Source organism: Ovis aries, chromosome 15 (assembly GCF_016772045.2).
Source record: "Ovis aries strain OAR_USU_Benz2616 breed Rambouillet chromosome 15, ARS-UI_Ramb_v3.0, whole genome shotgun sequence".
In the NCBI taxonomy this organism is placed as follows: domain Eukaryota; kingdom Metazoa; phylum Chordata; class Mammalia; order Artiodactyla; family Bovidae; genus Ovis; species Ovis aries.
Window position 1 is genome coordinate 21,452,385 of NC_056068.1, and position 144,179 is coordinate 21,596,563.

The 144,179-nt window shown below is 41.8% G+C and overlaps 5 protein-coding genes and 1 non-coding gene across 11 annotated transcripts in view; 3 read left to right on the top strand and 3 right to left on the bottom strand.

Moving 5' to 3' along the window:
• The window catches only part of LOC114118245 (uncharacterized), an 18,870-nt gene extending 13,424 nt beyond the window's left edge, over positions 1 to 5,446 (top strand). Inside the window, exon 15 of the mRNA XM_042232816.2 lies at positions 3,646 to 5,446. Coding sequence (XP_042088750.1) covers positions 3,646 to 3,798 — 153 coding nt within the window. The 3' untranslated portion in view covers positions 3,799 to 5,446. The remainder of the gene's footprint in view (positions 1 to 3,645) is intronic.
• Positions 5,447 to 17,850: 12,404 nt separating this feature from the next.
• BTG4 (BTG anti-proliferation factor 4) lies at positions 17,851 to 33,419 on the bottom strand. The gene is made up of 4 exons (XM_027978994.3): positions 32,719 to 33,419; positions 31,961 to 32,098; positions 22,560 to 22,758; positions 17,851 to 19,391 (listed from the first exon to the last, which is right to left on the bottom strand). The coding sequence occupies exons 1-4, from the start codon at positions 32,889 to 32,891 to the stop codon at positions 19,212 to 19,214; spliced, it is 690 nt and encodes a 229-aa protein (XP_027834795.1). The 5' UTR covers positions 32,892 to 33,419; the 3' UTR covers positions 17,851 to 19,211.
• Positions 33,420 to 50,452: 17,033 nt separating this feature from the next.
• HOATZ (HOATZ cilia and flagella associated protein) lies at positions 50,453 to 86,783 on the top strand. Of its 2 annotated transcripts, XM_004016008.5 has the most exons (6): positions 50,453 to 50,685; positions 51,153 to 51,191; positions 52,004 to 52,074; positions 81,553 to 81,612; positions 82,595 to 82,647; positions 86,588 to 86,783. In XM_004016008.5, exons 1-6 carry the CDS (start codon positions 50,460 to 50,462, stop codon positions 86,643 to 86,645), a joined length of 507 nt encoding a protein of 168 aa, XP_004016057.3. In that variant the 5' UTR covers positions 50,453 to 50,459; the 3' UTR covers positions 86,646 to 86,783. The 2 variants fall into 2 exon arrangements, with proteins under 2 accessions (XP_004016057.3, XP_027834985.2); XM_027979184.2 differs by lacking the exon at positions 82,595 to 82,647.
• Positions 69,594 to 69,664, bottom strand: TRNAE-CUC (transfer RNA glutamic acid (anticodon CUC)). Its single transcript has one exon. It is a non-coding gene; the product is annotated as a tRNA-Glu (tRNA).
• A 3,478-nt stretch (positions 86,784 to 90,261) lies between the features above and the next one.
• On the top strand, positions 90,262 to 115,595 carry LAYN (layilin). Of its 5 annotated transcripts, XM_027979185.2 has the most exons (9): positions 90,262 to 90,481; positions 94,509 to 94,806; positions 106,648 to 106,805; positions 108,145 to 108,246; positions 108,345 to 108,398; positions 111,323 to 111,355; positions 111,951 to 112,034; positions 113,020 to 113,119; positions 114,972 to 115,595. In XM_027979185.2, exons 1-9 carry the CDS (start codon positions 90,397 to 90,399, stop codon positions 115,333 to 115,335), a joined length of 1,278 nt encoding a protein of 425 aa, XP_027834986.2. In that variant the 5' UTR covers positions 90,262 to 90,396; the 3' UTR covers positions 115,336 to 115,595. The 5 variants fall into 5 exon arrangements, with proteins under 5 accessions (XP_027834986.2, XP_027834987.2, XP_042088850.1 ...); XM_027979186.2 differs by lacking the exon at positions 108,345 to 108,398; XM_042232916.1 differs by lacking the exon at positions 94,509 to 94,806.
• A 26,183-nt stretch (positions 115,596 to 141,778) lies between these two features.
• LOC101108249 (tripartite motif-containing protein 59) lies at positions 141,779 to 143,982 on the bottom strand. The gene has a single exon (XM_004016009.6). The coding sequence runs from the start codon at positions 143,844 to 143,846 to the stop codon at positions 142,632 to 142,634; it is 1,215 nt and encodes a 404-aa protein (XP_004016058.4). The 5' UTR covers positions 143,847 to 143,982; the 3' UTR covers positions 141,779 to 142,631.
• Between the last annotated feature and the right edge of the window lie 197 nt (positions 143,983 to 144,179).

Here is a 144,179-nt window from a genome sequence, read left to right on the forward strand (position 1 = left end):
AGTGCACACAGAGCGACTTAGCCATGTTTATATATACATGAATCCATTCTCCCCCAAGCTTCCTGCCCATCCAGGCTGCCAAGTAACACTGAGCGAAGTTCCCTGGGTAGCACATGGTTTTAAAATTGACTCCTTCACAGATTAAATGCCTCCGTGAATGACCTATGCATGTGTTTCTTGCCTCCCAAGATGGCACATTGCCTTGACATCCAGGCTGCTTCTCAAACCACATATGACAGTATTTTTTAAACCCTATGTTCTACAGGGCAAACGGGGGGGACCTGGCTCATGGGGATTGCAAATATGGCTCCACAGTTCATTAATATTCCATTAACATATTATCAATAAATAAGCAGAATTCCATCTATAAAACTTACTGTGACTTAGAGACTACATTTAGATGCCCAAGGGGTAGCTTGTTTACCCAAACTTACTGTATGCTCTTTTCTGTGCAAGTTTGACAGTGGCATCCTTAATACTTAATAAGTACTTTTATATCAATATTATCTCAGCTTTTTAACTATGAAAATATAAAATTTAAATCTATGATCTTAAAAAGACTATCTTCTGTTCTTCCATTAAAGGTCAATTCATTGTTGAGTCAGAAATAAGAGGATATCTTTTTTTTTCATTATGTAGATAAAACTCCATACATTTTCAAGGCCTATATATGTGTGTACACACACACACACACACACACACACATATACATAGTCTCATTCAAGCCACCCAGCAATCTTGGTAGCATACATATTTTTAGTCACATTTGTATTTAAAGGTAGATTTAGCAGTTTGCTCCAAACCATACAGCTGTTTGTAGTGGTAGAATTGAGACTAGATTCTTGATCACCTGACTGCTAAGGAAATAGTCCATATACATCTCCCTGTAATTAACTCTCCATTAGTTACTGATTCATCTTGTGGCTGTTGATGGTGATAGTGATGTTGGTCATCCAGATTACAAAATTATTATAGTCTAGCACAAATCTCAGAAAACAGTCAACGCGCTGTCCTCACCTCATAGCAGCATTTGACCCATCTGATCACTTTCTCCAGTTCGATCCACCTTCTTTACTGGAGTCCCAGGACACTGGCCGCCTCTGGTTTTCCTCCTCCCTCCCTGACTGTTCCTTCTCAATCTCCTTTGCTGATCCTTCCTCCTCTCCCTGGCCTCTTAATGTTCGAAGGACAGGATTCGGTCCTGTCCTCTTCTATATTCACTCCCCTTGGGGATCTCGCCCAGTGGTCTAGCTTTAAATCTCATCTAAATGAGATCTATATGTCATCTAAATCTCATCTATATGTCAACAACTCTCAAATTTTTTCTTCACCCTCAACCCAACTCTATCTCAGCTCATATATCCAACTGCTTACTTGCCATCTGGGCTTACCTGGTGGCTCAATCAGTAAAGAATCTGCCTGCAATGCAGGAGACCCAGGTTCAATCCCTGGGTCAGAAAGATCTCCCAAAGAAGGAAATGGTAATTCACTCCAGTAGTCTTGCCTGGAGAATTCCCTGGAGAGAGAAGCCTGGCTGGCTACAGTCCATAGGGTTACAAAGGGTCGGACACAACTGAGTGACTAACACACACGCTAACCATCTCCAGGGGAATGTCTTATAAGTAGCTCAGACTCAACAGGCCCAAAGCCAATCTTCTTTTCAAACCTGCTCCACTTAAAACGTTCCCCATCTCCACTGATGGCAACTGTGTTCTGATTTTTCAAGCCAAAGTCTTCTCTTCAGGCCAAACCTGTTACATATACCCCAAAACCAATCCATCAGGAAATTCTTCAGAAACTCATCCTTCACAAACTGTACCTTCAAGTATGTCTATAATTGATCACTTCTCATCACTTGCGCTGCTACCAACCTGATGCGAGGCAGCTCTTGCTTGGACTACCATCAGACCTACTAACCCATCTCCAAGCCCATGCTCATCTCTCTGCAGTGTATTCTCAGCACAGTAGTCATAGTCACCCTCTGAAAATGAAAGTTGAGATTGCTCAAAGTCCTGCTGTGTTCCTCAGTTCACTTGGGTAAAAATCTAAGAAGTCAAGTCCCCTTCATGTCTCACTCTGTCACCTTCTTCTCTTCCCCTCATTAGCTCACCTCCAACCACATTTTCCTCCCTACTGGTCTTCAGACTCTCCAGGGACAGTGATCTTAATGGTCCTACCTGCAATGCTCATTCCTCTAAGGCAGTAGCTCCCAACAGAAGCAATTTTATTCCTGGCAGGATATTTGGCAACCTCTGAAGACACTTTCAATGGTCTGACTCAGAGGAGGTGGTGCTACTGTTAACTACTGGATAGAGGCCACAGACGGAGAAGGCAATGGCACCCCACTCCGGTACTCTTGCCTGGAAAATTCCATGGATGGAGGAGCCTGGTGGGCTGCAGTCCACACGACTGAGCGACTTCACTTTCACTTTTCACTTTCATGCACTGGAGAAGGAAATGGCAACCCACTCCAGTATTCTTGCCTGGAGAATCCCAGGGACGGGGGAGCTTGGTGGGCTGCTGTCTATGGGGTCGCACAGAGTCGGACACGACTGAATCGACTTCACAGCAGCAGTAGCAGAGACCACGGATGCCCCTAAACAGCCTACAGTGGATAGGACAGCCCCACAGCAAAAAATCATCCATCCCCAAATGTCAGTAGCACTGAGTTTAAGAAACCCTGGGCTATGCCTGCCTCCCTTGTCTTCTTCACGTCTTTGTTCAAGTGTCGCCTCAGCGACTATCCTGACAAGCCTGTCTTACTCCGCCACCCTCTTTGCCTTGTTCATCAGCTTCTCTTTGCTCTGCTTTTCCTTATCCTACATCATGTCCTAACATAGTACAGAATTTACTTTTGCCTGGTGTGTGCTCAGTCGCTCAGTCATGTCCAACTTTTTGCAACCCCATGAACTGCAGTCCGCCAGGCTCCTCTGTCCGTGGGATTCTCCAGGCAGGAATACTAGAGTAGGTTGCCACTTCCTCCTCCAGGGGATCTTCCCGACCCAGGGATTGAACCTGCATCTCCTTTGTCTCCTACACTGGCAGACATATTCTTTACCACTGCACCACCTGGCAAGCCCCTCAGGATTTACTTACATTTGCTTATTCCATTTTTCCCCTGCTAGAATATAAGCTCCATGAGGGCAGAGTTGTTTGCTTTGTTTTTTCTGATATAACCCACAGTCCAGCCTCAGAGCAGGCTTTTCATATGTTTACTGTGCTAGTGAATAGATTTATGTGGACACTGATGCTATGTCACCAAACTTCTCAATCTAGGAGGCAGATACTAGCAAACATTACACATTTGCCATGTGTCAGGCATTCTGTTGAGAGTTTTACATGCATTATCTCATTTAACCTTCCCCATGCTCTTGTACGGTAGATGTTACTTTTATTCTTAACTTACAGATGAGAAATCTGAGGCTTAGAAGTATTAAAAGCCTCTTTTCCAAGACAGAGAAAGTTGTGGAGCTTGTATTAATTAGTACTCTGCCAACCACCATTTATGAAGAGATCTCATTTTATTTTAAGAAAGCAGAACTGTATATAGTACTCTGAGGTACTGGCAAAGATTCAAGAGTACTTAGAATAAATGGGAGCAAAGATCTTAAGTTTATTATAATTTATCTTTCATACTCTCTACAGTATATTAAGAAAAACAAAGATCTTCTCCTTTTTATCAACATGGAACACTTCCTAAAAAGCATCCTTGCTGCAGAGCAAAAACTCCCAAAAGAAACAAGAGATCAGCTTGGAGATGAAGATAAGGTGAGATGTTCAGATGACCTACAGCACTGAGACCATACTTTGCTATATACTTTGCAACATTTTTGTGTGTGTTTGGGACCATGTTTATCATTGAACATGTCAGCAGAACACAAGATTGGGAATCAATGGTGGTCTGAACAGGTAATATCATCAGTCACTTATTTTAAAACTTTATCTACAGATGGTGGATCTTAGATTCCAGAGTTAATCCCTCTGCTTTCAGGCAGGTCAGGTATTAATCTTAAAGAACTGGAGCTGAGACTTGGACTTGCCCCAGTTCACCCAGCTGGAAGAGAATAAACAGTCACCAGATCTACTGCCTTCTCATTTGGGATTTCTCCCAGTGTTCCATAGTGATACCTACTACTGTTTTGTTTTAAATCTGGAGCATTTAAAACATTGTTATATCTTTAAAAACCACCAAATACTCTGGTCCCAAAGGACAAACATTAATATTTTGTCACATATAATTAGCAGAGAAAACCCCAAGCATTATTATGCTCATTATTCTAAGCAGAATAGTGACCTAAACATGTTGAGATCAAGATCAGCAACAACCTAGAGATGTATGTAGCTGAGCACCAACTCTAATCCTGGGCTCCAGTCTGTTTCAAAGTTATCACCAGTATCTGGGGTGAAAACTACATTTTTATTACATTATTTTATTGCATTGTTTCAAGATCACACAACTTTACAAGTGCACATATCATTAATGGACACCTCATGAAACCATCCAAATGAGCATTTCCATGTAAGCATCCAGACCAAGAAATAGAACATTACCAGCTTCCAGCAGCACCCACGTCTCCCCTGCCAGGAAGGGTGACTGGCAGGCCACCATCCTGACTCCAAACGTCGTAAATTGTTTTTGCTTATTCATGAATTTCACACCAATAGAATCATAAAATATGAATTCTTTCTTCTTCAAGTTTGTGAGATTTATCCATATTGTTGCAGGTAGTTGTATTTTGTTGATTCTCTTTGTTGTAAAGTATTCTGTGGTGCAGACATATCTTAATTTATTCACCATATACTGATCTACAGGTGAGTGTTTTCCAGCTTGGGGTTATATAAATAGTTCTGTGCACCTTTTGATGACTATACCTAGTCAGGTATTAACTTAGAACAAGTGCTGGGTCTGAGGATATGGATATGTTCAACGTTAGTACATACTATCAACCCGCGTTCCTAAGTGATCACACGCGGCCACCAGCCATGGATCAAAGTTCTAACTGCTCTCCATCCTTATCAGAACTAGCATTTCCCATCTTTTTTACTTTATCCATTCTCTTGGGTGTGAGTTTTTAATTTGCATTTTCCTAATGGCCAGTGGGCAGAAGGAAATGGCAACCTACTCCAGTGTTCTTGCCTGGAGAAACCCAGGGATGGAGGAGCCTGGTGGGCTGCCATCTGTGGGGTCGCACAGAGTCAGACACGACTGAAGCAACTTAGCAGCAGCAGCAGCAGCAATGGCCAGTGGAATTGAGCATCTTTCATGTATTTATGCAGCATGTGAAAGTCCTCTCTCTAGAGATACTTGTTCAAGTCATTTGCTAATTTGTCATTGGATCCCCTCTTTTTAATTGATTTGCAGGAATTTTTTATTCTGCAACTATCTTTCCTCATTCTGTAGAATGCCTTTTTATGGAAATAACTACATGTTTCTTTTACTGTTTTATTTTTATATCTAGAAAAATAAAAAATAAAAGCCTGCATTTTTAAAAGTTGTTAAGTATGTCAGTATGCCATCCAATGAAGCTGATAAGAGAACATGAATGTAAAAATCACATAAATATATATTATAATTTGGGGTAGATATATAACATAATGGGCTAGTTCTTGACACAGAAGAAAAACATGCTGATATTTTCACTGTGACTAAAAGATTAGATCATGTATATTATTATTATATTCATTTAAAGATATAGGCTAAACCTCTTTAAAAAATGTAAAATTTGTATATATCATCAATTTTCAGGCTGACTAACTTACTTAAAATTGCTTGTTACCAAGTCACACAAAAGGAGATGGATGTATTTGTAAAACATTTGGTGATATGTAATGAGAATACATAAAATATAGCCTTTGTGGCATGTGCAAAATTCACTTTGGAGGCCCTGACTGGAAAATTTCAAAGAGACAAGCAGTTATCTAAAACTGAAGCTTCAGGGTAGATTTGAATACTAATTAGAAGATATACAACCATGACATGAATTCAGTGGAAGCCAAAAAATTTTAATACAGTCTCCAAACCTCAGATTACAAATCCAATGTCAGCAATTCAAGCTGTTTCTCACATGCTCAGAATCAGCTCACTGTATGTAGCTTCTCCATTTCTTCCACCTTACACTATCATTAAGTTCTCATTATTTGTTGCTAGAGACTGGTCACTTAGTCTTCCTAAATGATTAAATCATTAGATTAACCATCAGGCAAAGTAAGTACAAAATCTGTCAGCCTTTAAAACTGTTTCATTAGTTACGATCTCAATTAAAATTCCATGCTGCCTTCATAGATCAGATACCGATAAAGTGATAGTCACCCTTAATAATGGACTATGTGGCAACTTACCTGTCTCTTTCATGAACTGGGAATTCTTATGTAAAGCATACTCCCCAAATTATTGCATAGTAACTTTATAAGATTAAAGACTTCCCCAATACTTTGAGAAGGTAAATCTTATTTTGGTATGATAAATATTCAGTATGTGTCAAGAACTTCATGTACTCACATAAATCATGAAGTGTATTTCCCAGAAAACATAGTAAACATTAAGTAAGTCAGACATATAAGATTATTTAGAATAGTTAGACTAAAAGTCCAAGTCTTCAGAGAGGTGGCAAAGAAAAAGTCATGAAATTAAAGATCTTTTCTCTATATTCCTCATTCTTTGCTGAACAAAGCACCTACTAAAACATGATTCTATTAGGTTCCTGGCTAACATCTTGGGTCCTCCATTTGATTCGATTAGTATACTAACAGCTGTGGGCTTTTACTAAGCACATGCTTTTTAAGGGAAATGAGGGAAATGCCACAGATTATAAGGCAGGGAACATGTTCTCCTTCCTGCTGCATTATGCGTGTTTATTGCTGAATCAAATCAATAGTACATTTTGGAAGTTTTGAGACTCTAATTATCTTTAAGGAATTAGTTTACGTGCATACACACATGCGCACAGCCCACTGATCAGAAAGAGAATAAGAAAACCTCAGTAGATATAGAAGCCATATTTTACCAACTACCAACAAAAAGAATAGTTTCCCAAAAAATACAATGCTTAAAATAATTTTTTAAACAATTTTTATTTCAAAAGTAGTACACAGACTTCTGTTTCCAAAAGGATGAAACAGATAATCTTTTCCCTGCTCCTCCCACCAAGAACTAAAGGCTCTGGACATTATTTATGAAAACAAACAAGAGGATTCTGAAATGTGTAGAGAAGAAAATAGACCAGCTAGGGACTTCATAACTTAAGGTAGGATATGGTGGTGAACTCCACAGATTCCCTTTTCCCTTAATATTCCAGACTTTTAAATAAAGAACTCAGCAACCCATAAATACCAATAAGCGCAGACCAAAAAGCCCCCCCAAAAGCCTGCTCTCTCCAGCCAAAGGACTATGGAAGGGGCAGCTTAGCAAGACGGAAAACTTTGAGACAGTAACTGCTTTACTGCAATTAAATATCAGAAAAAAACTGACTCCACCCATGCCAGCAAAAGTTGAGTGGGGAGTCCAGACTCCCACTCTTGCTAGGCTGTAATGAAGTACCCCAATCTCCTTCTGGGATAGTGCCAGAGAAGACAAAGCAGATAACTAGGAGGTGTTTTCATCCCCTCAAGGCAGTAACAAGCCCCTCTATACCCCATGTTATCAGTGGTGACCACATGGGGAATCTACATCTACCAACATATGGCACCACCTCCCTGCTGGTGGAGGCCAACTGGAGGACTGCAGACTCAGGACTTTTACCATTGCACATTAGTAATGGGATCACCCTCATTAAAGTATTAATGGATACCGCACGAGGAGCTGGAATTTATGAGAAACCCCTTCCCTGTATATCAGTGCAGACAAAATGGGGAACCTGGACCTCTGTCTCTAATCAGGCAGGTACAAGGCATCATTCTCTACCCATCCCCCACAGTGGGTGGAATGGTGTCAAAGGAAATAGGTAAAACCAAGTTTAAATAAGCTCTCAAACCTTATAATATCAAAAACATACAGATTTCAGTCAGAGAACCAGAAAGATATAAAACTGAGTGAAAAAAAAAAAAAACACAACAGATGCCAAGACCAAAAGGGCAAAATATTAGAATTGTATTTCAAAGAGTTTAAAGGAGCCATCTTAAAAATTCTTCAACAAGCAATTATGAACATTCTTGAAACAAATGAAAAAAAAATGGAAGTCTCAGCAAGGAACTATAAAGTTAGCAAAAGAACTAGAAGATGGAGAGGAATCAAATGAAAATTTTAGAACTGAAAAATAAAAGCCAATGAAAACCTCAGTGGATAGGCTCAACAGTAAAATGAAAGGGATAGAGGAAAAAGATGTGAATTTTTAGACAGAATAATAGAAATGACCAAATGTGAACAACAGAGAGAAAAAAACTGAACAAATGAATTTGTCAATGCCTCAGGGATCTATGTTACCATAACAAATAATCTAGCATTCAAGTCATCAAAGTCTCACAAGGAGAAGAGAAAGAAGACAGACTATAAGAGCATTCAAAGAAATAATGGCTAAAACTCCTCAAATCTGGAAAGAGATAGAAATCTACAGATGCAAACAGCTGAGTGAATTCCAAACAAGGTAAAACCAAAGACATCCATACCAAGATGCACCATAATTAGACTTCTGAAAATGAAAAGCAGAGAAAGACTTTTGAAAGCAGCCAGAGAAAAATAATACCTTACCTATAGAGGGAAAAAAAATTTATATGACATTAGACTTCTCATTAAAACCATAAAAGCCAGGAAGAAGTGGCACATTTTTCTAGCACTGAAATAAAAGAACTATTAACCCAGTGTTCTATCCTTGGTGAACATATTCTTTAGGAAAGAAAAGAAAAAAATCAATACATTCACAGATAAAGAAAAGCTAACCCAAACCACCTTAAAAGAAAAGCTAAGGGAAATTCTCTAAAAATAAAAGAAACGAAAGGACCTTGGAACAGCAGGAAGAAAGAACACAGTAAGCAAAAATAAGGATAAAAGCAATCTTTCTTTCCTTCTCCTTTGAGTTTTCTAAAATTATATTTGACAACAGCATAATGAGAAATGAAGGAGGTTCAGATTTCTATGCTTCATTTAAGTTGATAAAATAACAATGATAGATTATGACAAGTTGTATACTTATAAATGCAATACCTAAAGCAACAAATGAAAAAAGAAAGCAAGAAGACAAATGAAAACAGAAAAAACAGAAAACAAAAATTAAACAGCAGACTTAAGAACTATTTATAATTACAATAATTTAAACAGTCACTCAGTCATGTCTGACTCTCTGTGACCCCATGGACTCTAGCCCTCCAGGCTCCTCTGTCCATGGGGATTCTCCAGACAAGAATACTAGAGTGGATTGCCATGTCCTCCTCCATGGGATCTTCCCAGGAGGGATCAAACCCAGGTCTCCAGCACTGCAGGTGGATTCTCTACCTTCTGAGCTACCAGAAAAGCCCCATACTACTGGAGTGTGTTGCCATGCCCTCCTCCAGGGGATATTCCCAAACCAGGGATTGAACCTAGGTTTCCCACATTGCTGCTGCTGCTAAGTCACTTCAGTCGTGTCTGATTCTGTGTGATCCCATAGACGGCAGCCCACCACACTCCGCCGTCCCTGGGATTCTCCAGGCAAGAACACTGGAGTGGGTTGCCATTTCCTTCTCCAATGCATGAAAGTGAAAAGTGCCAACCCTCAGCGATCCCATGGACTGCAGCCTTCCAGGCTCCTCCATCCATGGGATTTTCCAGGCAAGAGCACTGGAGTGGGGTGCCATTGCCTTCTCCGAACTTTGCTCTACCTCCTACTTAATAATAATAATAACAAAGGTCCATATAGTCAAAGCTATGGTGTTTCCAGTAGTTAGAAGGTAAAGAATCTGCTTGCAATACAGGAAACCCGGGATTAATCCCTGGGTTGGGAAGATCCCCTGGAGAAGGAAATGGCAACCCACTCCAGTATTCTTACCTGGACAATTCCATGGACAAAGGAGCCTGGTGGGTTACAGTCCATGGGATAGCAAAAAGTTGGACATGACTGAGCGACTAACGCTAACACTTTTACAATGTGAGAGTTGGACCATAAAGAAGGCTTGAGCGCCAAAGAATTTATGTTTTTCAAACTGTGGAGTTGGAGAAGACTCTTGAGAGTCCCTTAGACAGCAAGATCCAACCAGTCAATCATAAAGGAAATCAACCCACACTGCAGGCAGATTCTTTGCTGCCTGAGTCACCAGGGATGCCCCAGAATATTGCAGTGGGTAGCCTATCCCTTCTCCAGGGGATCCTCCCCACCCAGGAATCAAACCAGGGTCTCATGCATTGCAGGAGGATTCTTTACTAGCTGAACTACCAAGGAAGCCCAAGATATTAAGACATGGCAAGAATACATGGAAGAACCATACAAAAAAGATCTTAATGACCCAGATAACCACAATGGAGTGATCACTTCCTAGAGCCAGACATCTTGGAGTATGAAGTCAAGTGAGACTTAGGAAACATTAATATGAACAAAGCTAGCAGAGGTGATGGAATTCCAGCTGAGCTATTTCAAATCCTAAAAGATGATACTATTAAAGTGGTGCACTCTATATGCCAGCAAATTTGGAAAACTCAGCAGTGGCCACAGGACTGGAAAAGGTCTGTTTTCATTCCAATCCCAAAGAAGGGCAATGACAAAGAATGTTCAAACTATCACACAACTGCACTCATCTCACACATGAGCAAAGTAATGCTCAAAATTCTCCCAGCTAGGCTTCAAGAGTACATGAACCGAGACCTCCCAGATGTTCAAGCTGGATTTAGAAAAGGCAGAGGAACCACAGATCAATTGCTGACATCTGCTAGATCGTAGAAAAAGCAAGAGCATTCCAGAAACACATCTGCTTCATTAACTACGCTAAAGCCTTTGACTGTGTGGATCACAACAAACTGAAAAATTCTTAAAGAGATGGGAATACCAGACCAGCTTACCTACCTCCTGTGAAACCTATATGCAGGTCAAGAAGGAACAGTTAGAACAAGACATGGAAAAATGTCCTGTTGGACTAGTTCCAAACTGGGAAAGGAGTAGATCAAGGCTGTATATCATCACCCTGCTTATTTAACTTATATGCAGAGTCAGTTCAGTTCAGTTCAGTCACTCAGTCATGTCCGACTCTTTGTGACCCCATGGACTGAACCACACCAGGCTTCCCTATCCATCACCAACTCCCAAGACTTGCTCAAACTCACATCCATCGAGTCAGTGGTGCCTTTCAATCATCTTAACCTCTGTCATCCCCTTTTCCTCCTGCCTTCAATCTTTCCCAGCATCAGGGTCTTTTCCAGTGAGTCAGTTCTTCGCATTAGTTGACCAAAATTTTGAAGCTTCAGCTTCATCATCAGTCCTTCCAATGAATATTCAGGGCTGTTTTCCTTTAGGATTGACTGGTTTGATCTCCTTGCTGTCCATGAGACTCTCAAGAGTCTTCTCCAGCACCACAGTTCAAAAGCATCAATTCTTTAGCACTCAGCTTTCTTTATGGTCCAACTCTCACACCCATATGTGATTACTGGAAAAACCAGAGCTTTGACTAGATGGACCTTTGTCACTAAAGTAAAGTCTCTGCTTTTTAATATGCTGTCTAGGTTGGTCATAGCTTTTCTCCCAAGGAGCAAGCATCTTTTAATTTCATGACTGCATTCACCATCTGCAGTGACTTTGAAGCCCAAGAAAATAAAGTCTGTCACTGTTTCCACTGTTTCCCCATCTATTTGCCCTGAAGTGATGGGACTGGATGCCATGAATCTTCATTTTTTGAATATTGAGTTTTAAGCCAACATTTTTACTCTCCTCTTTAACTTTCATCAAGAGGCTCTTACTTCCTCTTCACTTTCTGCCATAAGGGTGGTGTCATCTGCATATCTGAGGTTATTGATATGCCTCCCAGCAATCTTGATTCCAGCTTGTGCTTCATCCAGTCTGGCATTTCACATGATGTACTCTGCATATAAGTTACATACGCAAGGTGACAATAAACAGCCTTTACCTACTCCTTTCCCAATTTAGAAACCAATCCTTTGTTCCATGTCCTGTTCTAACTGTTGCTTCTTGACCTGCATGCAGATTTCTCAGAAGGCAGGTATAGTGGTCTGGTATTCCCATTTAAGAATTTTCCACAGTTTGTTGTGATCCACACAGTCAAAGGCTTTATTGTAGTCAATGAAGCTGAAGTACATATTTTTCTAGAATTTTCTTGCTTTTTCTATGATCCAACAGATGTTGGCAATTTAATCTGTGGTTCCTCTGCCTTTTCTAAATCCAGCTTGAACATCCGGGAGTTCTTGGTGCGCGTTCTCTTGAAGCCTAGCTTGGAGAATTTTGAGCATTACTTTGCTAGTGTGTGAGATGAGTGCAGTTGTATGATAGTTCGAACATTCTTTGTCATTGCCCTTCTTTAGAATTGGAATGAAAACAGACCTTTTCCAGTCCTGTGGCCACTGCTGAGTTTTCCAAATTTGCTGGCATATTGAGTGCAGCACTTTCACAGCATCATCTTTTAGGATTTGAAATAGCTCAGCTGGAGTTCCATCACCTCCACTAGCTTTGTTCATAGTGATGCTTGCTAAGGCCTGCTTGACTTCGCACTTCAGAGTATCTGGCTCTAGGTAAGTGATCACTCCATTGTGGTTATCTGGGTCATTAAGATCTTTTTTGTATAGTTCTTCTGTGCATTTTTGCCCCCTCTTCTTAATATCGTCTGCTTCTGTTAGGTCCATACCGTTTCTGTCCTTCATTGTGCCCATGAAATGTTCCCTTGGTATCTCTAATTTTCTTGAAGAGATCTCTAGTCCTGCCCATTCTATTGTTTTCCTCTTTCTTTGATCTCTTAGAAAGGCTTTCTTATCTCTCCTTCCTTTTCTCTGGAACTCTGGAACTCTGCATTCAGATGGATATAGCTTTCCTTTTCTCTTTTGCCTTTCACTTCTCTTTTCTCACTATTTGTAAGGCCTCTTCAGACGCCCATTTTGCCTTTTTGCATGTCTTCTTCTTGAGGATAGTTTTGTTCACGCCGCTCCTGTACAGTGTTATGAACCTCCATCCATAGTTCTTCAGGCAATCTGTCAGATCTAATCCCTTGAATCTATTTGTCACCTCCACTATATAATCACAAGGGATTTGATTTAGGTCATATCTGAATAGTCTAATGGTTTCCCCTACTTTCTTCAATTTAAGTCTAAATTTTGCAATAAGGAGTTCATGATCTGAGCCACAGTCAGCTCCCAGTCTTGTTTTTGCTGACTGTATAGACCTTCTCCATCTTTGGCTGCAAAGAATATAATCAATTTGATTTTGGTATTGACCATCTGGTGATGTCCTTGTGTAGAGTCTTCTCTTGTGTTGTTGGAAGAGGGTGTTTGCTGTGACCAGTACATTCTCTTGGCAAAACTCTGTTAGCCTTTGCCCTGCTTCATTTTGTACTCCAAGGCCAAACTTGTCTGTTACTCCAGGTATCTCTTGACTTCCTACTTTTGCATTCCAGTGCCCTATGATGAAAAGGAAATCTTTTTTTGGTGTTAGTTCTAGGTCTTGTAGATCTTCATAGCACCATTCAACTTCAGTTTCTTCTGCATTAGTGGTTGGGGCATAGGCTTGGATTACTGTGATATTGAATGGTTTGCCTTCTAAACAAATAGAAATCATTCTGAAAAACCTAGACAACATATTAAAAGGCCAAGACATCACTTTGCCATCAAAGGTCCATACAGTCAAAGCCATGGTATTTCTAGTAGTCATATATGGATGTGAGAGTTGGACCATAAAGAAGGCTGAATGCCAAAGAATTGATGCTTTTGAACTGTGGTGTTGGAGAAGACTCTTGAGAGTCCCTTGGACTGCAAGGAGATCAAACCAGTTAATCCTAAAGGAAATCAATCCTGAATATTCATTGGAAGCACTGATGATGAAGCTGAAGCTCCAATACTTTGGCCACCTGATGCAAACAGCTCATTGGAAAAGATCCTGATGCTGGGAAAGATTGAAGGCAAAAGGAGAAGAGGGCAGGAGAGGAGGAGATGGTTGGATGTCATCACCTACCTGATGGACATAAATTTGAGCCAACTCCAGGAAATAGGAAGGACAGAGAAGCCTAGTGTGCTGAAGTTCATGGGGTTACAAGAGTTGAACATGACTTAGCAACTGAACAACATAGTGTCTATACATGTAATTATATATTTCTGTTACATTTATATATACATATATATATATTACCCTGATACCAAAACCAAAGACAGCACAAAAAAGAAAAACTGCAATATCCTTTATAGTATAGATGTAAAAATTCTAAAGATACTGTTAATATCTAGAATACACAGCATCTAGGAAATACAAATAACACTCAAACTCAATAATTAAAAATAGAAAAGCAACAATACAATTAAAAATAGGAAATATGCACAGACATTTCACCAAAGAGAAGATGCAGATGCAAATAAACACATGAAAAAAATTATTCAACATCGCTAGCCATCAGCTCAGTTCAGTTCAGTCGCTAAGTCGTATCCGACTCTTTGCAACCCCATGAATTGCAGCATGCCAGGCCTCCCTGTCTATCACCAACTCCGGGAGTTCACTCAAATTCATGTCCATTGAGTCAGTGATGCCATCCAGCCATCTCATCCTCTCTCATCCCCTTCTCCTCCTGTCCTCAATCCCTCCCAGCATCAGAGTCTTTTCCAATGAGTCAACTCTTCGCATGAGGTGGCCAAAGTACTGGAGTTTCAGCTTTAGCATCAGTCCTTCCAAAGAACACCCAGGACTGATCTTTAGAATGGAGTGGTTGGATCTCCTTGCAGTCCAAGGGACTCTCAAGAGTCTTCTCCAACACCACAGTTCAAAAGCATCAATTCTTTGGCGCTCAGCTTTCTTCACAGTCCAACTCTCATATCCATGCATGACCACTGGAAAAACCATAGCCTTGACTAGACGGACCTTAAAATTACAACAAGATACATTTTTAAAGCCATTTTGATATGTATAGTGACAGTACCACAGACCGGCACAGATGTATGGAAAAACTGGTCACTCATGCATTGCTGGCATGAATATAAAGTGGTACAGCCACGCTATAAATGATAATTACACTCTGACACACTTATAAAAGAGAAAAAAACTTATGTTACACATTATGTACACAAATGTTAATAGAAACTTTATTCATAATCCTCAAAACTAGAAACAACCCAGTTGTCATCCTTCAGAGGTAAATGGTTATACAAATTATAGTACATCCATACCATGGAGATGACTCAGCAATAATGAGGAATGAAGTACTGCTACACACAACAACCTGGATGAATTTCCAGAGAACTAGGCATAGTGAAAAAAAAGCCAGTTCCAAAATGTTACAGTATGATTCCATTTATAATATTTAAGATGACAAAATTATAGAAAGGAAGAACAAACTAGTGACGGCCAGGGGATAAGGAAGGGATGAATGTGGGAGGAAGGTGGGTGTGATGGTTGTGGTGATGGGAATGTTCTGCATCTTGACCACATCAATGTCAATATCTGCTTGTGATGTTATAGTACAGTTTCACAAAATGGTATCATTGATGGAAATGGGTAAAGGACACACAGGCTCTATTTCTTAACAGCAAGTGAATCTACAGTTCTCAAGAATTTTAATTTTTTAAGAGAAAAATATAGTACATACTCAGTTCGGTTCAGTTGCTCAGTCATGTCCTACTCTTTGTGACCCCATGGACTGCACCACACCAGGCCTCCCTGTCCGTCACCAACTCCTGGAGTTTACTCAAACTCATGTCTACTGAGTCGATGATGCCATCCAACCGTCTCTGTCGTCCCCTTCTCCTCCCACCTTCAATCTTTCCCAGCATCAGGGTCTTTTCCAATGAGTCAGTTCTTCACATCAGGTAGCCAAAGTATTGGAGTTTCAGCTTCAACATGAGTCCTTCCAATGAATATTCAGGACTGATTTCCTTTAGGATGAACTGGTTGGATCTCCTTGCAGTCCAAGGGACTCTGAAGAGTCTTCTCCAACACCACAGTTCAAAAGCATCAATTCTTCAGCGCTCAGCTTTCTTTATAGTCCAACTCTCACATCCATACATGACTACTGGAAAAACCATAGCCTTGACTAGATGGACCTTTTTTGGCAAAGTAATGTCTCTGCTTTTTAATATGCTGTTCAGGTACATATTCAGAGAAATTCAAACTGCAGATTAGAAAGACCCAATCTGGTTATTATATACTGATATACCAATAGGTATATTCACTTATTAGGGGACTTGAACTATACTGACTACTTTTAATCACAGAAAAATATATGTTCCTTTTATTTTCCCCTATACATTTGCTTCAGGGCCATATGAGAAACTCTAGAGAATTTTATAGGGCTGGAAAGCTCACAGATGGCTCATTGTGGGTCAAGCCCTAAAGTAGTGATGGGATTGATTTCTTCTTGAAAACTGACTTGAAACAATGCATTCAGTGGCTGTCTCTGGTACTGTGTTACACAGAACTGTGAGACAATCTCTGCAACCAAACTAGAACACTGTGGTTGATTAGCACATCTATCATGGGCAAGAGGTACAGGAGCAGCAGTACATGTGATGGTAAATCAGAGATTTACCATCTCTGTTGACTACAAGAAGTTCTTTCAAAACAACCTCACAAATTTCAAGAGACACTTTGCTAGTAAAATTCTTTGTGTAAAGTTTCTTAGAAACCCATTCTCTGTCACAGCCACGTATTATATTATGTTTTAGATAGAGTAACTTTTACACCGTTTTCTTTCACTTATCAGTCCAACAAATGTTACATGTGAATAAAACCTACAGAAAAAATCATTATGTGAACTCCAAAATAACATCATTATGAAATATATAAGGTAGAAACAAAAAAGTCTAGATAGGACGAGAATCAGATTAGTAGTAAGAAAGCTTAAAAAATCATGGTTTAAAAAAGAAAGATATGAAATCAAATAATAGTTATGACAAAGTAAGTGATCCAGCATTAAGAGTTGGTATCCCCGAAATGGACAGAGAAAGCTTTCAAATATAGTATTGCAAAAGATTGCTTTAGAAAAATTAAAATCTACAGATCAGAAAGAGGCACAATGCTTCAGGAAAAGAATCATAGAGAATGAATGACTGAGACATAGACTCCCAGAACAGAGAAAGAATTTTTCAGACTTTCAGGCAAAGGGAGTCACCTACAGAAATAAATGCACATGTTTCCGTGAGTGGTGGGGAGTTGCAGAAATCAGGCAGCTCTCAGGTTTCTCCATGGCAGTGTATAATGCCACAATCGTTAGATTAGAGTGATGGCTATGAAGCTACAAGGGAACAAAAACATAACCTAAGATTTTTTTTTTTAATTATGTATTTATATTTTGGTTGCACTGGGCCTTCATTGCTGCATGTGGGCTTTCTTTACCTGTGGCAAGGGAGAGCTATTCGTCCTTGCACTTCATGGGCCTCTCGTTGTGGTGGCTTTTGCTGCAGAGCACAGGCTCTAGACACACAGGCTTCAGTAGCTTAGCACACGGGCTCCAGAGCGCAGGCTCAGTGATGGCGGCGCACAGATTAGTCGGTCTGCAACATGTGGGGTCTTCCTGGACCAGGGATCAAATCCCATGCCCCATGCATCGGCAGGCAGACTCCTAAACACTGTACCATCAAGGACGTCCATGACCCAAGATTTTAATACTCAGACAAGTTGTCCTTCAAGTATAAAAGAATAAAGAACCTCAGGCATAAATAACCCCCCAAACAGAACACCTATGAGTCATCTGTGAAAAAGTTGCTTAAGAATAAAATGCAGCTAATCAAAGACGAATCAAAAGAGATTTCACATATAGAAAAGACTGATGAGCATTTATTGAATCAGTTGGAATGTACAACTAAGCAAAAACTCCTGTGGAGAATAAGTATTCCAGGAGAGAACATAAATGTTAAACTTTGACATTAAAAAGTTTCATATATGAAAGTTGCCGAGAGTAAAAAAAGTTCCCATCACAAGAGAAAAAAAAAAATACTTAGGCTGACAGTTGTGGTAGTCACAATGGTATTGTGGTAGTCATTTCACAATGTATATAAGTAGGAAATCATGTTGTACAACTGAAACTAATAATGTTATATGTCAATTACACCTCAATTTTTAAAGTGACATGGAAAATAAGGGGCAATGGCTAATTTAATGGCTAATTTCTGCCGCTTTCATAGCAACAAATAAGCAATACAGTATTTTTTTTTTCAAAGTTTTTAAGACTCTTCTGGCCTTCTGGTGTTTCTTTCTTTAAAACCATAATAGAAATCTTTCAAAAAATAAAATACTTTGTGGCAGACAATCATACGAATATTTCAACAGCTTCAGTTTCACTTTAGGTTTCTTCGTTTTTCTAAGATCAACTAAAATTAAATCCAAATATCTAACAAATAGTTCATGTAATATAGTTTTCTTGTTAAATCGTCTGTATATCAATTCTTACATTTATATGTATATTAAGAATGACTGGAAAGATGGGCATCATTTAATGTTAACAATGGTAATTTCTGGATGGTGGGAGGGATTTTTATTTCCTTGGTATTTGTATTTCCTGCTTCACTTGAATTCTTCATAATGAGAGCACTCATGAAATGTCATAACTAAGGCTACTAAGAGGCTTAGTAATAAACCAAATATTTTAAAGGGAATTTTTGTATTTTAAAATGGAATTTTCAAAGACGCTCTTGCTGACCTTATGAAACAGAAGAGTTATGGCAGATAAAGAGTAAACCAGAATACTATTCATATATTGTGAGGATCACTCTTCTCTAAATGAAGGTCTACTTTTTTTTTAAATGGCTAATGAAAAACAAGAACTTTTAAAACTTTCTTGCAACAGACTCAACTAGGAAGGTATTAAAAACATAGCACATTTATTTAAACTGTTACTTTTGATAATTCATTGACTTATGACAGGTCAATATCTTCATTCTGTTACCTTATTGGGTACATTCATTAGTGTTACATAAAACTTCATGTAAAATTAAACAATTAAAAGTACAGTTAAGAACATAGTCGATCTGCATGAGAGGATTCACCATCATGTACCCTAGTCCCTAATGCAATTTTTTCTGTTTCCTGGGCCTCTCCAGCTTAGACTTATTTTCATTTCAGAGAATATAAAAGTGGCTCCACTGAGCTCTCGCCCATGAGGGCCCAGCTGCTGCACTATCAGTGTGTGTTGACCCAGTGGTACCTGTCCACCCGGTGCCCAGCAGCAGCCCTGTGACCTTTAGGGGTCTTATGCAACGCATGATAAGCATTTCCTAGGAGGCCCATCCGGCCATCCCTCATATTCTTTTTTCGGGGAATTTGGAACCAAGATTGAAAGGGCTGTTTCAAGTTTTCAACCTGGGGAAAAAATAAAAAGGAACATGAGGATTTTCTAATCATCTAATAAGTCAGCTTTAAGGATTAACTATAAACACATAACTCACAGGTATTAAAACTTTTAAAAGCATAGCAAATACAAACGAACAGAAATCAAGATAATTATCTTTGGAAAATTGACTTGATGGAGGTTATGAAATAAAAAACACATTTACTCAAATTAGTATATATTCTGTATTCTTCCCTATCCAACCCCCACCTCACTCAACCCAAAACCGTTTAATTACAATCTCTGGGGCTGAGGTGTAGAAACACCCATCTTAAACATCCCAGATGGCCAATACAGATGTTTTGCAGACCACACTTTGGAAGGACATTGCTCTGAGATAACATAGCTGACTGCAGATCTGATCCTTAGACGAAGATGACCTTTCTAAGGATCAGAATAGAATTAAGCGCGAATATTTCACTACATAATTTAAAGCTTTTACACATATAGAGGCTTCCCTCCTCTTTCAATTGGTAAAGAATCCGCCTGAAATGCAGGAGACCCTGGTTCAATTCCTGGCTTAGGAAGATCACCTAGAGAAGGGATAGGCTACCCACTCCAGTATTTCTGGACTTCCTTGTAGCTTAGCTGGTAAAGAATCCGCCGGCAATGTGGGAAACCAGGGTTCGATCCCTGGGTTGGGAAGATTCCCCTAGAGAAGGGAAAGGCTACCCACTCCAGTATTCTGGCCTGGAGAATTCCATGGACTATGGAGTTGCAAAGAGTCAGACACTACTGAAAGACTTTCACTTTCACATATAGAACTAAATACAAACAGTATATATAGTTTAGAAAACTAAACAAGCTGGGGGGGGAGTGCTGGGGGGAATTTGCCAATAATATGACAAGGGGTTAGAGGGATTGAACCTGTGTCTCTTACGTCCCCTTCATTAGCAACTTCTTATGTCTCCTTAATTAGCAGTTGGGTTCTTTACCACTAGCGCCACCTAGGAAGCACCAAAAATATTCCTAACCCTTGAAAAGCCTATAACAACACATTAGGACCTCAAAATAAATGGGTGAAGAAAAAATTCATTAGATAGATAGTACCTACAACATTTAGGTACATGGGGTTTTTGTTTTAATGTTTAATTAGTAATATAATCAATATTATAACAGTCAAAGCTATGTTTTTTCACGTAGTCATGTATGAATGTGAGAGCTGGACAATAAAAACCACTGAGTGCCAAAGAATTGATGCCTTCAAACGGTGGTGCTGGAAAAGACTCTTGAGAGTCCCTTGGACTGTAGGGAGATCCAACCATCCGAAAGGAAATCAACCTTGAATATTCACTGGAAGGACAGAAGCTGAAGCTAAAGCTCTAATACTTTGGCTGCCTGATGCAAAGAACTGGCTCACTGGAAAAGACCCTGATGCTAGGAAAGACTGAAGACAGGAGAAGGGGACGACAGAAGATGAGATGGTTGGATGGCATCACCGACTCAATAGACATGAGTTAGACCAAACTCAGGGAGATAGTGAAGGACAGGGAAGCTTGGCATGCTGCAGTCCATGGGGTTGCAAAGACTCAGACACGACTGAGCGACAGAACAACATAATTAATAAAATGCTATTTTTCAAGGAGAATATCCAATCTTAGGGAAAATGATAAAACAAACACTTTCACATAGAGCTGGTGAGACTACAAATAAAGACATCTTTTTAGAAAGTACTTTGCCATGTGTTAACTTGTAAAATGCCTATGCTCAATGACCTAATAATTCCATGTCTGAGAACCAATCAAGAAACAACTTAAGATTCAGACATCTCTGTAAAAATTAGCTTTTTTAATACCACAACAATGTGAAAGCAACCTAGATGTCTGCCAATAATTTGTTAGCTAAATAAACTATAAAGGAAGCAAGTGGTTTAAAGTGTTAAATAGTTAAATTGCTCTAACATGTCCATACATAAGTGGTTAAGAAAACAAATTACCTACAAAGTGTCAGAGATTCTCCCTAAATCAGTGTTTTTTCAACTGTAAGTTGTCACCATTAGGGGGTAGTAACATCAATTTAAGTGGTTGATATTAATATAATTTATCAAAGACCTGAGGCATTGTGCCTAGTAAGGATAAGTTCGTCATGAAACCTATTTCCAATATATAGGTATGCATATCTTCCTATGATCATGGTTGTGACTTAAAAAATAAATAATTTTTGTTGATTTTTCTTTTTTTTTTTTTTGAAAACTGCTCTGGTGGTAGAGTCACAGATCTTTGATCATCACTTAATATTCCAAATGTTGTACAGGTGGTATGTTATTTTCCATGTCAAAAACTACTAATTTTAATATCTAATTCTGAAAGAATTTAGGTGAAAGGAAATTTGTGTTGTGCTCAGTCACTCAGTCATGTCTGACACTTTGCAACCTATGACTAACCTGCCAGGCTCCTCTGTCCATGGGGATTCTCCAGGCAAGAATACTGGAGTGGGTTGCCATGCCCTCCTCCAGGGGATCCTCCCAACCCAGAGACTGAAGCCAGGTCTCCTTCATTGCAGGCAGATCCTTTACCGTCTGAGCCACGAGTGAAGCCCGAAAGAAAATTTACATATGTTCAAATACTATATGGAGAAATTCAGCTAGAAAAAATGGTGTATATCCTGAGCACTCAGCCAAGTTGAGGGAATAAAAAGAGAGAAGGAAGAAAAAAATAGAAAAGTTTTGCCAGAATATCATTATTGTGATTTAAATCTTCATGAATTGTTTTTCCATGTTTCCCAATTATTTGTTTCTTTGCTTTTACAGTGAGCCTATTCTTTTTAGAATTAAAATAGAAAATAGTGGGCTTCCCTGGTGGCTCAGGGGTGAAGAATCTGCCTGCAGTGCAGGAGACACCCGTTTAATTCCTGATCTGAGAAGATCCCATGTGCCTGGGGGCAGCTAAGCCCCTGCACCACAACTGCTGAGCCTGTGCTCTAGAGCCTGGGAGCCGCAACTACTAGCCCATGTACTGCAACTGCTGAAGCCGGAGCACTCGAGACTGTGCTCCAGAACAAGAGGAGTCACCGCAACGAGAAGCCCGCGCACCACTCCCAGCACTAGAGGAAAACCTGCACGGCAACAAAGACCCGGCACAAATAAATAAAATTATATTTTAAAAAGGAAAAACTACAGAGGAGAAGTGGAAACACTTTACCTGATAAATACTCTTTGGATTACTGACTTTAGGAATTATCTGAGGTTCTTTCTTACAACTTTCTTCATCAGAGGAAGTGCCAGACGAGTAGTCTAACGTGGCTCTATTAACAGCATCACTGATTTGTTGGGATAATTCCCATTCCTCCCATCTGCCTTTGAAAGAAGCAATTGTAAATGGATGATTTTTCTCACCATACCTAAGAAAGAAAGGAAAATAAAGCATTCATTAGGGACTCAAATTCGCACAGGTTTTTATTTCCCATCTTTTCTGGAAACAGCTCAGTAACTTACAAGAAGAGTTACTTGAAAACAACAACAACAACAAACTATGAGATTTAGGCCAAGATGGTAGGGTAGCAAGACCTTGAGCTTACCTTCTCTCATGAGCACACCAAGATTACAACTTAGCAGTTATTGATGAGAGGCTGAAATCAGGCAGAAAAGATCTTCTACAATTAAAGTGATAAAGAAGGAACCACAATGAGACAGGTAAGAGGGGTGGAATGTAGTCCAGACACCTACCTGCAGGTGGGCAACACACACACAGGGGGATAATGACAGAGGTTCTCCCAAGGAGCAATCAGTGGGTGAGCCCCACATCACGCTCCCCAGACCAGAGAGCCGACCCCAGGAAGACGAGCCCCCAGGATGTTTGGCTTTGAAAGCCAGGGGGCTTACTTTCTGGAGAGTCAGATGGCTGTCGGAAATAGAGACACCACTCTCCAAAGGCCCACACAAAATTTCACATGCTCTGGGACCCAGAGCAGAGACAGCAGTTTGAAAGGAACCTGCGTCAGACCCACCTGCTGATCTTGGAGAGCCTCCTGCACCCTGGGGCCACAGAAACTGGCAGCAGCCATTCCGAGGAGCTCGTTCCACCATGCGAACACTGGTGCTGGCGAGGGCCGCTTTGAAATCCTCCCTCTAGCTGACTAGAACTAGGACCCAGACCTGCCACTAGCCCATGAGCACCAGTGCTGAGTTGCCTTGGGCCAAACACCTGTCCCATCTACTGTCAGGCACACTGCCCTAAGACCCCCTGAGCCCACAGCGGCCCCAGAATACTACACTGTCCACCAGAGGGTGCAGAACCTGGCCCCCACACGCCAGGGCACCAGCACTAGCCCCAGGACCCCCAGGCCCCTGCAGAGACCTAGGATCCAGCTCTGCCTACCAGCGTTCTGGAACCAACCTCAAGACCTCCTGGCCCCTGGGCCCACCTGACAATGAACCAGCACTAATCTGGGGGCCAACTTCACACACCAGTGGACATCAAGACCTCTGGGCCCTGGCCTCACCCAGCAACGGGCAGACGCCAGCCCTAGGACCACCACAGGCCCACAGCCTACCATGACAGGACCCAGAGCACCCACCATCAGGCTAACACCAGCTCCAGGATCTCCTGGGCCCAGGCCCCACCTACCAGCAGGTCAACCCTGGCTCTGAGACACCTTGGATCCCTCAGTCAGCCAGCCAATCAGATACCTACCCAACCCACCAATGGACCAAAGAAAGCTTTGGAACACCCTGGACCCTGTAGCTGGCTATCTCAGGGTGCTGCCCCATCCACCAGCAGACCTACAGCAGCTAAATCCAGGACCCCCAGGGTCCTGCACCCAGAAATCTCAAGACATAGCTCCACCCACCAAATGAGCTAGCACTAGCCCCAGGCCACCCTGGGATCCCGTCCCCACCTCCTAAACCCCCATCAACTTCCTGCCACCAGTTCTGAGTCCCTTGTAGCAAGAGAACTCAGGACCTGGTTCTGCCCGACAGAAGGTCAGCACCAGCCCTAGGATCTGGCTACACTCTTCAGCAGGTGGACACCAGCCCCAGGATCCCTTGGGCCTTAATCCTGCCCACCAGCAGGTGGACACCACTTCTGGCATACCTTGGGACCCTCATGCAGCAGCCCCAAGACACAATCCCACCCGCAGTGGGCTAACACTAGCTTTGTGACCCCCAGGCCCTGCAGCCAGAGACCCCAAGACACAACTCTGCCCACCAGTGAGCCAACACTAAGCCCCAGCACCCTCTCAACCATCCCCCACCCACCAGCAGGCCAATACCAGCTCTAGAACATCTTGAACCCCCTCAGCCAGCCACTGCGGGATCCAGCCTTACTCACCAATGAGCCAGCACCAGCTGCGGGACACTCCAGAACCCACAGCCAGTTGTATCAGAAAGCAACCCACCCACCAGCAGGCTGACATTAAAATTAGAAACCTCAGCCCTGCACCTCCGCCCCCTCCACCCCTCAGCCCCAGAACCCTGCTCTGCCCATCAGTGAGCCAGCACTAGTCCCGGGAGCCCCTTCCTCAGGGTTCCACAGACAACTGCCTCGACCCAACCCTGCAAACCACCAGCTGGCAGCCTCCATACAAGGCAGGGCCTGGCAATCAACCAGACCAGGGGCCAGCCACACCTACCAGACCACCCACAGTAGTCACCCCACCACAGCATAAGGGCCCACATAGGGGGACCCCTTAGAGCATACAGCGCTGGTGACCAGAGGGGAGAGCACCGCTGGAATGCCCTGGATGTCTCCTACAAAAGGCTACTGCTCCAAAGTCAGGAAATACTCCCAACCAACCAGGTACATAGAAATAAAAACAGGCCACAAATGAGGGAACAAAGGAACATGTTCCAAATGAAAGAACAGGATAAAACCCCAGAAGGTAAGTGGAAGAAGGCAATCTACCCAATAAAAAGTTTAAGGTAAAGATCATAAAGATAAACAAAGAACTTGGGAGAAGAATAGAGGAAAACAGTGAAAAGTTAAGAGTTAGAAGATATACAGAAGAATCAAACAGAGCAGGAGAATACAGTCAATGAAATGAAAATACACTAGAGGGACTCAACAGTAGGTTGGGTGATACAGAGGAACAGATCAGTAAGCTGAAAGACAGATTAATATAAATCACTGAACCTGAACACAAAAAAAGAAAGAAAAAGAAATTAGGATACTTAGAGATCTCTGGAATACCAAGCACACTAACATTTGCATTAGAGAAGAAAAGAAAAGGGTCAGAGAACATATTTGAAGACAAAATAGCTGAAAACTTCCCTACCTGGGAGATGAAACAGACATCCAGGTCCAGGAAGCATAGAGAGTCTCAAATAGAATCAACCCAAGGAGGACCACACCAAGATACATTGTTATTAAAATGGAAAAGACAGAAAATATTAAAAGCAAGGGAAACGCAATAAGTTGCATGTAAGGGAATCCCCATAAGGCTATCAGCAGACTTTTCAGCAGAAACTGCAGGCCAGAAGAGTATCATGTAATATATTTAAAGTGATGAAATGGAGACATTATGGCCAAGAATACACCACATGGCAAAGTTTACTCTCAGATTTGAAAAAGAGATCAAAAGTTTTACAGACAAGCAAAAGCTGAAAGGGTTCAGCACCACCAAACCAGTTTTGCAAGAAATGTTAAAAGGGACTTCTCTAAGTGAAAAAGGAAAACCACAACTAGAAACATGAAAATTACAAAAGGAAAAAGCTTATTGGTTAAAGGAAAATATACACTAAAAGCAGCAAGATGAACCACATGCAAACCTAATAGGAAGGCTAAAAGACAGAAGTAGTAAAATTGCCTAGACCTGCAGTAAGTAAGTAAAGGACACATGAAACAATTAGATGCAAAATATGATGTCAAAAACAGTAAGCACGAGAGAGGAGGGGTAAAAGTGAAGGACTGTTAAAATGCATCTAAAATTAAAGAGATCAGCAACTCAAATAATCACACTTATACACACACGCACTTTTTTTTTAAAGCAATGGAATTCCAGAAAAACATCTACTTCTGTTTCATTGACTATGCTAAAGTCTTTGCGTGGATCACAACAAACTGTGGAATATTCTTAAAGAGATGGGAATACCAGATCAACTTACCTGTATCCTGAGAAACCTGTTGTAGGTCAAGAAGCAACAGTTAGAACCTTACACGGAACAACTGACTGGTTCAAAATTGGGAAAGGAGTACGACAAGGCTGTATATTGTCACCCTGTTTATTTAAATTATATGCAGGGTACATCATGCGAAATGCTGGGCTGGATGAGCTACAAGCTGGACTTAAGATTGCTGGGAGAAACAAACAACCTCAGATATGCAGATGATACCACCCTAATAGCAGAAAGTGAAGAGGATCTAGAGAGGCTCTTGATGAGGGTGAAGAGGAGAGTGAAAAAGCTGGCTTAAAACTCAACATTAAAAAACAAAGATTATGGCATCTGGTCCCATCACTTCATGGCATACAGAAGGGGACAAAGTGGGAGCAGTGAGGGATTTTCTCTTCTTGGGTTCCAAAATCACTGCAGATGGTGACTGTAGCCATGAAAACAGAAGACGCTTGCCTCTTGGAAGGAAGGCTAAGACAAATCTAAACAGCATATTAAAAAGCAAAGACATCACTTTGCCAACAAAGTTCTGTATAATCAAATCTATGGTTTTTCCAGTAGTCATGTAAGGATGTGAGAGTTGGACCACAGGAAGGCTGAGCACCAAAGAATTGATGCTTTGGAATTGTGGTACTGGAGAAGACTCTTGAGAATCCCTTGGACACCAAGGAGATCAAACCAGTCAATTCTAAAGGAAATCAATCCTGACTGTTCGTTGGAAGGACTGATGATGAAGCTGAAGCTCCAATACTTTGGCTACCTGATGCAAACAGTTGACTCATTGGAAAAGACTCTGATGCTGGGAAAAAATTGAAAACAAAAGGAGAAGAGGGTGGCAGAGGATGAGATGGTTGGATAGCAGCACCAATTCACAAACTTGAACTTGGACATGAACTTGGGCAAATTCCAGGAGATGGTGAGGGAAACAAGGAGGCCTAGTATGCAGCAGTCCATAGGGCCACAAAGAAACAGACATGACTTAGAGACTAAACAACAAAAATACACATAAAATACATATTGCTATATATAAACCTCATGGTAACCAGAAATCAAAATCTATCATCGATACACACAAAAAAAGAGAAAGATAGCTAAACATCATCCAAACATAATTTGAAGATAGTTAAATAACAAGGGAAGAGAGCAAAAGAACAAAATGAATTACAAAAACACCAAAACAATTGATAAAATGACTGTAAGTACATACCAATCAATAATTACTTTGTATATAACAGGAATAAGTGTTCTAAAGACAGAGTGAAGATACAAAAATAATACCCATATATATGCTATATATATATGCTATCTATGGAGAAGGCAATGGCACCCCACTCCAGTACTCTTGCCTGGAAAATCTCATGGACAGAGGAGCCTGGTGGGCTGCAGTCCATGGGGTCGCTAAGAGTCGGACATGACTGAGTGACTTCACTTTCACTTTTCACTTTCATGCACTGGAGAAGGAAATGGCAACCCACTCCAGTGTTCCTGCCTGGAGAATCCCAGGGACGGGGGAGCCTGTTGGGCTGCCATTTATGGGGTCGCACAGAGTCAGACAAGACTGAAGCGACTTAGCAGCAGCAGCAGCAGCATGCTATCTATAAGAAACTCACTTTAGATACAAAGACATACAGACTGAAAGTGAGAGGAGATGGCGGTATACTTAAAGAAGTATACCACGTAAACAGAAATGAAAAGAAAGTCACGGCGGCAGTATTTATACCAGAAAAAGTAGCCTCTAAGACAAAGTAGACTTTAAAACAAAGACTATAACAACAGACAAAGGAGGACATTATGTAATGATCAAGGATCGATCCAAGAAACTATAACAATTATAAATATATATGCACCCAACATAGGAGCATCTAAATATGTAAGCTAATATTAACAGAGATAAAGGGAGAAATTGACAGTAACACAATAATAGTAGGAGACTTTAACACCCCACTTATATCAATGAACAGATCATACAGACAGAAAAATCAAGAAAGAAACACTAGCCTTAATTGACATAATAGACCAAATGGACTGAACAGATATCTACAGGCCTTCCATCCAAAAGCCACAGAATACATGTTCAAGTGCATGTGGAACATTCTCTGGGACAGACCACATGCTAGGCCACAAATCAGTTCTCAGTACATTTAAGAAGACTGAAATCCTATTGAGCATCTTTTCTGATCACAATGCTATGAAACTAGAAATTGCTATAAGAAAACTGCAAAAAAACACAAATAAGGCGAAGGCTAAACAATATACTTCTAAAACAACCAATGGATCACTGAAGAAATCAAAGAGAAAATTTAAAAAATACCTCTAGACAAATGAAAACAAAAACACAATGATCCCAAAATCTATGTGATGCACCAAAAGTAGTCCTAAGCAAGAAATTTATAGTGATGCAAGTCTACCTCAGGAAATAAGAAAAATCTCAAGCAACATAACCTTCCACCCAAAGGGACTTTAAGAAAAACAAAGCCCAAAGTTAGCAGAAGGAAAGAAATTATAAATATCAGAGCAGAAATGAAACAGAGACAAAAACAGTTTTTTTTAAAAAAAATGAAACTAAGAGCTGGCTCCTTGAAAAGATAAACAAAATTGATAAACCTTTAGCCAAATTCATCAAGAGAAAAGGAGACAGCCCAAATCTATAAAATAATAAAAAGTTAGTTAAAAAACAATACCAAATTACAAAGATTGTAAAGAGAGATTGCCATGACTGTAGTAATCTGTATGCAAATAAAATGGACAACCTAGAAGAAACAAATTCATAGAAATGTACAGTCTCCCAATATTGAACCAGAAGGAAATAGAAAATATGAACAGATCAATTACAAGTAATGAAATTGAATCAGTAATGGAAAAAATACTCCCAAGAAACAAAATTCCAGAACCAGAGAGCTTCACAAGTGAGTTCTAACAAACATTTAGAGAAGAGTGAACATCTATTCTTCTCAAATTATTTCCAAAAATTTTCAGAGGAAGGAACACTTCCAAACTCATTTTATGAGGCCATATCACCCTGATACCAAAACCAGACAAAGATATCACAGGAAAAAATTACAGGGTCAGTATCATTGAAGGAAAGTTATGACCAAACTAGATAGCATATTCAAAAGCAGAGTTATTACTTTGCCAACAAAGATCCATCTAGTCAAGGCTGTGGTTTTTCCAGTGGTCATGTATGGATGTGAGAGTTGGACTGTGAGGAAAGCTGAGCGCTGAAGAATTGATGCTTTTGAACCGTGGTGTTGGAGAAGACTCTTGGGAGTCCCTTGGACTGCAAGGAAATCCAACCAGTCCATCCTAAAGGAGACCAGTCCTGGGTGTTCATTGGAAGGAATGATGCTAAGGCTGAAACTCCAGTACTTTGGCCACCTCAAGCGAAGAGTCAACTCATTGGAAAAGACCCTGATGCTGGGAGGGATTGGGGCAGGAGGAGAAGGGAACGACAGAGGATAAGATGGTTGGATGGCATCACCGACTCGGTGGACGTGAGGTTTGAGTGAACTCCAGGAGTTGGTGATGGACAGGGAGGCCTGGCGTGCTGCAATTCATGGGGTCACAAAGAGTCAGACACGACTGAGTTACTGAACTGAAATGAACTGATCATTGATGAACAGAGATGCAAATCAGTGGAAGAGAATAGAGAGTCCAGAAATAAACCCATGCATCTATGGTTAATTAATCTATGACAAGGAGGCATGAATATCCAACAGGGAAAAGACAGTCTCTTCAATAAGTGGTGCTGGGAAAATACAGCAGCTACTTGTAAAGAATGAACTTAGGAGTTTCTCATGCCATTACAAAAATAAACTCAAAATGGATCATAAACCTGTATGTAAGATTGTAAACCATAAAAACTCTTAGAAGGTAACATAGCCAGAACTCTGATATAAATTGTAGCAATATTTTCTGGATGTCTCCTAAGGCAAAGAAAACAAAAACAAATTAAACTTACAAGCTTTTGCACAGCAATGGAAACCATCAACAAAAAGATTACCTACTGAATGGAAGAAAATATTTCCAGGTATAACTATCCACAATATATAGACAGCTCATACAACTTAATATCAAAAAATTTTCATTTCAAATTTTAATTCAAAATTTAATATCAAAAAAATTAATTTCCAACCTAAAAATGGACCTGAATAGACATTTTTCCAAACAAGACATACAAATAGCTAACGGGCACATAAAGAGACGCTCGATATTTTGTATTATTTAAAGAAATGCATATCAAAACAATGAGACATTACCTCACACTTGTCAGAATGGCTATCATTAAGACGTCTACAAATATCAAATGTTGGTGAGAACATGGAGAAAAAGGACCCCTTGTACACTATTGGTGGGAATATAAATTGGTGCAGCCACTATGGAATATGGAGATTCCTCACACTAAAAGTAGGATTACCATATGATCCAGCAATTCAACTCCTGGGTATATATCCAGAAAAAATAAAATCATTAATTTGAAAAGATACATGTACCCCAGTATTCTGAGCAGCACTATTTACAATAGCCAAGACATGGAAGTAACACAAGTGCCCGTCAATAGATGAATGGATAAAGAAGATGTGGTATGAGTATGTTCACACTCGAGTACTACTCAGCCATAAAGAATGAAATTCTGCCATCTGCAGCAACATGGATAGACCCAGAGAATATTGTGGTTAGTGAAATAAATCAGAGAAATTCAAATACTGCATGCTATTATTTATAGGTAGAATCTAAAAAAAATAAAATATATGTATATAGCAAAAAAAAACTGACTAAACAGATACAGAAAACTATTGGTTACCAGCAGAAAAGAGGGAAGTGAGAAAGGGCAAGGTAGGGATAGGTACAGACTGCTATGTATAAAATATAAGAATATACTGTACAACACAGGGAATATAGCCAATGTTTTATAATAACTTTAAATGGGGGTATAATTTGTAAAAAAAAAAAAACTTTTGAATTATTAGGATGTATACCTGAAACTAATATAATTTTGTAAATCAACTATAGTTTAAGAAAGAAAATTGAAATGGCTTGTCAGCAAAGCAAATTGAGAGACATTATGACCTTCTGCTACTATACTGTCATAATTGGTGGAGGTCAAGGATTCTGTAAAAGCTTTCTAAGAATTAGCTAAGGTAAAGACAGACTAACTTTTTTTGATTCAACTAATGGACTGACTTGCTGATGATAATTCCTCTTTCCCCTTGATACCGCCTAAAATGCTTGGACTTTATGCAATTGGCAACAGGATGCCATGTTTAAAGTCAAATTTCAAATACTATGGAAAAATCTTTGTGCTTCCCACTCCATCCACCCTAAAATGAAGTCTGTGTTGTCTGATATAGCTTGCATCTAGTCTTAATGGGCTTGTGCCCTCACTGGTAATCCAGGGATTTGCAGCACCACCTTTCACAAAGATGCATAGACTAAATAACCTAAGGTTCCCAAGGGTCACAGACCACACAAACTGGCTCCAATAAGATTACTCACCGGCAGCACACTTCAAAGGGATCTACCCATATGGTCATCTCCTTTGGAAGTCCCAGGTGAGAAAAATCCACGTTACTTTCAGCACAAGCCCTTTCTAGAATAGGATCTTTATTCTGATGATTGTTTATCCTGATACACCTTTAAAAACAAGAAAACGGAAATGGCGTGGTGACAGTTGGAGAATCATGCTGCTGCCAAGGGTCTCCAATACACACAGCTGCCACCTCACTCCCGTCTCCCCTCAGCTCCTTCACCACCCCTCAGAGGTTTTATAGTACGAGTGAAATGTCAAACTTTTACACAATATGGATTCCATTACTAAATCACACAATCAGTTCACCAAATGTGCTCAGTCATGTTCAGCTCTTCGCAGCTCCATGGATTGCAGCCACCGTGCTCCTCTGTCTGTGGGATTTCCCAGGCAAGAATACTGGAGGGGGCTGACATTTCCTACTCCAGGGGATCTTTCTGACCCAGGGATCAAACCCTCGTCTCTTGTTGTCTCCTGCACTGGCAGGTGGATTCTTTACCACTAGAGCAACCTGGGAAGACTAAAGGTTCTCTGTATATCCTTCACAGTAAACACAAGTTAGAAATCCCTTAATCCACTTCACACAGGAGGTTTGCTCTATAGTTTTCACATTGTGCTATCATCTACTACTCTCCTTTTTTCAAGCCCAAGTTCAAACAAATAAGGCAGGCGGTAGCTGCTGGCTTGTTACTGCCCTTTGCTATGCCTACCACATCCTAGCTCTCACCTGAAGGCTTGCCCTTTAGAAGGGTGATCAGAGTGCCAGTGACTCCTGTACGTTTCAAACAAGATTGTCATCAGCTTTTCTGCAAAGTCTTCTATCTGCTCTTTATTCAGTTTATCATGTTTTTTCACTAATCTTGTCACAAAGAAGACCGTTGTTGCTATTTCATCTCTCATGATTCAAGAAGAGCCTACGAGGAGGTCTGAAACCATTGAAAGGAAGCAAGAAGAAATTAAACAGAAACAAGGGTCTAACTTATTATCAACATGTAATTACCATTTGGAAATTTTATATACATACCTTAAATTTAAAACAGAAGTCACTTGCTAGTCCTTAATGAACTTAAAAAAAGCACATCAATACTATCAACAAAATAGCCAAGCAAACCAGTTCCTCAACTAACCTTTAATGATTCTCAAAGAAAAAAAAATTTTTAATACTGTAATATACTTAAACAAATGATTATGCAAATTAAATACTTTTAAAGTCCAGATCCAGGAGAGTAAGTTACACCAAGCATTACTGTTTAAAAACATATTTACAAAGAGCAAAAACATTTCAGGATATAGTCATTCCTAAAATTGTGGCTCTCAGGTGGCACATTCAAAAGTTAAGATTAATCAAATATATATTATACTTGCCAGCAAAAGATCTTTAGCCCAACAGAAAGGGGGCCAGAGTCGGAAGCCACTCTCACCACACCTGGCTTGTCAGTTCCAGGCTGCAGTTTATATAAACCTGGGTCCCAAGGCCGGATAGGTTTTTCACCTTACACAGGTGCTGCCCTTTTGGATAATTGACAGCTCTTTCCAGGTCCCCATCAAATTGCTCCTTGGCATATGTAGAGGATATTTGTTACGCAAAGTGTTTGTTTAAAGATTTTCAAACTGGATTTCTATCTTCTGTTTTGCTATTTAAGTCCTATCTTTTATGACATAAATGAGAATCAATCCTTCTCCTTCCAAATCCTAAGAGCTTACATTCCAGTATTTTTGTCTCTCATTTTCTCTTGCAAAACTGTCAACATATTAAAGTATTTTGTCCTGGATCTTTTCTAAAATTAAACACAACTTTCTTTGAACAGTCATTGTGTTGACTCCACACATTTTTCACTGTAAAATAAATGGAAAAGACCTCAAAGTATATCTAATCTTATTAGTTCTCAAAGGGTAGGTTACTGATCACCTGATTTGGACCCACCGAGCTGCTTGTTAAAAATGCAGATTCCAGGACTTTATCCCAGATTCACTGAATCAATACCTCTAAAGGCATGTCTGGGAATCAATATTTAAAAAGTTCCCCCTGGTGATTCTTATACCCACTAAATTTAAGAACCATTATACCCAGAATATGTCTTTAACACCCATGGTAAGTGGTCATTCAGGTTCTTTGTCAGTGAAAAAGAAGTTTTCTCTTATAAGGAAGCCCATTTCTTTTCTAAAAAGCCCCAAATGCCAGGCAGTCCCTCTCCTTGAGAAGCTACAGCCAACTCTTTATTCTCTATCTGAAAAGCCTAGTTTTTCCCTCTGGAACTGTACAGATTTTATCTAATTCTCCACCACAGGAAGACACTTCAAATACCAGCTATTGAGCCTCCCCTGAGCCTCCTCTTTAGGAAGAGAGCTAACCATTCTTAGCTTTTCAGTAGTTCTTCCCACAGACATGTTACTCAGACATTTCATCACTCACATCTGGATGAGTTTCAGGTGTGTCAGTAATCCTCTTTTAAAGGCTGGAGCCAAGAATTTCTATTGAGCATTTCAAACAAAGCTCCAAGTGCGCTCTGCCATGATGGAATAGAATGGACTGTTACTTGGCTCTGAAAACTGTGTATCTAGAACACAGCCTCAGGCGGCATTTGCCTTAGTGGTAGCGCCATCACATCTCTGCTTCACGCTGAACTATTAACAGCTAAGCAGTTTTTTTCACTAATGCTATTGTTTTGTCACATTTTTCCCTCCTATGCAACATAATGTTCAAGAATATGAGCTTTGAGAAGAACTGAGTAGAAATTTCTTTGAGTAGAAATTTTTTCAGAGAGAGAATACAGATGGCCAACAGGCATATGAAAAGATGTTCAACATAGCTAATCATCAGGGAAATGCAAATCAAAACTACAGTGAGTTATCATTTCATATCTATCAGAACGGCTATCATCAAGAAGAACACAAATAAATGTTGATGAGGATGTGGGAAAAAGGGAACACTTGTACACTGTTGATGGGAATGTAAACTGATACAGCCACTGTGGAAAACCTGGAAGTTTCTCAAAAAACTAAAAATACAACTACCATACTACTACTACTACTACTACTACTACTACTACTACTACTACTAAGTCGCTTCAGTCGTGTCCAACTCTGTGCGACCCCAGAGACGGCAGCCCACCAGGCTCCCCCGTCCCTGGGATTCTCCAGGCAAGAACCCTGGAGTGGATTGCCATTTCCTTCTCCAATGCATGAAAGTGAAAAGTGAAAGTGAAGTCGCTCAGTCGTGTTCGACTCTTAGCGACCCCATGGACTGCAGCCCACCAGGCTCCTCCATCCATGGGATTTTCCAGGCAAGAGTACTGGAGTGGGGTGTCATTGACTTCTCCGACAACTATCATATGACCCAGAAATTCTGCTCCTGGCTATATTCAAAAAAAATCAAAAACATTAATTTGAAGAGATAACATACACTCCAATGTTCAAAGCGGCATTATTTACAATTGCCAAGATATGGAAGCCAATTAAGTGTCCATCAACTGACGAATGGATAAAGAAGATGTTACACACACACACACACACTGGAATATTACTCAGTTATTTAAAAAAAGAAGCAGAACTTTGCTACTTGCAGCAACATGGGTAGACTTGGAGGGCAGATAAAGACAAGCACTGTATGATATAACTTATACGTGGAACCTAAAAAATACAACAAACTAGTAAGCAGCAGACTAGTGAGGTGGGGGGAAGAGGCAATATAAGGGTGGGGAGTTGGGGGGCACAAACCATTGGGTGTAAGACAGGCTCAAGGATGTATTGTACAACACAGGCAATCTAGCCAATATTTTGTAAGAACTGTAAATGGAAAGTAATCTTTTTAAAATGTATTAAAATTTTTTTTAATTTTTTAAAAATAAATTAAGAAAAAAAGAATAATGGGCTTTGGAGTCAAGCAGACCTGCATATAAATTGCAACTTTACAACTCACTATGCATGTAACTTATCAAACTTTCAGTTTCCTGAAAGGAACAATAGCGACCTCATAGGGTTGTTAGTGAGATTACAATTAATAATCTTTTGTATTAAAGCATCTTGTCTAGGGCCTACATAGCAGTTGTTAGAGGAAGGCAGCGCAGCAGAGTAGTTAAGAAATAAGTTATGAAATCAAGCATCATGAGATTGACTCCCAGCCCTCTAGCTGACTAGAAACCTGGAGCGGCTTCTCAACTTCTCTAATTAAAAAAAAATCTTTATCTATTAAAAGGTGGGTAAGACATGTACCTAAGGCTTTGGAATCAGACTGCCAGATGTGAATCTTAGCTGAATTTACTGGATATAGTAAATGCTCAAAGTGCCTTTCTTATCATTAAATATGTTGATTTATTTATTAAATCATGTTAATCAACTTTATTTTTTAAAAAATTATTCCTTGCCCAAAGGGTGGCCTGCAATCATTGACTGGCTGGTGTGAGGCGAAAAAAACCTGGCCCTCCTGCCTCAGTGAGCAACAACTCTGAAGAGCCATCTCATTTCCAGAGCTCCCATAAGATAGGCAGAGGCCTCAGCAACAACCAGATCACTGGCCCTCCTCTCCCTCTGCCCAATTCTCTTACTCACTCCCTTATGGGCGTATCTCTCAACAAAACTCCGCAATAAACCTTCTGCATGAAACTCCCTATCGCAGACTCTATTTCTAAGAAGCTCAGTCTAAGACAGTTTGTATCAGGAATGTTTAAGGAAGCAGACTCTAAAATGGGATCTGGGGAGTAGGTTACAAACCTTCTGGCTGGAATAAAAACCTTATCCTTAGTGGTAGCAGAATATGGATATATTTGGCTCCAGGCATGCTGGAGTGGTATGATTGTTACAAACCTCGCCAGTGATGAACTGAGATGGAATACAGATAATAGGAGGTGCGTTGGCTATTGTAGTATCTTTGATGCTAATGAGGTATACGAAATGATAATACAAGGACTATGGAAATAGATGGTTAAACACCTTGATGTCTAGTAACAACATGATTTAATAAGATTAGTTCAGTTCAATTCAGTGAGTATTTAAGTGGTGCTAGTGGTAAAGAACCCACCTGCCAATGCAGGAGACATAAGAGACGTGGGTTCGATCCCTGGGTAGGGAAGTTCCCCTGGAGAAGAGAATGGCAACCCACTCCAGTATTCTTACCTGGAGAACCCCATGGATAGAGGAGCCTGGTGGGCTACAGTCTATGGGGACGCAAAGCGTCGAACACAACTAAGTGACTAACACTTCATTTCACTATAAACTCAAAACATATAAAGGTGAGACTAGTCCTTCCATTTCTACAGTATATTACTTATTTCAGCTGCCATGATGTGTTACTCATTCCCCTTACTCAGTGGCAGGGGTTCTCAACCTGCTATACTTGGAATCACCTGAATATCTTTTTAAAAATACAGATGCCTAGCTCCTACCCCTAGATATTCTGATTTAATTGATATGGAGTGCAGCCTGGGGCATCCGGATTCATTAAAAATCTCCAAGTGATTCTAATGGGCAGCCAAGTTGGAATGTCATTAAGATAGATCTCTCCTAGCTATCAAGGAGATTTTAGCTTTATTTTACACTTTTGAATGCTTAGCAATGCCTTAAGTTTAACAAAGATTATTATGCCAAATTTGCATCTTTTTTTTTTTCATCTTTTCTAGCCTTTACTGAGATGACAGAATTGACTATCAGGATGGTTACTCGTACATATATTGCTGAAATAAAATTTGCTTCAGAACCAAAGGTAACCTATGTATTAGCACATACTCAAATTTTTCCTTTTCAAATGGTTTGGTTTGCATTTACAATATTAAAATGATATTGAATAATTCTTCCACTATTTCACCTTCCTGGATGACATGCCATTCTAGTGCACACTGAGTTGGTGAAACACATCAGCTGATGAAGTTTTGAACCCTTTCCTTGCATTATTTTCTGCAACAGGTCCAGGCAGGCCTTGGAAGTTATGAATAGAACAGTAGAACAGCAATGTACTTAGATTTCAGGAAAGAACAATCAAATAGAAACCAAACATCGTGCAAGACTTCCTTCAGTTACTTATTTATCATGATCTTAAACACCGTATTTAAATCACCTCCTACACATTAATGACAATTATACTTTCTGTTATAACTAACATTTACTCTGTGTTTTCAGTGACTGTCTCCTGACCATCCACTACATATTAGCACTGCTACACTGCTATGGGCTTAAAAAATTTCAACTCTCAACAGGTTTGTTTTCTAGAGAAAGAAATCACCCAAGACCATTTGGATACAGAGCTTGAGAAATAGAATACTCAAAAATTACTTCAAGTTTCAAGCATTAGTGACCAAGACAATAATGCTATCATTGGAATAACTGAGTTAGGCAGAATAGCCCAGAGAAAAAGAACAATGGTTGGTTCAGAATGAGGTCTCCTGAGTTTCTTTACAGCAATTAAATACACAAATAGTAATGTCCTTTGAAAGGTACTATAATTTAGCAGTAGGTTCAGCCTGGGCAAGCCTAAGTCAACTTCATATTTAAGTGGAATAGAAAATAGCTATTGAGTTTTGAAGACAAAAAACTCAGCTCTCTCATTATTTTTGTGTACTGTATAAAATTTCCACTATCAGACATTCATTCCTTTGATTTAGATACTGTCTTTCCAGGATTTCCAGATGGGTTACCCATAGTAGAGGGGGCTTCCCAGGAAGCTGAAATGGTAAAGAATTTGCCTGCAATGCCAGAGACCTGGGTTCGATCCCTGGGTCAGGAAGATCCCCTGGAAAAGGGCATGGCAACCCACTCCAGTATTCTTGCCTGGAGAATCCCATGGACAGAGGAGCCTGGCGGACTAGTCCATGGGTTCACAAAGAGTCGGACACAACTGAGCTACAAACATACACACATTCATAGCAGAACAGAAGAATTGTGTTCCACCTGGCGAAGTTTGGGAGAGCAGAGAAAGCCTGGAGGAAATGGCAGCTACATGAGGTTTCTGGTCGTGCAGGATAAGGAGGAAGAACAGAAGAAAAGAGAGCATCAGAGACAGATTTTACCTTATTAAATCTGAAACACAGATTCAAAGAGTTTAAAACATGAAAATAACCCAAAAGATCTTCTAGAATAACAGTTCCCAGGATCACATTTCTTCATTTTAACATGAGGGAATTCAACTCGCTTGCTACAGTATCTTCAAGCCCGAAGGTTCACCAACAAAGATTTATCTTGAAATCTGTCTTCCTAATTTTAGCTGAACTTCAGCTATAAAATAAAACTATTTGTGCATATAAGTTTTCAAATAGGCAAAATAATTTTAAAATATCATCTAAATTGGACATAAAATTGATTGGACTTTTGATGTCATAGATAGTAGCCTTTTTTAATTAGACCTCTGATTTCATTAGCTTCCCTTCCTTAAATTGAAAATTACATCCATAGACTTATCCAGCTGTTTCCAAAGGCACATCATTGCTAATAAGGGAAAAAATACAGATGCTTTACCAAAACTCCCACTCAAGCAGAAAGTATATTTTTGATAAAGGCGACTAAATAACACCATTTTTTAAAGCAGTGAACTATCCTACAACCCACACAGCAAGTCACTCCTGTTATATTTGAGTTACAAACAAGGGAATTCACATTAATTGTGGAAATGAAATTGCATATGCTAAAAAGTTATCTAATAAAATCTGCAGTCATGTAATGTTCATTTGAACCAAAAAGAAATTAAGTTTAGAGCTGCCTAATCCACTAATAATCGAAATTCATTTACTGATCAACTAAATGAATCTTAAACTATATGATGCTTCTTTTTGATAAAGTTACCTACAAGCGTTTTATTTACCACAAGCCTTTTTCCTACTTTATTTGTATTTTCCATGTGCGTGATCAAGCACACATAATGCTTGAGTGGCATTGTCCTGGAGGGCACAAAAATATCTGTAGCCCACCAGGCTTCTCTGTCCATGGGAGTCTCTGTATCATGCATCAAGGTGGAAACCAAGTCAGCCCACTAAAAATAATTCAGGGTGTAAAAAATTGTATGGACAAGATTCTGTGCTAATATAATAAATGTGTGTTATACAGAACAACATTCTCTAATATTGCATCAGCCAAAAGGTTCATTTGGGTTTTTCCATAAGATATTACAATAAACTGCTGCATTTCATTGCAATATTAATTGCAACATTATAATTACAGACTGATTTCAAAACTGAATTTGAGTGCTGAATAATAATACTATCTTACTAATGGAAGATATAAATCATAGCGTGAATACATTCAGTGCAAAGGGATAGAAAAGAGAAATACGAAAATTAGCTAAAAGCACCAGGAAAGACTTTGCCCAGGAAGTACAAGCTGAGCTTGAGATTTAAACCAGCAGTAGGTGAGCTAAGAGAAGGACAATATGAACTTTACTAAATGTAAGCAAGATGAAATCCTTACGATATATTCCATGTCTGCAGAGGAAATAAAGATAATAAATGTTACGTAATTCTTAAAAACTAAAGGATATAAATTCTGCCTAGAAACAAGACTTAAGTACCAAATGTGGGGAGTAGAAACAAAAACAAGAATAAGTAGACATAGAGTGATGCTTAAGAGAATCACACTTTAAAATATTTTCCTTCTTGTAAACCAATTAACAAGAAAGCCAATTTCCTCCTTTTGGTTTCATAGAGCTCTTAAAGAGAATTGACTTTCTTCAGCTGCGCAGTCTGTTTACTTGTTGGCTATACTGAATCCCTAGAATTGTCAAGTTATTTCTAAAAATCCTGAAAATCTACCTGAGGTTTTTTGTTTGTTTGTTTTGCTTTTTGAGAGGTGACAGAGATCAATCAGTGGTGAAAAGCAGTCAGTCAGTTCAGTCAGTTCAGTCGCTCAGTCGTGTCCAACTCTGCGACCCCATGACAGCACGCCAGGCCTCCCTGTCCATCACCAACTCCCGGAGTTCACTCAGACTCACGTCCATTGAGTCGGTGATGCCATCCAGCCATCTCATCCTCTGTTGTCCCCTTCTCCTCCTGCCCCAAATCCCTCCCAGCATCAAAGTCTTTTCCAATGAGTCAACTCTTCGCATGAGGTGGCCAAAGTACTAGAGTTTCAGCTTTAGCATCATTCCTTCCAAAGAAATCCCAGGGCTGATCTCCTTCAGAATGGACTGGTTGGGTCTCCTTGCAGTCCAAGGGACTCTCAAGAGTCTTCTCCAACACCATGGTTCAAAAGCATCAATTCTTCGGCGCTCAGCCTGCACAGTCCAACTCTCACATCCATACATGACCACTGGAAAAACCATAGCCTTGACTAGGTGGACCAACTAATGGCAAAGTAATGTCTCTGCTTTTGAATATGCTATCTAGGTTGGTCATAACTTTTCTTCCAAGGAGTAAGCGTCTTTTAATTTCATGGCTGCAATCACCATCTGCAGTGATTTTGGAGCCCCCCAAAAATAAAGTCTGACACTGTTTCCACTGTTTCCCCATCTATTCGCCATGAAGTGATGGGACTGGATGCCATGATCTTCATTTTCTGAATGTTTAGCTTTAAGCCAACTTTTTCACTCTCCACTTTCACTTTCATCAAGAGGCTTTGTAGTTCCTCTTCACTTTCTGCCATAAGGGTTCAGTTCAGTTCAGTCACTCAGTCGTGTCCAACTCTTTGCGACCCCATGAATCGCAGCACGCCAGGCCTCCCTGTCCATCACCATCTCCCGGAGTTCACTCAGACTCACGTCCATCAAGTCCGTGATGCCATCCAGCCATCTCATCCTCAGTCGTCCCCTTTTCCTCCTGCCCCCAATCCCTCTCAGCATCAGAGTCTTTTCCAATGAGTCAACTCTTCGCATGAGGTGGCCAAAGTACTGGAGCTTCAGCTTTAGCATCATTCCTTCCAAGGAAAGTTAATCTGTTTAGTAATAGCCTAGAGAAGTTCATGCCCCTTGAAAGTCCCACTGAATCAAGCCCTGAAGCAACCTTCTGGTGGAGCCAGTGCGGTCACCCTCTGCCCTCTGGCTAATTCCACTGACAAACTTTATGATGTGGTGGTGTCAAGGCAGCAGTTTCCTTTGAATTCATTTGTATCTATGACCCTGTTTGAAACAGTTTGACTTTTGTGAGAGTCCGCTCTTCTGCTTCTCTTATGGACCAACCCTCCTCAAGGTTTATTTCCACCTGCCAACCCCTTAATACGAAATGGATGCTCTCAAAGTTGGTCCTGAGCCTTTCACTTTTCTCATTCTATTCTCTATTCAAGAAAAACACATTACTGGAACTTCCCAGGGGTCCAGTGGCTAAGACTCTGCACTCCCAATACCTGGCACAGCCAAGTTAAAAAAAGAAGAAAACAATTTTAGCAAATTAAAAGAAAAAAAAAAAAGCACATTGTTGAAGTCACCTACTCCTGAGTGAACCACAGCATGTGCTGGAGGTTCAGTGAAAAATAAGACAACATACCTCTCTTGGCAATCTAATTTATCCTCATGACTTCAACTACTACAGCTTCAGTAAAACTACTAAATTTCTCCTTTCAGTTCTGGTCTTTTTCCAGAGTTCCACCTCCAAATACCCAACTCCATCACAATGTCCTTCCATTACTTACAACTATACACACCTAAACCTAAAATACCTCATAATTCTCTTCTAAGTAGATCTGCCTGCCAACATCTCTACTTGTCATTGAAACCTGGAGGTTAATTCTGTCCTCTCCTTCTTCGCTCTAACTAGTTACCAAAGCCCTGTGAAGCTCCCTTCACAAAGCCTCTCTCATTCAGACCGTATATTCTATGTGACTCTATGCCTGGGCTATTAAAATAATCTCCGAAATGGACCTTCAGTCTCCTCTGTCTCTCCCTCTTCTAATCTATGCCACTTTATTAATCTCCATAAAACAACATGTCATGTAAGTCATGGGTCCCTCAGAAGAATAAGATTAAAATCCCCTGGCCTGATACCTAGAGTCCTCCAAGATCTATCTCCTTCTTCACTGCCTCTCTGATCTTATTACTATTTCCCCAATGGGGATACATTCACTGCTCTCCCATCTACCAGGTGTATTACGGTCTCCATGAATTTGCTTGTGTTTTTGTCTTCATAAGTTGCTCCTACTACCAAGAGCATCCTCTCCATCTTCTCCCTTTATCTATATCCTACTTTTCCTTCTCAGACCCATATTTTCCACATAGCCTTCTCTGTGTGCCAATCATTGGTGTTTTTCTTCTTTCCTTTTTCCTAAATGCTTGACGACAACAAAGCTCACATTAGTATTCAGGAGTCTTGAAACACTTATTAATCTAACTATCTTAGTACTTAAGATAATTATATATTATATAAGTATATAAATAATGCACAACTTATTATATTGTATATATTAATAAAATTGATATATCACTACCTTAATTATATATTATAGAAATTGTCTATCTTTCTATTAATAGACCATAGATCCCTAGATTGTGTTCTCTAAAGATGATAAATATGCAACAAGCTTGCTCCTGCTGCTAAGTCATAACCAAGAGTCCAAGCAACTCTAATTATAAAGGTTATATTTTAAATTGTCTCTGATTTACTAAAAGATAAATCAATTTAACATTTTCATATAGAAGGCAACAGTATTGATTAATCAATAAATAGAAACTGAAGATAATCAAGAATCTGGTGCACTCTTACTAACGAGAGTACAATGAAATGGAATCAGAAGTATAAAATTAGAAAAGTTGCTGGCAGTTCATTTTAGCTTGAAAGAAAATCTCCTCTCATAATTAAACAGATTCATTGATTTTTAGTTCTTCAAAGGCACCACGCTGACTCAATCTAGTCTTGCTTCAACAAATAAACTAGTTATTTACAGTATCATGAATATTAATAAAATATTCTAATAGTTATTGATCTATATAAAAATCAAAACATGGCTATATATTTCTTAAAAGAAAAAGTACCCTTTAAAAAAACAAGTTTAAAAAGAAACTGCTAAACTCCCCAGGGTGTTCTTTGGAAGGAATGATGCTAAAGCTGAAACTCCAGTACTTTGGCCACCTCATGCGAAGAGTTGGCTCATTGGAAAAGATTCTGATGCTGGGAGGGATTGGGGGCAGGAAGAAAAGGGGATGAGATGGCTGGATGGTGTCACCGACTCGATGGACGTGAGTCTGAGTGAACTCCGGGAGTTGGTGATGGACAGGGAGGCCTGGAGTGCTGCGATTCATGGGGTCGCAAAGAGTTGGACACGACTGAGCAACTGAACTGAACTGAAACTCCAATCATTTCTCCTCAGCCTGACTGTTCACATCTCCCTCCCTGACAAAACCCATGGAGGCCTTCCTTGGTGGTCCAGCAGTTAAGAATCCACCTGCCAATGCAGGGGACCCTGGTTCAATCCCTGGTCCAGGGAGATTCCACATACCAAGGGGCTACTGGCCGCCGAGCCACAGATACTGAAGCCCACAGGCCGTAAAGCCCATGCTCTGCAACAGGAGGAGCCGCTGCACTGCAACCTGAAAGCAGCCCCCTGCTCACCACAGCTAGAGGAAACCTGAGTGCCGCAATGACAACCCAGCGCAGCCAAACATTTTTAAAAAATTAAATGGAAAAAAATAAGGCTATGGAAGTTAGAAAATGTCCAGACAGCAATTTGTGTATGTTGAAAGCAGTGAATAAGCTTTCACCATCTTCTGTAATTCCCAACTCTCATCACTCTACTTTTTATTTAGGAGTCGTAAGTTTAGCCAATATAATAAATTTGCTAAAGCAGGGCGTATTTGTTTTCTACACTCTTCTTGCTTTCCTCCTAACAACTAATCTCACTTCCTTTCCTTAGTACAACATCCCCATCTCCCTAATCACCAAACGCCCAGAAATCAAATACAACGGTAAACAAGCCACTGAATGGTACCTTCCTGGTGCTGTATAAAACAAATGCAATCTTCTGTTTGGGCATTTAAAAACACCACAAGCATTCTTACTTAGATTAAATCATGGATCTCCCTGGTCTCCAGGCATGTCTAGACATGAACCATAAAGGGAATGAGATCCTTGGAGTTTCTCTAGTAACTGCAGGCCAAACCAACAGCAACCCTAAGAACAAGCATTCTTTATTTTTTTAAGCAAAACTATCCCACACACATTTCGTCTCGTTATTTTAATTTTTTAGTTGCACTACCTACAAAATAAACTACATTTTAAATGTTTGATTTCAGTAGGCAATGCATATTGATGACTTTTATATATGAATTTTATTTTTTTTAATCATCTTTGAAGAAAAGTTTTTTAAATCTAAATTTCAAGGCATCTACCTGCAACCACTGCCTTGGATGACAGCAATTCAGCTCAGGTAAGACATGCAAGATGCAGCTAATAATCATAAAATATCAGGAGGAGGTATTAAATACTGTATTGGGTAAAAATGACTAACAATTTGAAACAATTTGAAAGAATTGCCTTTGTAACCACATCCTAACCAAGACTTATAAGATTGCATATGGTTAATGGAATGGAAGCTATTTTATTTATATATGTATATTTAACTAGAAAGTACAAATTGAACTCTACAGTTATCTCTAGAGAGTTTAGAGGTTAGCTAACTCTGATTACAGCATGTTGCCTGATAATGGCTTGGTATACTGTACATGTTAAAGGTTTACGAAGGATTTATGTAATGTAGTCAACAACGTCATGCTCTCCCAAAGATACGATGAATACAAATCATTGTTCGTTGTAAATAATCTGCCTTTTTGCAATTTAACAAGTTAATTTTTACAATTAACATTTTCTGTATTGTACATTTTATACCTTGGTCTCTTACTCTTCACTTTGGTGTACACAGAGCAAATGACGCATTTAACAAAAAAAAAGTACTGTTTTTCATATTCAAAGATAATGCTATAACTTACCAAATTCATCCTTGAGAAGATTCTTCTGGTATTTTAAGAATATGTGAGTTTGGAATGTGTGTTGAATGATCTAGATCATCTGGGCCTATCCATGTTGAGTGGCATCTGTGAGACCACTTGCTGGGTTTAGGGAATCAGCCTATAGCTGGGGAGTTTTCCTCTGTGGACAATCATTTAGAATTAAGCTATTTGGGTCAATAAAGATCAAAGGGAGGGCTACTTCCAGTTGAGCCCCAGAAAGTGTGTAATCAAGCAATATTCTTTATTCTCTCCTGATTCATGCACTGAAGAAAACAAAGGGAAGGCGTAACTAAGGGAAAGAATTATTAGTAGAGGTCTCCCAGAAATCCTCACTCTCCTCTTTGCTCAATGTACTCCAAATGCACACATAAACACATCTACATCCTCAAATGTGGAACTGAGAGAATAAGAAAATACAACCGGTCACAAAACAGTCTTTGTTCCACAGCCCTCACCCTGAATGTCCAAAAGGATGCTTGCTTCAAGGACCTACTCTAGTACTACCTCCTCCATGACACTTCCCTAACCGATGATGATAATTCTCCTTCATGCCCCACCCCTCTCACTTCTATTTCTACCCGCCTTGGACATTTACTAGGCACTGTCTTGTATAGTAAATTATGCGTGTTCATTTTGTGTTACCATCTAGGTTGTACATAGGATGGTGGAACGACCCTAGGGGCTAAACATATAGTTGCTGCTGCTGCTGCTGCTAAGTCGCTTCAGTTGTGTCCGACTCTGTGTGACCCCATAGATGGCAGCCCACCAGGCTCCCCCGTCCCTGGGATTCTCCAGGCAAGAACACTGGAGTGGGTTGCCATTTCCTTCTCCAATGCATGAAAGTGAAAAGTGAAAGGGAAGTCGCTCAGTCATGTCCGACTCTTAGCGACCCCACCGACTACAGCCTACCAGGCTCCTCCATCCATGGGATTTTCCAGGCAAGAGTACTGGAGTGGGGTGCCATTACCTTCTTCGAAACATACAGCAGGGATTGAAATAAACAATGTACCAGAAGTAGGAATAGTTTTGCCTGAAGTTGACCTGGGCTCGATTCCTGGGTTGGGAAGGTCCCCTGGAGAAGGAAACGGCCACCCACTGCAGCATTCTTGCCTGGAGAATCGCACGGACTGTAGCCTGTCAGGCTCCTCTGTCCATGAGATCGCAAGAGTTGGACGCGATTTAGCGACTAAACCACCAAAACTGACCTAGAGGGTACGAAACTTCGGCCTCAGACCTTAAGCGGCCCAGACTCCCATCTAACTAACGAGCTGGCCGGCTCCCTCTCTTGACTAAAAGAAGATCTGGCTCCCACCCCCACTGAATGGCCCTCCGACAATGTGAGAGCACCCAACGGGAACACAAGAGGGCAGGCGGGACCTCCTGGGCACTCCTCCGGCATGTTACAGGCCACCCAGGCCAACCGCTCTTCGGAAAACTGGAGCCAACCAGCTGATACTCCAGCAAGCTGTTTTCCCTGAAGAGGATGGGTTTTGAAAACTAGGGGGAGGGCCTGGGGTTCATTGGAGGGGGGCGTCGGAGAGAAGGAGCTCTTCCTCCCTCCGGATAGATGAAGAAAATCAACTTCCCAAGATCCTTGCCTCCTCGTCCGGGGCCTGGTCTAGACAGGCTCCCCGCCGCCCCTGCAGGCGGCGTCCTCCCCGCCCCCGCCCCCACCCGGCCCCTCCCCCACCGCCCCTCCCCCACCCGGCCCCTCGCGCCCGCCCCGCCCCCTCCAGCCGCGGGGTTCTGAGGGCGGTTGGTCGGCCACGGCCACGGTCACTTGGCCACTCGGAGCGGCGGGGCGCACCGGGTCGAAAGAGCCGGCTCGAAGGGTTGGGGCCCAGAACTGAAGAGAAGTTTCCTGGGGCTGGCCGGCCCGGCTGAGGGAGGTGGGAGCCGGCCCGGGGAGAGCGGAGGGGAAAGGGAAGGGAAGGAAGGGGACCCGAGAGGCAGAGCCCCGGGAGGCGGGGAGACCGCTGGCCGGGGACGCGGGGTCGGGGGCTCGGTGGCCCAGGTGGGGCCAGCCGGCCGGGCTCCCCCGGGAGTCACCCGGGCCTGGGGTGGGGGCCGAACCAGCAGGCGGCAGGTTGCCGCTGGAGCGCCGCCCGCCGGCCTCGCCAAGCGTGCGCCGCACGTCCGGCGGGGGCCCAGCGCAGCCCCACGGGCCGAGCGAGAGTCGCTGGGGGGCGGCTCGGAGGCGTCCTCTGGGGCCCCGCGTCCTGGGCCTCGTGCCCCGGCACTGTCGGGTGTCGCCCCCGGGGAAATGTGGGGTCGCGGCTGGCCTGATCTCTCCCGCTCGCCTGCTCAGGGACACCGCGTCGGCGCTGCGAACCGTCTGAGAGCTTCGAGCCCGCGGGCGCCCGGTGCTCGGTTTGTAGGCAGTGTAATTAGCTGATTGTACTCTCATGCTTACAATCACTAGTTCCACTGCCATCAAAACAAGGCACAGCATCACCCGCCGCCCTGCGGGGAGGAGGACGCCACCCTCGGCGGCTAACCGCCAACCTCAAGCGTTCGCGAAGAGTGCCCAGGGCTTCGCGATCCGATGCGTCAGCGTTTAGCTCTGCTGGCGGAGCACGTTGTCAGCTTGCTAGTAACCCCCTTGCAAACTCCTGCAAGCTGCTGCTTCTAGATACTGTTAAACTGTTGGCCATCTCTAAGAGTAAAAGCAAAACGGTGCAATCCCATGTAAACAAAGCGAAATCCGTGGTGTTGAATGGCCTTAAGACTTTTTAACTGCTGGGTGGAGCCCCCACGTAGCGTTTAATGCTGCTTGCTGTGATTCGTTGCGCCTGTTTTTCATTATTTAGTAGTTCAGTTCAGTTGCTCAGTCGTGTCGGACTCTTTGTGACCCCATGGACTGCTGCACTCCAGGCTTCCCTGTCCATCACCAACTCCGGGAGCTTTCTCAAACTCATGTCCATCGAGTCGGTGATGCCATCCAACCAGCTCATCCTCTCATTATTTAGTAGGGTATTCACCAAGACACCAAGTGAGCTATTGCTGAACCTTGCCTATTACAACGTCTATGGAGCACCAACCTCAGACGCAGTTTGTGATAAACGTAAACATTTTTCCTGTGAGTCTAGTTACTAGGCAGTGTAGTTAGCTGATTGCTAATAATACCAATCACTAACCACACGGCCAGGTAAAAAGATTTGGGAATTCATCCAAATGAGCTGCATATATATATCAATGTGGGGGGCTTGGCGAGGGGGATTGGAATTTGCTGCTATTGCCCATTGCTTATTTATCAATAGCTTAACCAAGAGAGAAGTCAACATTTTAGGTGCTAAATATACAATGTATGTTTTATATAGATAGATACATAGATACATATATGATTTTTCAATATCCCTTCAGTCTCTGAACCAAAAAATGTTCAGATATATTGGAGAATAGAATTTTTTTCCTTAGCTGTCATTGTATAGATTTGTAATTATCAGCTTTTGAACTATATTTTTGTGACTGTATTAATATCTTGAAAGAATAAAGTGTCAAAAGGAAACAAAATTGTGGTTATTACCAATATGTTCATGTCCTTTCCTAAATTGGTTTTATGATTTCCATCTCAATTCCTCCCACAGTAATTACAACTTTCCTATCGCTGAAAATGTTAAATTGTTCCTAGATTAACCAGATCTCCGGGGAAAGCTACACATATAACATTTGTTAACATTTTTGTAGAAACATATTAACAAAAATGTTTATAGTGTATTTTTCATCCCACTTATCCGATATATTTAAGTAATCATTTACAGCTCTTGCCGTAAAAGCAGCTTTTAGTGGGATTGACGATCTAAATCAAGCTTCTTTCCGTAAGATTGGCCTTACAGATTCAGGGGTGAAGGTGAAATCGCTCAGTCGTGTCCGACTCTTGTGACCCCGTGGACTGTAGCCTACCAGGCTTCTCCATCCATGGGATTCTCCAGGCAAGAATACTGGAGTGGGTTACCATTTCCTTCTCCAGGAGATCTTCCGGACCCAGGGATCGAACCCGGTTCTCCCACATTGGCGGCAGACGCTTTAACCTCTGAGCCACCAGGGAAGCTCAGATTCAGGGGGGAAATGTGTAAAAAACTATACACATGGGTACCTATCAGCCCAGTTTCGACCTCTAGCTACCATAGGCTATGATGTTAGCTGCCCTGTTGAATTAATCAATACAGGCCCAGAACCTCCCCATAGAGGGTGCTGCGCTACAGCAATCTGGTGTGGAAAAGGGTTTGGGGCGGTGGAACTGAGGAACTGAAAGCTTTATTTAGATAGTTTCGGGGAAAGGAAGCTGGTCTGGCGGGGATACGAGGAAGGAGGGTGGGGGAAGGAGGCTGAGGATGAAAAAGCTGAAGTGCTGCCCCACTGACTCCAACAGGACAAGACGCCCCAAAGTGGATGCTTTGACTCTCCTATTCGGACCCCAAGGCTTGGACAGGTCCCGAAGCCTGTGATCACTGCAGAAATGGGATTCAGGTGACCTACAAGCACGCGCCAGACCCCAACATCTACCGAGCAAACCAAGGGCTTCCGGCCGTGGCGGTTGCCAACTTGGCGGGTTTCCGGGGTGATGGCGGGGCGGGGCTGAGAGACCGGCAAAGGAGCTTGGAGAAGCGTCCTCAGTTGCCATGGAAACGAGGCCCAGCAGCAGTCTTAGCAGCCCAGAGGAGTCCTGTGAAGCTTTTCCCCAAGGATTGCTAGTGTTCACCGGCTCTTCGGATCGCGATGCCAACTTGGCCAAGCAGTTCTGGATCGGGGCGTCAATGTACCCCCACAACGAATCTCAGCTGGTGCTCTCCAGAGGTAGCAGCCAGCGTCTGCCGGTGGCGAGGCCTTCCAAGAGCAGTGCACAGGGTGAGTAGCTCCTCTGTAACCCACGGGGAAGATACTAGAGCCCCGCCCAGGAGAAACTGCAGAACCTAGTTCTAAAGAGTCTTTCATTCAAATATCTAAACCTCTATACAAACAATTTTAAAATCATCTCTGCAATTTTTCCACCCCAAAATGATCAGTGGTGTCTTTGTTATATTTTAAAAGCACATCTGAAAATATCCCCTGGGTTATGACATCTATTTGTCTAAACAGTGTAGAATAGTCTGGGCAAATGTTGGGTGAAATGAAAGACAGTCGTTTACATAATTGAGTTCAAACATGAAAACCCTAGAGAAGTTTGAAGGCAGAGTCAATATTAGGAAACAAGTTCCCTGACCTGTAAGGCCTAAAATGGGGAAACTGCAATTTTTATAGGTATAGAAAACTTAAATACCTTTAATGCTATGGTTTTTCCAGTTATCTCTTTACCTCCCTTTTGTATTTTTTAGAGAAAACTTATTTCCAGCCTTTTTCCCTTGAGGAAAGCAGTAAGTACAAAGTTTTATGCCTTTCAAAATCCTGATTTCTAGATTCTTTAAAAACAAATCTAAGAATTTTTTTAAAAATTAAAAAATATATAGATAATAAGTATAAGGATACAACTTCATACTTTGGCATAACTTTCTGAAAGCATACCAGGACCCTGCCTCAGGGACCAATTCGTTTATCCAGAGGAAAATGCCTAAATTCCTGTAACCCTTTGAATAGGAATTGTAATATCTGATACTACAAGTTTGTTCTGTTTAGAGACCTTTTCTTATCTCTAGACTCAGGCTTGGAGGAGGCAATGGCACCCCACTCCAGTACTCTTGCCTGGAAAATCCCATGGACAGAGGAGCCTGATAGGCTGCAGTCCATGGGGTCGCTAAGAGTCGGACACGACTGAGCAACTTCACTTTGACTTTTCACTTTTATGCATTGGAGAAGGAAATGGCAACCCACTCCAGTATTCTTGCCTGGAGAATCCCAGGGATGGGGAGCCTAGTGGGCTGCCATCTATAGGGTCACACAGAGTCGGACACAACTGAAGCAACTTAGCAGCAGCAGCAGCAGGAGCAGCAGCAGCAGCAGCAGCAGCAGATTCAGGCTACTCCTCTTCTAAAGAGATTAAAGGTTCCTTGCAGTCAGAGCTAATTAATTCAGTCTCCAGTTATTTATGAATTTGGTTCATAAAGTTGCAAGACAGTACATATTTATGTTACCTTCCTACTCTATGTATTACCTTTTAACCTTTAATTTTTATCGTTATTATAAAATCATGATAAAATTATTTCAGATTGAATTTGACTGTTTTCTTTAGAGAGTAGAGATGTCACTGCTGAAACCCTAAAGATTCAGGAATCCGAGGAGAAAAAAAAGTATCTCCAAAAGGTAGGCCAATATTTCAGAAAGTTATTTGATTTTCATTAAAATTTCATTATCATTTTCTGTGTGTGTTTTAGTCGCTCAGTCGTATCTGACTCTTTTCAACCCCATGGACTATAGCCCGCCAGGCTCCTCTGTTCATGGAGTTCTCCAGGCAAGAATACTGGAGTGTGTTGCCATGCCCTTCTCCATTATTTTCCAAGTCATCCCAATATTCTTTTTTTTAATGTGCATATATAGAAATTTCCTGCTTCTGGTATATCGGTGTGGGTGTTGAAGAACCTTTATTAGAACTTTAATCGAAGATTAAGAAATTCTATTAAACTTTGGCAGTTCTCAGTCTCTGCAAAAGCCCAAGGATGTATAAGAACAATGAAAACAGAGGGAAGTGGGGGAAAATGGATTCACACACTTTCCATCCAATAAGGCCCTAAATCATATACAAAGTTGTAAGAAGAGAAATAGTGTAAGAACAGGAAAAAGTGAAGAGAATTGACTGTCTTGCTGTGCTGTGCTGTGTCGCTCAGTCGTGTCTGACTCTTTGATGAACCGACTGTCTTAATAGGTCAAAATTAAATGATCAGAGGAATGAGTCTGTCGTCTAGAACCATTTTGATTAAAGGCCACAATTCAACACATTGGTGGTGTCAAATCAACTGAACATGTCTCTTCTTGGCAACCTCCCTTGTCTGCTTTTCTTGTTGCAGGCGCAGACTTTAACTCAATAATTAGTACAGTGATTTATAGAAACATTTTGTTTGGTTAATGGGGAGATTCCATTCCTGTAAGTGTTCCTGTACTATAAAAGCAAAGATAGAGGATTTGTCTGACCTAATGTCTTTAATCACCGGATCTATTGGCAAACTCCAAAAGACTTATTGGGAATTCTACATAAATTACAGAACAATCATTTGAGTTTGCTGATCACGTTAGTTCCCTTTGTGGACTCTTGGTGATTCCTCCAAACAAATTAAGTGATTAGAAATAGTCAGCATTTTCTTCTCTCCTGGGGATACTATATACTGTATATTTATACAAGGACTTAATGAGGGGGAAGAGAACTTAATTTTCAGTGAGGCAAAAATCATTAAAATTCTACTTCTTCAGCACATTTTAATTTCATTTTTGGAAGAGATTAGAAATAAAAGATTAAAGACAAACTATTTCCAATTTTTATCATTTTTTGTCAAACAATTTAAGACAATTTGAGGAGTTACAAGTGAATTTCATGCTAATGGACTATTATATTAGTAGTCTTAGAACTGATTTCCTTGCCTCAGTTTCTTCTATTATTAATTAATTAATACCCAGATATCTACTGAGAACCTGTCACATGCCAAGTACTATCATAGATGCCGGGAATATAAAGATGTATTCCCTGACTTCGAGGAGTTTATAATCTGGTGGGGGAGAATGCCGATTAAATAATGCATTATTATGATAGATATATGCACATAATACATTATTATGGTAGAGATGCACACGTAGAACTATGGACATTGAAGGACATCAAAGTCAAGCTTAAGGATTCAAGAACTCTTCTCAAAAGAACTGCGTTTCAAAGAATGTATAGACTTGACCAATCAAGTAATATCCTCCATGCTAAACTAGTTATCTTCCTAAAACCCAAGTCCTGTTATGCTGCTTTCTTACTGTATTCGTCTGCTAGGGTTGCCATAACAAAATAACACAGAACAGGTGGCTTAAATAACAGAATTTTATTTTCTCGCAGTTGTGGAGGCTGGAAGCCTGAGATCAGGGTGCCTCCAGAGTTGGTTTCTGATGAGGCCTCATTCCCAGGCTTCTGCAATAGATGGTCACTTTCTCGGTGCATCCTCAAATGGTAGCAGGAGCTCTGGTGTCTCTTCATCATCTTATAAGGACATCAGTGCTATTATATTAGGACCCCACCGTTATGGCCTCATTTAACTTGAACCACCTTTCTAAAAGCTCTGTTTCCAAATAGAGTTACACTGAGGGTTAGAGTTTCAACATGGAAATTGCAGGAGTGGGGATGGGAATGATATATTTCAATCTATATATCTGGTTTCATTTTTCTCCCTAGCTTTTCTGCGGGATGGAGACCAAACTCTCCAGCGTGGTATTCAAGTTCTTTCACAGTCTGACCATGACCTAACTGTCTTCTACCACTCTCCTTCCTTCCCCTATTCACCACCCTCTACCCCAAAACCAGCGTCCTCTGTCCAGCTGGTGCTCAGCCACTAGGCTAGGGCACACTGTGTACCCTTTGCCATATGTGCTCTGATGGTAAATGGGTAAATATTAATATATTTTTGCTAAACCTAAACACACACATTATCCTGTGATATCTGCCAAATTGTACATTAAGTCAAATAGGTTCTGCAAGGCAGTGTAAACAAGACTCTATCTTTTGAGAATAAAAGAGCCCTAACCAAGCAGCAAACCAGCAGGACAGAAAGAGAATATTACTGAAACTGCCCTGTGAGGATATAGGAGATCTGAGTCAGCATGGTGTGATACAATTAAGAGAATCATGTAATAATTGAATGCTCTTATAGATATCCTCTTTACCATCTGAGCCACTGGGGAGGCCAATGGATGGGAACTTGGACAAACTGCAGGAGATGATGAGGGACAGGGAGGCCTGGCATGCTGCAGTCCACGGGGTCGTGAGGAGCTGGACACGACTTGGCAACTGAACAACAACAATAGATGTCCTCAGATACCATTGTGATCTAGTACTCATAACACCCAATTTAGTAAGTGCATACCATGTGGTATGTATACTAAGCTAAGCACTGTATATGCATCAACGCATACTCTCCTTAAAATAACCTCATGATTGTTCCCATTTAATCAAACGAGGCTTAAATGATCTTCCAAAGTTCCCACAACTGAAAAGTGGCTGAGTCTAAATTCAAAGCCTGTATCCTAATTCCAAAGCCTGTGAGTCTCATTTTATTGTACTCATTGATGGCCACGGTATTGTTCAAGTGTGCTGCTGAAGACTCTAAAATTCAAAACTGTGGTATGAATACAAGTACGAGAAACAGTGTTTCCAGCCCTCTGGAACTGTACACTGTTTCTTCAACCTGCGGTGCACTTTTGTGTGTCTTCCTAAAATGCTGTCCCGCATTTACCTTCAAGTTTCAACTCAAATACAACCTCAGATACAACTTCTCTCTGAAGCCTTCCCAGAGGTGACTTGGACACTACAGAATGAATAGGTCCCTTCTCTGTGCTCCCAGAGCAAGTCATGATCTGTGTTACAGCTGCATGTGGATGTTTCTGTCTCTCCTGCTAGATTCCAGGCACCATACTGTAGAGGACTTCGGAGACAAGCTGGGTTTGGAAGTCTGACTCTGCCACTTACTCTCAATGACCTTGAGAAGCCTACTTAACCCCTGTAAGGCTCAGCTTTCTCAGACAGAGAAGCAGCAGTGATAAAAATATCCCCCTCATCCAGCTGGTATAAGATATGTAAAACACTTGGCCATCGTTTGCTCTCGACAAATTCCAGTTCTCTTTTCCTCCATGAGGGCAGAGGTCATTTCCTATTTGCTTAACCCTGATGCTCATCTCGGAGAAGGCAATGGCACCCCACTCCAGTACTCTTGCCTAGAAAATCCCATGGACGCAGGAGCCTGGTAGGCTGCAGTCCATGGGGTCGCTAGGAGTCAGACATGACTGAGCGACTTCACTTTCACTTTTCACTTTCATGCATTGGAGAAGGCAATGGCAAACCACTCCAGTGTTCTTGCCTGGAGAATCCCAGGGACGGGGGAGCCTGGTGGGCTGCTGTCTCTGGGGTCACACAGAGTTGGACACGACTGAAGCAACTTAGCAGCAGCAGTAGCAGATGCTCGTCTACCTATTGAAACTCAATAGATATTTGTTGATAGAATAAATAATTGCATAACTGAGTTAATGAATGAATGAACATATGCTCTATACAGTGATAATGTCATTTTGGTTAGCCTTTTGCATGTGTATACACCTGACAAATTTTTCCAGGCTGACAGTTTTTGTAAGAATACTCTCCAAAGCTAGCCTATTTGCCAGTCTACTTTAGGATCAATTTAGCACCTGCCCCCACCTCTCAGTTTTGCTTTTACCTCTGCTGCTGCTGCTGCTGAGTCGCTTCAGTCATGTCCAACTCCATGCGACCCCATAGACGGCAGCCCACCAGGCTGCCCCCTCCCTGGGATTCTCCAGGCAAGAACACTGGAGTGGGTTGCCATTGCCTTTTCCAATGCAGGAAAGTGAAAAGGGAAAGTGAAGTCGCTCAGTCGTATCCGACTCTTAGCGACCCCATGGACCGCAGCCTACAGGCTCCTCCGTCCGTGGGATTTTCCAGGCAAGAATACTGGAGTGGGGTGCCACTGCCTTCTACCTCATGGGTCTATATATGATGGGCAGAAATGTGACTCCTTGTAATTACTAAAACTTGGACTCTATTTTTGGATGACACTGTTTTTTTAAGATTGTAGTACTCTCTCTACATTGCTGCCACCACCATTCTAGAATTTTCAGCTTGATGGAAGAAAATAAATGCGGTGGGAGGTTCTATTAATTTGCAGATCTTCTACATATTTTGAACACATACATTTGTAAGTAAATTCCTGGTATGATTTTCATTCTAAAATGGTAAAAAATATTCCCCATCAAGTCACTTAAAGTTTTTTTTTCTTTTCACAGTCTCCTTAAAATTAATGAAAATCTGAAAATTTATCTCTCTCTCTCCTAAAAATACCTTTGTAGCTTTTCTCCCCAATTGATATTGATTGATTTTTTCAGTTGTTGAACTTTTTAAAATTTTAATGTTATCCTCCATCTTGGAATATCTTCCAGGTATACATTATAAATACTTTGGTTAGTAGAAAAAATGCTATTAATCACAAGTACTATTTCTGTGATGGATAGCCATGGCAGAAAATCAAGAACAATTTGAGTCCATCAAGATTAAATGGCTTACTCTGTCCATAAAGGAAACCTTATAGCTCTGTACTGGCCCATTATTCTTCCTTTGAGAGTTCTAAAGTAGTCTGAAAACATTATCATAAATGAATAGTCAGCTAATTCTTTGAAATCATAAAACTAATTTGCTTTTTAGTTTTGCCACCTTTAAGAAAGCTCTTTACCTGATTATCTCTTTATGAAAATGATTATAAATTATTCATTTTCTGGGAGGGGAAGAAAAGATCAGAGCAGTACTTTAAGGCATGTATATAGACAACATATTCATAAACATCCATCTGATATCAGAGTTTAATGTGAGTGAATATAAACTAAAGGTTTTTAGAAGGAAAAGATCTCATCTGTGAATCAGCAATAAAGATATACTCTTTATCAGGCTTCCCTGGTGGCTCAGACAGTAAAGAGTCTGCCTCCAGTGCAGGAGACCTGGGTTCAATCCCTGGGTCAGGAAGATCCCCTGAAGAAAGAAATGGCAACCCACTCCAGCATTCTCACCTGGAGAATTCCATGGACAAAGGAGCCTGGTGGGCTACAGTCCATAGCATCACAGAGTCGGACATGACTGAGCAATTAACATTTTATCAGGAGTGGGATTTAAATCTGTTCAGTCTCACAACCTGTACAACCAATGCTAACTATGGGGTAAGTCTTCCTCAAAAGTCAATTTGCAGGCTTCTCTGGTGGCTCAGTGGCAAAGAATCTGCCTGCCAAGGCAGGAGACACAGATTCAATCCCTGATCCAGGAAAATCCCACACGTCATGGAGCAACGAAGCCTCTGCACCACAACTATTGAGTCTGTGCGCTAGAGCCTGGGGGCCACAACTACTGAAGCCTGCATACCCCAGAGCGTGTACAGCCACAAGAAAAGCCACTGCAATGGAAAGCCCGCACAGCAACAAAGGCCCAGCACAGCCAAAACTAAATAAATACATTTTAATTTTTTTTAAGAAAAAAGAAATTCCTATTTCTTAAACAAAAAAAGTCAGTTTGCTATATGACTGACACTTCAGTGAACCAGAAGCAAATCATTCTATGCTGAGATCATGCTTAACAAAGATGCATTTTTAGATACCAAATCACAAAAGTGGAAACCTTTAACATTATCCTCCATTATCTTATACTTTGAAGGGACACTCAGAATCATGTTAATCAGTTTTGTAGAGCCAAACCAAAGATGTAAGGAATTTCCTCAGTATCATTGTCCAGGATGTTCAGTTAAAAGAAAATCCTTTTTGGTATCAAATTGCCCAGGAATGGCTACCCAGACAAATCAAAATTTTCTCAGTCTCAGTGTTACCTGGCTTTGTTTTAATTTTGCTTTCCTGCCCTTCAGTTCAGTTCAGTTCAGTCACTCAGTCGTGTCCAACTCTGCGACCCCATGAATCGCAGCACACCAGGCCTCCCTGTCCATCACCAACTCCTGGAGTTCACACAAACTTATATGCATTGAGTTGGTGATGCCATCCAGCCATCTCATCCTCTGTTGTCTCCTTCTCCTCCTGCCCCTAATCCCTCCCAGCATCAGGGTCTTTTCCAATGAGTCAACTCTTCACATGAGGTGGCCAAAGTATTAGAGTTTCAGCCTCAGCATCAGTCCTTCCAATGAACACCCAAGACTTGTCACCCTTAGGATGGACTGGTTGGATCTCCTTGCAGTCGAAAGGACTCGTAAGAGTCTTCTCCAACATCACAGTTAAAAAGCATCAATTCTTCAGCACTCAGCTTTCTTCACAATCCAACTCTCACATCCATACATGACCACTGGAAAAACCATAGTCTTGACTAGACAAACCTTTGTGCCCTTATGTAGTAATAAAATCCTTTTCCTCCATAAAATGAATACCATTAGGAATTGGTGGGTTTCTCCTTCACCAACAAGATACTTATTTAAATTCTTGTTGCAAATTTGTCAAAGAATTCAAGTGGAAAAATAATAAAAACAGACTGTATTCACCACATCAAGCAAATATTTTGGTAGCAAATGATAATTAAAAGATTGCATAAATATGAATTACTTTTATATCCTCTGTTGTACTGCTTTGTCTTCAAACATTATTCAATCTTGGGAAACATTTAAGGTTGACAGATAAGGTTTCCCTCTTAATCTTCTTTAGTAACATCTATAGTCCACCAAAGGCTTCCCAGGCGGTGCTAGTGGTAAAGAACCTTCCTGCCTGCCAGTGCAGGAGACAGACATGAGTTTGATCCCTGGGTTGAGAAGATCCCCTGGAGGAGGGCATAGCAGTCCACTCCAGTATTCTTGCCTGGAGAATCCCATGGACAGAGGAGCCTGGTGGGCTACAGTCTGTGGGGGGTCGCAAAGAGTCAGACACAACTAAAGGGACTTAACACACACACACACACACACACACACACACACACACACACACACACACACACAGAGTCCACCAAAAGATACCTGGGGTGAGAAATGATATTTGAGATCAAATAGTTGAATTCATTGCCCCAGACAGACCCATCCCCAGAGTTAGATAGGGTCATGCCCCAAATGCATCTCATCTTTTTTTCCAAAGATCTCTTTATCTTCTCTTCTGTATGCATTCACTTTAAGAACAAAATAAAAGCATTTTAAGCCCTATAGTACAATTAGGCAAGGACCCATACTATTGCCTGGTAAAACATGACTAAATGAAACTAATGAACACAGAACAAAGCAAAGAAGATCGTGTATTTTTTTAAATAAAGTCAGAACTATTTGATTCCAGGTACATGAAGCCCTATTGTTCAAATTAGTAAACACCTTGTAAGCAGTGAAAGTGAAAGTGAAGTCACTCAGTCAGGTCCGACTCTTTGCAACCCTGTGGACTGTAGCCTACCATGCTCCTCTGTCTATTGCATTCTCCAGGCAAGAGTACTGGAGTGGGTTGCCATTTCCTTCTCCAGAGGCTCTTCCCGACCCAGGGAATGAACCCGGGTCTCCCACATTGTAGGCAGACGCCTTACCATCTGAGCCACCAGTTGAGTTCAGTTCAGTCGCTCAGTCATGTTCGACTCTTTGCGACCCCATGAATCGCAGCACGCCATGCCTTCCTGTTCATCACCATCTCCCGGAGTTCACGCAGACTCACATCCATCAAGTCAGTGATGCCATCCAGCCATTTCATCCTCTGTCGTCCCCTTCTCCTCCTGCCCCCAATCCCCCCCAGCATCAAAGTCTTTTCCAATGAATCAACTCTTCGCATGAGGTGGCCAAAGTACTGGAGTTTCAGCTTTAGCATCATTCCTTCCAAAGAAATCCCAGGGCTGATCTCCTTCAGAATGGATTGGTTGGATCTCCTTGCAGACCAAGGGACTCTCAAGAGTCTTCTCCAACACCACAGTTCAAAAGCATCAATTCTTCGGCACTCAGCCTTCTTCACAGTCCAACTCTCACATCCATACATGACCACTGGAAAAACCATAGCCTTGACTAGACGGACCTTAGTTGGCAAAGTAATGTCTCTGCTTTTGAATATGGTATCTAGGTTGGTCATAACTTTTCTTCCAAGGAGTAAACGTCTTTTAATTTCATGGCTGCAGTCACCATCTGCAGTGATTTTGGAGCCCCCCAAAATAAAGTCTGACACTGTTTCCACTGTTTCCCCATCTATTTCCCATGAAGTGATGGGACCGGGTGCCATGATCTTCGTTTTCTGAATGTTGAGCTTTAAGCCAACTTTTTCACTCTCCACTTTCACTTTCATCAAGAGGCTTTTTAGCTCTCTTCACTTTCTGCCATAAGGGTGGTGTCATCTGCATATCTGAGGTTATTGATCTCTCTCCCAGCAATCTTGATTCCAGCTTGTGCTTCTTCCAGCCCAGCGTTTCTCATGATGTACTCTGCATAGAAGTTAAATAAGCAGGGTGACAATATACAGCCTTCACGTACTCCTTTTCCTATTTGGAACCAGTCTGTTGTTCCATGTCCAGTTCTAACTGTTGCGTCCTGACCTGCATACAGATTTCTCAAGAGGCAGGTCAGGTGGTCTGGTATTCCCATCTCTTTCAGAATTTTCCACACTTTATTGTGATCCACACAGTCAAAGGCTTTGGCATAGTCAGTAAAGCAGAAATAGAAGTTTTCTGGAACTCTCTTGCTTTTCCATGATCCAGCGGATGTTGGCAATTTGATCTCTGGTTCCTCTGCCTTTTCTAAAACCAGCTTGAACATCTGGAAGTTCACAGTTCACATATTGTTGAAGCCTGGCTTGGAGAATTTTGAGCACTACTTTACTAGCGTGTGAGATGAGTGCAATTGTGCAATAGTTTGAGCATTCTTTGGCATTGCCTTTCTTTGGGATTGGAATGAAAACTGACCTTTTCCAGCCCTGTGGCCACTGCTGAGTTTTCCAAATTTGCTGGCATAATGAGTGCAGCCCTTTCACAGCATCATCTTTCAGGATTTGAAATAGCTCAACTGGAATTCCATCACCTCCACTAGCTTTGTTCGTAGTGATACTTTCTAAGGCCCACTTGACTTCACATTCCAGGATGTCTGGCTCTAGATGAGTGATCACACCATTGTGATTATCCGGGTCATGAAGATCTTTTTTATACAGTTCTTCTGTGTATTCTTGCTACCTCTTCTTAATATCTTCTGCTTCTGTTAGGTCCATACCGTTTCTGTTCTTTACCGAGCCCATCTTTGCATGAAATGTTCCCTTGGTATCTCTAATTTTCTTGAAGAGATCTCCCATTCTGTTCTTTTCCTCTATTTTTTTGCATTGATCGCTGAAGAAGGCTTTCTTATCTCTTCTTGCTATTCTTTGGAACTCTGCATGCAGATGCTTATATCTTTCCTTTTCTCCTTTGCTTTTCGCTTCTCTTCTTTTCACAGCTATGTGTAAGGCCTCCCCAGACAGCCGTTTTGCTTTTTTGCATTTCTTTTCCATGGGGATGATCTTGATCCCTGTCTCCTGTACAATGTCACGAACCGCCAGTAGGGTTAATCAAATAGAATTTTTTTAAGAACTGGGTAATTCTGTGGATCAGGTCACTCAGAAAATAATCACAACATACCTGAAATCAAAACCATAGCCTACCTTTTCCCTGTGCCTCTGCCAAAGGTAAGATAAAAAGAGCTGTAGGTAAAATATGTTGGAGCCAGATAAGAAAGTTTAAAATTTTCTGTATCTATATTTACTTCCTCATTTTATCATTTTCTGTGCTAAGGTGTTTTAGTCCGGTGGTCACGCATACTCTCAGAGCCTGATACAGCCATTTGTCTATTTGGCGTCTGAGATTTTGCAGTTCCCCAAGCCACTGTGTTGGTGATACAGTCAATCCTTCTTATTCACAATTCCATAGCTGCAAATTCACTTACTATGCAACATTTTACTTGTAACCCCAAAATCAATACTGGCATCTTTGTGGTCATTGGAGGTAATTCACAGACCAGTGAAAATTTTGAGTTGCCCAACACACAACTGAGTGACTTCACTTTCACTTTTCACTTTCATGCATTGGAGAAGGAAATGGCAACCCACTCCAGTGTTCTTGCCTGGAGAATCCCAGGGATGGGGGGACCTGGTGGGCTGCCATCTATGGGGTCGCACAGAGTCAGACACGACTGAAGCGACTTAGCAGCAGCAGCAGCAGCAACACACATGTTCCTAGCTGAGGCTAAACAAGACAATATTATGCCTTCTTGTTTCAACTCATACTGTAAACAGGTGTCCTTTTTGCAGTTTATTAAGTGCCATGTTTTTCGCTTTTTTAAATGATTTCACTGATTTAAATAGCCTCCAAATGCTGAAGGACTGTGTAGTGTTCCTAAGTGCAAGAAGGTTGTGACGTGCCTTACGGAAAAAATACATGCTTTAGATAAGCTTGACTCAGATATGAGTTACAAGTGCTATTGGCTATGAGTTCAATGTTGGTGAATCAACAAGCTATTTTAAATAAGGTGTCTGTAAAGAGAAACACATAAAACAAAGTTGTACATTGATGAAATGTGGTGAAACATTTCACATCGGTGAAATGTTGAGATCAAAGGCAGACAGGAACCTAGGAGACATGGTCACCTCTGTGCTGAGTTGACAGTTTCTTCTGCTTGGAAATTCCTTCCTCCGATTTCTCGCTTTAGCCAATGCCTGCTGCTGCTGCTAAGTTGCCTCAGTTGTGTCCGACTCCATGCGACCTCATAGACGGCAGCCCACCAGGCTCCCCCATCCCTGGGATTCTCCAGGCTTTAAGAACACTGGAGTGGGTTGCCATTTCCTTCTCCAATGCATGAAAGTGAAAAGTGAAAGTGAAGTCGCTCAGTCGTGGCCGACTCTTAGCGACCCCATGGACTGCAGCCCACCAGGCTCCTCCGTCCATGGGATTTTCCAGGAGAGAGTACTAGAGTGGGGTGCCATTGCCTTCTCCGTTAGCCAATGCCTACTTGTATTTAAAAACACTTCAAAAATAATCACATGCAAGTCTTTCCTTACACTCACTATTCCCCAGGTTGATACAAATGCCCTTTCCTTTGTGCTTCCCTCATACCCTGTACATTCCCTGGTCATAGCTCCTGACACATAGTAGTATGGTATAGTTGAGCTGTTTCTCCTTCAGGCTCTAAATTCCTTAAGGAAAAAGTCATGACTTCCTTGACTTTATAATCACAGGAACTGACAAATATCAGATCATCTCCCAACCTACCAAATAAATGCTTATGAGTGAACAAATAGATTATTTAACTTGTCTGAACCAGACACCCGCATGATGGCCTAGTTCCTTGAGCTAGATAGCTTATGAGGTATTCATTTCATCAGAGGATGGCCCAAAATAGAATTGACCAAGACTCCGAGCCTCACAGGCTCAGAAATACTGAATAAACATGTAAGCAGTTGCAAAAAGGGATGTCCAAGCAACAGACAAGAGTGGAAATACAGTCTGTAAGCTGCAGAATAAAGTCACAGTCAATGAGCATTATCTGTTCTCTGAAGGAACTGGCACCAGGAAAAGGCAGTAGATAAAAATTTAAGGTCATGGTGCCAACAAGATGTAAGAGAAACCTTGATATGGGAATTAGAATGCAGCATCAAGACTAGAAAATAAATCAAGGCCACTGTCCCCAACTGTCTCAGACACTGGGCAAAGACACAAGACAAAAACTTGAACATGGGACATGACAATATATACTAGAACTTTGATACAGAGATAGACTTGGCTATAAAAAAAGAAAGCACATTCCTAGAAGCATGTATTTTTTACCCAAACTCCAATCACATTCCTAAACGTTTGTGTCATTCCCTTCTGCCATACCCAGATAGCTACTTTAGAGGCTTCACTGTATGAGACAAACAAATTCACCTAACTATAGTAACTCTTTCTTACAAAACCAAAAAATATTGTTCAAAAGTCAGTTTACCAACAATTGATTTTATTATTGAGATAAAAATCTGTTAAATACCTTTTTAAGAAAGAAAATGGCATCTTTTCATCGTAGCACTAATTCAGTAATTTATTTGAAAAAACTTACAATTTATCTAAACTTGGAAACTTTTATTATAAAGGATAAATTTTTATAACAATGAATAAGTAAAAACAGAAAGAAAAAAGATAACATATAAAATACATTTAAAAGGTAATAGGAAACAGTAGGGAATTCCCTGGCAGTCCTGGTAGTTAGGACTTTACATTGTCATTGCCGTGGCCCAGGTGAAGAACTGAGATGCTGCAAGCCACATGGTACGGCCAAAAGAAAAAAAAAGAAAAAACACTGTTGGCTATAAATGTTCCAAACAGATATGATGTAGTTGTTGGTGTAGCTATAGACATTAGTCTTTATGTGCGAAGTTGAATTGGACATTATATGCATCTCGATTCATACATTAATACAGATGAGGGCCATACAGTGAAATGTGGGGTCATGGGGCCAAGCTGAAAGTTACAGAATGTTTGCCAGAAGCAGCTGAAAACTATGTACCCTTATAAAAAGATGTAGGCAAGGTAAGGGTGAAAACTTAAGAGGCAGTGTACAGCTCAGGCATGAAAGGTCAGACAAACCCATCAACAAGAGGATGAGTTCCAGAGTCAAAAGGTAGGAGAATCCAATTTGGAAAAAAAACTGTGCAAGATTCACTTGATAAATATTTGTTGAGAATCTCTGTTAGTCTGGCATTGTGCTAGATACAGGAGTACAATGATGAACAACAACAAAAAAACAAGCATTAAAGTTACAAACTCTGCCCTCATCCGAAACTTATAATCTAATCAACGAGAGAAATACTTATGAAAGAATTACATGTGATGTTAGGAGAACATCTAATCAGGCAGTATTGATCCAATCAATGGAGTCAGGGAGAATTTCTGCAAAGATTCAGCTGAGATTTAAAGGAAGGCTTTAATTAGGCCAGAGATGGTGGAAGGAACATTAAGAGAACATTCTGGACAGCAGAAACAACTTAGTGCCTGTCTGAAGCTGAATGGCCAGTGTGGTGATGGAAAACTTAGGCCACAGTATTTAAACAATAAGAAGCCATTGTAGGGTTTTAATTTGGGGGAGGATAATAGATTTATTTTAAAAAATTTAGGAGAACAGGTTGAAAGTGGCCAGAAGTAAGGAAACCAGAGTGAAGGCCAGTGCAATCATTCAGTTGCGAGCTGATGATAGTTTGGATTAGGAAAAAGTAGATTGATTTAAGAGATATACTTAGGAAGAAAAATAATTAGGACTTGAATTGTGTATTGAATATGGACAGTGAGGTATAGCAAGGTATAAAAGATAATATCATGGTATCCTGGCTTGCAGAACATGATAGATGGTACCATTCAATGAAACAAAGAACATTAAATAAGATCAAGTTGTTGGGGTTTTGCAAGGAGGGGGAAAGGGTTGTGGTTTAGTTGTTAAGTCATGTCTGACTCTCTGCGAGCCCATGGACTGCAGCACACCAGGCTTCCCTGTCCTTCACTATCTCCAGGAGTTTGCTCAAATTCTTGTTCATTGAGTCAGTGATGCTATGTAACCATCTCATCCTCTGCCACCCTCTTCTTTTGCTTTCAATCTTTCTCAGCAACAGGGTCTTTTCCAATGAGTTGGCAGTTCGCATCAGGTAGCCAAAGTATTGGAGCTTCAGCTTTAGCATCAATCCTTCCAATGAATATACAGGATTGATTTCCTGTAGGATTGACTTGTTTGATCTCCTTGCAGACCAAGGTACTCTTCAAGAGTCTTCTCCAGCACCACAGTTTGAAAGCATTACTTCTTTGGCACTCAGCTTCTTTATGGTCCAAATCACTCATCTATACATGACTACTGGAGAAACCATATCTTTGACTATACAGACCTTAGTTGGCAAAGTGATATCTCTGCCTTTTAATATGTTGTCTATATTTGTCATAGCTTTCCTTCCAGGGAGAAAATGACTTTTAATTTCATGTCTGTAGTCACTGTCCACAGTGATTTTGGAGCCCAAGATAATAAATTCTATCACTGTTTCCACTTTTCCCTCTTCTATTTACCATGAAGTGATAGGACCAGATGCCATGATCTTAGTTTTCAAATGTTGAGTTTTAAGCCAGTGTTTTCACTTTTCTCTTTCACTCTCATCAAGAGGTTCTTTAGTTCCTCTTCACTTTCTGCCGTTAGAGTGGTATCATCTGCATATCTGAGGTTGTTAATATTTCCCCTGGCAATCTTGATTCCAGCTTGTGATTCATCCAGCCCAGCATTTCTCATGATGTACTCTGCATAGAAGTTAAATAAGCAGGGTGACAAAATGCAGCCTTGATGTACTCCTCTCCTAATTTTTAACCAGTCCATTGTTCCATGCCTGGTTCTGACTGTTGCTTCTTGACCTGCATACACATTTCTCAAGAGACAGATAAGGTGGCTTGGTATTCCCATCACTTTAAGAATTTTCCACAGCTTGTGATCCACACACTCAAAGACTTTAGCATAGACAATGAAGCAGAAATAGATGTTTTTCTGGAATTCTCTTGCTTTTTCTATGCATCAACTAATGTTGGCGATTTGATCTCTAGTTACTCTGCCATTTCTAAACTAGCTTATACATCTGAAAGTTCTTGGTTCACTTACTACTGAAACTTAGTTTGAAGGATCTTGAGCATAACCTTGCTAGCATGTGAAATGAGAGCAATTGTATAGTAGTTGGAACATTCTTTGGCATTGCCTTTCTCTGGGATTGGAATGAAAACTGACCTTTTCCAGTCCTGTGGCCACTGCTGAGTTTTCCAAATTTGCTGGCATATTGAGTGCAGCTCTCTAATAGCATCATCTTTTAGGATTTGAAACAGTTCAACTGGAATTTTGTTGCTTCCACTAGGTTTGTTTGTAGTAATGCTTCCTAAGGCCCATTTGACCTCATACTCCAGAACATCTGGCTCTAGGTCCATGACCATACCATCATCATTATCCAGGTCATTAAGGCCATTTTTGTATAGTTCTCCTCTGTGTCCTTGCCCCCTCTTCGTATCTCTTCTGTTTCTGTTAGGTTATGACCATTTCTGTCCCTTATCATGCCCATCCTTACATGAAATATTCCCTTGATATCTCCAGTTTTCTTGAAGACATCGTTAGTCTTTCCCACTCCATTGTTTTCTTCTATCTCTTTGCACTGTTTATTTAAGAAGGCCTTCTTATCTCTCCTTGCCATTCTCTGGAACCCTGTATTCAGTTGGGTATATCTTTCCTTTTCTCCTTTGCCTTTCACTTCTCTTTTTTTCTCAGCTATTGTAAAGCCTCCTGAGGAAACTACTTTGCCTTCCTGCATTTCTCTTTCTTTGGGATGGGTTTGGTCACCACGTTATGTACAGTGTTATGAACTTCTGCCCATAGCTCTTCAGACACTCTGTCTACCAGATCTAATAATCCCTTGAATCTATTCATCACCTCCACTGTATAATCAAAAGGGATTTTATTTAGGTCATACCTGAGTGGCCTAGTGGTTTTCCCTGTTTTCTTCTATTTAAGTCTGAATTTTGCAAGAAGGAACTCATGATCTGAGCCACAGACAGCTCCTGGTCTTGTTTTTGCTGACTGTACAGAGCTTCTCCATCTTCAGCTGCAAAGAATATAATCAATCTGATTCAGCATTGACCATCTGGTGATGTCCGTGTGTAAGTTGTCTTTTGTGTTGTTGGAAGAGGGTATTTGTTATAAGTGTGTTTTCTTGTCAAAATTCTAGTAGCCTTAGCTCTGCTTTATTTTGCACTCCAAAGACAAACTTGCCTGTTCCTCCAGGTATCTCTTAACTTCCTACTTTTGCATTCTAATCCCCAATGATGAAAAGGACGTCTCTTTTTGGTGTTAGTTCTAGAAGGTCTTATAGGTCTTCATAAAATCATTCGGCATCAGTGATTGGGGTATAGACTTGGATTGCAGTGATGTTGAATGGTTTGCCTTGGAAAAGAACTAAAATCATTTTGTCATTTTTGAGATTACATCCAAGTACTGCATTTCAGACTCTTCTGTTGACTATGAGAGCTGCTCTATTTCTTTTAAGGGATTCTTACCCACAGTAGTAGATATAATGGTCATCTGAATTAAATTCACCCATTCTCATTTGCATTTTAGTTCACTGGTTCCTAAAATGTTGATGTTCACACTTGCCATCTCCTCCTTGACCACATCCAGTTTACCTTGCTTCACAGACCTAACATTCCGGGTTCCTATGCAATATTGTTCTTTACAGCATTGGGCTTTACTTTCACCACCAGACACATCCACAACTGAGGTCATTTCCTGTTTGGACTACCCTCTTCATTCTTTCTGGAGCTGTTACTAATTGCCCTCTGTTCTTCTCTAGTAGCACGTGGGACACCTTCTGACCTGGGGGCTCATCTTCTGGTGTCATATCTTTTTGCCTTTTCATACAGTTCATGGGGTTCTGGAGGCAAAAGTACTGGAGTAGTTTGCCATTCCCCCTTCCAGGGGACCACATTTTGTCAGAACTCACCACCATGACCTGCCAGTCTTGGGTGGCCCTTCACAGCATGGCTCATAGCTTCACTGAGTTATGAAAGTCCATTCAGTTTAGACTCATGGAGTTTGAGGTCCCTTTGAGATAAGCAGTGATAAGTCTATTTGAGTGTCAAATAGGCCTGTAAATATGTGAGCTACAGAAGTATGGGCCAGAGATGAGATAGAGTCATCTAGATGGGGAATCCCCCACCTGCTCCTTGTTACAACATAGTGGACAGGACAGTCATACCTGAACGATGAGGTCAATCCCATTCATCCATTCATCACATCTGTATAACCAGCAACATGATAAAAAACTTTGAAGACTCAGTAGTTATTTGTTTGCTAAGGACAAGTCTTGGTGATTATTGTGGACCAAGTCAGCAATAATATATAATTCAATTACATATAGAAATATCTTTAAAATTGTTGTTGTTTAGTTGTTAATTCGTGCTCTACTCTTTGCAACCCCAGTGACTGTAGCCCATCAGGTTCCTCTGTTCATGGGATTTCCCAGACAAGAGTATTGGAATGGGTTGCCATTTCCTCCTCTAGGGGATCCTCCCAACCCAGGGATAGAACCAGAGCCTCCTGCATTGGCAGGCGGATTCTTTACTGATGAGCAACCAGGGAAGCCCATAGAAGAGAGGTTTCCCTGACCAGGAATCCAACCTGGGCTGCAGTGGTGAGAGCACTGAGTCCTACCACTAGACCATCAAGGAATGTCAGGTTGTCTTTCATATATCTATACTTTATTGAATTTTAAGGGCTTCCCTGATAGCTCAATTGGTAAAGAATCTGCCTGCAATGCAGGAGACCCCCGTTCAATTTCTGGGTCAGGGATTTGCTGGAGGAGGGATAGGCTACCCACTCCAGTATTCTTGGGCTTCCCTTGTGGCTCAGCTGGTGAAGAATCCTCCTGCAATGTGAAGTTCAATCCCTAGGTTGGGAAGATTGCCTGGAGAAGGGAAAGCCTACCCGTTCCAGTATTCTGGCCTAGAGAATTCCATGGACTCTATAGTCCATGGGATCACAAGGAGTCGGACACGACTGACCCACTTTCACTTATTGAATTTAAAAGTGTAATATTCATTTTATGATCATATTTTCGTCAACATTAAGATTCAAGTCTCACTTATTGCTTTAGAAAAATAAGTGCCTTATAAAGCAATATTAAAGCAGTTTTTCACTTTGCTGTACACATGAAACTAACAACATTGTAAATCAACTATACTCCAATAAAAATCTTTTAAAATAGAAATAAAAAATAAAACAAACTCGGTAAAATTTTTTAAATAAATAAAGCAGTTTTTAAAATCATTTATGCTTATTTTTTCCTGCATTTGTTTCATGTGGCACTTAAAACAAGAGCTATGCTCATCAGAAAATTACTAGTGGTTTTCCACTAAAATGTATAACAAAATTAAGAAAAAATATGTAACAGAACCAAGAAAATACACATTTTCCTTCTTTAAAACAGATAAATTCATATTTTACCAAAATCTACATTTAAGAAAAATTGTATTGACTTCCTTTTATGTAATGACTGATATGTTTTTCTCATTTTAGTAAGCCATTATTTTTCAAATGAAAATTATATATGCCAGAGCCGGGAATTGAGCCAGGATCAAGCAATTTCCAGGAGGTATGAAAAGGTGCTTAGATATGCATTTTTTTTCTACAAGTCAGCATTCTTCCTCCCTCCAATTAATAATCGTCTAGCACCTTCCATCCACTCCCATAGATGACTGCTTTAGGTCTACTTTCTAAATATCAGATTAAAGCTGGAGAAAGCCTTTTCACTGATTATTCAGGCTATCTTTTAAAGTGCATGGTAAGCCATTTGAGGTCCAACATTTCTGTATCTTATTATAGTAGATGTAAATTTGCTGTATGAAATTTGTGGAATCTGCATAGCAGATTTCACTTAATAGACACAAGGGGTGGTAGTAAATTAATAGCTGAAGCATTTTGTTATCAAAATCAACAGGCCAAGAGGCACATACTGCCTTTTGGAATCAAGCCCAAGTGTGACACATAGTTTTACCTTAAACCAATAGTAATTTTAACCTTCCTTAATTGCATTTTGTAACAGAATAGAAATGGAACCTACTCAAGGTTAAGACTATGTAAGGTTAAAGCGTCTGCCCGCAATGTGGGAAACCCGGGTTCAATCCCTGGGTCAGGAAGATCCCCTGGAGAAGGAAATGGCAACCCATTCCAGTATTCTTGCCTGGAGAATCCCATGGACGGAGGAGCCTGGTAGGCTACAGTCCATGAGGTAGCAAAGAGTCGGACACGACTGAGCGACTTCAATTTCACTTTCAGACTAAGAACTAAGATTACCTAGTGATCCCCTCGGACATTTAACTTGAAATTCTTGGCATAGAAAAAAAAAATTAAATTCTAGAGCTGCAAGAAAAAAATTTGATAATGTTCTCTAATCTCTGTAAAACCACAGAACCTTGGTTCTGCTTAGATAGTATTCTAAAATCGGAAGGTAATTCTCATTGTATACTTAACTTATATCAAAAGTCCTATCGTAAATTTTTGCATGTGTGCACAGCCACTTAGTCAGGTCTCACTCTTTGTGACCCCATGGATATAGCCCACCAGGCTCATGTCCATGGGATTATCCTAGCAAGAATACTGGAGTGGGTTGCCATTTTCTCCTCCAGGGGATCTTACTGATCCTGGGATCAAACCTGAGTCTCCTGCTTGACAGGTGGATTCTTTACCACTGAGCCAGCTGGCAAGCCCTATCATAACTATTTAATGTACATTAAATAAAATGTTAGAAAATTCATCAGTTTATAAGTACCCATACAGTTGAACTATTCTTTCCCTTGGACCACTTTTTGCAAAGTGCATGATCCTATGCTGCTGCTACTGATGCTAAGTCGTGTCCAACTCTGTGCGACCCCATAGATGGCAGCCCACCAGGCTCCCCCGTCCCTGGGATTCTCCAGGCAAGAACACTGGAGTGGGTTGCCATTTCCTTCTCCAATGCATGCAAGTGGAAAGTGAAAGTGAAGTCGCTCAGTCGTGTCTGACTCTTAGCGACCCCATGGACTGCAGCCCACCAGGCTCCTCCGTCCATGGGATTTTCCAGGCAAGAGTACTGGAGCGGGGTGCCATTGCCTTCTCCATAAAATAAGTAGATTAGCTTTTTATTGGAATATAATTGTTTTACAATGTTGTGTTAACTTCTGCTGTATAATGAAGTGAACCAGCCATATTCATACATAAATCCCCTCCTCTTGAGCCTCCCTTCCGCCCCTCCCATCCCACCTCTCGAGGTCATCAGAGAGCGCTGAGCTGAGCTCCCTGTGCTAGCTTCCCACTAGCTACCTGTTTTCCGCATGACAGTGTGTAGATGTCAATGCCAATCTCCCAATTAGAGTCACTCCCTCCTTCCCCCCCCGTGTCGACGTGTCCATTCTCTGTATCTGCATCTCTATTTCTGCCTTGAAAGTAGGTTCATCGGTACCATTTTTCTAAACTCCACATATATGCATTAATATACAATATTTTTCTCTTTCTGACTTACTTCACTCTGTATGACAGACTCTAGATCCATCCACATCTCTCCAAATGATCCTATTTCACTCCTTTTAGCGGCTGAGTAACATTCCATTGTATATTTGGACCACATCTTCTTTATTCATTCACCTGTCATTGGACATTTAGATTGTTTCTATGTCCTGGTTATTGTAAACCGTGCTGCAATGAACATTGGGGTACATGTGTCCTTTTGAGTTATGGTTTTCTCAGAGTATATGCCCAGTAGTGGGATTGCTGGGTCATATGGTAGTTCAGTGTTTAGTTTTTTGAAAAATCCCACCATTGTTGGGATTGTATGTAGCAAACGGTATGGAGTAAGACACTTTGATCAAGCAGACCTCACTCTGGATTAGCTCCCCTGCTGTGTATTCTCATAGCACACACTTTCCACTGGAATGTAAATTGTTCTGTGAGAGCAGACTGTATCTGTCTCCTTCACCATGGTTAATCCTAATCAATTCTTCATTTTCATAATCAAGATTGATTAAAGAAACCCTTCTGTTACTGCATGTGTGTGTGTGTGTTTAAATGTACCACAGTCTCTAGTGTGTGTTTAAGTATTAATAGTTCAGCAAAAGAAGCCTGGAGGCAAACAACTGAGAATGAGTTTGAATCCTTTGCTCTGACAGTTACTAGTTACCTAATTAATTAATTACCTAATTAATTAGTTAAGTGACCCTGAGAAAAGTTGTTCATTTTTATGTTGATTGAGTTCCTTCTATCTGTTAAAAGATAGTAATACCATCTACTTCAGGATTTTAGATGAATTACGTAAAGCCTGACATCCAGTAGGTGCCCAATGAAAGTTTGTTTTTATCTTTTCTGCTTCCCCTCATTGTTAAACCCATAATTGAAAGATAAAATTTTAGGAGGTACAAAAAAAGTTTTAGTATTAAGTAAAATGATTTCACCAAAGTGGTAAATCTCAGAAGATGAGTAGATTATGAAAGGCATGGTCACCCAGGTATCCATGTCCTAATTAAAAGACACAGTCAAGATTGACTTGCTCATACTGTTCAAGAGAGCCTTATGTATTTCTCTTTATCCTGTCTTTATTTATAATCTGCAAAAGTGCAAATTACCACCAAAGATATATTTTGAAATTTCAACTATGGAGCAAACTGTGTGGGCAAAGTTAAACATCACAGATAAATAAAATATAATTAAATTTATCTTAATGCCCCTCTCTACAAATACAGATTAAGAGGTAAATGTCATGATAATTCTGAAGGTCTGGATCAGTGGTTCTCAATTAGAACCCTGCCAAAAGTCAAGTAAGAAAAGAATATTACTATATTCCAACTATATACACCATTTTCAACAGTTCTTGGAAACCTAGAAAGAGACTCTAATGTAGAAGAAAAAGCCAAGGCTATTAGAAATGGTGGGCAGTACAGCAAGCAGACCCAACTCAATCCAAGGCAAACCCAAACTATCAGCTAAATATTAAACAAAATAATTACTTGAAATGATAAATATGACCTTAATATGCATATGTACTATAGGTTTCGGAGAAGGCAATGGGACCCCACTACAGTACTCTTGCCTGGGAAATCCCATGGACGGAAGAGCCTGATAGGCTGCAGTCCATGGGGGTCGCTAAGAGTCGGACACGACTGAACGACTTCACTTTCACTTTTCACTTTCATGCACTGGAGAAGGAAATGGCAACCCACTCCAGTGCTCTTGCCTGGAGAATCCCAGGGACAAAGGAGCCTGGTGGGCTGCCTTCTATGGGGTCGCACAGAGTCGGACACGACTGACGCGACTTAGTAGCAGCAGCAGCACTATAGGTTTAATTGGGTTGTTTTGTTTTGTTTTTGAGTAAATAAGGTTTTTTTCCCTTGAAATAATTTGGTAATTTTTATTTTTTTTGGAAAGCATGCATTTCATCTACATTTTCAAATTTATTGATATAAGGATTCACAGTGGGTTTAATCATCTTTGTAATCTCTACTGTAGCTCTAGTTATTACTCCCTTTCATTTCTAATCATTCACATCCTTTTTTGTTAGTAATTATATCAAAGGATTATCTGTTTTAATAGTCTTTTCTAAAAATAACATTTGGTTTTATTCTCCTCTGTAAAGTATTTTTGTTTCCTATGTTATCAGTTCTTGATTTTCATTATTTCTCCCTTCAGTTTTGAGTTAGTTCTTATTTTCATTCTAACTTCCTTCCCTTCTCACTTTGTTTCTTAATTTTCCACCTTATCTCTTTTCTAATACAAGTATTTACAGTTGTAAATATTCCTCAAAGTACTATTTTAGCTGCAAGCCACCAGCTATATAGGGTTTTCATTATTACTCCATTCTGAGTATTTTTAAATTTTTATTTTGATTTATAATTTGTCTCATGAATTATTTAGAAGTATGCCTTTTAATTTCCAAATCTATGAAGTCTTATCTGTTTTTGATTTCTAACTTAGTAATTTTGAGGTCTGAAACATAGTTCCTGTCTTCTGCTAAGTAAATTTAAACAGAGCTATCTTTATGTCAAGGTCCTCAGCATGACGCCATTCAACTATCCTACCCTATGTACCTCTATTCCCCAAAACACACATCTTGACCCTGTCAGGCCAGGGTTATTAAGCAACTTTATGCTCATTACAGCCTCCATGTCTTCATTTATTTTTAATTGGGTGAACTGATATCCTCTTTTCATCAGTGAGAATCATGATCATTAAGCTGCTTCCTTAGTTGCCTTTCTCCCTTTGATGTATTATTTTTAAATCCTTAGATTGTTTATTTTGGAACTTCCTTGAAAGAGAAAGTGAAAGTGAAGTCGCTCAGTCGTGTCCGACTCTTTGCCACCCCGTGGACTGTAGCCCACCAGGCTCCTCCATCCATGGGATTCTCCAGGCAAGAATACTGGAGTGGGTTGCCATTTCCTTCTCCAGGGGATCTTCCCCACCCAGGGATCGAACCCAGGTCTCCCACATTGCAGGCAGATGCTCCCTTAGGGTTCTTCTAAAATTTTTACATGTTTTAAAATTTTAAAGTTATGTTAAGATTTTAGATGCAGCAATGGATTTATGTAAATATAATTTTCCTCTATGTGCTTTTTTTCACATACTTTGATGTTTGTGTCATATTGCTTTCATAGCCAATGGAAAGAATAAGTGTTTTTTTAAATCTGTATTTGAGTGACTATATTTCCCCCACTGCTTCCTAAGCCTATTTTCTTCATGTCTTTTCCTTTTCCAATTATCTGCTCCTTTCACCAGAGAATAATAATATTTTTGAGAACTAACTACATAGCCCATACACACTACATTCTTTACTCACATTCTTATTTAATCATCAGAAAAGCTCTCTCTGAGAAGCATTATAATTACCCCTGTTGCAGATGAGGAAGCTTAAGCAGCAACCTGTAAGTGACTTTTTCAAGGTCACACAGTTAAAATATAGTAAAGACAGTTTGAACCTGGACCCATCTGACGATGTAGCCAAAGTGCTGAAGTACTACCCCACACTGATTTCAAGAGTTTCTGGATTCTCTAAGCACTGGGATGGTTGCCAAGTAACTAAGCAAAGAGCATATTGAATTGGAACCAGTTCAGTACTCTTCTAAGATATTCTTAAGATTAAATTCAGTAATTAGGCTCTTATACAATACCAAGAGAAAATTTCTTTTGGTAATGTAGATAGGTAATCAGTGAACTAAGCACTACCATATGCTATCTTTGATGAATGTTTCAGTCAAAATGTTTAAGCATAGTACAAGGAAGAAATGCATTCTTCATATGAGAACAAGTTCTTGAGAAGAAAAGATTTTTCTTTTAGAGTTTAGTGCTTATTAAGATCTTTATAACTGAAATCTAACTAAGAAGAAAGTTTATAATATACTGGAGACTTTGTAACAGAAGGATTTCTACTGCATAAAAGACAAATAATGCTTTAGCTGTCCCTTTTTGTTTCTCCCTTCTTCCTTCCAACACTGTTCACTAACTCACCTGAGGTTGAATCATCAGGAATCTTTCATGCCTGTACACAGAAGGCGGTACACCCCTTCCCCTCTTTTTCCCACTTTTCACATTTTAAAAGCATTGAAAAATGGTTTTCTATACTAATAATAGCTGCCATTAATAAATATCCACTATATGCCATGCATTGTTAAACAATGTTTGTATTATCTCCATTTTCACACCTTTCCTTACAGATAGGAAATCAATACCCAGAGAAATGGTTCTTTGATTTACCCAAGGTCACAAACATCTAACCAAATGGGATAGTGATTATAGTTAGAAGGATGATTAGTTAAGATATTATTTGCCATTAATCACACAGAATCGGGATTCACACCCAAATATGTTTGGCTACTAATATATGTTGCCACCCAAACTATTTGGCTGTGAAAAGCCAAAAATAGGAACTCAGCAACTTAATTCTTAAAGTGACACTAAAATTCATTAACCTTCTATGAGATATTAAATTTATATATTGTCAAATCCTAATTTCCTAAAATTTACTTTTTATTCTGTAATTTATTTTCTCAGGAGTAGTATATAAATATAAGTAATGTAACTAAACTTTAGATTATAAGAAAACATTATGAATATAAGATATAAAGTCCTGGGGATGTAATATACAACATTATGGCTGTAGTTAAAAAAAATACTGTATTGATACATTTGAAAGTTGCTAAGTGAGTCAATCTAAAAGTTTTCATCAAAAGAAAAAAAATTTGTAATTATATAAGGTGATGGATAGTAACTAAACTCATGTGGTAATCATATCACAATATATATGTCAAGTAATTCTGCTTTTCACCTTGAACTTACACAGAGTTGTATGTCAGTTATATTGCAACAAACCTGAAAAAAAGAAAAAATATTGCAAATATAAATTCTGACCCCCTTATGCTATCATTTTAAGAATTAATAAATTAAATGATTTAAATGCCTTATAACATTCCATTTATAAACACAACAAAAGCACTATGGTTAGAAATGAAAATTCTTTTGTTATGAAATTAACAAGTAAATTCTTTATTCCAACTAATAAGGTAAACTGTAAGAATTTTCTCTTACCACTGAATTTATTTTGTTATCCTGGCTGAGAGTTCTTAGAGTAGTTGGAAATGTTTCTGTTCTGATGACACAGTTGCCTACAATAGTTTTGTTATTTATTCCCAGGAAACATATCCAGGAAGCAAAAATCAAATCATACTTGAAAACTTTGTTTCTGGCGCATATTATATTATAAAACTGATTAGATAGTAAAATCTATTATAATAAAAAAGGACATGAAATCAAAATTTAAATGAATGAATTTTACCTATTATTTAGAATCTTATAACTAAATATTTGACCATTTAGAAGCATTATGACAATATATTAATATCTCATCTGTGACTAACCAATATTTTCTATTACACAGAAAATAATCATATTAGTTTTATTTATAGGGGATTTTAAGAACTAAACTTCTTACTGTTTAATTTCAATCTCTAAGATTTTTTTTTGCTTAGACTAGTAATTGTGTATTAGACAATGTAATGGTTTCATTCATTCATATTTCATGACTCAACCAATTCAGCAGAAATTCATTGAGTATCATTGACAAGGCACTGCTAAGCTTGAAGGAAGGATAAAAGGATGAATAAGACTTTGAAAGAGACATGGCAGCAGCTATGAGATAAAGCAAGCAAAGTAAGATCAATACTGTAATAAAAGTATAAAGTGCTATGTAATCACAGTATGGGAGCATTTAATTCCCACTGATTACATGTGTAATGGGAAAGTTAGAAAAGAAAGTTAATATTGAATGTGCTCAGTCATTCAGTCATGTCCAACTCTTTTCGGCCCCCTGGAATGTAGCCTGCCAGGCTCCTCTGTCCATGGAATTTTTCAGGCAAGAATATTGGAGTGGGGTGTCATTTCCTACTCCAGGGGATCTTCCTGACCCAGGGATAGAACCCACATCTCTCACTTTCCCTGCACTGGCCAGTGGATTCTTTATCACTGCTGCTGCTGCTGCTAAGTCGCTTCAGTCGTGTCCGACTCTGTGCGACCTCATAGACTAGTGCCACCTAATACCTACATTAAAGTATCCCAGGTCTTTTTCTATAAATGCTATTTTATTCAATCCTTAGCAAATTGACAGATACTTTTAAATTATCTTAGTTTGTCAGAAACAGACTCACAGACTTAGAAAATAAAACTTATGGCTACCAAAGGGGAAAGGTAGAGGGGGATAAGTTGGGAGTTTGGGAATGACATGCACACTTAAAATAGTTAACTAGCAAGGGCTTCCCAGGTGGCGCAGTGGTAAAGAACACAGGAGATGCGGGTTCAATCCTTGAATAGGGATGACCCGCCGGAGGAAATGGCAACCCACTCCAGTATTCTTGCCTGGGAAATCCCATGGACAGAGGAGCCTGGTGGGCTGCAGTCCATAGGGTTGCAAAGAGTGGGACACAACTGAGCGACTAAGCATGCTAAGCATGCGAGCAAGGGAATAGATAATAACACAAGGATAATAGATACTAGCACAGTGCTCAATATTCTGTAGTAACCTAAATGGGAAAAGATTATGAAAAAGAATAGATACATGTATATGTATAGCTGAAAAAATTAGCTTAGTTTTTGAAGGACTCTGAATTTATTTCTTTTATTATCTGTCATATCTGATGCCTTTTCTTCTTTCAATATCTGTGATGTATGATGCCTTAAATTCAAGTGAAAAATAGAAATCTTGTCCCAAAATAAATAAAACTAAAATTTTGTAGGTTCTTGGAAAGCAAGATTAATACGACTTGAATGGAATGAAGCAGAGCCAAAATAGCAGTGTGCCCCACTGATTACTCAGGCCCAGCACCCCTCCTCCCTCCCATGTCTGGGTGGGGTGTGCCTAAACTTTGCAGCTTCTCTTGCATCTGGACTGAAGAAGCATCTTGAGGAATTACTTAGCAATACACAGCTTCTAGGGCTTTGCACACCTGTCTCCTCTGCCTAGAAGCTTTCTTCCCCATCCTGTCTGTGATATTATCTGTTGACTATGCTTTCATGTCTAATCTTGGACATCACCTCCTCTGAGTCTCAGCCATAGACACACACCCTCGTCTGAATTAAGAATCCCTCTTCTCTATTTGCATCCTGTTCTAACCTCATTGTAGTCCTTTTCTCTACAAGTCTGCCACCACCTGGCAGGCAGGAACGGTATTTTATTTTGCCCAGCCCCTACTACTACTCCTAAGTCGCTTCAGTCGTGTCCGACTCTGTGCAACCCCATAGATGGCTAGCACAGTAATATTATATCATAGGTGCTGATTATAGACTGAAGTGTTGTTCAGTTGCTAAATGTGTCCAATTCTTTGTGACCAATTGTTAACAACGGATTGAAGTGTGACCCACTGAAACAAGAGATGCGTGGAAGTCCTAATCCCCAGTACCATCGAAATGTGACCTTATTTGGAAGTAGAATCAAGAAGAAAAAGCAATATGACAACGAAAGCAGAGATTGGAGTTACACAGCTGCAAGCCAAGGAATGCTACAGATTTCCAGCAAATGATCAGAAGCTAGGAAGAGGCAAAGAAGGATTCCCCTACAGGTTTCAGAGGGAGCATGGCCCTGCTACAGTTTTATTTTGGACTTCTAGCCTTCAGAACTGTGTGACAATAACTATCTGTTGTTTTAAGCCACCTGATTTTTGATACTTTGTTACTGAGTCCTAAGAAAGTAGTGGATGACACCTTTGAATGGATGGCCTAGAACTTTTACCTGGCTGTGACAAGTCTGTCCATTCTCAGTTTTATTTTCCTTCTAGCTTTGATCTAAGCTTCTCTCACTGTACTTGGCCATTTGAAGCTATGAGTTTCATTTGTCAGATTCTCAGGTCTCTTCTCTTGCTCTCAAGTATTCCAGATGTGATTTTCTGTCTGGCCATCTCCAACACTGAACAGATGTGGATTCTATGGGGGAAAAAATGTGTACCTATATTTGCCTCTTTGAATACAGTCTGAAAAGAGTGAAGTGAAAGTGCTAGTTGTTCAGTTGTGTCTTTGTGACCCTGGGGACTATAGCCCATCAGACTCTTCTGTCCATGGGATTTCCTAGGCAAGAATACTAGAATGGGTTGCCATTTCCTTCTCCAGGGCATCTTCTGAACCCAGGGATCAAACCTGGGTCTCCTGCATGGCAGGTGGATTCTTTACCACCTGAGCCACCAGGGAAGCACTGTATACAGCCTGTATCTTGGTAAATCTTTGTACCTGCACTATTTTATTTTATTTTTTTTTTTTACTTTTAAGAAAACTTACCTGAGCATACGCATGTCTCAATATCTAAGACAGAGAAACGATGGGGTGTGAGGCTCTGTTCTGTATACAAGCTGCTCAAGAAAGCCTTCATGCCATCGCAACCCGAGCTGGCATGCTGTTTGAGCTGGCTGATGTGTCTTGCTACCTTTTAATGGCAACTTAGTGGAATGACCTATACCTTGGGTTTTGTTGTCAAGTAGAGTGGGTATCAAATCCAATCCTGCCACTTTAAAGCTTGCTGCTGCTACTGCTGCTAAGTCGCTTCAGTCATGTCCGACTCTGTGCAACCCCATAGATGGCAGCCCACCAGGCTCCCGCGTCCCTGGGATTCTCCAGGCAAGAACACTGGAGTGAGGTGCCATTGCCTTCTCCGCTTTAAAGCTTAGGTAAATTATTTAACCTCAGTACTCTTCACATTCCTCATATGTAAAATGGATGACAGCGGTGTCAAACTTCTGACTTATTATAAGAAAATAATGATATAATACACATATCAAGCTTTTAGCATGGTTCATGTAATAAAATCAGTGAAAGCTATTGTTATATGGGCAAGAAAAATTCCCTCCGTTTACGATCAAAATCAAATTTATTTTGTGAAGCAGCACCTTTGGAATAAAACTGAATTGTATAGATGAAAAGTATAAATCTATCATGGAAAACAATTTTATTTCTGCCCCAAAATACAAGAAGGAAAATGGAAAAAAATCCATCCCTCCTCCCATGGACACAAAGCTTTATTATTAAATCAAAAGACTCACCCACTTCTTTTTCTCTCTTTAAACAGGCTAAAAAGAGAGATGAAATTATCCAACTCTTAAGAAAACAAAGAGAAGAAAGGATCTTGGTGAGACTGATAGTGAGGCATTCAAATAAATCTTTGGGGGGTGGCAAATTCTGAGAGGTTTTAAAGCTTTATCCTTTAAATCTTGATGCCCATGGTCCAGAGCCTTCTATATACTGGAAGTGGGGCAGGGCATAGATATCAGATAATTTGAGAATCCTTGATAAACCAAAGATATCTCCAGAGTGTGCAACTCTGCTGGCACAGAAATGGTGCTATTGTCACTGGGCTTATTGTCACCTGTTATAAAGCTGTCAGGTATTAACATGGGCTACGTCATTGTTAGTACGTACAAACAAGTTCCATTCTGAAAGCACGTTTGTAAGTCCAACAAAGTTAGCCTAGGGACCCAATTAACACAATCAGCTATATAGTACAGTACTGTAATGGGTTTATAAGACTTTTCACACAAATAATACATTAAAAAAAACAAAAATTAAGCATTTTTAATCTTACAGTACAGTTACCCTGAAAAACACAGTAGTATCGTACAACAGCTGGCCTACAGGGGCTGGAGTTACTGATTGGAGGAGGGAGAGGAGGTGGGAGATGGTAGAGCTGAAGGATCGTCAGCAACGGGAGACGGAGGGCGAGCTGCAGTTTCATTCACACCTTTTGATTGAACATGCAAACATACATTTGTATCTTTGAAAGTTTGAAACTTGAAGGTTCACATGTAGGGGATTTACTGTATTTGTTTTATAATGATTGATCTTGCTTAGATCGTACAAAAGCAAATGCTAAATAAACAATATAAACAAACAATAAAAGCAATAGCATCCCATAGTCTTATGGATGTACAAACACACTGTCCTGAATGAACCCCAAATGCCTTAATCTGGACCATTTCTAACACCATAGTCTCCAGGTTTAAGAAGATAGTGATTAAAAACTCTGTGATAATTTTACTTCAGATTTTTCCTAAGTAAATTTCAGTCATTGCAAGAAGTAAAAATTTTCCTTTTTGATATTTGTTTTGTTTTAGAAAGAACTGATTTCCCTTCCTCATAAACCAAAAGGCAAAGTACACAAAGCAAAGTAAGTTTACCTCTGTCAAAAATAGTCTGACCCTTCTGTTGCTGTTGTTCAGTTGCTAAGTTGTGTCCGACTCTTTGTGATCCTATGAATTGCAGCACACCAGGCTTCTCCGAGTTTGCTTCCCTGAGTTTGCTCAAACTTATATCCGTTGAGTCAGTGATACCATCCAACCATCACATCCTCTGTCGCCCCCTTCTCCCCTCTCCCTCAATTTTTCCCACCATCAGGGTCTTTTCCAATAAGTCAGTTCTTTGCATCAGGTAGCCAAACTATTGGAGCTTCAGTTTCAGCATCAGTCTTTCTAATAAATATTCAGGGTTGGTTTCTTGTAGTATTGACTGGTTTGATCTCCTTGCTGTTCAAGGGACTGTCAAGAGCCTTCTCCAACACCACAGCTGGAAAGCATCAGTTCTTCAGCACTCAGTCTTCTTTATGGTCCAATTCTCACATCCATACGTGACTGCTGGATAACCATAGATTTGACTATACGGATCTTTGTTGGCAAAGTATTGTCTCTGCTCTTTTAAACACTGTCTAGCTTTGACATAGCTTTTCTTCCAAGGAGCAAGCGTCTTTTAATTTTGTGGCTGCAGTCACTGTCCACATTGATTTTGGAGCCCAAGAAAATGAAATCTGACACTGTTTCCACATTTTCCCCATCTATTTGCCATGAAGTAATAGGACTGGATACCATGACCTTAGTTTTTTGAATGTTGAGTTTTAAGCCAGCTTTTTCACTCTCCTCTTTCACCTTTGTCAAAAGGCTCTTTAGTTCCTCTTCATTTTCTGCCATGAAGTGGTATCATCTGCATATCTGAGGTTGTTGATATTTCTCCCAACAATATTGATTTCAGCTTGTAATTCATCTAACCCGGCATTTTGCATGGTGTACTCTGCTTAGAAATTAAATAAGCAGGGTTACAGTATACAGCCTTGATGTACTCCTGTCCCAGTCTTGCACCAGTCCATTGTTCCATGTCTGGTTCTAACTGTTGCTTCTTGTCCTGCATACAGGTTTCTTGGGAGGCAGGTAAGGTGGTCTGGTATTCCCATCTCTTTAAGAATATTCCAGTTTGTTGTCATCCTCACAGTCAAAGGCTTTAGCATTGTCAATGAAGCAGAAGTAGATTTTTTTTTAATTCCCTTGCTTTTTCTATGATCCAGCATTTGTTAGTAATTTGATCTCTGGTTCCTCTGCCTTTTCTAAATCCAGCTTGTACATCTGGAAGTTCCTGGTTCACAAACTGCTAAAGCCTAGCTTGAAGGACTTTGAGCAAAATCTTCCTGGCATGTGAAATGAGTGCAATTGAATAGTAATTTGAACATTCTTTGGCATTGCTCTTCCTTGGGATTGGAATGAAAACTGACCTTTTCCAGTCCTGTGGCCACTGCTGAGTTTTCCAAATTTGCTGGCATAACGAGAGCAGCATTTTAACAGCATCATCTTTTAAGATTTGAAACAGCTCAACTGAAATTCCATCACCTTTCTGGTTTCCCTGTGAAGAAGTGCTTCTTTTTTCCTTACTCAATTTTCTTCCTAACTTCAAATATTCTTTTTAAAAACCCACCCACTGCTTTAGGGATTTCTTGCTTTGAGAAAACTTTCTTCTCATCTACATAGAAGTGTGTGTCCGCTTATCTGTCTGTGCAATATAAAACACCAGTTGATGCAAACAGGGAATAGACCAACCTGAGCCTCTGTACACACTCCATTCCCCTCCCTTCTCACCCCAGGGAATTGTATCCACCTGCCCTCACACCCTCTTAGCTCCCCTCTCTCCCACCAACACTGAGCCCTCTCATTTTTGGCAAAACAGCATGTCCTCTAGATTTTCAACTCTGATACAACCAAAGGCATACCTAAAATTGCTAAATCTTAATCCATGTAGCAAGGGCTAGCCTCACAGTTCAGGGTTAATCGCCTTATTCCCAGAATACTGCTACAGCAGCACCAGGCACAGGGTCCAGAAGAGTTTAAAGGAAACTGGCTATCACCTGTTAATGACTAAAGAATCCCTAATTAAAAATGTCCCCATCTTTGCATTATGACTGAAACCCAATGTGTCTAACTCAGCATTAGCTTGACAGATATTTATTTGCATACTACATTCATGGATTAACAAGAAGTAATAGAATTTTTATTCTTATTGGTACTGAGGCCAACTTCCATTAATGTTATCAGATGTTATTAATGGAAACATGAATATGTCTACCCTGATTTTTTTTTAAGTTCTGGAAAAAAAAATTGGAAAAGTCACTTAATGACCTAATATTTTCTATACAATGTTTAGCAACTTAATTTCTTGTTTTTCAGACGATTTGATTTAATTTATAAGGGTAGAGCAAAATTAGTTCAGTGAAAATTTCATTTACTTGATTCAAAAAATAAAGATTGCTACTTGAATTGTATCCGCAGATCTGGCTGGGTACTCCAGAGGAAGTAAAAGTGTTAGTTGCTCAGTTGTGTCTGACTCTTTGCCACCCTATGGACTATAGCCCGCCAGGCTCCTCTGTCCATGGGATTCTCCAGGCAAGAATACTGGAGTAGGTAACCATTCCCTTCTCCAGGGGACCTTTCCAACCCAGGGATGGAACTCAGGTCTCCTGCGTTGCAGGCAGATTCTTTACCGTCTGAGCCACCAGGCAAGCCCTGGGTACCTTAGATTTCTGTGCACATTTTTATTGGGATGAGCAGAACAGTCCTGTTACTACACATGTGGATTCACTTAAGAGTAAAACATTATTCCACAACTTGGACAGATAATTCCCTCAATGATATAAGTGCTAACCTAATTCCTTCTGTATACCTGCTTGGCCTTTCTCCTCTGTCTCCTCTGTCTTAAAGCCTTGAATTTCATTCTGTTTCACTGCGACATCTTCCTCTAAGCTTCTTACACAGAAGAATCTGTGTCTGCACTGTTCTCTTGGCAATTAGTCATGCACTACTTTGTGCCCATATTTTATAATTATTCAACTCTTCTCTGCTATGTTGTTATTTAACTTTTCACCTATTTTTACTTGTCTGTGACTGTATTGTATGCTCCAAAAGAAACTGGGTCTAGCACAAAATGCCTAACACACTGCCTCCCTGTAGGAATTCAGAAAATATTTGTAAAAAACTAAAAAAAAAAAAAATTTTGGCCACACCATGTGGCTTTTGGGATCTTAATTCCCCAACCAGGGATTGAACCTGGACCCAGGCAGTGAAAAATGCCAAGTCCTAACCACTGGACCACCAGGGAATTCCATATAACAAAAAGTTTTAGCTAAAAAAATGTCCTGGTGTCCAGCATTAGCTAATTTAGAAAGTAGTATTTCTATACTGTACATTAGTTTGTGAACAATTTTAAATTGTGAAATATCTTAAGATTTTATTGTAATTTATTTTAAAGTTTAATTTTATTTTAATTTTACCCCCTTTCCTCTCCCTCCATCCTTTCTTGTCTACCCAAAACTTCCCTACATAAACAGGTCTGATTTTACCATCACTCCTTCACCAGATCTTAGAATACTCCAGGTCCCATTTTGTCAGAAAGAAAGAGCTAAAAAAGTGTGACCACAGTAAGGTTTTAGTGGCATTATGTTTTTTATCCACCCAGGAATATTTGCATTTTAAAAGAGGGCTGACTAGAAGGAATCCTGGGTAATCCAAAGAAATCAGTCACCAGTGATGAAATCTCAGAAGTTTGACTCTTAGGTGAACACATTATATTTACCTTTAGGAGGTCCACTCCCAAACCTTTCAAGTCACTTCACAGTGGAATGACTGTTCCTCCCACACAGAAATTTATACTTGGTTGCAAAATCTAACCCGTAGTTAGAATGCAACATAGTAAATTTGTATTGGAGAAACTTTCAAAAGTTGTTTTCACGCCACATTGTGTTCACAACTACAGAGTTCTGTACAGAGTTCTGAACTGATCCATGTTACTGCCAACAGGAAAGTGATTTCAAAGTCAGATAAAGAAGACCAGGAAGAAGTCAAAGCCTTGGACTAATCTGATTGACACCTGGGAGAGGATGGCTCACTTAGATCTTCACTTTTGAAACAACTGGCTCTTACATCAGGATCACTGGAATCAATTAAATTAGACCAAGAAATAAAAGTTAAATATGCAGCGCTTCTAGGAGTACCAGCTATTGAGTACTTGTGTCTGTTTTACTTATTGAAAACCACTGCATTTGATACCACACAGTTATCATCTCTCATTTTATATATTCTCAGGCTCCAACTTACCTTGCTTTCATTTGAAGGGTATTTCCAGAACTGCTATATTTGATCTATATTATGAATATCAGATAAACCAAAAACAGGGACTTTATGTGCCTCAACTTGTAGACCACCATATAAACAAGGGCTTCCCAGCTGGTGCTAGTGGTAAAGAATCCACCCGCCAATGCAGCAGACATGGGTTCTATCTCTGGGTCAGGACAATCTCCTGGAGGGAAATGGCAACCTGCTCCAGTATTCTTGCCTGGAAAATCCCATGGGCTGGCAGGCTACAGTCCATGAGGTTGCACAGAGTCAGACACGACTGAGCGACAGCACAAAAGCACTACATATTCAACAAAAGTAAAAACAATAAGGAAATAGAGATGAGAGATCAGTCCTGAAAACTTTAAAGTCTTCTTGCTATATATATTTTTTAAAAATCCATTATCCAAAATTTGGTTTATTCAGCTTCTGGGACATGTCTGAAGTCAGCAGTGAATTGCTTCCAGTTTTGTGAATAGCTGGCTCAACATCCCCATGTCTTATACACATGTCCGTAATCCCACTGCTAACCTACCTCACTTACAAAGGTGGGATACACTGGAAAAGAGAAGGTTAAGACTTTGTCCCTTGTGTATTGCCCAACTGGCAGGTCTACTCAGGACTGTACATGAGATTCCAGAGCTTGCAGCTCTATTTAGAAGCACCATGCACTTTGCTCCTAAGCCTCCACCTGCAACTCCTGAACATAAACTTCGCACAGTGCAGCTTCCATCCACAGTGCCAGCAGCAAAGTGGGTGACCCACTGGTCAGAACTTAATCATTAAGGGCACACCAAACTGCAAGGGAGGCTAGGAAACAGTCTTTAATGGGGATGGATGAGGGGATATCCGCCTAGATGGAATTCAAGGACTCTATCACTAAAAGAGGCGGAGAATGGATATCAGCATTTCTGCTGTGACACTATTTGGAGAAAAACATTTTGAACAAAAGAAAGGTAATCAGACCTAGAGAAGGGAAATTTAGAAAGTTACAAGTTGGCAATCTCATCTCAGCATTATCAAGATTAAAAATTACCCTGTCAGGATGATGTGTTTGTCTGCCGGACAGCTCTCTTATTGCGAAGATGGACATAGCTGGTTATCAAAGCCTAAATTTCAAATTGTATAACTGATTTCCTTTGTCCTGATGCCATGCTCACTGAGAAATCTTTTTCCCTCCAGAGGGCGAGTATGTACTCAAAAGACCAAGGCAAACTTTGATTTACCTGATGACTATGTTTCTCAATGGATGAATATATCAGCCTCTTAGATTGGGCTTGAGCTTGTCAAACTAAGGATTGGAGCCTGGACCAAGACAATTTTACCAAGAAAAATTCCATTTTATGAGCTTTTTCTGCAACCAGCAGCATCGCTCTGTATTATCAGGTGTAATGGTCAGGTATTGCTGCAACAGCATTGCATAACAAAGTGATCTAAAACATTTATTATTGCTTATATATCTGGAGGTCAGCTGAGGATTTGACTGTCTAAGTCTGGCCAGATAGCTCAGCTTCTGGCTGCAGGGCAGCTCTGTTTCTCACTATAGTCTGCTGATTGACAGAAGCCGCTCCGCCCTAGGTGTCTTCTTTGGGATCTACCTGGACAAGTGGGATATCTGAGCTCTCAGAGGGTGGCAGAGAAGCAAGAGAACAAACAAAACCATGTGAGGCCTTTTCCAGTCTAAGCTCATTCTGTTGGTCGAACACAAGGACAAGGGAGGGGGCAATGTACTCTGCTCCTTTAGTAAGAAGAACTGCAAATTCACCTAGTTAAAGGGTGTGGATATAGGGCAGGGTGAAGAATTGGGGTCACTATTGTAATCTACATTAGATTGACTGCATACCTCAACAATGTCCATCTGGACCAAGGGCCAGGGTACCCAAGGGAGAACTCAGAACACAATTCAGTTATTTGGGCCAAGGTTAAACAGCTTCTCTAAGCTGTAATACATGCTGTAAGATTGGAAATAAATCCTTTGTAATTGCCATTAAGTGTCCAGCTATCTGCACACTTACATACCCACATGCCTTATCAAAACTTCACAAGTTAAAGTGATTTTTATTGTTACCAAGAGTTAACTTAAATGTAGGCAAAAAAAACTTGCTGGAGTCCACAGAGATATTAAGTGAAAAAAAGCAGAACCAGAAACAATTTCAAATGTTTGAAATTGACTTGTTGACTTGCCGAATCAACTGCTTCTACTCACCATATCAGCCCACTCTTTGGATGTTTTGATAATCAGGAATTTCTAGAAAGAATGCGTGCTGGACATGAAATATTCTAATTCAGGCATAAGGACAGGCTGTAAATGAACTTGCCTTAAAGGTCAGCCCTCCTCCTGCCAATGCTGTCCTTTCTGCAGTAGCAGAGCTTCCCAAAAGGTCAGCTGATACTGAAAACAGATGCCCCACCCTGTGATCAGTCTGGCCTGTTTGTCTCAAACTGCAAAGGCTCCATCTGAAACCCAAACTCAGAAGTCAGTGGACCAGATAGGGCTAGGGAGGGGGGTGGGGGGGAGTATGCAAATCAGACCCACCTTCCAGCACTCAGCCAAAAACTTTAGCTTTTGGACAGGAGTCTTGCTTTTATTATTTGAATATATTTGAAGACATTTTGTTTACAACAAGGTGCAAATTAAAACAGGACTATTGTGAGAGTTTGGAAGAAGGAGCACACGTTGAGGCTGGGTTCCTGAGGAAAGCTTTGCCACAGGAAACGAGGGTCCCTCTTTCCTGGGGGGACGGGGAGAGAGTCGCCTCCTTTCTACCACAAGACCGAACCATCACCCACACCCATGTGCTCTGCAGAAAGCGGTATTATTTCCTCGCTGGTCTCAAGGACGCTCTGGGAGCGCCACTCTTCTCCTCAGCCAGAACTCCGACTTAGCCTCCGCTGGACGGTATCCACGCTGCAGCATAACTTGCCTGGCCAGTGGGCACCGCGCCTAGGTGGGCGTCTGTTCTCTGCGTCCACCGCTCCTTTCTTAGACGTAGCCCCGAAGGCCTGGACAGCAGCCTCCTGAGCCCCGGCAGGTCTCGGAGTTTGCTTCTCCCGCTGGCCCAAAGGCGGAGCCTAGGACGCTGGGAGGAGGAGTTGGGGAGAGACACGGTAGGTTTTTAGCCAGTGCCTTCTTCATTGAATTTCGGAGAAGCCAGACCGGGATTTTCCTCGGCTCTGCGCCCCGGGCAAACGCAGGATGTCCCTGGGAAGCTCCGAGTGGGGCGGGCCGGGTGTCTGGCGCCGAGCGCGCTGGAGGAGGCTCCGGGGGGCGGGCCCGCCGGCGGGGCTGCCCTCCCCGCAGTGACGTCCCCGGGGGCGGAGGGGCGACAGGCTGGCTCCTCGCCCTCCCCGCCTCCTCCGGGTGCCGGGTCCGTCGGTGTTGGGGAGATGCTGCAGCCGCCCGCCGTTGGCGTTGCGGAGCGCGCCGCTGCCGGTCCGCCCGCTCCACCGCCGCCGTAGCGCCCCGGGGTCCGAAGGCGCACCCGAGCCGGGCCATGCCGCGGGGAGCGGCGCCGCGGGCCGTGCTGCTGGCCGCGCTGCTGGCGGGGCTCCGAGGCGCGACGGGTCGCCTGCTGAGCGGTGAGTGCGCGCGCTGGGGCGGGGGCCGGTTCCCAGGCGCGCTCGGCTGCGGCACCCACGGCACCCCGGCTGCGGCTGACCGTCTTCAGGGCCTCGGCGCCTCTTCTCTGGCCCTCCGAGGAGAGGGCGGAGGGGTGGCGCCCCCGCCCCACCAGTGGCTTCCCCGGTGGCTTCCCGTCTTCAGCCCCAGCGGCTACCTATGCTTCTAGAGGAGCAATCGCCGGGCGGCTGAGCCCAGCGCCGGTTCCTTGCGTGTCCTGGACAGCTCGACGTCCACTCCCCGCCCAGGGATACCGGGAGACCGAGGCTAGATGGGACAGTGAGCAAAAGGAGCCCCTCGGTCCGCTCCATTGAGCGAGTCTCAGTAGTCCCCAGGACCCCCACACAGGGCTTGTCCTGCCCACCGAGGAGGTCTCCTGTCCCCGGGCACGCGGTGGGGCTCTGGGAGCGGGGGCCGGGGGGCGTACAGTAGGGATTCTAGCTCAGCTGTGCCGTGGGAACCCAGCCTGTTACTCCTGGTCTCTTCTGATGGGGGGTAGGGAGGGCGGCGGAGAAGGCAATGGCACCCCACTCCAGTACTCTTGCCTGGAGAATCCCATGGATGGAGGGGCCTGGTAGGCTACAGTCCATGGGGTCGCTAAGACTCGGACCCGACTGAGGGACTTCACTTTCACTTTTCATTCTTATGCATTGGAGAAGGAAATGGCAACCCACTCCAGTATCCTTGCCTGGAGACTCCCATGGATGGAGGAGCCTGGTAGGCTACAGTCCATGGGGTCGCACAGAGTCGGACACGACTGACGCGACTTAGCAGCAGCAGCAGGGAGGGCGGCAGGATCCCGCGCCTGGAATAAGAGCGCTTAGAGAAAGCAGCCTAGTTAGCGCGGGACAAGCCCCGCCTTCCTGGCGGGGGATGACTCTCGGCTTCTTTCCTCCTGTCGCGTGACTGCAGCCGCGGACTTGGACTTCAGAGGAGGTACAGTGCTCTGGCTTCTTGCCTCTTGCATTTGTTCCGCATGTCGTGGCAGGGGCCGGCGGGAGGGAGATGTCCGTGTCCCTTCTCGGGTTTCCTTCGTGACCTTTGCAGGCAACAGATGGGCCACGGGGATGGAGAAGAAAGAAAACCTCCGCTCAGTTATCTATGCTTCGGAAGTTGATTGAGAGACTCTAAAGTTGGTTTCAGGATGGGGTGGGGTGCCGAGCGACAAAATGGGAGGGTAACCGAATTCAGCTGTTCGGGTGACTGCATCCCCGGGCTCTGTCCTCCATGGAGAGGAACAGAAGTCCCTCCCGCCCTTCCCTTTCCTGCAAGTGAGAGACGAGAGACATTTCCTGAAGGCAAGGGGACCAGATGAGCCCTGGGCCTTCTTCCAGCTCTGGGTCACTCTGGCACTCACTGGCTGACTGGGGATGTGTGGCCAGGCTGGGCCATACAGGAAACTAACTCGTTAGGGTGTTAGGATGATCACCTTGATGATCCAACGATGGAAAAAATGGAGGCTGCCAGTAAATTCACCTCCAGATTTGGGGTTCTTGGGACTCATTTGTTTTTCCTCTGCTTCCTCATCTGGAGCCATCTTTAAGGACCCACCCATAAAAGCTGAGCTGGCCCAGCCTTCTCTCAGGTCTCCAGAATACCTCCTCAGTGAGAATGTTCCTCTTAGGAGGCCACCTAATTTTCTGATAGAGCAGTCCTGCTAGAGTCTCTCTATTCAGCAACAGGAGAAAAATGGCAGAGAAAGGGAGAAGATGGAAAATGAAAAACCAACGTTTTTTATTTAAGAATTTAGTTACAAAAGCAATGAAAGAAAAATTGAAAATAAGAATTCACAAGAGCTCCCTGGATTATCTGTATGGGCTCTGTTCCCATTTAAGCACTGAAAATGCAGTTCACTGTCTGCGGCCTTTTGCCCTGTACTCTGGGCAGTTTGGCGAATAACAAATGCTGTCTGGCCCCCTGCACAGTTGCAAAACAAGTTAGGAAAATGAGAACATTCTATGAGAGCTGGAAAGAGTTTTCCAAATGCAAATCCTCAATTCCTCACTCTGGCAGCAACTGACATCTAGAGCCCAACAACTGGCTCTCCATTGCAAGGGATTCTCCTTGTTGAAGTCTGGTTTTCACTGTACAGCTGGATCCAGAAACATATGCTGTGTCTTCCTGTGGGCTCAGAAGCATATATGTTTCTGTATTCCCAGCACCTAGCACAGCACCAGGCACCAAGTGTACACTCAGTACATACTGACTGGACAAAGGAGCGATGAGGCTACTGTTTTGGGTGCAGAATTGCTATCGTGAAATTAAAAGACTCTTGCTCCTTGGAAAAGTTATGACAAACTTAGACAGTGTATTAAAAAGCAGACATTACTTTGCTGACAAAGGTCCATATAGTCAAAGCTATGGTTTTTCCAGTAGTCATGTACAGGTGTGAGAGTTGGACCATAAGGAAGGCTGACCACTGAAGGATTGATGCTTTTGAATTGTGGTGTTGGAGAAGATTCTAGAGAGTCCCTTAGACTGCAAGGAGATCAAACCAGTCCATCCTAAAGGAAATCAACCCTGAGTATTCATTGGAAGGACTGATGCTAAAGCTGAATCTCCAGTACTGATGCGATGAGCTGACTCATTGGAAAAGACTCTGTGCTGGGAAAGATTGAAGGCAGGAGAAGGAGATGACAGAGGATGAGATGGTTGGATGGCATCATCAACTCGATGGACATGAGTTTGAGCAACTCATGCTTCAGGAGATGGTGATGAACAGGGAAGCCTGGCGTGCTGCAGTCCATGGGGTTGCAAAGAGTCGAACCTGAGTTAGTGACTGAACAGAACAGATCAGAAATGGCTTCAGGAGCCCAGACACAAGCTAGGGTGGTATGTACTGGTGAAGGATTTGTAATCTATCCTCAGTAGAGTCCCACCTATTTGTCTTTGTCTTCAGCCTTTCAGGTGTCAGTCAGATGAGACACATTACATAGGCCCCTGGTGCAACCTGAGCTTTCTCTGGCATGGGGGATCGAACACATGTCTCTTGTGTCTCCTGCATTGGCAGGCGGGTTCTTTATGACTAGCACCACCTGGGGAGCCATATGTGACCTTAGCCAAGCAATGACCTTTCTCTGAGCCTCAATTTTCTCATCTGTAAAATGAGGCATAAACAACGCCTACAGCAGAGGATTACTACGAGTGTTCAGTGAGATAAGGTATGTATGTAAATGTAAAAGCCCTTAGCGTAATGCATGACACATAGTAAAAGTTCACTAAACCTTAGCTGTTGTCTTTAAGCAAGACCAGTAGCAGAAATCCCCTTGGATCTGATGCTCATAGCTTCTGCTTATACTATAGACTGGGTAAATTCTCAGTCCTGCTACCTAGGCAGAGGGTTCCAAGGTTGAGCAGCCCACACCTGACTTCAGAATGCCTCTTTTACCTGAAGGAAACCCCAGACAGAAGTAACTCACTTTAAGCCACACTATCTCCTGAGACTCCCAAATGGCATGAAAGTGTTGTTTGCGTGCCTTTAAGTGAAACAATAAATCTTCATCCACTGCTCTTTTAAAGATTAATTCTAAATGTCTGCTTTTCAATCATCTGTAATGGAATAAACAACGCATGGAGGTCCTACACAATTTAGCCATCAGAGTCTAGATCACTGCATCTCCACCCTGGAAGGGGTATTAATTTGCTCTGAGAGCCTAAATGACACTAAAACAGTCCACTGATGAGTAATCAGAATTCCTGCCCAGCTCCATTCAGAGGTCTCCAAGCGTCTCTGCTCTGGTATATTTTAAGTGTTAGTTGTTCAGTCAGGTCCGACTCTTTGCGACCCCATGAACTGGAGTGCACCAGCCTCCTCTGTCCATGGAATTCTCCCAGCAAAAATACTGGAGTGGGTAGCCATTTCCTTCTCTAGGTCATCTTCCCTGTCCAGGAATCGAACCCAGGTCTCCTGCATTGCAGGCAGATTCTGTACCATCTGAGCGTGTGTTGGGGAGGCACTAAAATAGGTAGGCTTCTTTTCTTCTCCAGGCCAGCCAGTCTGCCGGTTAGGAACCCAGAAGCCTTGTTATGAAGTCATTTACTTCCGTGATGCTTCTCAAAGACTGAACTTTGAGGAAGCCAGAGCAGCCTGCAGGAGGAATGGAAGCCAGCTAGTCAGCATTGAGTCTGAAGATGAACAGAGACTGATAGTAAAGTTCATTGAAAACCTCCTGGCTTCTGATGGCGATTTCTGGATTGGGCTCAGGAGGCGTGAGGACCAACAAAGCAATGGCACAGCCTGCCAGGACCTTTATGCCTGGATCGATGGAAGCACAGCAGCATTTAGGTAAGTGAGCGGAACTCACAGCGGCTATCTCACTTGACATAGCCCAAGAAAGAGGCAGGCTAGATCCCCAGTGCCAGTCAGGGAGGAAGAGAAGCCCAGCTGGGCAGAGCCCCAAGGGGATAGCGGCACTGGCACAGCCACGGACTGAAGCAGTGTGGCAAGGGTGATAAATCAGCCTTAACTTGGGCCCAGCTCATGTCCAGAGAGCTCTGCCCAAGAGGGTGGCCCAGAAGCATTGCTTCAGTAGCACACAATGCGTGATGTCAGCGGTTCTGGCTACCTGGCCTTTTGGACTAGATCCCTAATGAGAGATTTTTTCATTTTTATTATAGTTGATTTCCACTGTGTTAGTACAGCAAAGTGAATGTATACATATACATATATCCACCCTTTTTTAAGACCTTTCCCTTACAAGCCATTACAGAGTACCGAGTAGATTCCCTGTGCTACACAGTAGGTCCTTGTTAGCTATCTATTTCATAGATAGTAGTGTGTATATGTCAGTCCCAATCTCCCAGTTTATCCCTCCCTCCACCCTCTTACACCTTGGTAACCATGAGTTTGTTTTCTACATCTGTGACTCTATATTGTGTAAATGAGTCCATTTGTACCATTTTTTTTATATTCCACATATAAATGATGTCATATGATATTTGTTTTTCCCTGTCTAACTGAGTTCACTCAGTGTGACAATCTCTACGTTCATCCATGTTGCTGCAGTTGTTCTTTTTGTGGCTGAGTAATATTCCATTGCATATATGTACCGTATCTTTTATCCATTCCTCTGTTGATGGACATTTAGGCTGCTTCCACGTCTTGGCTACTGTAAACACTGCTGTGGTGAACACTGGGGTGCATGTATACTTTTGAATTATGGTTTTCTCTGAATATATGCCCAGGAGTGTGACTGCAGGCCCAGTGAAGACTAAAGGCCTAGGCGGCTTTAGACAACAAGCAGTTATGCTGCTGCTGCTGCTGCTAAGTCACTTCAGTCATGTCCGACTCTGTGCAACCCCATGGATGGCAGCCCACCAGGCTCCCCTGTCCCTGGGATTCTCCAGGCAAGAACTGGAGTGGGTTGCCATCTCCTTCTCCAACACATGAAAGTGAAAAGTGAAAGTGAAGTTGCTCAGTCATGTCCGACTCTTCGCAACCCCATGGACTGCAGCCTACCAGGCTCCTCCGTCCATGGGACTTTCCAGGCAAGAATATTAGAGTGGGTTGCCATTGCCTTCTCTGGAATTATGATGACAGGCAAGAAATTAGAGCCAGATCTAATTCTCCGGATTGGCCAAGAGGGGACACAAAGAAGCCTGTGGTTTGCAGAACCCTTCTAAACCTCCAGGACTGGACTCACTTCACATACTTGCCCTGGCACCATGGCACTGCCATAATCCCTCCCTGAGAAAAGTGGTGACAGGGAAGAATGTCAACAAATATCAAAATTGAAAGGCAGACTTAAGACAGGAAATGTGCTTTAACAAATTTAACAGTTTCTATCTTTTTATAATAAATAGTATGTATAAATCAGTAAAACACTAAATGTTTCAGTTCAGTTCAGTTCAGTCGCTCAGTCGTGTCCGACTCTTTGCGACCCCATGAATCGCAGCACGCCAGGCCTCCCTGTCCATCACCAACTCCCGGAGTTCACTCAGACTCACGTCCATCGAGTCAGTGATGCCATCCAGCCATCTCATCCTCTGTCATCCCCTTCTCCTCCTGCCCCCAAACCCTCTCAGCATCAAAGTCTTCTCCAATGAGTCAACTCTTCACATGAGGTAGCCAAAGTACTGGAGTTTCAGCTTTAGCATCATTCCTTCCAAAGAAATCCCAGGGCTGATCTCCTTTAGAATGGACTGGTTGGATCTCCTTGCAGTCCAAGGGACTCTCAAGAGTCTTCCAACACCACACTTCAAAAGCATCAATTCTTCGGCACTCAGCCTTCTTCACAGTCCAACTCTCACATCTATACATGACCACTGGAAAACGATAGCCTTGACTAGGGACCTTAGTTGGCAAAGTAATGTCTCTGCTTTTGAATATACTATCTAGGTTGGTCATAACTTTTCTTCCAAGGAGTAAGCGTCTTTCAGTTTCATGGCTGCAGTCACCATCTGCAGTGATTTTGGAGCCCAAAAAATAAAGTCTGACACTGTTTCCACTGTTTCCTCATCTATTTCCCATGGAGTGATGGGACCAGATGCCATGATCTTTGTTTTCTGAATGTTGAGCTTTAAGCCAACTTTTTCACTCTCCACTTTCACTTTCATCAAGAGGCTTTTTAGTTCCTCTTCACTTTCTGCCATAAGTGGTATCATCTGCATATCTGAGGTTATTGATATCTCTCCCGGCAATCTTGATTCCAGCTTGTGTTTCTTCCAGTCCAGCGTTTCTCATGATGTACTCTGCATAGAAGTTAAATAAGCAGGGTAACAATATACCACCTTGACGTACTCCTTTTCCTATTTGGAACCAGTCTGTTGTTCCATGTCTAGTTCTAACTGTTGCTTCCTGGCCTGCATACAGATTAATGTCAATAAAACCCATAAGCAAAAGACCTGAGCAAACAGTTCACAAAATAGACACTCTAACTGGTAAACAATTGTATGGGGGAAAAGTTTAAACTCAGTTTCAATCAAAAGAATGAAGATAAGAATATATCTCTTTTTACCTACTCCGTTTAAGACAGCGTGTCAGATTTATCGAAGCCCACCCACTTGGCTGTTCTGATCCACACCTTCATCTAAGTTCCAGGAGTGTCTCCTCCGAGATTCTCATGGGCCTCTCTTCCCAGAAGAAACTTTTTTGTCTGCTCTGGGTCTTCACTGCGGTGCTCAGGCTTCTCTAGTCGTGGCACACAGGCTCTCTAGTTGCCAGGGGCAAGCTTAGCTGCCTGTGGCATGTGGGATCTTAGTCCCCCCACAGGGATCGAACCTGTGTCCCCTGCATTGGAAGGCATGATTCTTCACCACTGGGCTGCCAGGGAAGTACTCCTGGAAGAAATTTTAAAACAGAAGATTAGCAGGATTACCCTCTCCACCAGTGCAGCTGGTCCCCAGAGCCATGACTTATACGTACTGAGCCCCTCTCACCTCCTCCATCCTGTCGAGGTTCCACTCCCCTCTTCTCAGGGAGCCTCAGTGGCTTGCTTACCTTGTGGCAAGACCCAGACCCTTATCCCTGAGGAATGTGAAGTCCTAGTCAACTTGAATTTCTGAGTCTGGGGTGATTTCACTTTTCAATTTACCATCAAAATGGAGCGCATGAGTACCAACAGGTACCCAAGTAGACCCCTGAGTGCCAAACATATCCCCCTGCCTATAACAGCAGGGATACCCTCACCTTATGATTCGGGTCAGTACTTCCTGCAACGACAAGGACTCCTCCTCTTGCCTGCTGCCTCCTGAACACAAGGATCCCTTGGTGTCTAAGTGGCAGCCATTGGTTCAACAACATTCGTGGTGTATCTTCTGGTGGAAGGATTCCTCCTCTGGGTACCAGGCCCTCTAAACCCACAGGCCTCTTTCTAACACTGCACACAAAAATAAACTCAAAATGGATTAAAGATCTAAATGTAAGATCAGAAACTATAAAACTCCTAGAGGAGAACATAGGCAAAACACTCTCAGACATAAATCACAGCAGGATCCTCTATGATCCACCTCCCAGAATTCTGGAAATAAAAGCAAAAATAAACAAATGGGATCTAATTAAAATTAAAAGCTTCTGCACAACAAAGGAAAATATAAGCAAGGTGAAAAGACAGCCTTCTGAATGGGAGAAAATAATAGCAAATGAAGCAATTGACAAACAACTAATCTCAAAAATATACAAGCAACTTATGCAGCTCAACTCCAGAAAAATAAACGACCCAATCAAAAAATGGGCCAAAGAACTAAATAGACATTTCTCCAAAGAAGACATACGGATGGCTAACAAACACATGAAAAGATGCTCAACATCACTCATTATTAGAGAAATGCAAATCAAAACCACAATGAGGTACCACTTCACACCAGTCAGAATGGCTGCGATCCAAAAATCTGCAAGCAATAAATGCTGGAGAGGGTGTGGAGAAAAGGGAACCCTCCTACACTGTTGGTGGGAATGCAAACTAGTACAGCCACTATGGAGAACAGTGTGGAGATTCCTTAAAAAATTGCAAATAGAACTACCTTATGACCCAGCAATCCCACTGCTGGACATACACACCGAGGAAACCAGAATTGAAAGAGACACATGTACCCCAATGTTCATCGCAGCACTGTTTATAATAGCCAGGACATGGAAACAACCTAGATGTCCATCAGCAGATGAATGGATAAGAAAGCTGTGGTACATATACACAATGGAGTATTACTCAGCTGTTAAAAAGAATTCATTTGAATCAGTTCTGATGAGATGGATGAAACTGGAGCCGATTATACAGAGTGAAGTAAGCCAGAAAGAAAAACACCAATACAGTATACTAACACATATATATGGAATTTAGGAAGATGGCAATGACGACCCTGTATGCAAGACAGGGAAAGAGACACAGATGTGTATAACGGACTTTTGGACTCAGAGGGAGAGGGAGAGGGTGGGATGATTTGGGAGAATGACATTCTAACATGTATACTATCATGTGAATTGAATCGCCAGTCTATGTCTGACGCAGGATGCAGCATGCTTGGGGCTGGTGCATGGGGATGACCCAGAAAGATGTTATGGGAGGGAGGTGGGAGGGGGGTTCATGTTTGGGAATGCATGTAAGAATTAAAGATTTTAAAATTTAAAAAATAAAAAAAAATAAATAATTAAAAAAAAAATAAATAAATAAACCCACAGGCCTCAACATTGCAGAGACAAGAAGCACAAATTCCCCAAGTGGGTACTGCCAGGGATGGTAAGCAAGGGTTCTCCTCCTTTTGCAAGCTATAGCCTTGAGAAATGTATTTCTTAAAGAATAAAGCCTGAACATCAAAATTACTTCTTTATCCATGGACTGCAGAATGGATGTTGTGTTACCAGGCAGGAAAATGATAATCATCTCATTGTACATCTCCATCAGAGCACTTGGGTGACTAGGTGCATCGTCAAGGAGCAGTAATACTTGGAAAGGAATCATTTTTCTGATCGTAAGTCTCAACAGGGGGCTTAAAATATTCAGTAAATCATGCTGTGAACAGTTGCGCTGTCATGCAGGCTTTGTTGTCCCACTTGTACAGCAAAGGCCAAGTAGATTTAGCGTATTTCTTAAGGATCCTAGAATTTTCAAAATGTTTGGTGAAAACTAGCTTCCACTTAAGGTCATCGGCCGTGTCAGCTTTTTTAAAATTACTATTTATTTTTTTTATTGAAGGATAATTGCTTTACAGAATTTTGCTGTTTTCGGTCAAACTTCAATGTGAATCAGCCATAGGTGTACATATATCCCCTCCCTTTTTAAGCTCCCTCCCATCTCTCTTCCCATCCCATCACTCTAGGTTGATACAGAGTCCCTGTTTGAGTTTGCTGAGCCATACAGCAAATTCCCTGTGTCAACTTTTTTTTTAATCTTTTTTACTGGACTAAAATTGCTTTTCAGTGTTGTGTTAGTTTCTACTATACAACAAAGTGAATCAGCTGTTAAGTGTACATATATCGGGCTTCCTAGGCACCATCAGTCGGAGAAGGCGATGGCACCCCACTCCAGTACTCTTGCCTGGAAAATCCTATGGACCGAGGAGCCTGGTGGGCTGCAGTCCATGGGATCGTGAAGAGTCAGACACGACTGAGCGACTTCACTTTCACGTTTCACTTTCATGCATTGGAGAAGGAAATGGCAACCCACTCCAGTGTTCTTGCCTGGAGAATCCCAGGGCCGGGGGAGCCTGGTGGGCTGCGGCCTATGGGGTCGCACAGAGTCAGACACGACTGAAGCAACTTAGCAGCAGCGGCAGCAGCAGGTGCCATCAGTGGTAAAGAATCTCCCTGCCAGTGCAGGAGATGCAGGAGAGTCAGGTTTGATCCATGGGGTGTAGAAAATGGGAACCCACCCCTGTATTCTTGCCTAGAAAATTCCATGGACAGAGGAGCCTGAGCAGATATGCTCGCATACATCCCCCCAGTCATCCTGCTCTTTGAAGCTTTGAAGCCAAACATTGACTTCTCCTCTCTAAACTATGAAAGTCCTAGATGGTATCTTCCATTAAAAGGCTGTTTATTCTACACTGAAAATCTGTTGTTTAGTGAGGCCACCTTTGTGAGTTACCTTTAGCTAGATCTGGATAACTTGCTTCAGCTTTCAAGCAGCATCTACAGCTTCACCATGCACTTTTATGTTATGGAGACAGTTTCTTTCCTTAACTTCATGAATCAACCTCTGTTAGCTTCCAGTTTTTCTTCTACACCCCTTGGCTTCCAGACCCCAGAATACTCTTGCATGACACAGGATGACACAAAGGTCGATGATTCAGAGTCTGCACTGCATCTGGGAGGATGTTGCCCCCTCCTCACAAGTATTGCCACTGAGTTAGTGCTTCAGGGTGTTTTCAACAAGCTCATTCATCCTTCTGTGAGACTGGCAGCTTTAGGAGAGCGAAGTGTGTGGTCCGACTAGTAAATCCCCTGCCTGCTCCTACATCTCCTTTGCTAGAAACTCAGTTTTTTGGTCTGATTAGATCTTATTTAGAATCCTGAGCTGGTAGATCAAAGACTGTGTAAGTATTTGGATAGTGATGCTAAGGCCCTGGGGTAGGAGAGGCAAACCAATGCCCAGATTAACTCTTCCTATCAACATGAATCATTGCCCCTTTCAGGGTGAAAGAGTCCAGTGGCATCTAGTTGCCATCAAGTGCTAGGCCAGTCTCTGTTCCTGACAGGTTGGATTTGGCAGTAGCTGGATCAGCCTTGGGTAGTGGGAACAGCTACTGCTGAGCCCACGCGTGGCCTCCCTTCTGCCACCATGACCACTCTAGTGTACGCCTGTTACATCAGCACAGGGGCAGCTGCTCACGGGTTGAGCTGTTTTGTCTCCCTGGTTAGTCAGTGCCTCTTCTGTGCTAGAGGCTTTTTGCTGGGCTTTAACATATGGTAGATTTTCATACTTTATACCTACTCCCATATGTCTGTTCACGTCACTCCATCCGAGAGCTCCTTGTCCTCAGCCTCCCACTCTTTCTCCTTTTAGACTCTTGATCAGCTGACCAAGCTCTTTGCCTTAGTCTAATGTCCAGTAACTTCTCTTTCCATACCAAGTGGTTAAGTAGGCACATCAACAAAGCTCTGGCCATTGGGAGGTTGCCTCTTCAGCACTAGACCTTTCAAAACCACGTCTGAGTGGGGCTGTAGTACAGGTGCTGCCCACTGGGAGTTGTCCCCCCATGCTTGGCGACCTAAGGCTACCTTTATCAGCTGGTCATAAGGGATTCCCTTATGCAGCTGTAGGTGTAAGCTGAAGGATAGACTCTGGTACAATAGAGGAAGATGTCATGGCGGTCTGCTCTGTTTGTACATGCCCTTTGGTCCTAAATATACCTCTTCTATCTTATAATGAGTTGATTCCTGCCTAATCTCTTGACTATGTGAGTCTGACAGTATCTCACTCTCACTGAGTAAGTTGGATTGTATGGTCTCTTGGTACTCCTTGCCTAGTAGCAAGCCAGAGTTCCTTGCAAAAGGTGATTTTTTCCTCAGCTACAGGAGATATGGCCTTGCTACAGAATCTTAACGGTTTGCATTGTGATTCTCTCATTGGAGCTTGTGCAGATGCTACATGGCATTGTTTTTCTCACCACCGATGCCTCTAACAACAGGCTCTGATGGATCATATGGCCCAGGTAGGAAGTCTGCTTCCATCACAGCCTAGGACTGCTTCAGAGTCCTTTTTGGCTCTGGACCCCACTCAAAGACAGCTGCCTTTGATGTCAACAGGTATATAGACCAGATATGAAATATGCCACTTCTAGAGCCCAAAGGGACCTACTACATGCTAGGTTTCCTTCTTCAAATGATTGCAGGATGCTTCAAATTATTGTGAGATGAAATAACTTAACCTAAACTTGAAAGAGGTGTTGTGGCATTCCCTAGACTACAAAACACCTACACATTTTCATGAAGTAGCCGGCCCCTGAATCTCCATAGCATTTATCTCCAACCTTGGGGCTTCCCTGATAGCTCAGTTGGTAAAGAATCTGTCTGCAATGCAGGAGACCCCGGTTCAATTCCTGGGTCAGGAAGATCCCCTGGAGGAGGGATAGGCTACCCACTCCAGTATTCTTGGGCTTCCCTTGTGTCTCTGCTGGTAAAGAATCTGCCTGCAACATGGGAGACCTGAGTTCAATCCCTGGGTTGGGAAGATTCCCTGGAGAAGGAAAAGGCTACCCATCCCAGTATTGTGGCCTGGAGAATTCCATGAACTGTACAGTCATGGGGTCACAAAGGGTAGGACTTGACTGAGAGACTTTTCACTTTCGCTTTCAACAATATGGTGAATGAAGGTGATTTTGTGCAAGATATCCAGGAAGTCTCTCTTCACGTCGTATTATGACAGAAGGTAGGAAAAGTAGTATAGTCCTGGGGCAAGACCATAAATGTATACTGATGCCCATCCCAAATGAAGGTAGACTGTTTCTGATTCTCTTTCTGATACAGATGAAAAAGAATGTACTCCCCAAATCTTCATACCAGGTACCCAAGGACATGTTAACCAGCTCTAGCAAAGCTGCCACATATGGCAAAGCAGCTGCAATGGAGGCTTCTGCTTGGTTGAGCCTGTGCTACTCCAGTGGCATCCTTCAGAATCTGCCTGATTTTTGCAGGGGCCAGACTAGTGAATTATATAGAGATGTGACGGGGAATACCATCTTGGCATTTTCTAGGTCTTTGGAGGTGGCACTACTTTCTGTCACATTTGCCTGGATAAGGTATTGTTTTCTGTTTACTTTCTTGAAGAGGACAGGGAAGAATGCAGTTTTCAAGGCTTCCACTTGACCTTCTCCACTATTATAACTCTTACCCCATAAGTTTTCAATTCATATATTTTGAAACTGGAGAAGGACCACTGCATGGGTCCCACTGTGAGCTGGTCCTTATCTCAGAGAGACAGCATTAAGCAGTCCTGAAGAGAGAGATCTTAGTTCTCTACCCAGGAATAGGACCTGCATCAGTTCAGTTCATTTCGGTTCAGTCGCTCAGTCGTGTCCGACTCAGGAATCCTAGCCACTAGTCCACCAGGGATTAGAGGCTAAAAGCAAAGTTCCCCTGACCCATTGGAAAATACATTTCTCACAGAGATAAACACAGGTACAAAGTGTATTATTAGAAACACAGCATAGCACGTGGGAGAGCACAGGGGGGCATGCTCAGTCACTCAGTTGTGTCCGACTCTTCGTGACCCCGTGGACTGTAGATCGCCAGGTTCCTCTGTCCATGGCATTCTCCAGGCAAGAATATTGGAGTGGGTTGCCGTTCCCTCCTCCAGGGGATCTTCCCAACCCAGGGATCCAACCCACATCTGCATCACCTGCCTTGCAGGCAGATTCTTTACCGCTGAGCCACCACGGAAGCGTGGGTAAACAGAGAAGCAATTTGTTTATTTAAGTCAGCAGCTAGGCAGAACTACATACCCGGAGAGAAAAGATATGGGAGTCCTCTCTAAAGAGGAGGGGTGAAGTAAAGAGGTGATTTAAATCACTCATATAGGATAATCCTTCTGGGTCTTCATTTACCTTTGGCCAGTTATCTTGTTTCTTTTTTCACACCTGACAGGTCCTAGGACCCTCCCCAAGATACACACACAACTTTTTATTAAGATGGATCTTACCACAGATGCCTGTAGGTGCATGTGGTCCCCCACGCACCTACTTATTATGAGCCCCCTTCCTTTTTGACCCCCCACCCCAATGAGCCTTCTGTGGGCAGACAGGGAACTTTTCCTTGACCTCGAGAGTGGTCATCTTATCTCTTTATTCCAGCAGAGCGTAGCTTCTGCCACTAGCTTTGTGCTTGGAGTGTCTGGGTGAGAACACATCCTCAAGCAAGCACAACTTTGCTTGACAAACACCAGCTGTTCAGCCTGGGGGCCCATCTATCTCCTACCTCAGTCCTGAAGCAGAACTCGATTTAATGCTTGGCCTCAATATGCTCCCACTCAAATGGGTAACCTTAATGGCACTTCAAGTCTTTGGGTAGCAGTGTTAACTCGCACACTCTGTCCAACAGCCTTCGTAATATCAGGCTATTCCTCTTCCCCCAGTGTATGGTTCCTTGAATATCTGGCCCTAGGTCCCTTGGGGAGAATAGAAGAGAATACTATGTGCACCTGGGGCTTCCCAGGTGGTGCTAGTGGTAAAGAACCCACCTGACAGTGTAGGAAATATAAGAGACTCAGGCTCAATCCCTGGGGTGGGAAGATCCCCTGGAGGAGGCCACAGCAACCCACTGCAACCCACTCCAGCGTTCTTGCCTGGAGAATGCCATGGACAGAGGAGCCTGGTGGGGTCAAGAGTCCATAGGGTCAAGAGTCGGACATGACCAAGGCAACTTAGCTCACATGCACCAGCTTGCATCTACTGGGGTGTCGCAGGGTCCTTCCTCTTTCTAGCAGTGAGTTCCAAGCCTAAAAGCTGGCTCAAGTCCAGAAACTAGATTCCAGACATCATATTGGATGCCAGGCATCCATTCCATTATCTGTGAAATAAATTAACATGAAGCCATAAGGCGAGTGGGGAGGAGAACAGACAAGTGGGAGCCCCATCAACAAGGTTGGAAAATTGCCTGGAGGTGACTGGTGAGGTGCAGAGCCTAGCCGCAGTCAGGAACCCCAGCTGTCCAGACAGTGTCCAAGCAGCGTTGCAAGCTCAGCTATCTTCCAGGCAAATTCAACCCAATGAGTTCAGCAGAGGATTTTCCTTCTGCTGACCCGCAGCACCAGACTCAAGCAGAGCTCTCCTGGGGTAGTACACGGAGAGCTGTCTCTTAGGTGTCCATAAGGAGGGGCTGTGACAAGAGCTAGGCAGAGCAGCAGGGCTCATCCAAGCAGTCTGAGCATCAGGGCAGAGCTGGGGCCTGGAAGCAACCTGCTTGGGTGAGTAACCCGGCAGAGTACAAAGCCCAGCCCTGAGTCAGCACACGGCCTGGGTGCTCACAGCATCTAAACTACCTACGGAATCCAAGGCTTTAACCTGGCACCCACAGATCTAACTGGGCAGCAGCACCATTTAATTCCAAGTACCACTGGGGCTGCAGTGCACCCCATCCAGGAAACTGGGAAACAAAGACAAGAAATCAGACAGCGGAGGCTAATAAAAGGTCTCATCAGCCCGATGAAGTAGAAACAACTTAAACACTGAAAAAGACTAGCTGGGGCCTTCTGCTTTTTCCCAAACTCTGGCTCCTGCTTTGAAGCCTCAGATGCTTGAATATTCTATCCACTCCTCAGAGTTCAGAAGGCAGCTGTGGCTCCTGAAAAGCACGGGGAGATGGAAGCAGGGTGAGCTCTGGAGGCAATAAGCCATGTCTCTCCCAGTGCATCTGATTTCCTAAAAAAGAGAAACAAAACCCAGTTAGCCAAAAGCAAAAAAAAAAAAAAAAAAAAAAAAAAAGATAATAATAAGATTGTCCAGACTGGCCCTGCTGGCTGCCTTTTCTCATAATAACTTTGCAGACATCATATGGTAATATATTCCTCCCTGCAAAGAGGCTGTGGCAAATGTCAGATGATTGATTGTGATGTCCCTATCCTCCTTATTGGCAGCACTTCAATTCCTCCCTCTCTCTTAAGTTCCTGGCTCGGTGGAACTTGATAGGAAAGCAGAGGCTTTGAAGTCTTGCGAGATCCTTCTCCAGTTGCCTCCACTGTTGACCCTTTTCCTGCAGGAACTGGTATGTGGATGAGCCTTCCTGCGGCAGCGAGGTCTGCGTGGTCATGTATCATCAGCCGTCAGCCCCCGCCGGCATCGGGGGCCCTTACATGTTCCAGTGGAATGACGACCGATGTACCATGAAGAACAATTTCATCTGCAAATATTCTGATGGTAATGAATCCTCTCCCAAGTTATGTGGCTGCATTCTCAGCCTCCTCTCTCCTTTCATAATCAGCTGCTGGTTCCAAGAATTTGTTACGTAGTCTCTGAGAAAGCTTGTTGCAAATGCCAGCAGTGTTAAACTCTGGGAATTCTTATAAAGGGAGATGACCTGATACCTCCTCGCTGAGGAGTAATTCTAGCAAAGGAGAGGGTATTAGATGCTAAAAGATGAAGAAATGAAAGGGTCTAATTTATGGATGATAAGGCAAGAATTATGAGAACTTCAAGAAATAAAAAGCCTTCCAGGTGGACAGTTACAGTTCTTCTTCCCTCCATATGTGAGGTTGTACTCTGTAGGAGCTTGGAATAAGGAAGAAATATGAAAGGAAGCTGGCCATTTTTCTTGCATATCTCCTGCCGGCCATTTTCTGGGGCTTTAAGGAAACAGGATAATGACCACAGGAGGTAAATGATAAAATATGCCAATTTTACTGACGCTGGGCAGATAGCAGTCACTTTGATGAGCAGGCTTAAACTCCTTAGGCCACCCTCTATATATATGCCTTGCAAATTTAACTAGCTTTTTCTTCTAGATCTATTAAGGGTTTTGAATTGGCTACAAGCCAGTAATCTCACTGTTCTGGGCTTTCCCAAATTCCTCCGTTTGATGGACTTCAATCTAAACATGAAGTGATTTTTGATCTGTTACTGAAGTTTTTCGCCACCCTGAAGCCAACTGCTTGATCTCAATTCCTCGTCTTTTCCTGACAGGAATAGAATGACTTGTTAGTTGCATCTAGTTGGGGACTAAACAATCCTGTCATTTAAAAATTGTTGGAGCTTGACTGTGCCTTCGCTGCTAAAGTTGTTTTTCCTCCCTCTTCACCCCTTCAGACGAATTCTTCTCTCCAGAGACCTGGTCTTCCCCACCATAGAGTTGTCTCAGACAGGGAGGTTGCAAGGATCAAGGCTGACTTGCAGGGCACTTTTTTAGAGCAATTAAAGGAATGCACTTATGACAAATTGGCTGCCCATCACTTTTGTTCATTATATCCTATTATCACCATGATTTAAAATTTTGTACCTTAAACATTTTTTGAAATGTGAGATTTGGGCACTTGTTTTCATAGCCTTTTATTTTGGGGTTAGAACCAGTTAGTTTTTTTAAAAAATAATTTTTGTTTATTAATTGTGCTGTTGTCTGAGTCCTGAGCAGGGAAAAGATGGCACACTCAAAGGGTTTAATGAGAGGAGTATAATAAAATGATATTTACCAAAGTGTGGACACAGTGCATGAGATGGTGACGTGCCCAGGGACCAGCTGCAACGGGAAACTTACTACCCCTAGGCTTCAAGGAGCGGAGGGAGGGTATGGTTTTAGCAGAACCCAGAGAAATCTTGGAGTCACGCAAGAGGAGCCACCCGACAGGAGCTGTAACCAGACAACACGGTACTGTCACACCACCATGATGTGGGAGAGAGGTCTGGGGAATACTACTAGGACCTGTCTCTTCTACCCTCTAATCTCCTGCTTCTGCCTCCTATTAGTTAAGTCCAATCAAGAACCAAAGGACAAGGGAGCCCCGGGACACATCCCCAGAGGTCAGCCTCCCAGGACACAGAGAAGGACCAAGAATAGATTGAGCAGAGGGATGTGGGCACGTGGGAGAAGACGAACACGTTGCCTTCCTGTAGACCACCACCTCCTTCTCAGGATAAGTTCACGTCCCTCAGCACACCACGGAAGCATTGGCTTGATCACACCCTTGCCTCTCTGCAGCCCCAGTTCCCACCACTTATTTTCCCTCCCCAAGCTAGTTCCCTTCTGCGTTTTGTGAAGTTCCCCATGATCTCCTAACAGCTGTTTCCAGTGCTTGGACCATCCTTCCCTCTTTCCCAGTCAACTCATTCTCAGCCTTCAGGTTCAGGTTAAGCATCAGCTTCTCTCATAACATCAATAGATGGTCCTGGATTGTATCTTTGATGATGACAATGGTAATTTCCCATAAAGGGCATTTTTAGGACAATGGGCATAACTTGAATAAGATCTGTAGATTGGATGATAATATATATCAATGTTGATATTTTGGTTTCAATAATTGTACTATGGTTATGACAGAGTATGCCCCTCCCAGTCCTGTTTTAAATACACACTGAGGTATTTAGGGAGTAAAGGGTAACTATGGCTACAACTTCTTCTCCGAAAAAAAGTTATGCATGTGTCTGTATGTGAATATAGATATGTGTCTGTGTATATATAGAGATTTAGATATAGATACATAGATATAAATATATGGAGATATATATAAAGAGAAAGAGACAGAATAGTTATATAAATGAAATGTGATACAATGATAACATTTGGGTGAAGGATACATGGGAATTCTTCGCAGCAGTCTTGCAAATTTTCATAAATTTTAAATTATTTCCAAATAAGTTAAAAAAAATCACTTCCTCTGGGAAGCATTCCAGGGCTTAACCTCAAAACTAGGTTAAGTGTTCCTCCTGTGAGGCTCATAACACCTCACACACACAGTACATATACTGCCTGTTGACAAGTTTGTCCACTTCACTGTATGGTTGGCCTGAGGTCTGGAAATACACATTTGACCCTGTGCTTGATGGACTAGGGGAAGGTCACCCAGTGTGGCTCCAACCTTATGGCACAATATCGTTTTATACCAGAGGGCAAGCGACCAGTTGAAAGACAGCATCTAAAACTAAATTTGACAACATGACCACATAGAGTAGGTAGCATGCCAGCCAGATCTGAACACTTGATTCTTTGCAGGGTGGGCTAGAAGCATAGACACAGTCAGCGGAGATCAGAGACAAATCATCTGAGGCAATGTCATAGACCATTGCGGCTGTGATGGAAATGCCGCATTAATTTGCCATGTCCTCTGCAGTTTTGCCCAGTGGATTGAACTGTGGAGGGACAACAAAATGAATGCATCATTTTCTGTAATGTCATTGAATATACGATGTATTGTAATATAATATCACAAAATTAATATGTACGAATATTCTCCTATAATTCTAAAATTTATTGCCATCCTGTAGAGTGTAAGTTCCTTAGAGAGCTGGGACGGCTTTTTATTTGCTAGTGTATCTCTAATATCTAGCATGGAGTTTGTCTCCTTGTGATCTTAAATTTTCATTTGAATTTTTTAAATTCAAATCCCAGTTCAGCTACTTATTAGCCGTGAGATTTGAGTAAGTTGCTTAATTTCCCTGTACCTGAGCCTCCTTGTGAACAAATTCAGAACAGCACTTACTCACAAGACTGTTACAAGGATAAATTGTTTTTATAAAAACACTTAGAACATGATGGTGTTTCTATCATCAGCAGACATTTTTAATAAATAAATGGATTTGCATCACCTCTACACACACACACACACACATATATGATTAAAAGTTTCCCTTCTGAATAAAACTTCAGAATGACTTTGACATCCTGGCCTTGGGTGTGCGAGTCATTCACTCAGTCCGACTCTTTGCGACCCCACAGACGGTAGCCCGCCAGGCTCCTCTGTCCATAAGATTCTCCAGGCAAGAATACTGGAATGGGTTGCCATTTCCTTCTCCAGGGGATCAGGGATCGAACCCAGGTCACCTGCACTGCAGGCAGATCCTTTACCATCTTAGCCACCAGGGAAGCCCATCCCAGCCATAGGACTATGAATTATAAAATTTTGATCTTAAAGATTCTGACTCTGTGATCCCAGAGTATCTGATCAGCGTAAGAGTCCCTGCCAGTACAAAAGACTGATAACAATTTCAGCCAGAAGTAAAAACATTACTGTAGGTTGTCCGTGGAGCCTGACTATCCTGAGGCTCTTAGAATTATTTTAAATAGCTCAGGTTCTAGATCACAGCCCTGCTTTGGGGCGGTCCATAGTCTACTTAGTCCCCAGCCACCTCCACTGCTTGGAGGTTGGTGTTCATTGCTTTAAAACATCCCCAGTAGGAACTGATAAAATGTCTTGGATTGCTTTAAAACACTTCAGGGGACCTCCCTGGTTGTCCAGTGGCTAAGACTTCATGCTCCCAATGCAGAGGGCCTGGGTTTCATCTCTGGTCAGGGAAAATAGATCCCACATGCCACAGCTAAGACCCAGTGCAGCCTAATAGAATAGAATAGAATTTTCAGGCCTCGGTGTAGCCAGGGAGGAATAGGGATTATTGCTGAAACCAGATTAGCCATATGTTGATAAGCGTTGACACTGCATAGGGGCTCATTATACCAATCTTTCCACTTTTGTGTATATTTGGAAGTTCTCATATTTAAAAGTTTTAATGCTTTTTTTTAAAAAGTGTCCAAGCAAAGCTGGGGAAAGGCTAGTCTTTGTGCAGAAGGGATTCTTTGGACTTACTAACCAGGTTTTGGAGTCTGGTAGCATGAAATGAAGTTTGTTGGAAGACTGAATGAGCAACTAAATGGAAGCTGTGCCCTGGCCAGTTTCACTCAGATGGTATGGCAATTTACCTATTACTCTCATTCTTATCCCTTTCTGCTGCAGATAAGCCAACAGTTCCTTCTACAAGGACTGGAGGTAAGACTGTCATTGGAGATTCGAGTTCATTGGGGCTGTTTCCCACAGGTTTAGAACCTCTCCATAGGTTGAGAATCACATGCTCTTTAAACCAGATTATTCGATGGAAAGACACTGACTCTTTGGATGGGTATATGTCACACCGAGACACCACACGTGATTCGTTAATCTCACTCTCTAGGGCTGCCTTTCAACTATGAGAATGGGAACAATTACAAATCAGTTTGGGATCCTTATTGACAATATGAAAGGAATAATTCAATCTAACAAGACAAGTGAGTCAAACTGATCATTGTGGTCCTAAAAGTGAGTCGTCGGCCCTTCGCCTGCATTCTGCAGTACTTCATGGGCCTTGATGTCAGTTGCCTGCTGGTTGTGTTCCTACTTGATTCTTGGCAGCAAGAGTCATACCAGAAAGATCACAGAAAGTAGACCTCTTGGGCAGCAAATTCACTTCTTCACTTTCTGTGATTATAAACTGCACTGATCACTTTGCTAGTGCTTTCTGACATCCCCCTTGAAGCTGATAGGACCTCAGAGAATATCTGGTTGTTAATGCTTTTCTCCAGGTCTAAGTACATATGTCTCTCTCCAGGTGAAGAGACAGAGCCAGCAACACCCATCCTTCCAGAAGACACAGAGAAAGAAGATACCACAGAAATACTGAAAGAAAGCAAAGGTATATACAAAACTCTCCCAGGGGAAAAATAGATAGTGGGACTCTCCTGATTACAAATTCCCCATGGTTACATACCCTGCTTTGTTCTTCCCATGGCTGCTTAAAAATGAAAACAGACAGGGCACTCAGGCTTTGTAAAAACTGTATTAAATGTTAGATTTTGTCAGTGAAATATACAAAGGGAGCTTTCCTAAGACAGTTGGGGCGATTAGATGAGACAAGAGGTAGAAAGTCTTCAGGAAGACAGTCGGAGACTTGAGAACCTCCCAGAAGTTGTTTGGGTTGGGGGGAGGGGGTGGCAACTGAGAATGAATGTTGAGAAATACGAACAGAAAGACCCAGGCCATGATTAATATTTCTTTACAAGACAAATAGAGAAAATGGACATAAAAGATAAAAGAAAATGGGGTGATAAACTGGAATGCTAATGGACTTTCAACCTCAACTCTCACCTTGAGTTTCAAGAGGAAGATCTGGGCTGGTAGTTAAGACTTAATAATGTGTATAAATGTCAAATCAATATAGGATACATCTGAAACTAACATGATATTGTACGTCAACTATATTTCAATTAAAACAAAAAAAGAGAAAGATCTGAGTTTTTGTCACTGGGTAACTTTAAGAAAACAAACACAATTTTTCAGTTTAGTTATTTACATAAAAGAAGTAACAGTATTTTTCTCACCTACCTAAGAGTATCTACTGTGTCCATGTAATGAAGTAGGATATTGAAGTACTGCAATTCAGCCATGACACTAGCCACCTCAAATTAACACAGACCCTACAGGTTAAGGGCTCGGTGCCCACCCAGACTGCCCTTGCTACAGATATCAGCCACAAGATCTGGGGTCCCCAGGCCACCTGCACTTCTAATCAACTGACTGCAATTCCAGGGAGTCACATTCAGTAATTCACTAGAACAATTTATAGAACTCAGAAAAACACCATACCCATAACTACATTTTATCTGCGCTTTTCTTTTCAGAAGCTGCCTTGAATCTTGCCTACATCCTAATCCCCAGCATTCTCCTCCTCCTCCTTGTGGTCACCACAGGTGTATGTTGGGTTTGGATCTGTAGAAGGAGGCAAGTAAAACACTGATCCTGTAAACCTTTGTGTTTTCTGAACTTGGACTTCAAAGGCAAGGCAGCTCCAGGAGAATCTCTTCTGCAGATTTGAGAATAAATCTTCTGATGGGTTCGGGGCACTCAGAAGGACTAAGCATTTGTACTCAGCTGTAATTAACAGAGTGATCTTACATTCTTTAACTTTTTAGTGTGGAAGATTTTAAATGACTTGAGGGGTGAGACTGCGTTATTCGCCTGTGTATCCACACATCACTCAGCAAAGTTTTCTCATGCATGTACATTCTCACTCCAGAAATGTTTTTTGGGTGAGTAAAGGAGTAAATAGTGAAATATGAAAATGACTGTTCCAAAGCCTCCTGGCAAACCTCTGAAACTAAAGTACTTCATTCAAAATAAAATAGCCAAATTTTTTTAATTGACTTTTACTTGAATACGCAAGTATAGATGGCTACAAATAGCTACCTTAAGTAGCTTAGAGCACCTCTGTTAGTGGATCATGGAGCCACCATTTTGCAGGTACCCAGAGCTCTTCTCAGCTACCTTTTTATTCCCCATCATCATGGTCCATATAAAAGAAGGTGGCATTGCCACTTCACAACAGGAAAGCAAAGGTACATTTTAAGACTTGACTCCCTTTGATGACCAATTTAAGACAAACTAATAAAATTTCAATGTCGAACCTACTTCATTTAATAATAATTCTTTAGGGACTTCCCTGGTGTTCCAGCAGTTAAGACTCTGTGCTGTCGGTACAGAGGGTAGGGGTTCAATCCCTGGTCAGGAAACTAAGATCCCACATGCCATGCAGCGTGGCCAAAAGATTAAAAAAATAATAATTTCCTTATAGAATTATTAGAATTAAAGCAGTTAATACATGCAGAGTGAGTATATTATAAGCACTCAAAAATATCTCTTCCTATAATCATTTTTATTAGTTAATTCCTTTTAATCCAAAATACCAACAGAATTCAGTTCATAGGAGGTGATAGGGAGATTCAAGAAGGAGGGGACATAGGTATGCCTGTGACTGATTCATGTTGCTATATGGCAGAAACCAACACAATATTGTAATGCAATTATCTTCCAATTAAAAATAAATATATCTAAATTTTAAAAATGTTGGTATGGCCAAAAAACCAGAATCCAGTTTAAAAAATTGCTAATATGTTTTCTAACTGCTTACTCTGTGCTTGGTTCTTGATTTCCCTTCCTTATCTACCCATTGAGCAGCTCACCCTAATCTTGGAATTGTAACTTTGACGCTGGAGTCTACTCACAGTTTTAATCGTTTTGTGCCACAGACACAAAAATACTAGCAAAATATTTCCAAAAATGTATGTGAAACAGTAATACATGAGCTTCTTTATTAATGCTTCTTTAGGTATAATTATCATAATATTGAAGCAGAGATGAGCATAAAATATTTTAAGGCATCTTAAACAATAACTGTGATATGAAAATATCTATGATTTCCGTTGGTGAGCAAGTCAAAGATATTACTAATTCTACTCAGCTTGATTGCCCACATTCAGAATTGAAGGACAGTTTCCCTTAGAGATGGATTTGTTTTAATGTGGCATTTTTTTCCCGCATGCCGTTCTCTCCATAGACCCTCTGGGGGCTCTAGGGTCCCTAGGATCACCAGATCTGCTCTGTGCTCAGGCCGTGGTGAATGACAGAATACTTTCCTGGTTCATTCCTGCCCCACCTGAATCCCTGCCCTGTAGGTTGACACAGATGAGAAGCGCAGCGTAGTGACCGCGCAGGGATGACCCTCTCCTGCCTGGACAGGGGCCTGGGGACATTCTCAGGCCCCTGTCTGCTCAGCCCTGGTTCTCCGTCTTCCTAGGAAACGGGGGCAGCCGGACCCCAGCACTAAGGAGCAGCGCCCCACCTGGCCGGCTCTGCAGCCCGGGAACAGCCCGGACCTGGAGGTTTACAACGTCATACGAAAGCAGAGCGAAGCTGATCTGGCCGAGACCCGCCCGGACCTAAAGAACATCTCGTTCCGAGCGCGCTCGGGAGAGGCCACGCCCGACGCCGTGTCTTGTGACTATGAAAACGTGGCCGTGAACCCGTCTGAGAGCGGGTTCGTGACGCTGGCGAGCATGGAGAGTGGCTTCGTCACCAACGACGTTTACGAGTTCTCCCCGGGCCGAGCGGGGAGGAGCAAGGAGTCCGGATGGGTGGAAAATGAAATCTATGGTTATTAGGAGGCTCGAAGGAACTCTGAACTGACAAGAATGGGAAGGGAGAGAGAAGCAATTTTCCTATACGGGAAACACGCAGGTGGTCTCTGAAAAGGCTCAGATCAGGTCCTGGGGGTGGGCATGAGACGGTTTGAGCCCCCGCTGGAGCCCTGGTTTGGGCTGTGTCACTTAACCCAGCCCCTCACCTGGCTGGAACCTCTAAGAAGCACCTTGCCCAGGGGCCGGCACGTGGTAGAAAATAAATACCTGATTGTTATAACTGACTTTCAAGAGAGAGTGCTTTCCTTGGCGGGCGTGCTGTGGAGCTTGGGAAACCACGTCTGGGTTCTATTCCTCTTCAGTACAGCGGCAAACATCATTACACGGAGCCAGAAATCCCAGAAGCTTTTCAAAGCCGGCGTATGCTAGCATCGGGCTGGCCTACACATAGCAATTCGTGTATCTGTCTTTTGTTTTGTTTTTCCCAAAGAATCAAATCAAACCAAAAGCAGGAAGCAGAATGTTAAGTCAGTTTGTGTCTACAATCCTTCCTCTGCGGGTGGCCTCGGGGGACCTTTTTTCTTTCTCCTGACATCCAAACTTGGAAATATGTGACTTGGAAACAATTTAGAAACTAAAAATGAAGTCTGAATCTAGGCTCCTCGGCTTAACTGTGTTCCCAATCCTGATATTGCACACTGTCCTGTTTGTTTGTCTCACTGCAGCCTCAACATTAATATTAGAAATAATGCTAATGATTTTACCTTTTTTTGTTTAGGGGAGCAGACTATCTCAAACACTTTAAGACTCAAATGCAGAGAAATGTGGCCTAATACCATTGACCATACGAAATTCTGAAGGCCATTTAAAACACCAGAAACATCCTGCCATCAGCTTAATGATTTTACTATTTTCACCATTCCTCCTATATCTTATTTCTGAATGGTTTGTAACTTTGCTTAACACATGGAGCCCCAAACTAGACAAAGTAAACTCGTCTGGGTATCAAATGTAGTAGATTTTAATTATGGCCAATTGCCTGACTTACCAAGGCAGAGAGTAGGGTGGATAACAAAAACATCATTCATGCCTGCTTCAGGAAAGTGTGTTCAGTGCAGTTAACACTATTTCAAGCAAAAAGAGTGACCATATCTTAATATTTTTAACCAGCTATACGCCAATATAAAGTAAAAAGTTTAAAAAAAAAAAAAAAGAGTAAGCATATGGTCTGAAAGACCAATCCATTGCCCAAAACATCGAAGTTCCTATTTTGCATCAAACTTCCTGGCTCTGTGATGTGTCTCTTTATCCTCCCCTTTCCCCCTGCCTTCTGGTCCCTACTAGACTACAAGCTCCATGAAGGTTGGAGTCCAATCCACCCAGCAAGACGTGTATTTCCTGCACCAGAGGCAGTGCCGTGAGCAGAGTAAACCATCAGTACTTCTTGGATGGATGAACAGTTCATCTTTCAGAGTAAAGTACAATCCATCAAAATATTTCAGCGTGAAAGTTTGGAGGACATGGTTTTCACCCTCCACCTTGGTGTTGGGGGAAGATAATTGAGTTATTTTAGTTTGGAAAGCACTCCCACTACCTGGGAAGATGGAAGCATAGGAACAAGTAAACAGAAGCTGGTGAATGAACAACTTATTTGGTGGCACTAGTGGTAAAGAATCTGCCTGCCAATGCAGGAGATGCCAGAGACACTGGTTTGATCCCTGGGTCAGGAAGATCCCCTGGAGAAGGAAATGGCCACCCACTGCAGTATTCTTGCCTAGAGGATCCCATGAACAGAGGAGCCTGGCAGGCTACAGTCCATGGGGTTGCAGAGAGTCTGACACAACTGAGCGTGTGTGCACATACACACGTATGTCACTAAACCTTAAAATGAGGATTCAGTCTTAAGGTTATAATCAGAGATAACCCTCTGCATCTTCCCTTTTTCATTAGTGTCTCAGCTCTACTGGGACTCCCAGATCTCTTATTCTGTGTTTATACACAGCCACTGTGGGAGTACCAGACCAATGTACCTGCCCCCTGAGAAGCCTGTATGCAGGTCAAGAAGCAAAAGTTAGACTGGTCCAAAATTGGGAAACAAGTATGATAAGGCTGTATATTGTCACCCTGCTTATTTAACTTATCTGCAGAGTACATCATGCAAAATTCCAGGCTGGATGAATCACAAGTTGATATCAAAATTGCCAGAAGAAATGTCAACAACCTCAGATATGAAGATGATACTGCTTCAATGGCAGAAAAGGAAGAGGAACTAAAGAGCCTCTTGATGAGGGTGAAAAGAGGAGAATGAAAAAGCGAGATTGAAACTCAGCATTCAAAAAACAAAGATCGTGGCTTCTGGTCCTGTCACTTCATGGCAAATAGAAGGGGAAAAAGCAGAAGCAGTGACAGATTTTATTTTCTTGGGCTCCAAAATCACTGCAGACAGTAACTACAGCCATGAAATTCAAAGACACTTGCTCCTTGGAAGGAAAAAGCAAAGACATCACTTTGCCAACAAAGGTCCACATTGTCAAAGCTATGATTTTTCCAGGAGTCATGTAAGGATGTGAGAGCTAGAACAGAAGGGAAGCTGAGTGCTAAAGAATGGATGCTTTTGAATTGTAGTGTTGGAGAAGACTCTTGAGAGTCCCTTGGACTGCAAGGAGCTCAAACCAGTCAATCCTAAAAGAAATCAACCCTGAATATTCATTGGAAAGACTATTACTGAAGCTGAAGCTCCACTACTTTAGCCATCTGATGCAAAGAGCTGACTCATTGGAAAAGACCCTGATGCTGGGAAAGTTTGAAGGCAAAAGGAGAATAAGGGGGCAGAGAATGAGATGATTAGATAGCATCACCAACTCAATGGACATGAGTTAGAGCAAGCTCCTGGAGATAGTGAAGGACAGGGAAACCTGGCGTGCTACAGTCCACAGGGTCACAAAGAGTCAGATATGACTTAGGGACTAAGCACACAGTATGCGCTCTACTACAGATAATGCTATGTCCCTAATAATAAAGTTTGTACCTGTTTTTATGTTTTTGCCTCCTTGATAAAGCAGGCTTCCCAGGAGGCACAGTGGTAAAGAATCCTTCCAGTGCAGGAGACACAAGAGACACAGGTTTGATCCCTGGGTCAGGAAGATACCCTGGAGAAGGAAATGGCAACCCACCTCTGTATTCTTGCCTGGAAAATTCCATAGACAGGGGAGCCTAGCAGGGATTGCAAAGAGCCAAACATTACTGAATGAGTGAGCACACACGCAAATTTAACAAGGGCTTGCTAAATATTAAGTGTTATGTTCAAATTAAACATTGAGAAACTTACCTGGTGATCCAGTGGTGAAGACGCCATGCTCCCAATGCTGGGGCCTGGGTTGAGCGTTGGTCAGGGAGCTAGATCCCACATGCTGCAACTAAGAGTTTGCATGCTGCAAATAAAAAAAATGATCCCACATGCCACAGCTAAAAGTCCCATGTGTCCCACAGCTAATACCTGCTTCAGTTCAGTTCAGTCGTTCAGCCATGTCCAACTCTTTGAGACCCGATGGACTGCAGCACGCCAGGCTTCCCTGTCTATCACCAACTCCTGAAGCTTGCTCAGTTTCATGTCTGTTGAGGTGGTGATCCCATCCAACCATCATCTGTCATCCCCTTCTCCTCCCGCCTTCAATCTTTCCCAGCATCAGGGTCTTTTTCAATGAGGCAGTTCTTCACATCAGGTGGCCACAGTGCTGGAGTTTCAGCTTCTCCAAGGAATATTCAGGACTGATTTCCTTTACGATTGACTGGTTTGATCTCCTTGCTGTCCAAGGGACTCTCAAGAGTCTTCTCCAACAGCACAGTTGAAAAGCATCAATTCTTTGGTGCTCAGCTTTCTTTATAGTCCAACTCTCACATTCATACATGACTACTGAAAAAACCACAGCTTTGACTAGAAGGACCTTTGTTGGTAAAGTTATGTCTCTGCTTTTCAATATGCTGTCCTGACTTGTCATAGCTTTTCTTCCAAGGAGCAAGTGTCTTTTCATTTCACGGCTGCAATCACTGTTTGTAGTGATTTTGGAGCCCAAGAAAATAAAGTCTGTCACTGTTTCCATCGTTTCTCCATCTATTTGCCATGAAGTGATGGGACCGGATGCCATAATCTTCATTTTTTGAATGTTGAGTTTTAGGTCATCTTTTTCACTCTCCTCTTTACTTTCATCAAGAGGCTCTTTAGTTCCTCTTCACTTTCTGCCATAAGAGTGGTGTCGTCTACATAGCTGAGGTTATTGATATTTCTCCCAGAAATCTTGATTTCGGCTTGTGCTTCATCCAGCCCAACATTTTGCATGATGTACTCTGCATAGAAGTTAAATAAGCAGGGTGACAATATGCAGCCTTGACATACTCTTTTCCCAATTTGGAACCAGTCCATTGTTCCATGTCCAGTTCTAACTGTTGCTTCTTGGCCTGCATACAGGTTTCTCAGGAGGCAGGTAAGGTGGTCTGATATTCCCATCTCTTGAAGAATTTGCCACAGTTTGTTGTGATCCACACAGTCACAGGCTTTAGCATAGTCAATTAGCAGAAGTAGATGTTTTCCTGGAATTCTCTTGCTTTTCCTATGATCCAGTGGATGTTGGCAATTTGATCTCTGGTTCCTCTTCCTTTTCTAATCCAGTTTGAACATCTGGATGTTCTCAGTTCACGTACTGTTGAAACCTAGCTTGGAGAACTTTGAGCATTACTTTGTTAGCGTGTGAGATGATTACAATTGTGCGGTAGTCTGAACATTCTTTGGCATTGCTTTTCTTTCTGATTGGAATATAAACTGACCTGTTCCAGTTCTGTGGCCACTGCTGAGTTTTCCAAATTTGTTGGCATATTGAGTGCAGCATTTTAACAGCATCACATTTTAGGATTTGAAATACTCAGTACAGTCAAATAAATATATTTTTTAAATCTTGCATAATTGCATGCTCAGTCATGTTTGACTCTTTGTGACCCCATAGTCTTATAGCCTACCAGGGTCCTCTGTCCATGGAATTTTCCAAACAAGAATGCTGGGAGCAGGTTGCCATTTCCTTCTCCAGGGGATCTTCCCAACCCAGGGATCATACCCAAGTCTGGCATCTCCTGCATTGGCAGGAGGATTCTTTACTGCTCTGCCATCTGAGAAGTCCCTTAAAAAGTCTTTTGAAAAAAATTGAACATTGAGCTTACTCATCCTGGTATTGTTTGAAATTTTAGTTGATCTGTTTCATCATTTAAAATCTGTAGTTCCCAGCTATTTCTTCACTGTGACACACAATGGACAAAATGAATATATCAGATAATTCCAAGAGAAGCCACCACAATGAGAAGCCCGTAAACTGCAATGAAGAGTAACCCTCACTTGGCGCAAATAGAGAAAGCCCCAGCACAGCAATGAAGACACAGTGCAACCAAATATTTTTGTTTTTATTTTTAAAATAATTTCTTGAATACCTACTATGTGCCTGCCACACACTGTGCCAGACATGACACACAGCCAGATGTCAGACTAAGGCTTAGACAAGTTGGTTGGTAATAATTTACATTTCCCAGCATGGTAGCTATAAAGTTCTTTATTTTTTCATGGTATTCATTCATTCCTTTATTCTGAATGCTTTCACATACTTACTTTGTGTCGGGATATATGCTAAGGGCTAGGCATAAAATGGTAAGTAAGACAGATACACATTCCTCTCATGGAGTTTACATTCTAGTAGGGGACAAAGCTCGGAGAAGGCAATGGCACCCCACTCCCGTACTCTTGCCTGGCAAATCCCATGGACTGAGGAGCCTGGTAGGCTGCAGTCCATGGGGTTGCTAGGAGTTGGACACGACTGAGCGACTTCACTTTGACTTTTCACTTTCATGCATTGGAGAAGGAAATGGCAACCCATTCCAGTGTTCTTGCCTGGAGAATCCCAGGGATGGAGGAGCCTGGTGGGCTGCCGTCTCTGGGGTCGCACAGAGTCAGACATGACTGAAGCGGCTTAGCAGCAGCAGCAGGAGACAAAGCTACATCAGAACACAAGTGAGTGAAAGAGAATTTGCTATAATTTGTTGTGTTTTCTTTTCACTTGTGTGCAGCACTCTCTGGTCTCCCTCCTCTTCCTTTCTCTCCTGTTCTTGAGCACTTTGGTCCTAAAGCCATTAGGTAAATCAGAAGAAGGTAGCATCCATGTCCGGGGACATGGGGAGACTTAGTGGCTTAGATTGGAGTGTCAGGCCGAAGCAGGATAAGAAAGAGGTCAGTCCAGAGCAGAAACCTGGCTCAGGTGTGGCCCGAGTGGTGAGGAGGCCATCCACATGTGCCGTGGAGCAGCAAGGACAGTGAGTGGTGGGTTGCACAGGGCGGTGATGAAATCAATAAGCAGACGAGCGGTAAGAAGGGCCCGGTTTCTCTCCACAAGAGGAGACAGTTGCAGATACAAAAAAAGAGAAAAACTGGACTGGGCTTTTGTATTAGATTGAAATACCGGTGTGACCTCATGATTTCCAATGTACCGTATATATACACATACATATATTCTCTAGCTGACTTCTATGTAACATTCTCCACTAAAATACACCAGGGTTCCTTTTTAAAATTGAAGTATAGCTGATTTACAAAAGGGGTCCTTGCAAAAAATGCCTGATTCCATGGCTAGAGTAGGAAAAATACTTGATTAGCTTGGGAAAAAAGATTTTTTTCAGGAAAGCAAAGAAGCAGCCAGGAATGAGGGGCCTGTGTCATAGGTCACAGTAGCCAGTTTCCCGCAGCCAGCATTGGCCAAATGTGGGATAATTTAAGCATTAAATAAATAAATATAGTGATAGATTATAACCCATTGGATAACAGAAGACCACACTGGTATAAAATAATAAATGAATAACCTGATATATGGAGAGCAAACTGCAGAGAGAGGTACCAAATGAAGGCCTAGGAAATAATACACCCAGAGATGGAAAAGCAACAAAGTCAATTCTTCTTTACAGCCTCTTTTTTTCTTTTAAATAGCAGTAAATGGTTAGAAATTACTAAATTTTTTTTTTGGCCTCACCATGAGGCATGCAGAAATCTTAGTTCCCCAACCAGGGATCGAACCTGTGCCCTCTGCATTGGGAGTGCAAAGTCTTAACCACTAGGTCACCAGGGAAGTTCAATAATTGCTAACTAAAGTTATTTTTGAATTCTGAGTTTGAACAGCAGAATGAAATAGTGTCTAGACTGACTCACCAGAGGAAGGGCATCAGGAGAAACGAGTTTTTCAAAATAGGTTTTTCCAAAAATACAAAGCTGTGGAATATGTATTATCACAGGCTAGTCACTCAAGAGTTTTCTATAATGAGCTATGGTATTTTAATTAGCAAAATTTAGAGCCCATTAAGGACTCAAAATTTGTGCTATTCCGTTTTTAATTTTTCTCATATGGATTGTGTTTGATACAAAGCAACATCAAGCAAAACTCATACTTATTTGGCTGAACTGTTGCAATTACAGAAAAAAGTCAGTGAACATTTCTTGTAAGGCAAGTCACAGAGTCAGATACGACTTAGCAACTGAACAATTTTGCTAGGAAGTTAGAAGCTGCTTTAATTGTTTCTACCACCAGATGGCAGTGTTAGGATAGCATAGAAATTCTACTTGCTGCTAACACGTATAGGAGAAGGCAATGGCACCCCACTCCAGTGTTCTTGCCTGGAAAATCCCATGGACGGAGGAGCCTGGTGGGCTGCAGTCCATGGGGTCGCAAAGAGTCAGACACAACTGCAGTGACTTAGCAGCAGCAGCAGCAGCTAACGTGTATTGGTTTCTGACAAGTAACTTTCTGAAACAGTAAGGGAAAGGGTGAGGGTAACATTACCTACCTAAAAGTGTTGTGAGAATAAAATCACGAATATATGCAAAGCATGGACATATGTTAACGGGTTGAATTGTGTCCACCAAAATTCGTATGTTGAAGTCCTAGTCCCCAGGGCCTCACACTGTGACCCTATTTGAAGATGGGGTCACTGGAGACATAATTAGTTCACACGAGCAAAGTTACTCGGGTGGACTCTAATCTAGTACGCTCAGTGTCCTCACACAAAGGGGGCACTGGACACAGACGTTCACAGAGGGAGGCCATCATGTGAAGAGGAAGGCAGACTTGGGGTGAAGCTTCCATAAGCCAAGGACCACCAGAGATGGCCAGCAACCTCCAGGAGCTAGGGCAGAGGCAGGGAGCACATTCTGCCTCACAGCCCTCAGAGGAAACCAAGCCTGCCAACACCTTGATCTCAGACCTCCAGCCTCCAGAACTGGGAGACAATACTTTCCTGTTGTTTAAGCCTCCCGGCAGGTGGCACTTTGTTACAGCAGCCCTGGGAAATGAACAGCATGTGAAAAAGGACTAATGCATATCAGCTGTTAGGAGCGCAGAACACTTCTAATATAATTGTAGGAGGCGACAAGACTGTTTCTGCTACAAAGTGCATTTTCCAGCTGTCATGGATTTATTGAATATATCCTGCATACACACACACACACACACACACACACACACACACACCACCCAAATCAAGACATTCTATGGAGCAAGAGAGAGCAGGGAGGGGAATTTCAGTGAAACACAGGAGGACAGCTGCTAACAATGAGATATGTAAGGTCTTCATTCTCTGAGGAAGCTCACATAGAGGGCACATGACCCCTTGGGAGGGTCAGGATTTGGAGCTCTATGGTTTTGAGACTCTCAGGCATGCGGTATAAAGGTGTTAGTTCTTCATACCAGAGAGGTCCTCCCTTTGCTGGTTGGAGAGTTGAATCTAATAATTGTAGCATCCCTCTTCATCTCAGGTCATGAATTTTAGTCATTTCCTTTTATTCTCTAAAAGCTGGGAAAGGGAAAGGGACAAAGAAGCTTGGTGGTAGTTTTGTTTTGTTTGTTTTTGTCGAGATCTAGAATCTCTAAAAACCAATTGTATTAAAGATTGTGATCAGTTAGGTGGTATGAAGGCTGAAGAACTGCCCCTGAGCCCCCTGTCCACATATTTCCTCAATATTTCACCCCAATCCCTACCCCAGAGACAATGAACAAAAGAGTCTTGAATAGAGTTTCCCTGGTGGCTCAGTGGTAAGAATCTCCCCGTCAATGCAGGAGACACAGGCTTGATCCCTGATCCGGCAAGATCCCACTTGCCCCAGAGCACTCAGCCTGTGTGCCACAGCTATTGAGCCTGTCCTGTAGGGCCCGGGGGCCGTAATCACTGAAGCCTGCATGCCCCAGAGTCTGTGCTTTGCAGCAAAAGGAGCCATCGCAATGAGAAGCCTGTGCGCTAGAAGCAGAGAGTAGCCCCCACTCGCCACCACTAGAGAAAAGCCTGAACAGCAGCAAAGACCCAACACGCCCCAAAGTAATTTAATTTCATCTACATTTTAAAAGTCTTGAATAAAGTGAGCTGGAATAGGCAGCACAGCAGGTTGCCGCACTTGACACAGAACTCACCCCAAATCATCCCTTCCTCAGGCTCGGAGAGGGGACTTGGCCCTGTTGGATGGGCTGGGAGGCTGTCAGCTGTTAGGGGAACTTGGAGCTGCCTTTTGTGTGTGTGTATGATAAAGAGAGCATAGTGAATATTTCCTGTGAGGTAATGGGTTGGATTGGAATTTTAGCTAAAAGGAACTGTGAGGACCTTGTTTGGTTACTGAAATGAGCCAACCAAGCAGAAAGGTTATCTTGAGACAAGTGAAACCCAGGGCGGGTCCGGATTCTAGATCTGCAGATATGACACTGAGTCTTCATCCCACAACCTCTATACATATTAGCTGTTTCCTCTCCCTAAAAAACGCCTTCTACCCCACGCAATTTTGTCCAGTTAACTCTATATGTCTTTTAAGACTCTGTCATCAAGGATACGTTTTCCACCAGGCCATTTCTGATTTCTATGCTCTCTGTCTTAATTATGTGGCGCGGCACAGGGTCAGGAACTTTATATGTTCACCTTGCCATTCCCAGCACCTAGTTGAATGCCTGGCTCATAACTTGGCTTCCTGACTGGGCTGAAAGTACCTTGGGATCACAATATTTATCTGATTGATTTTTATATCTTTCCAGAGTGCCAAGAATAAAGCCTTGTACACAGTAGATCAATAAAAACTTGTTAAACATACAGATCACAAAATGTAACAAGTTTCTTCTTTCTTTTTGTATTTCAAGGGAAAATATAATAAATAATCATGATACCAAGCCAAACAAATCCAAAGAAACCTCCAGGAAACAAAAATGAGCAAGTGTGCCAAGAGGTTTTACAGAGTAAGTCCATATGGGATTTTAAAAAACAACACAAATGCTGTAGGACTTTATTGTGAATTGAATCTGCCAATATCAATGCTGAAGAAGCCAATCCTAAAGCCAACTACCAGCATTTGTTTCCCAAACACTGATTAAAACAAATATTTTTCAGTTGCCATAGCTTTGGGATATATTTTTGACAAGCACACTGAACATAAGAAAATAATATGGAAACTCTGGCTCCTTTCATTTTTGTTTGACATTAAAGAACCTAACCTCACTAGTGAGGCTAGAAAACACCAGTTTCACAACCACAAAGATAGCTTTCCTTGGATCCAGGATGCCAACTCTGGTGCCATCGTTGTGATAATCTGTCATTTCTACCAGCAGCATGTGCTTTACAATTAGACACAGCTTCCAAGTAGCCTTCAAGTTTGGAAACTAGCTAACATTCGACTAAGCCCTGTGTCTCTGCATGCAAGCACCGACAATATCTCTTTAATATGGTGTTTAGCCCTTCTGCACAGTTTTAACTTTTATTATGAAAATCTAAGAGCATATACAGGGCTTCCCTGGTGGCTCAGGTGATAAAGAATTTGCCTGCAATGCAGGAGACCCAGGTTTGATCCCTGGGTTGGGAAGATCCCCTGGAGAAGGGAATGGCAACCTACTCCAGTATTCTTGCCCGGGAAACCCCATGGACAGAAGAGCCTGGCGGGCTACAGTCCAAGGGGTCGCACAGAATCAGACACGATTTAGTGACTAACCCTTCAAGAGCATATACCAAATCAGGGAGGATTCATTTGCCCAGCTTCAACAGTTACCAGTTGTGAAAGGAGAACTCAAGATATAGAACTCTTAAAGAAAGACTTTTCGCTTTCACTATTCAGTAAGGGAGATGATACTTCATAATAAATGTGTTCTCCAAACAAACAACATAGCAGGTATCTAGATTAAAAATGAGAAGTTGCCAAGATTACTATCAGTTTGCATCATATTGCAAGGGTTGTCGCTGATCTGTGGATATCAATATTGTAAAAATCAGGAATAAAGTTGTTTGCATCAGGTTCTTAGCAGCTTACAAGAAGGGCTTACTTAGATCTTCATTCAGAGGCTACTGTTACAATATTCTGTCTTTTTTTTAGTTTCAGAATGCCAAATATTCGGGATTTCTTTTTTGATTTCTTTGGGGGTGAGTTTGTGACTATGGTACATGATGTGCTAAGTCAAGAGACCAGCAGGACGAGTATTACTCCTGCTTGCTTGGCGAGCTCCTGCCTCTGAAGCATAAACTGGAGCATACAGGTTTGTTCAGTGATTTTCTGATTCACGTCATTAACTTGGTGGATTTTTCCTATTTGGCCAGTTTAATTTATATAGGACTCATAAGAGGTGTGAGGCTTCCTAAGTGGCTCAGTGGTAAAGAATCCACCTGCCAGTGAGAGGAGACATAGGAGATATGGGTCAGGAAGATCCCCCAGAGGAGGAAATAGCGACCCACTCCAGTATTCTTGCCTGGAGAATCCCATGGACAGAGGAGACTGGTAGGCTACAGTCCATAGGGTTGCAAAGAGTTGGACACAGCTATGCTCACCCCGCACACAAGAGATGTTGATTAATATGAAAAGATTTCCTTATTGTATGGTTCAAAAGAACTAAAGCCTTGTGGTGAACTAACGTCTATGTAGAGGCATCATACTTCCCTGGTGGCTCAAATGGTAAAAGCGTCTGCCTACAATGCAGGAAACCCAGCTTCAATCCCTGGGTTGGGAAGAATTCCTAGAGAAGGAAATGGAAACCCACTCCAGTACTCATGGACGGAGGAACTTGGTAGGCTACGGTCCGTGGGGTCACAAGGAGTTAGCTACAACTGAGCGACTGCACTTTAGAGGCGTCATAAAGCCCCTAGTCGTATTTTGATCCTATCAGTGTTACAGTATTTGAACCGCTGCTATCCTCTTGCCCTTTCTGTGTCTAAAAACAAAAGGCACCCCGTTTGCCTCTGGCAATCTTTACCTGCAGTAGCTGTATAACTGGAGTGTGAGTCCTTCTCTGAGATCTCCAAGTAAGCTAGTGTTCTGGCCTGCCAAGAAGTAGCCTTCTTTTTAATTATTTATTTTTGGCTGTGCTTGAGCTGTTTCTGGGCTTCCCAGGTGGTGCTAGTGCTAAAGAACCCGCCTGCCAATGCAGGAGACATAAGAGATCCAGGTTCGATCCCTGGGTCAGGAAGATCCCCTGGAGGAGGGCACAGCAACCCACTCCAGTATTCTTGCCTGGAGAATCCCGTGGACAGAGGAGGCTGGCGGACTATAGTCCACAGGGTCACACAGAGTCGGACACAACTGAAGACACTCAGCATGCAGGCACGCACGGGCTTTCTCTAGATGCACTGAGCTGGGGCTACTCTTTGTTGAAGTTTGTGGGCTTCTCATTGTGGTGCCTTCTCTTGTTGTAGCCTTCCCTGGTGGCTCAGCTGGTAAAGAATCTGCCTGCAATGCGGGAGACCTGGGTTCAGTCCCTGGGTTGGGAAGAGCCCCTGGAGAAGGGAAAGGCTACCCTCTCCAGTATTCTGGCCTGGAGAATTCCATGGACTGTATAGCCCATGGGATCACAAAGAGTCGGACGCAGCTGAGCGACTTTCCCTTTCTCTTTTCTCTTGTTGCAGAGCACAGGATCTAGAACAGTAGCTGTGGAGCACAGACTCAGTTGCCCTGAGGCTTGTGGAATCCTCCCAGATCAGAGATCAAACTCGTGTCCCCTGCATTGGCAGACAGAGTCTTAACCACTGGACCACCAAGGAAGTCCAGGAGGTAACATCCTTCATTAACCGTAAGGCTGAGATTCCACTAGTCATAGAGCATGAACAAGGAAAGTTTTCTGGAAAGATTCTGTAGGCATCTTTTCCAAATATTCCAGAGCAGTCCTTGTTGATTAATAGTGAGCCTACCATACCTAATGAAATGAGATTTGGTTTTGAATGTGACATTGCTGTTACAAATTTTTATCAAATCCCCATAGGAAAAGGATAGATTTGTTCTGAACCTGTGTAAATAATGACATGGTCATGAAAAAGTAAAGTGAAAGTAAATGGCATTTTGTGTAATAATCATTATTCTGTGTAGTTTTACAGACAAAGCCAATCAGTATGTGTTACTATTTTCCACAGAATCACTTTTTTTAGTTATTATTTTGCAACTTACGCAAATATGAAATCATTATGTTGTACTCCAAAACTAATAGAATGTTATATGTCAATTATATTTCAATCTTTTATATAAATAAAATAAAATGCTGTAACTTTAAAAATATTTTTCTTAGATTTTCCTCTTGATTTATTATTATATTACCCATTTTCTAAGATATTTTATAGATTTTTTTCTGAACTCTGGGATACCAATGGCAGTAAGACAGCCCTTAAAAATGTTTTGTTCTACTTTGAACAAAGTTAACTTGTTAAATCAAAAATTAGTGATAAATTGAGAAGAAAGGGATGTTCTTATTTGCCCAATAGAAAATAGAACACTATCCACAAGCAAGCTTTTCATCTTAATTTTCTTCCATCCTAGACAGAAAAGACTCTAGAGAGTCCTTTGGACAGCAAGGAGATCAAACCAATAAACCCTAAAGGAAATCAGTCCTGAATATCCACTGGAAGGACTGATGCTGAAGTTCCAATACTTTGGTTACCTGATTCAAAGAGCCAACTCATTGGAAAAGACCCTGATGCTGGGAAAGATTGAAGGCAGGAGGAGAAGTTGGTGACAGAGGATGAGATGGTTGGATGGCATCACCGACTCAATGGACATGCGTTTGAGCAAGCTCCAGGAGATAGCAAAGGACAAGGAAGCCTGGCATGCTGCAGTCCATGGGGTCACAAAGAGTCAAACACAACTGAGCAGTGAACAGCAACTAGATAATTAATTTTTTATTTTATAATCTTAATGTATAATTGGCCAACTACTGTCACAAAATCATCTGCTTTCGACCTAAAAAAAAAAAAAAAGTCCTGAAATCCTCAGTCATCATTTAATCACACAATTGGTGACATCAGGGTGGAAAGCCTATACCTGTGAATCTATTCCGTTTAGTATCAATAGTGAAGAGTACACCTGCAGGCCTTTCCTGAGGTTGTGATTCTTTCAACATTTCTCCCAGAAGATTCCATCACTGGTCTATAGCGTAATAACAGGGGTATAGACAACTGTTAAGGAAAGAGGAAAACATCTCTTCATGACAAGACTGAATGGCTTGGATTAAAGTACTGTAATAACTAACAGCATCTACAAGAAGGCAAGTGAGACATAATGCATAAATATTTTATAGGGATTTAATCAACAATCACCCTGAAAGTAGTAATAGTATGGACAATTGGGGCATTGACAGATCTCTAGGGCTGTTTAATTTATCCCTTGAAGTGTGTTTTAAAATAGATAAAAAGCTGTGATAAATTTTGTTGACAGTTATCATGCTGGTCTTTGCACATGAGCATGAGTATGCTCTATTCATCCTGAAGACACAGGATTGCTGAAATATGTTCATTTTACTCTAACATAACATTATAACGTACACGTACAGTCAGCAAAAACAAGACATGGAGCTGACTGTGGCTCAGATCATGAGCTCCTTCTTGCAAAATTCAGGCTTAAACTGAAGGAAGTAGGGAAAACCACTAGGCCATTCAGGTATGACCTAAATCAAACCCCTTATGATAATAGAGTGGAAGTGACAAATAGACTCAAGGGATTAGATCTGGTAGACACAGTGCCTGAAGAATTATGGATGGAGGTTCATAACATTATATAAGAGGCAGTGACCAAAACCACCCCAAAGAAAAAGAAATGCAAGAAAGGCAACATGGTTGTCTGAGGAGGCTTTAAAAAATAGCTGAGGAAAGAAGAGAAGAAAAAGGCAAGAAAGAAATGGAAACATATATCCAACTAAATGCAGAGAACAGCAAAGAGGGATAAGAAGGCTTTCCTAAATGAACAACGCAAAGAAATAGAGGAAAACAACATAAGGGGAAAGACTAGAGATCCTTTCAAGAAAATTGGACCTGTCAAAGGAACACTTCATGCAAGGATAGGCAGGATAAAGGACAGAAATGGTAAGGACCTAACAGAAGGAGGAGAGACTAAGAAGAGGTGGCAGTGATATCCAGAGGAACTGTACAAGAAAGGTCTTAATGACCTGGATAACCACGATGATGTGGTCTCTCACCTAGAGCTGGACATGTTGGAGTGTGAAGTCAAGTAAGCCTTAGGAAGCATTACTACAAGCAAAACTAATGGAGGTGATGGAATTCCAGCTAAGCTATTTAAAACCCTAAAAGATGATGCTGTGAAAGTGCTGCACATAATATGTCAGCAAGTTTGGAAAACTCAGCTATGCCCACAGAACTGGAAAAGGTCATTTTTCATTCTAATCCCAAAGAAAAGCAATGCCAAAGAATGTTCAAATGACCATACAATTGCATTCACTTCACATGCTAGCAAGGTTATGCTCAAAATCCTTCAAGCTAGGCTTCAGCAGTATTTGAACCAAGAATTCCCATGTACAAGCTGGGTTCTGAAGAGGTAGAAGAACCAAGGATCAAATTGCCAACATTCGTTGGATCGTGGAGAAAGCAAGGGAGTTCCAAAAAATATCTGCTTCTGCTTCATTGACTATACTAAAGCTTTTGACTGTGTGGATAACAGCAAACTGAGGAAAATTCTTAAAGAGATGGTAATACCAGACTACCTTACCTGCCTCTTGAGAAACCTGTATGTAGGTCAAGAAGCAACAGTTGGAACCGGCATAGAACAACTGACTGGTTCAAAATTGGGAAAGGGGTATGACAAGGCTGTATATTGTCACCCTGCTTATTTAACTTCTATGCAGAGTGTATCATGCGAAACGCTGGGCTGGATGAATCATAAGCTGGAATCAAGATTGCTGGGAGAAATATCAACAACCTCAGATATGCAGATAATACTACTCTAATGGAGAAAGAGAAGAGGAACTAAAGAGCCTCTTGATGAGTGAAAGAGGAGGGTGAAAAAGTTGGATTGAAACTCAACATCAAAAAGACTAAGATCATGGCATCAGGCCCCATCACTTCATAGCAAATAGATGGGGGAAACCTGGAAACCGTAACAGGTTTTATTTTCTTGGACTTCAAAATCGCTGCAGATGGTGACTGCAGCTACGAAGTTAAAAGATGCTTGCTCCTTGGAAGGAAATATGACAGACCTAGACAGTATATTAAAAATCAGAAACATCATTTTGCCAACAAAGGTCCATCTAGTCAAGGCTATGGTTTTCCAGTAGTCATGTATGGATGTGAGAGTTGGACCATAAAGCAGGCTGAGCACCAAAGAATTGATGTTTTTGAACTGCGGTGCTGGAGAAGACTCTTGAGCATCCCTTGGACTGCAAGGAGATCAGATCAGTCAGTCCTAAAATAAATCAACCCTGAATATTCATTGGAAGGACTGATGCTGAAGCTGAAGCTCCAATACTCTGGCCACCTGATGTGAGGAGCCAACTCATTAGAAAAGATCCTGATGCTGGGAGAGATGGAGGGCAGAAGAAGGGGGCATCAGAGGATGAGGTGTTTGGATGGCATCACCAACCCAATGGACATAAGTTTGATCAAACTCTGGGGGATAGTGAAGGACAGGGAAGCCAAGCATTGCTCCAGTCCATGGGGTCGCAAAGAATCAGACATGACCTAGGGACTGAACAACAAGGGTTCTTTTGAAGTGAAAGTCGCTCAGTTGTGTCCAACTCTTTGCAACCCCATGGACTATACAATCCATGGAATTCTCCAGGCCAGAATAGTGGAGTGGGTAGCCTTTCCCTTCTATAGGGGATCTTCCCAACCCAAGGATTAAATCCAGGTCTCCCACATTGCAGAAGGATTTTTCACAAGCTGAGCCACAAGGGAAGCCCTGGGAATCTCCAAACTTGGAATTGAAACCAGAAGTAAGAGATGCCTTAAGGACAGCTAAAAGGTACAGATGAAAAGTTAGCAGTGCTCCCTTTGTGCAGGTCTGTGCTCTGAGTTCTCAGTTTCTCTGAGGCACTATGACATCCTAAGTGAGCTTCATTCTTCTTTCTGTTCCTCTCTGCTTTATTTTCTCAGTTCTGCAACATGAGAGTGGTAACCCTAGGGAGAAGTCAGGAAAAAAAACAAGCATGTTAGGAGTTAAGTGGCTTCCCCCCAGCTCTGCCTTCAGTTCAGTTCAGTTCAGTCGCTCAGTCGTGTCCAACTCTGCGACCCCATGAATCACAGCACGCCAGGCCTCCCTGTCCATCACCAACTCCCAGAGTTCACTCAGACTCACGTCCATCGAGTCTGTGATGCCATCCAGCCATCTCATCCTCTGTCATCCCCTTCTCCTCCTGCCCCCAATCCCTCCCAGTATCAGAGTCTTTTCCAATGAGCCAACTCTTCGCATGAGGTGGCCAAAGTACTGGAGTTTCAGCTTTAGCATCCTTCCTTCCAAAGAAATCCCAGGGCTGATCTCCTTCAGAATGGACTGGTTGGATCTCCCTGCAGCCCAAGGAACTCTCAAGAGTTTTCTCCAACACCACAGTTTAAAAGCATCAATTCTTGGGCACTCAGCCTTCTTCACAGTCCAACTCTCACATCCATACATGACCACAGGAAAAACCATAGCCTTGACTAGACGGACCTTAGTCAGCAAAGTAGTGTCTCTGCTTTTCAATATGCTGTCTAGGTTGGTCATAACTTTTCTTCCAGGGAGTAAGTGTCTTTTAATTTCATGGCTGCAGTCACCATCTGCAGTGATTTTGGAGCCCAAAAAAATAAAGTTTGACACTATTTCCACTGTTTCCCCATCTATTTCCCATGAAGTGATGGGATTGAATGCCATGATCTTCGTTTTCTGAATGTTTAGCTTTAAGCCAACTTTTTCACTCTCCACTTTCACTTTCATCAACAGGCTCTTTAGTTCTTCACTTTCTGCCATAAGGGTGGTGTCATCTGCATATCTGAGGTTATTGATATTTCTCCCGGCAATCTTGATTCCAGCTTGTGCTTCCTCCAGTCCAGCGTTTCTCATGATGTACTCTGCATGTAAGTTAAATAAGCAGGGTGACAATATACAGCCTTGATGTACTCCTTTTCCTATTTGGAACCAGTCTGTTGTTCCATGTCTAGTTCTAACTGTTGCTTCCTGGCCTGCATACAGATTTCTCAAGAGGCAAGTCAGGTGGTCTGATATTCCCATCTCTTTCAGAATTTTCCACAGTTTATTGTGATCCACACAGTCAAAGGTTTTGGCATAGTCAATAAAGCAGAAATAGATGCTTTTCTGGAACTCTCTTGCTTTTTCAGTGATCCAGTGGATGTCGGCAATTTGATCTCTGGTTCCTCTGCCTTTTCTAAAACCAGCTAGAACATCAGGAAGTTCACGGTTCACCTATTGCTGAAGCCTGGCTTGGAGAATTATGAGCATTACTTTACTAGCGTGTGCTGCTGCTGCTGCTAAGTTGCTTCAGTCGTGTCCGACTCTGTGTGACCCCATAGACGGCAGCCCACCAGGCTCCCTTGTCCCTGGGGTTCTCCAGGTAAGAACATTGGAATGGTTTGCCATTTCCTTCTCCATTGCATGAAAGTGAAAAGTGTAAGTGAAGTCGCTCATTTGTGTCTGACTCTTAGCAACCCCATGGACTGCAGAGCACCAGGCTCCTCCGTCCAAGGGATTTTCCAGGCAAGAGTACCGGAGTGGGGACTAGCGTGTGAGATAAGTGCAATTGTGTGGTAGTTTGAACATTCTTTGGCATTGCCTTTCTTTGGGATTGGAATGAAAACTGACCTTTTCCAGTCCTGTGGCCACTGCTGAGTTTTCCAAATTTGCTGGCATATTGAGTGCAGCACTTTCACAGCATCATCTTTCAGGATTTGAAATAACGCAATAAGAATTCCATCACCTCCACTAAACCCTGCACAAATTCACTGAACTTTGCTTGGCCCCCCTTTCCTCATTTATAAATGAGAGTTTTGGTGTCTACATGATCCCTAAGTTTCCTTCTAATTCTAATGTTTTGGGTTATTTTTGAGCACTTTCCTGCAATGTTTTTGCTTCCCCCTGAAGAGTAAATGGAAGAACTACTTACCCGCCTTCAGTAGAAAACACTCATCTGGTTGCTCTTCCAGAGCACCATGTCCTCCCTCCTGCCCTTTTGCCAATAGCCAGGGAGCCTCACACTAGGTTGGCCAAAGTAGGGCCATCTCAGCAGAGTAGAAGAGTTCAACTAGCCAACCCCCTTAGCAAGAGAATTAATGAGCTGGTCTTATTTGCGCCACACAAAAAAAACAAGCCATCAAGCTGGTGACACGGTGTAATTCCTCACTCCTCTTCAAATGAAGGATTTTAAGAGAATCTTGTCAATCCCTCCCCAGGCATACTAACTTTGTCCAACCATCAGTTATTATCCCTTTCAGTGCTTCTTAAGCCTTTCCATTGAAAATGCACATAGCACCACACACACACACACACACACACACATGCAAACATACACACACGTGTGCAAATGCACAGCCCTGGGGAAATGGCCCAACACAATCTTTAGAAATAAACATTCTCCAAAGTCCTGTGTCTATCTTACTTAAATTTCATATCTACTCTGTTTTTGATATATAAATAAAACCTTAAAGGGAAATTTTGTATTCCTGAAGATATTGTCTATTTAAGAAAGACTTTAAGAAAAATCTTCCCCTTCCTCAATTATGGAACATCTCTCACATTACCACTTGGAAAAACTCCACTTGAGAAAATTATATAGTAGATTTTTGCTCTGAGGCAGAATTGAAGGTGATTTGTTATTTTTTAATTTGCATTTTTTCTACTCCATCAGTCAATCTTTATGAATCATCTATTATTTTTCTTGCTCTCATTTTAGTAAAGTCACTAAGCTGTTATAATGAAGATATTCACAAGATTTGTGCTTTTGTGACAATAAAGACATAAAAGTAAAATGTAAGTGTGTTCAAACTGTATGTTACTGTATTTTCACTATAAATGTAAACTAAAATAACTAAGAATAAAAATGTAGAATTATTTTTCATATATTATCAAACAAGTTATCATCTCTTCTAAAATATTCAAAAGCATCTATTAACATGAAAACATACATTGAAAAGAATAAATGTCAACTTTTTGGGGGGGTGTTTGCAAGATCTTAGCTGCTGAACCAGGTGGAATCCATGCCGTTGGCAGTAAGAGCACAGAGTCCTGACTACTGGACTGCAAGGGAATATCCAATGTCAACATTTTAAATCAAGTATTTTAAATTTAATATTTTAAAATGTAATTAAATTTCACTAAATGGTTTATAAAATGATTCTTCATTCAGAATTTATTGCCCTTGTTGAAGCTGAAACTCTAAGACTTTGGCCACCTGATGCGAAGAACTGACTCGTTTGAAAAGACCCTGATGCTGGGAAAGATTGAGGGGAGGAGGAGAAGGGGACCACAGAGGATGAGATGGTTGGATGGCATCACTGACTTGATGGACATGGGTTTGGGTGGACTCCGGGACTTGGTAATGGACAGAGAGGCCTGGTATTGGACAGAGAGGCCTGGCCTGCTACAGTTCATGGGGTCGCAAAGAGTTGGACATGACTGAGTGACTGAACTGAACTGATTGCCCATCTAGTTGCCAATGCAAATTATTGTATCATCCTTCATAAATGTTTTAATTAAACTTTCATATATACAATTTAAGGGATATAAATCACATAATGTTGCAAAATATTTCTCAGTCACCATGTGGAATAGTTGTGAAATCACCCTAAATCTGTGACCACGAAAGAAGACACGTGTACACTTAGCAGTATTAGAGACCAATAATTGAACAGAAGAACTGTACAAAAAAGATCTTCGGGCCCCAGATAATCATGAGGGTGTAATCACTCACCTAGAGCCAGACATCCTGGAATGTGAAGTCAAGTGGGCCATAGGAAATATCACTACGAACAAAACTAGTGGAGGTGATGGAATTCCAGTTGAGCTATTTCCAGTTGAAAGATGATGCTGTGAAAGTGATGCATTCAATATGCCAGCAAATTTGGAAAACCCAGCAGTGACCACAGGGCTGGAAAATGTCAGTTTTCATTCCAATCCCAAAGAAAGGCAATGCCAAAGAATGCTCAAACTACTGCACAATTGCACTCATCTCACACGCTAGTAAAGTAATGCTTAAAATTCTTCAAGCCAGGCTTCAGCAATACATGAGCCATGAACTTCCAGATGTTCAAGCTGGTTTTAGAAAAGACAGAGGAACCAGAAATCAAATTGCCGACATCCACTAGATCACTGAAAAAGCAAGAGAGTTCCAGAAAAGCATCTATTTCTGCTTTACTGACTATGCCAAAACCTTTGACTGTGTGGATCACAATAAACTGTGGAAAATTCTGAAAGAGATGGGAATATCAGACCACCTGACTTGCCTCTTGAGAAATCTGTATGCAGGTCAGGAAGCAACAGTTAGAACTAGATATGGAAAAACAGACTGGTTCCAAATAGAAAAAGGAGTATATCAAGGCTGTATATTGTCACCCTGCTTATTTAACTTCTATGCAGAGTACATCATGAGAAATGCTGGGCTGGAGGAAGCACAAGCTGGAATCAAGATTGCCGGAAGAAATATCAATAACCTCTGATATGCAGATGACACACCACCCTTATGGCAGAAAGTGAAGAAGAACTAAAGAGCCTGTTGATGAAAGTGAAAGAGGAGAGTGAAAAAGTTGGCTTAAAGCTCAACATTCAGAAAACATTTTGGACATCGCGTGGCCAAAGTATTGGAGTTTCAGCTTCAACATCAGTCCTTCCAATGAACACCCAAGACTGATCTCCTTTAGGATGGACTGGTTGGATCTCCTTGCAGTCCAAGGGACTCTCAAGAGTCTTCTCCAACAACACAGTTCAAAAGCATCAATTCTTCAGCACTTAGCTTTCTTTATAGTCCAACTCTCACATCCATACATGACCACTGGAAAAACCATAGCTTTGACTAGATGGTCCCATCACTTCATGGGAAATAGATGGGGAGACAGTGGAAACAGTGACAGACTTTATTTTTCTGGGCTCCAAAATCGCTGCAGATGGTGACTGCAGCCATGAAATTAAAAGACACTTACTCCTTGGAAGGAAAGTTACAACCAACCTAGACAGCATATTCAAAAGCAGACACATTACTTTGCCAACAAATGTCCATCTAGTCAAAGCTATGGTTTTTCCAGTGGTCATGTACGGATGTGAGAGTTGGACTAGCAAGAAAGCTGAGTGCTGAAGAATTGATGCTTTTGAACTGTGGTGTTGGAGAAGACTCTTGAAAGTCCCTTGGACTGCAAGGAGATCCAACAAGTCCATCCTAAAGATCAGTCCTGGGTGTTCATTGGAAGTGCTGATGTTGAAGCTGAAATTCCAATATTTTGGCCACCTGATGCTAAGAGCTGACTCATTTGAAAAGACCCTGATGCTGGGAAAGATTGAGGGCAGGAGGAGAAGGGGGACGACAGAGGATGAGATGGTTGGATGGCATCACCTACTCAATGGACACAGGTTTGGGTGGACCCTGGGAGTTGGTGATGGACAGGGAGGCCTGGCATGCTGCGGTTCATGGGGTCGCAAAGAGTCGGACACGAGTGAGTGACTGAACTGAACTGAATTGGATATGGAAAAATGTATTCATTCTTGTTGAAAGAGAAGTCTGAAGAATTGATTAATTTGTATTTCCTCTTATTCAAGTATTTCCATCACCCAATGCTCCCCACACTTCCCAGCACTGTGGGACCCCATCTTGGGGAAAGCACAACCCACAAACCTTCCTAACATTTCAAGGGAACCATAGTCTCTTGTGATGACACAAGGCAAGAGATGTCAGAAAACATATTCCTGGGGGCAAACAGCGCTAGTTGGGCTTCCCAGGTGGCGCTATAGGTAAAGAATCCACTTGTCAATGCAGAAGACCCAGGAGATGCGAGTTCAATCCGTGGAGCAAGAAATGGTGAATTTTCCTTGCCTGGAAAATTCCATGGACAGAGGAGTCCAATGGGCCACAAAGAGTTGGATATGACCGATTTAACACACAAACACACACACAAACAGTGTCAGTTATAAAAGTGGATATTTAGTGTGGACCAGTGTCATATGATATCGTTAATATGTGGAATCTTAAAAAATGGATACAAATGAATTTATCTGCAAAACACAAGTAGAGTCACAGATGTAGAAAACAAACTTCTAGGGGAAGGGGGATATGGCAGAGATAAACTGGGAGGTCGGGATTGACATATACACACTACTAGATATAAAATAGATAACTTACAAAGACCTACCGTGTAGGACAGGGAACCTTACTGAATACTCTGTAATGGCTTATATGGGAAAAAAGATAAAAAAAAGAATGGATATATGTATATATATAACTAATTTACTTTGCTGTGCAGCAGAAATAAACAGAACATTGTAAATCAACTTTACTTCAATAAAAATATTTGGAAGTGGATATGTAGATTTATGGCCATGCTAAGTCAACCCTGAGTGCCATGTGTTCAATAATTGATGGTGGGGCTGAGGTTCCAAAAGCCAGGGTAGACCTCGCTTGGCCCAGTCTGAGAGCTGTCAGAAGTCTCCAGTATGTAGACATGATGGAGTAGAGTGGGTGTGACATGATCCCCTCCACTCTGTTCCAGAGAGAATACAGAATGAGAAGAGAACCTAGGAACAGAGTTCGCCAAATGCCTGCTCATGCATTACCTACCTACCAGGTGAGGTTGGTATATACAGCAGATATGATTATTCCTGCTGCTGCTGCTGCCAAGTCGCTTCAGTCGTGTCCGACTCTGTGCGACCCCATAGACAGCACCCAACTAGGCTCTTCTGTCCCTGGGATTCTCCAGGCAAGAATACTGGAGTGAGTTGCCATTTCCTAGCTTACCAATAAAGAGACAGAGGCACTAAGAAACCAAGGTGATTCTCCAGTGCTTGGTGGAGCTGAGACCAGAACCCCGAACTCCTGGCTCCTGGCCCACAGAGCCTGCAGCCTTCTGTTTGCTTCTTGATGCTCAGAGTTGCTTCTGAATTTCTGTCAGGGTCTTGTGAATCCAAAAGAATAAAAGAACCACCTTGTTTTTCCCTCTTTAGTGTTTAAGGATTTGGAGGTTCAGGGGTGGAGGAAAAGGGAGTCGTTTTAATAGATGTTTTCTGAATTTGATTATTGAACTTCGACATCTTGGAACTAACATATCCTGAAATGTTTCCGGTCAAATAGTGATTATGGGCCCAAAAATAAAATTACTGTATTTAGTCTTCTGGGGAGTGGTCAGCATCTTCTTTCATCCTTCTGATTTGGATTTCCCTGAGCTACTGGATGGGGATGTTTTCTGTCCTTACATGGCAATTTGAGAAGGGTAGCTAAGTAGCATAATTGTTATTTACCATGTGGTATGCACTATTTGGGAGTTAGGGGCTGAACCTGACAGAAAATTAAATGTGATTTCTGCCCTCAGAAGTCCTCATTTTACTCTGATGACTAGATTTGGCATGTAAACACAGGAAGGAGAGGAGAACACCAGTCTCAAGGGCAATGGGGTAGAGATATACCCAAAAAACACGTCTGTCTGTGGGATTACCTAATAAATTTAACTTTGATGATGAGTCAAAGAAAATTAATACACTTTTAAAGGGAAAAGCAAAGACTACAGCTGCTGCCTCTAAAGCTGATCTCCACACCTCCAATCTTCTTCCCCCAAAGTTTCAAAAGTCATTCTATGACATCTGCCCACAAGCCAGCTTCTTGGTGACATTCTATGTTCTTCGCAAAAAATATATATACTCCTCTCTCTTTCTCACTGTCAGCTCTGCCCTCCAAAAAAATCAGGGCACTAGAAATAAGCATCAAATTATCTTCCCTCACGGGGATGGATGGATCCCTATTTGGGAAGACATTTATTCAATATGTCAAAATGTGACTGACCAGTAGAGGGGGCCTGGGCTTCATATTTGATATTCTTCAAAATCACAAGAAACCAGAAAGAAGGGCGCCTGGGTGAGGTCACAAAGCAGAATGAATTAGGTGTAGAGGGCACTGACAACTACTAAAAGGCTTTGTGAACATTCTCTCTGTATCTTTACATTCCTGCGTGGGCACATGAGAAAGGAACATTGTGCAGACTAGAGGAATGAATCACTCCCTTCCAACAGTGCATGACATTTCTCACTTGAGCTCTCTTGCAATCAGATTCTTCTTACTCAAGGATGCTTCATTTTAACACAGTTTTTCCATTATGACATACATGTTGAAACTCCTCAACTTGCCATGGCATACTCTGGCAAAACGCTTAAATGAACTCTCTGGTGAACTCTTACCTTCACATATATAGAGACTGTTATCCTCAGCAGAACAATTACTCGAGGTCGGTATCCTAGTGATTAAAACAATCTTCATGACCAGGAGCCTAACCCTGTTGTTAAGGGCTGGGCCCTCGCGTCAAACAGATGAGTTTTCAAGTTCTGGAAACTACCACGTGCTAGCTTGATGCATCCATAAAAAGGAGATCATAGTAGTAACCCAAAATAGGATTGTCAGGCAGATTATTGATAACTAACAACAAAAGCAAAACATAGTGAGGGAGCTGGTATGGTTCATGCACTCAGCTGACCAGAAGTGGATTATCTTTGATTCATAGCTCATCACTGTCTAAAAATGGTCCTCTTTTGTTTTTATTTATATAAACTATGTATCCATTTATGAGTTTGTTTATTATCAATAAGAGAAACACATATGAACCAACCACCCAAATACAAGAATCATTTACGCCCACCTTTGGACTTCACCCCAGTCAGCTCTTCCACTTCCCCTTCCTTGAATCTTACAGTTATTATTATAACTTGCTTTTGAAATTAATAGCTTTATCACATATATGTATTTCCTAATAATTATGTTTTTTAGTTTTTAAACTTTCCACATTATAAAAGTGTCAGTTCTATAAAATCTTAGGGAATTTCCTTTTTTAAAAAAGTGTATTGCTCAGGTTATTCACATTTTTGCTTGCAGTTATTTATTTGCTATATAACATGCCATTGTGTGAAATTACCACAGTTTTCTATTTTCTACTGAGAAGTATGTGGGTTGTTGCAGGTATTTATCATACTAGTAGTAAGAATATAGTAAGTGCTGCTGGGAACCTTCTTGTTTTTTTTGTTTTGTTTTGTTTTGTTTTTAGCATAAAAGACTTGGAAAATTTAAGACAATTTTAAAGACATACAGTTAACATGATGCCATCCAAACATATTGAGGGTGGGACGTATCAATATTTCCCAAGAACTGATTTGACTAACAAGACAAAGACCACAAAAGTCAAATATCAATACAATCTTAAAATAAATTTACATGAATCATAGGACAGTAAGTGCTAGGAAACGTTACTCTTTTGTCCGTAACAACACTTAAGCAACAGTTTTATTAGGAATGAATGTTACAGAAACTGCAGGCTCTTAAATCTAAAACACTAATGTGTGGATCAGGTACATTTGATCAAACATATCTTGAACATCAGCAATCCCCTATCACTTTGACTTAGCTACTTGAATATAAAACCTCTTCTCACCATCTTTATTTATTTGCCCATTCAAAAGTTTTTATCTTTCAGGATTTTGACATCTTTTAATTAAAAACTATGTATACACAAAGAACTGTAAAGCCAACCACTGCAGTATATAATGCTAAAACACTACTGCTATAAGAATGTTAAAATAGTCAACCTTAAAAACCAATAAAAATGGGATAATGTATTAATACTTAAATCAAGTTCTCACTAGAGTTCGTTCTGGTTTTCAGAAAACCAGACTGTCTCGTTTCTAACTTCTGATGACACATTTTGTATTCAACAGAAGCATAAGAGGGATTTTTCTGTTGCCATTCTAACAAACTTCAGCCTATTTTATTTATCCAAGTTACCCCTATATTCCTCTACTTAGCGATGGTCATTAGCCTCTGCTGTACAGAATAAGCCTTAAATAATCCAGATTAGAATGTTCAATGAGAAACCATTTTCCACATGAATTCCTTCAGTAAATACACAGTGTGACATAGTATATTCTTTAAATTGTGCACATTCTTAGATAAACTTTGGTAAACAGAGAGAGAGACTTCAGAAAAACATATTGAAGTGATTTCATTTAAAAAGGTTATTATGTGTTGGTTAAAAAAGAGGATCAACATCAGTATCAGTGAAATTAGTGTAACTATAACAATGTTTAGAATCTTAAAAAATTCAACTTTTTCCCCTTTATCAGGCCAGGCACAGGGAATCCTTTTTGAAGAGATCTTCATTTCAGGAATGAGAAGTTTCTTAATTTGTCCAATTTCTGTTCTGCTCCAATCTTCTTTCAATACTTGGCTTACTCGAGGATAAATTTCAACAGGTTGGACCTTAGGAAGCTGTCTTTGTTTCAAGATCTGCACACGTTGGCAGACATCGTCAACTTTTTCAAGAAATTTAAGTGGAGCCTCTTCTTGTAAAGATGTTGTCAGTGTCACTAATTCAAGCTGCTGCTCTCTTATTTCTTTCATTCTTTCAATCTGTGGAGTATATTCTTGATTAATCAGATTGCCAACATCACAAAGAGCTGTTAGGAAAAATTTTTTTTTCTGTTCTAATATATCACTAAGCTCCTTAAAATACTGGAGAACAACTTCCTTATCACCTTGGACCATTTTCTCTGAGTGAGATTTTTGTTCTTCTAGCTTTTCAATAAGACAAGTAAGATCTGTCCAGTGTGTGTCAGTTAACTGTTCAAGCAGTTTTTGAGGTGTGTCCTTTTCTTTCATATAGGCACTCTGAAGGTCGTATATAGGATGACCGTGATGCTGACCTATGGTAAGGCAATGACCACAAACCAATTTTTTATCCAGGAGACAGTAAACATTTAAGGGCTGCCTATAATGCTCAGGGCAGGTGATGATATCCGGATGGTCTTCTTGCTGGTACTTTTCAATAATAGCCCTTAATGCAAAATTAACAGGTAAAGATTCAATACCACTTGGAGCAATTTCAATAATACTTCTGCAGTTAGGGCACTTGAGTGGAATGCGTAAAGGTCTCCATATATAAAAGTTACCAGTTGCCTGTAGCACATTTTCCAAACAATTTCTACAAAATGTATGAGAGCATGGTAGTATACGAGGATCTTCAAAAATACTGTAACAAATGGGACATGTTAACTCATCCTCAAAATTGTGCATTTCCATTTAGTTGACTTTCTGGTTTGGAGACTGAATATATATCTTCTTTAACTTTTTCGGATTCTTTTATCCTTATTCGTGAGGACGGGAAACAGGCAACTCCACTAGCAGCAACAGGGTTGCACGGCCACCCGACGGTGCTGAGGGCTGCTTGGCGTGGAACCTTCTTGTTTAACTCTCCTATTGTACACAGTTTTTCTTGGTTTTACTCCTAACAGTGGAATTGCTGGGTTACAGGATGTGGAAGTCTTCAACATTAGATAATGACAAACTGCAAAGTGGTAATACCCATTTACACGCCCAACAGTTTGTACAAAACACCCAGTTAATTCACATTCT

What these genes read in the sequence shown, in the direction of transcription:
- BTG4 (XM_027978994.3), bottom strand. Translation starts at nt 32,891, where the DNA reads ATGAGAGATGAAATAGCAACAACGGTCTTCTTTGTGACAAGATTAGTG. An exon ending in TCTAAAGGGCAAGCCTTCAG is followed by an intron (nt 32,099 to 32,718) that starts GTGAGAGCTAGG and finishes TTGTTTTTAAAG; the next exon opens with GTGTATCAGGATAAACAATC. An exon ending in ATCCAAAGAGTATTTATCAG is followed by an intron (nt 19,392 to 22,559) that starts GTAAAGTGTTTC and finishes TTTTTTCCCCAG; the next exon opens with GTTGAAAACTTGAAACAGCC.
- HOATZ (XM_004016008.5), top strand. Translation starts at nt 50,460, where the DNA reads ATGGAAACGAGGCCCAGCAGCAGTCTTAGCAGCCCAGAGGAGTCCTGT. An exon ending in TTCCAAGAGCAGTGCACAGG is followed by an intron (nt 50,686 to 51,152) that starts GTGAGTAGCTCC and finishes TGTATTTTTTAG; the next exon opens with AGAAAACTTATTTCCAGCCT. An exon ending in AAAGAGAAGAAAGGATCTTG is followed by an intron (nt 81,613 to 82,594) that starts GTGAGACTGATA and finishes GTTTTGTTTTAG; the next exon opens with AAAGAACTGATTTCCCTTCC.
- LOC101108249 (XM_004016009.6), bottom strand. Translation starts at nt 143,846, where the DNA reads ATGGAAATGCACAATTTTGAGGATGAGTTAACATGTCCCATTTGTTAC.
- LAYN (XM_027979185.2), top strand. Translation starts at nt 90,397, where the DNA reads ATGCCGCGGGGAGCGGCGCCGCGGGCCGTGCTGCTGGCCGCGCTGCTG. An exon ending in GACGGGTCGCCTGCTGAGCG is followed by an intron (nt 90,482 to 94,508) that starts GTGAGTGCGCGC and finishes TTTCTTCTCCAG; the next exon opens with GCCAGCCAGTCTGCCGGTTA. An exon ending in AGCTGTAACCAGACAACACG is followed by an intron (nt 108,247 to 108,344) that starts GTACTGTCACAC and finishes GCCTCCTATTAG; the next exon opens with TTAAGTCCAATCAAGAACCA.